Source organism: Urocampus carinirostris, chromosome 7, assembly GCF_059441175.1.
Source record: "Urocampus carinirostris isolate Australia breed hairy pipefish chromosome 7, RoL_Ucar_1.0, whole genome shotgun sequence".
NCBI lineage: Eukaryota > Metazoa > Chordata > Actinopteri > Syngnathiformes > Syngnathidae > Urocampus > Urocampus carinirostris.
Genome location: NC_142355.1, coordinates 17,852,614 through 17,996,792, shown reverse-complemented (window position 1 = coordinate 17,996,792; position 144,179 = coordinate 17,852,614). Strand labels below are relative to the sequence as shown.

Sequence of the window (144,179 nt, the reverse complement as noted above, 5' to 3'; positions counted from 1 at the left end):
TCTAATTTTCAGTTTTGACAAGGATCAGGAGGGACAAAGAATACAGCAAATTTCATTTTAAGTTCTCATTTCTTCTGGGTTCTTAAAAATATACTTTTTTTGTGTGTCGACGGATTGTGAATGAGGAGAATTGTGCAGATCCGTCATAGAGTTGACCTGAAGTCACTCCTTTATTTCTGAAATTTGTGTTTGTCCGCATGGCAAAATGTAATTAATATGAATAATTACCACTTTTGCTGAATATCCATTAGGACAATTTTTTAAAAGAAGTTAATATACGTTATGAGATACATATGTGTTTGAGGGGAAAAATTTTTCTTAAAATGTGTTTATTTATTTATTTATTCATTTATGCTCCAATAACACGTGTAATTGTCGGAACCAGAAGAGATACAGGACCCAATCGCGTGACATTCTCACACAAACTCTTTATTTTATGGGAAATGGGGAGTTATGCACGTTAGGAAGCCGGTCTGGCGTGGAAGGACAGGACGCCAGAGACCGACGAGATCGATAACGAATCAGGGTAACGAAAATAAAAAGGAGAAAACTAGACGGGAACCAAAACTGGAGAAACTAACCAACAGGACAAGAATAAACGGAAAACAAAACTGGAACCCGAAATTTAACAGTACAAAAATAAACGGGAACAATACCGGACTGCAGATATCACAGAAAAACAGGACAGAACCCTCATTTTGTAGGGGAAAGGGGTTCGTTGACGGCTGACACTGAAGCAAGAGAGCGCTGAGCTTTATATACACAGAAAGTCAATCTCTAAACGAGCCGCAGCTGGCACAACACCGGCGGGGCCAATTGGGCACCATGGCAACCGTGACACACGCGGGCAGGGCCAATTGGGCACCACAGCAACCGTGACACACACGGGCGCGGCCAAACGGGTGCCATGGCAACCATGGCAGTAATGTAATATCCCATCCAAAAAAGCAATACATATTTACTCCTAATCAGGTCTTGCCTCCATTAATTATAAAAAACGGTTTAAATAATAATAATAATAATAATAATAATTTCCTTGTATTGTCATTCTGTGTAACAATGTACACAGAACGAAATGTCGATTGCACCTGACCCGTTGTAGCGAGCCGATGCAGCCGCAGCCAACAGAGGGCGCCGCCGACCACTTTTTAAGTCTTAGGAATGACTCGGCCGGGGCGCGAACCACCGACCTCCCAGTCTCAAAGCGGGCGCCTTACCATCTAGGCTACTGAGCTGGTATAACCCCTAATTTCAATTTTCTGTTTTCAATATGCATCAAAATTCACAGCTTGCATGCAGAAAATTTGTTAGTTTAAGGCATTTTTTTTGAAAAAAAAAAAAAAAATAATTAAAAAAAATAGTTCTGTTCGATCACTCAGTAATTGTTATTCTTCCTTGTGCTTTGTAGCCCTCGTTTTCAGTTGCAATGCCTAATACAGCAGCATCTAGTGGTCAAATTACGCAGTGTCCTTAAAATTGCACCAAAAATTAATTATTTTTTTTTACTTTACCAAAAACTAGCATAATCATTTTCTAAGCCTTAAACTATCTGCTTAATGCATAAAATTAGCATTGTCTATTGTAATAATTTATCACTAAACTCCTGTGCTTCTTATTACTATTTATCTTTCCAAAAATTATGCATGCTGTGATTAATATTTTATGGCCAGATTAAACTAATTTTATTTGCTTTCAACCCTCACTTCTGATGTTTTCTAGGCACTTTAGAACCAATGACACGCATTGAGGTTTGTCTCTGGTGAGGCACAGTAAGATTATTAAATTAATGACATTTTATTCATCGGTTGATTGGCAGAACAAGACCACAGTATATAAACAGTAGCATAGAAACAAATATTGTCTTGGTTGGTTTGTTGGTTGGATCTAGGATCATAGAGGCACCAATTTCTGTGGTGTGTCTTGGGCAAGAACAGCCTGGTGGCACCAATCTCTCTTCATACTGGAAGGGCTGTTACCTCGTCTGCGGTCCGTTCTCAAGGTTTCTTCATTTTCTTCATGTTGAGATTTTTAAATTTTTCCTTGCCCTCTTGTAGGTTTTAGATCAGGGGGTGGTGTAATAATAGTCTGTGTTTTGCAATAATCTGTGGTCTGTGCAGCCCTTTGAGACTCTTTGTGATTAAGGGCTATACACATAAACATGGCTTGACTTGACTCATGTCTGTGTTTGAGGTAATCTCACTGAGAGTTTAAAAAGTTCAAAGAGTTCAAAGCAGTGAGGTATCAAAGAGTTCTAGGGAGTACTGTCTATGAGAGCACTAGCAACCTCTTGCTCACTGCCAACACACGCCAAGAGTGAACTGCTGCAATATATGGTCTTGTCACCTAGACGTTTTTGTCGTTGTTCAATCTACTTGTAAGTACTCATTCTGCATCCCTTTATGTTCTTTTTTTGGTCATTTGAGTTAGTGTTGTCTAACCTTGTAGCAGGCATAGTCGCAGAGTCACATAGCCCGCTTTGATGTAACCTTGGCTCTGTAGATGTTTCCTACCTTTTCATCTGTAAATCAATTCCTGTCTACATCTATTTTTGTGTGTGTCTTTATGGGATCCATTTTTATGCTCACACAGGAACGTAATATACATATTTTCCACTTGCATAAAATCATCAGTAGATAATTCTCATTGTGAACAAAGCCAATGCAATCAGGAAACAAATACTGGATAGCTTGACTTGCTGTTAGCTTGCTAATACTGTCACTAATCCTATTGTTGGGGCTGAAATGTCCACCAAATCAGAATCAATGGTTTCACTATCACCTTCTGCCACGAAGCAAGAGAATTATGTGCCTCACTCTGCATCTCAAGACGCTCAGCACAGTAAAACATAACATACTAGTTGTAATAATAGTATTCATAATACATGAATTTAAACCTTTTGATATTAAAAAGTGGTAGATTTTATCACACACTATATTTTATGAGCGAAAAACAACAACAAAACATGTGCTTGCTAAAAAAATGAAGATCTAAACTTTTACCAAAACGGACATCAAATGCGATCAATCTTTGGAGCGGTTTATTCACGCACAAGGACTTAGTCTTGCTTTAAGAAAAAGCAGCTGTAGTGCAGTGGTTAGCACATTCGCCCGCCTTGCGAGGTGTGCCCGGTTTGACACTAGGTGGAAACCTATGTTGGCCTGGAGAGGGATGGGCGCCACCAGGCTGTACTTGTCCAAGACACATCACAGGGAATGGTGACCCTGCGACCCAAGTGGTTAGGGGATTCAACCAACCAACCAAACTAGAATACTCGTCTCAAATCAAGATATTGTTGCTGTTGTTGCTGTTGTTGTTAGATCGCTTCAAGTCGTCTAAAGATGATCTTTAGGAACGACATGGAACGCTTCGGTTGTGTTACGAGTTCCGCGAATTGGCCGCTCCAATGTCTAAATATGAGAAAACACTAAATCAAAAATATTCAGTCGGCGTTTTTTTTTTCCGGTACGCGATCAGCACTGCACAGAAAGTTGTGGACAGCCCTTTTCCATCTTTTAAATAACTATACAAACATTGCTTTGTCAAAACAGCTTGAACAATTATGAAGGACACTTCCACCCGGGCATTACTTGTTTGAACTGTTGTTATCAGGTAGACTATTTCCGACCTTGAAGTCGATGCTAAAAGAATGAAAAACTTTTACCCTGAGGCAATTATCACACTTAACACTACAAAGTGAAACACTGGAAATGACCAACAATGTCAAAGGTTGATTACGTTCTTTATAATGTATCTTTGTTTTTTGACCGTTTAGTTATATCTATACTATTACCAATAACATATTATATAATGTATTTTGTAAATGTTCTCACACTTTTTGGCACCTCTTAATTCACTTGTTCATTTTACAATGACAATAAATTCCATACCTGTCAACCTGTACGTTTTTGCTATACAAGGTATGTTTATTAGGCATTTTAAGATGTTACGATGTACAAGAAAATCTGTACGGAAAAACGCAAATTTGTCAATTATGGGAACCATCCGGTATACACTGACTATCACGAAACAGCAAATCAATCAAGTCAAACGAGTTCGAGTTGTGTAGTGAAAGGAAGTCCGTCTCTTTTTAGAGAACCGGCTTTTTTGGTTCAACTCATTAAAGAGAGCCGGCTCTCAAACGACACTTTCTTTGATGCATTATATTACGAATTATTATGTTGTATAAAGAAGTTAAAAAAAAAGGAAGTATAAAAGGAGAAAATGAAAAAAGACAGGTTTGTGGTTATCCCTTTAATCAGTATATTACCAACAATAATTTAATGCAGAATATGAATTCATAATTTGAAAAAGAAAATGTATTATTCTACTTAATTATATTTGCATGCATTTTTTCCTTCTACAGTGAACGTCCAAGCTACTTAATTTTTGAACTTTTTTTTATAATAAACCTCATTCATGTCGGTCAACTCAGTATCTCACAACAAAATGTTAATTAACAATATAAATGATATAACAAAACACATGTACAATATAACATGTTAAACTACATAAATAAACATGTTTGAAAAAAAATATGGTGTAAGATTATTTTGTATTTTGTAAGGGAAAATACGACAGTTTGTAAGGGCATGGAGCCGTGGAGGTTGACAGGTATGAAATTCTATTTTTTTATGTTCTATTCTAAGCGGAGAAAAGTGGTAGTCTAACACACAGGGTTGGGTAGGGTTACTTTAACTGGATTACTTTGAATTACTTTTGGATTACTCCAATACCATATTTGCTAATAAAAGACACAAGAAACTAAATATGAATAAAATGACTAAATTTTGTGCAGGCTCGGGGAGTAACGGAATACATGGAACGGCAAAAATTATGTTGGCATGCTGTTTGGATTTATTTTCATTTTGTTTCTGTCGCATTTTATGTTAGTTTTGCCGGAGATCAAAGCCAGGAGAGAAAGCTTACCACGTGTTGTGAGTCATAATTTTATTCATATTTAGTTCCTTTTGTCTTCTATTAGCATATTTGGTATTGGAGTAATTCACAAGTACTTGAAAGTAATCCAGTTAAAGTAACCCTACCCAACCCTGCTAACCCATAATAGGGTCCAACAGTACCGTGGGTATGCCTCTGGTGCTTTTGCTAAGCACCAAACCACTGAGACACTTCCTGAAAAATAAATCATTAAAAGTTGTGAAGCTAGAGTGCATTGCACCCTCAAGGTATGACAACAACCATTGTAGGACTTGAAAGGGGCCATCACTGGTGCGATTAGTGACCCTTGTGTTTACCATTTGACAGGTCTGCCTGGCGTTTAAAGGGGCCCCGTCCGATCAATTCTGCCATCTGAGCGTCACGATTATCCGCCCCTGCCCCTTTTGCTCGCTCACGAATTAAGCTGACTGACTGACTGGCTGTGACAACTTCAACAGGACCATCAGAAAGGAAGACACTAAATATAATAGTGAACGGGATCCCGGAGAACTATTTCAAAATAACACGCGAGAGAGTAGGCAACCAGCGTACCTGGCGGCTGTCATCTGCCGTTGCCAAGGTTTCCGTGTACGCGCTGCACGCCCGCCTGCGCGCGCGCCCCGCGCTCAGTTGGCAGACATGGCGGCGGACCTCCAGCCCGAGTGGATATGCGGTCTGCCTTCTTCATGGAGTTTTGGGGTGACTCGTGACGGACGCGTCTTCTTTGTCAAGTAAGTGTTAACAAAGAGTATCCAGAGGACGACCTCGTACAAAAAAAGCGCCTGGGCTGAGGGCTCACGTAACGCGTGTTGCTCTGTCGTCTCAGCGAAGAAGCCAAGAGTACAACCTGGCTGCATCCCTTGAGTGGCGAGGCTGTTGTAACCGGGCACAGAAAAACTCCAGGTGAGGTTTCTCTTTACCCGTGTTCGCCATGGCGTGTATCACGCGGATGTTTGTGGTTTGTTCGTGCCCACGGCGGCGGTGGCATTGGGCTGCGTGTCCGTTTAATGGGCTGTAACCAGGGTTGGGTAGGGTTACTTTAACTGGATTACTTTCAATTACTTTTGGATTACTCCAATACCAAATATGCTAATAAAAGACAAAAGAAACTAAATATGGACTCACAACACGTGGTAAGCTTTCTCTCCTGGCTTTGATCTCCGGCAAAACTGACATAAAATGCGACAGAAACAAAATGAAAATAAATCCAAACAGCTTGCCAACATCATTTTTGCCGTTCCATGTATTCCATTACTCCCCAAGCCTGCACAAAATTTAGTAATTGTATTCATATTTAGTTTATTTTGTCTTTTATTAGCATACTTGGTATTGGAGTAATCCAAAAGTAATTGAAAGCAATCCAGTTAAAGTAACCCTACCCAACCCTGCGTATGCCCACCTTTACCCCGGGGTCGTGGCACTTTCTCCCGGGTGGCGAAAAACATTCATTTTGTTACTGCCATATAGTACTTAATTTTAATTGCTGATAAAGATTTAAATCTTGACGTTGTCTGGTTAAATAAAAATTCACTTGTCAAGACGCCTTTAGCTTCTTCAAAACACCTGCTAATAACTACAGGGAGTGCAGAATTATTAGGCAAGTTGTATTTTTGAGGATTAATTTTATTATTGAACAACAACCATGTTCTTAATGAACCCAAACGTCTCATTAATATCAAAGCTGAATATTTTGGAAGTTGGAGTGGGGCTTTTTTAGTTTTAGCTATTTTAGGAGGATATCTGTGTGTGCAGGTGACTATTACTGTGCATAATTATTAGGCAACTTAACAAAAAACAAATGTATACCCATTTCAATTATTTATTTTCATCAGGGAAACCAATATAACAGCTCAACATTCACAAATATACATTTCTGACATTCAAAAACAAAACAAAAACAAATCAGTGACCAATATAGCCACCTTTCTTTGCAAGGACACTCAAAAGCCTGCCATCCATGGATTCTGTCAGTGCTTTGATCTGTTCACGATCAACATTGCGTGCAGCAGCAACCACAGCCTCCCAGACACTGTTCAGAGAGGTGTACTGTTTTCCCTCCTTGTAAATCTCACATTTGATGAGGGACCACAGGTTCTCTATGGGGTTCAGATCAGGTGAACAAGGAGGCCATGTCATTAGTTTTTCTTCCTTTAGACCCTTTCTTGCCAGCCACGCTGTGGAGTACTTGGATGCGTGTGATGGAGCGTTGTCCTGCATGAAAATCATGTTTTTCTTGAAGGATGCGGACTTCTTCCTGTACCACTGCTTGAAGAAGGTGTCTTCCAGAAACTGGCAGTAGGACTGGGAGTTGAGCTTGAGTCCATCCTCAACCCGAAAAGGCCCCACAAGCTCATCTTTGATGATACCAGCCCATACCAGTACCCCACCTCCACCTTGCTGGCGTCTGAGGCGGACTGGAGCTCTCTGCCCTTTACCGATCCAGCCACGGGCCCATCCATCTGGCCCATCAAGACTCACTCTCATTTCATCAGTCCATAAAACCTTAGAAAAATCCGTCTTGAGATTTTTCTTGGCCCAGTCTTGACGTTTCAGCTTGTGTGTCTTGTTCAGTGGTGGTCGTTTTTCAGCCTTTCTTACCTTGGCCATGTCTCTGAGTATTGCACACCTTGTGCTTTTGGGCACTCCAGTGATGTTGCAGCTCTGAAATATGGCAAAACTGGTGGCAAGTGGCATCTTGGCAGTTGTACGCTTGACTTTTCTCAGTTCACGGGCAGTTATTTTGCGGCTTGTTTTTCTACACGCTTCTTGCGACCGTGTTGACTATTTTGAATGTAACGCTTGATTGTTCGATGATCACGCTTCAGAAGCTTGGCAATTTTAAGAGTGCTGCATCCCTCTGCAAGATATCTCACTATTTTTGACTTTTCAGAGCCTGCCAAGTCCCTCTTCTGACCCATTTTGCCAAAGGAAAGGAAGTTGCCTAATAATTATGCACACCTGATATAGGGTGTTGATGTCATTAGACCACACCCCTTCTCATTACAGAGATGCACATCACCTGATATGCTTAATTGGTAGTAGGCTTTCGAGCCTATACAGCTTGGAGTAAGACAACATGCATAAAGAGGATGATGTGGTCAAAATACTCATTTGCCTAATAATTCTGCACTCCCTGTAGTAAGGGTGATTGGTTATGGTTTTGTGTTTGAAAAGCAATTCTATTGCGCCAATATTGAATATTATTGTGACTGTTGAGTAGGTTAAAGGTGACGTGCATTGTTTGATGTGTCTTTGAAAAATTGAAATATTTAATGTATCTGTTATTAATTTCTATCAAAGATCAAAGAGCCTTTATATTATTTTCCCACTGTTCTGCTTTTATCTTATTCCTAGGATGCACAACGCATTAGGCCAGGGGTGTCAAACTCATTTTAACTCAGGGGCCACATTATTGGTATAATGGCGGCGCCCTCTGTTGGCTGCGGCTGCATCGACTCGCTACAACGGGTCAGGTGTATCGACATTTCGTTCTGTGTACATTGTTACAAAGAATGACAATACAAAGGAAATTATTATTATTATTATAGAACAGTCTGTCGGGGCCGGATTAAAGATTAAAGAGAAATAAAAAGAGAGATAAAGAAATAAGAGAAAGAGGGAAGGAAAAGGCGAGATTGCGGGACAAAGAAAGAAAAAGAGAGGAGAGTGTGAGAAACAAAAGATAAAAAGTCATGAGAGAGGGGGAAAAGAAAGGGAGAGGAAGAAAATAATCCAAAGAGAAATAGAAAGACAGAAGGAGAGAAAAGAGAAAAGAAAGCGCGAAGGGTATGAAGAGAGAAAGAGAAAAGAGAGAAAAGGAAAAAAGGAAGTTAGAGCAAAAGAGGATAAAATACACAGAGAGAGAAAGAGACAAAGAGCAACAAAAGAAGAGAAAAAGAGAGACACAGAGAGTGAAAGACACAGAGACAGAGTGTGAGAAAAGGGGTGGAAAAGAAAGAGAAAGAGAGAGAGAGAGAGAGAGAGAGAGAGAGAGAGAGAGAGAGAGAGAGAGAGAGAGAGAGAGAGAGAGAGAAGTAAATACAAGTACAGTGTCTTTGTGAGAGGCACCTGGCTTTGGCAACATCAAGTTGACATATTTCAACCTGCAGCTTCTCTGAGTGTTGTCTCACGGGCCGGATTCTATCCCTGAGCCGGCCTGATTTGACACCTGTGCATTAGTCAGAGGGAAAGGGGGCGGGAGGTTGGAGAATTATTTTATGCTCGTGTTTGGAGTTTTGTTTTTGTTAGTGTAGCAAGAACATGGTAAAAGTATGAAATGTTTTTTTTGAAGCACAGTCAAAACTCCCAAAAGATAAAAATAGAGTTATTCAAGTGTATTTTGGAAATACACGTTTTTTATTAATGAGCTGACTGAGGCTGCAATCATGACTTTTGCCAGGTGATGGCGGCAGAGAGTAACATAGTTTCAAATTGTGGACAGCTCCTTTAATGAATTAAATCCTTGAAAGGTGTTAAAGTAATATTGTATGTTTTTATCAGGGCGGAACACATTAACTAGAGGAATAGTGCAGGGGGTGCAGTGTAGATCGACGTTGTCCTCGACCCCACAGGGTTTTCTGTTTCTTTTTAAGATTTGTGAATAGGCCTGCTTTCAGGACAGTCCAAATACCAACCCACACACTAAGGAAGATGAAAAAAGAAGAGTTTATAAAAGTGGGTCTAAAAAACTCAGCTATATAGAATTAACTTTTTTACCCAGTGCAGCCATCTCCTGGCTTGTGTCATTATTGCAGCCTCTGTCAGCTCATTCATTTTGCAGGCATTTCTTTGCACAGTAATGTGTTCAGCCCCAAACAGCTCTGCAAAAAGTAAGATAACAGCAAATAGATGTTGTGGAAAACAAAGCATAAAGGCTTTTTGAACTCTGATTGGCATTGTTAGCACTTACATAATAGAGAAAATATTTCCACTTTCAACCTTTTAAAGGACACATGAAACAAAGTATAAAGCTTTCAAAATTCAATAAACTAAATAAATATATTTGGGGACTTCATACAGAGCACTTATGTCAAAGTCAAGGCCTGTGGGCTGAATCTGCCCCCCAAAAAGGTCTTTGATGGTCCGAGATGATCTTGATTACTAATGTATTATACACCATGAATCTTTGTGTATTTTTTAATTGTAAGTTACTGCTCCTTTAAGAAAGTGTTGTTTTGGGTAAAGACATTTTTGCACTTTATGGTAATCAATGTAAATGATAGAAAAGTGGGACCTCGCTACTTCGCGGTTCCATGTTCGCGGGTTCAGAGCTTCGCGGGTCTAAAAATAATAATAATAATAATAAAATAAAATCATTCAAAAAAAAAAAAAACATATTTATTTTTATTTTATTTGTTTAAGCATTTTTGAAGGGACGTCGCTACTACGTGGTTCCACGTTCACGGGTTCAGACGCGAATGTGTTCATTTGTGAGCTGCACTTCAAAGTGCACACTTGATTTGAGGGACACTGCCCGAAGTAAACCTGAAACTGCGTACCTCAGCCGAAACATACACCTCGGCACCAGAATACGCACGGCGCCGAAGTAAAGCTTCGGGTTTACCTTGGTGCCTAAATAAAGCTTTGGGTTATTTTGGTTTATTGCAAAGTTTGAGTGTGCTGTTTACACAAGATTGTAAGATTTTGTAGTGTCTATTAATTTCAGTTAAGGGTGGTCACAAAAGGGGGTGGATTGGAAAAAAAGATAGTAATCGAAAATGTGAAAAATATAGGCGAATATGAATATTAATATTCCCGATTAGACAAATTTGTCATATTTGTGTCAGCCTTCGGCGAGAGAAGTAAAAAGTTCGGATAATGACTTAGTAAAATGACTAAGTCATTATCTGAACAGTTAAGATATGCGGGTACGAAATTGCAGGAAAAACACCGGGATCCGATGTCCCCTATAATTTCGGAATCCTAGTAAATTTAAATCATGACTCGTGAACCTTCGTCGGGGGTGTGAGGGGCACTCCTTATATTGTATTGTTGCTTTTCTGCAGCATTGCTGGGTTTTCCGACTAAAGTTTCTGAGGATACTACCCCTCATGTATTAAGGCAGGGGGTTCTGTTCACCTGCCAATTTTTTCAAAATCTCATCTAAGACATGTTGTGTAGAGATGAAAAAAAGTCATCAGAATCTCAGTATTTTATGTTTTGCTTAATAAAAATCCCAAAAAGTTATGTATTCGACATAACTAAAACATTTTGGGGAAGATCTTAATCCTTTAAAAAAGGCATAAAAAACCCCGTCCCGCTTCCTAGTAAAAAAAAACACTTAATGTCTAGGGACGTATCACTAGCAAAGAGTAAGGTAAAACATTACTTTGACTCCTCGCTGTGGTAAGCAAAGAAATCTCAAATGAAATATTTAGATTTTGTAGAACATCACAATGTCAAGGCTAAGGCAAAAGCTGATAAAAAGTTCAAGACCGTGATGAGCTTTAGCCCATTCTCATCCCAAAGGAATACAAACGCTTATGGCAAGAAGTAGGTTTTTTTTTGTTTGGGGGGACATCTGCCATCAAAGCTGTTTTGCTTTTTTCTTGTCTTTTATCAACAACATGGGTCGGGAAACTTTTTGACCCAAAGAGCCATTAAAGCATAAACATTTTTTTTTTTTTTTTTTTTTTTTCAGAGAGAGCCACAACATATAGTTAAAGACAAAATTTAAAAAAAAAACTGCCAAACCGTTTTACAGACAAAAGCTAATTCTTCTGTGCATTTTATTTCTCTGTGTGACATTTGATGATTTGATAAAAACAAATAATAATTATGCCAGAGCCTGTGTCCCATATCAATATAAATATACCACTTAAAATTTGTCTCCTTCCCACAGTTACCAAAGAGTGGTGAGCCTCATTTTGACATATTTGTCATGTTTGTCCTAAATAATAGTTTTAAAATAATGTGCAAGCAAAGTTATTTTGTAAAATAGTGCAAATGAGGATACATAGGTATTAAGCTTCAGTGCAGACGGCACTGGGCAAAGGAGAAAGCATAAAGTGTGCGCACCCTGTCTATAGCTTTGCTTATTCCTACCACTCACCCAATCAAATTGCTATAGGTGCTTTGCTAGAGTTTCTGGATAAAACAGTTGTTTTGGGTTAAAGTTGGTTCAGTGCCTTTTCATCATAAAGTGTCTCAACAATGAACATACAATGTAAGCTTCCATATTAAGGATTATTTAGCAATTACCAGCCAAAACGGGGTCTGTTGGTGTGACCCCTTGACTTTGAACTGTAATTAAAATTATGTCCTAAATATACTGGACTGTGAACCCCTGAGCATCTGTATTCTCTTGGTTTCGTATGTGATACAACTAGCTCTGCATGAAGCGATATATTTTTTTAAAAAAGCACAATTTCTATTTTATTTCTGAGTCGTATGTACCTATGAAAAGAGCTATATATGGCTTGTGTACCAAAGGTTCCCAACCCCTGACCTGCAAGAACGGCCCCAAATAACTGTATTTCTTATCAGAGAGGAGAAACTTGTTGTCTCTCGTTTACAGATCTCCCCACTGGATGGGAAGAAGGATATACGTTTGAGGGCGCACGATGCTTTATCAAGTAAGTAATCCTACCCAGCCACAATCACGGCTATACACTTCATTTTTATCATTCTGAGACAGTATCTTTACATGAAGATAGTAAAATTTAAAAACAGTGGATTTTGGACTTGATGGCTTGGCGTTTAAAACTTGGATCCATTAGTTCTTGGTTTGATGCGTAGGTATATACAACCTCAAAAGCATTTAGTGTCACTTTGGCACAATATGTCACACTGGAGCTGGGTGTCATGTAAAAAAGCAAAGAGCTGTTCAATTTGCAAGAAGAATCAGATCCTTAGGAAGAATCTTCTGAAGTTTGTGCGTTCTTATGCAGTTTATAGTTGGCGGGATCACAGTACTCTGTGTTCCTTATTTGAGAAACACCCTAAATACTTAACCAGTTTCAGAAAAAAGTATTGGATCGAAAATGCAGGTTATCTGTTTGTTTGGAGAGAGCTTTGCATGTCATGTGGAGTGCGCTACTTGTGGAACAAGTTCAGTGTTTCCTTACTGAAACTTTTTTTTTTGAGTCTTGCCAAAAAGTGATTCAATGCAGCATACGGTATGGTAGACTCAAAATGCAACATCACAGGAGATTCTGCACAATATATTGCACATTGAGGGTGTGATCGGTCAATGATTGTTTTTTAGTTTTTACAAAGTGTGTAATGGTCCACTCCAGCCCTGAGCGTCCATGTGTGAAGTTTACGAGAAACACCTCGGTTGTAACACAGAATCGTAACTGAGTTGCGAGATGATGTGAAATAAACTCTCGTTCATTTTTTGCCAAATGTGTTAGTATTGATAATAGCCTATATCTACTTATAAAATTGAAGTCCATTTGTTTTCTCTAAGAAACAATGTTTTTACCTTTTTACTAAACCTGAGATTATGTTTTGAAATATCAGACACACTGTAATTCACTATCAAGATAAAGTATGTTCCATATCGCCCAACTCTAGTCAAAATTTCTAATACATGCACGTCACATTTGTGAATTTGAAACCATTGCTCCATATTTGCACACCATCTAGGTTAATGATTACACACAGGAGCGTTGCGCAAGTATGACGGACATGTGCAAAGTGTGGTTGTTGTCTTTATGAGGATATTTTATTGATTTAATCTTATTCTGAGTCATTTAGAGAGTTCCATCGGGTCTGTTTTTTTCTCGACTGTTCGAGTGCATATGATCTGCTCTCAGTTGTCTTATATAGATGAAAAACATTTCCCAGATTGATGCCAGCCTGCAGCATTACAGCAATTTGAAGAGCTTCGTGTTCTGTTCGCTCGGCTCCAAGACTTGGATATACATAAATTATTTCACTTGTCGGCTGTAGTCAGGTTTCCATCCAAAATGTTTCCCTAATCTTCAATGCATTTTCAGAAAATCTGCATAACACAATGCAAATGCCCTTGTGTTATATGCCATGTCATTGAGCATTAAATATGTGGTGCCCTATAACATTATTTTTGAGGTAAACATTCACTGTGGGTTAAGTCAACCCAAAAAGGTGTGGCCATTAGGTGTTTTCTATCCTCAAATCAGAAAGCATAGAAGGGGAAGTCTTTAACTTTTTACCTCTATGTTTGCATCCGGGATAGTTTTCCAGACATACTTGATTATTCATTAAATTAAAAAAATATTTAATTGTGTGACACTGCCTTTTTATAAATACAGGCACATTGTTCAGTGTACAGTTTTTGTTTCACAGAAAAAGGTATGTCCAAGGGAAGGTTTGCATTGCAGAGGTTGGAAGATTGTTCTGCAAGCATGAATTCACTCTCCTTTTTTGACTTCCTCATAAATCTGAGCAGCTTCATGTGGCAGGCTGTCAGCCAGTCAAGCAGAATGTCAGTCACTTCATAGCCCAGTGTTTTATCACCCTTATCACTTAATGCAGGCAAGACCTCAACAGCACATCTTAGTTGAAAACCAAAACTAGCCTGGTTTTATATTAGTTGTTCTAGCTTTATAATGTTTGGGTGAAAAAATGTATCTCAATGTAATCAGTGATTGATTTTTTAAAGAATTACATTACATTTTACTGTAAGAAGATGGTTATTGATTAATTTACGACTGGCGCAATTTATGTGCAATGATGGGATGCCCTGAAGTTGTGTGTGTCTGTGCAGCGGTCCTTAAGAGTCTCACATGGATACTTAAGTCGGATGCAATTAAAATAGTGATAAATGCAGTCATCGCAAATTCATTTGACACATCTTTTTACTAGCAGGCCTTAAGTCTGCCCTGTCATGGCATTGCCTGCTTTGCTTGAAATGGTGCAAAGTGTCTTTGAAATGTGATGATGCCTAGCATCTGTTCTGGAGGAGAAGCCCCTCATCTTCATCTTTGTTTTGTGCTCTTTTACAGCCCTGTAATAATAATAATAATAATAATTTCCTTGTATTGTCATTCTGTGTAACAATGTACACAGAACGAAATGTCGATTGCACCTGACCCGTTGTAGCGAGCCGATGCAGCCGCAGCCAACAGAGGGCGCCGCCGACCACTTTTTAAGTCTTAGGAATGACTCGGCCGGGGCGCGAACCACCGACCTCCCAGTCTCAAAGCGGGCGCCTTACCGTCTAGGCTACTGAGCTGTACACAGTGTTGACGCTTCTATTCATAATTCAGATTTTTTTTTGGGTTGTCAATTCCTCTCGATACTGCATGGTAGCGGACGAAGACCGATTGTTGTTACCTGCCTTGCATTCCATGTAGGAACTAAGCAGTTAAGCTATAGTTCATTCTTAAATTTACCAACCAGTAGTATTGTTTGCTATTGGTAACCAAATCTAGCTATTGTTTTTCTATGGTCTTTTTTTTCTGGTAGGGGGCACCGGATTATGTTTAGCACTCTTGTGTTTGTATCATGTGAGTGCTTGCTTCTGTACATGAATAGAAATGGTCTCATTAAAGAAAAAATATCCATGAAGTACTTCCTTGATTACTCGATATGTCAATATTTTACGTGCATATGTATGAGTTTTAAAGAAAGGATGTCCGTGTGCTCACTAATTCTATGTTTCTGAATATAATACATTGTTGTCAAGTTAATATGCTTGGAAAATACACAAATTGAGACTGTATGGTGACTCATAAAACTTTCAGGAATCGGGTATCTGATGATTGGAAACATCCTGCAATGCTTAATATTCTATTACGTAGCACTTATATTACGGATATATCAGTTTTTAAGTATTGATAGACCACCCTCTTGGATTTTCACTAAAATAATCGACCAAAGTACTGTACATTATTCAATAATCTCTTTGACCTCACACTTTTTTTGACGCTGTAAACGGATCTGGCCTATTCTGATGCCGGGCACATGTCTTGCTTGTCATCATCGGGTTTCACCGTGTGAGCTTCAAGGACCAGATTGTGCTGATGTCAGCTGCCCTCTGAAATGGAGGACTGTTGGAGGTTATTGGTGCGATGATGTGTCCCTAAAATTATTTGAATATATTTTAATTCCACTGTGAGTTTGGCTTTAATATTTTGCTGCCAACGTTGCCATTTCTTCACGTGCGTCACAAAATTCAGCATGGCGTCCAACAGTTTAAAACAAGATCGTTACACTTAACATTTCAATGTGAGATGTAACTAATGTTTATTTAAAGCGACTCACCTACCACATACAATAGAGTACCGTAGTTTCAAGAATTTAAGCCACACGTGACAGTATTAGATTTTCTTTCAAATCTCTGGCGCGCTCTAAAGTATGGTGCGCCCTGTGTGTGTTGTTGTCAGGCAGACGTAGTAGAGGATACCATGAGAACATTAAAGGTGGAAGTGTGGGCGTGTTTTTTTAGCGAAAGAGCATGCATGTGCAGAAAAGCACAAGTGAAGCAAATTAACTATGATCTTGTTATAAATCCATGCAAACTGTAGATGCTAAGGCTAACGTGTCTGCTGGCACTGTTGTTCGACCTTCGCAAAAGTGACTCTGAAAGTGAACCCGGTGTGTTTTATGGACATTTGGCGCAGCTGTACAATACAGAGACGGAGGTTGAAGACTGATGAATTTGATTGATGATAATTACCGTTAAATAAAAATACGTGTTCCCGCTCCATGTGTGTGTGCTTTTTTATCTGTGTGTTTTACAAAGCTCACACCTATTGATGATTAAAAACATGTTAGCGATTTGTCATCAATACTGAAATAAAGCACAACCAAACTCAGTTTTGCTCCCTTTCTATTTTTAGATATGCATATTTGTATGCTTATATGTGGTTGTGTCATTGTAAGGCGGATGGGGTTGTGTCATTGTAAGGCTCCTGCTCTATTTACCATTACTCACACTTGTATGCTTGTGTGTGTTGTTATTGTAAGGCAGACATAGTATTGCTCCTGCTTGTGTGTGTGTTTGTTTTTGTTGTAAGGCAAACGTAATAGCTGTCACCATGAGATAGGTAAATGGTGAAGTATGGGTGTCCCAGTGGTATATAAAGCATGCACCCTACTATCAGGTGCACCTTATATGTGTGTTGGCACATAAAACTGTGACTGCGCCTTTAAGCACGAAGCACCTAGTGGTCATGAAAATAGGGTAGTCTTTTTTTATCCTATTTTATTTTCTATTTTTTTAAGTCCTGGGCAACTACATATATATATATATGCCTTGTTATGTGATCAAATTGCAAATTTATACATAAAACTCAAGCCTAGCCTAAACAACCATCCTTATACTTAATGATTCCTAAAGTTGCCTGCCCAATGCATGTCAGATAAGAAAGGCATGATGCCAAATTTGCAATACCACCAACTGCTTCTTTATTCTTCAATTTGCTGAAGCTCATTGAGTAAAAAGGAACAGGTCAATAGCACCCAACCCATTAGCACTAATGTATTCTAGGTTTTAAGTCCAGTGGCTTCTGGCTCGGATCTTATTGTGATAAATCACAAAGCAGGAATCCATCCAGGTATTTAGTGGTTTTTGGCACCATTAGAGGAAAAAAATAAATTACATTCAACTCTTTTTGTTTTTACCTGGCCAATCTGGATTTTTGGAGTAAGGAAATTGTTGAAATTGTTTTTGTTAATGCGTTGTGGCACATGACAGGACTACTCACTTTTTAACAGTCATTCTCTAATGTCCCTAATGTGATGCGAACAATGTTCTCATGGAACTGACAAATGATTGACAATTTGTTATCATAGTGTTATCAATCATTTGCTTCACTTACTGCATGCAAGATTGGTAGGATTACAGTACAGATTGTAAATGGACTTTTTTCCCCCTCGCTGTTTAATTTTTATAGACAAATAATATTTGGTCAAAACATATGTCTCTCTCTCTTTCTTTTTTTGTCTTTTCTTTTTTCACTGTAAGTCCAGGAATGGAGCTAATTGTGCTGGGCTGCTTTAAGCCTCAGACCAGTCTACCTGAATTGTGTTCTATTTTTTATGTCTCAGTCAAGGGTGTCTTTTTTCAGCTTCCTTCGTGGGCAATTAGCTGCTGCATCAACATAAAATATGACATAACATCAAAAATATATTGTTACACTGTACTCTGCTTTCTTAAAACTGCTCACTTGTTATATTGTATTATTTATATATAGGAGCTGAGGAGGAAGAGCTATTCCAATTGAACTATGGCCAATTGCAAAAATTGCTATTAAACTTCTAATTCCACTGTGTATTGAAATGCATTTAAGAATAAATTACTTTTTTTTAAAGAAATAAATTATTCATGTAGCATTGATAAATTCTAAGTCCAAACCGGAAGTCTTAAGTGATGTGCCAAGAACTGTTATGTTAATCACGAATCGTCACACAATACAAGAAGAGGTTTTACAGTATTCCCTCGGTTTTAATGTTAAATCTGTTCCAAAACTCCCCTATTTACTGAATTTCCGCAAAGTAGGAACCATATATAATATGTACTATAGATAAACACAAGGAATCTGTTTACTTAGATAGATAGATAGATAGATAGATAGATAGATAGATAGATAGATAGATAGATAGATAGATAGATAGATAGATAGATAGATAGATAGATAGATAGATAGATAGATAGATACTTTGTTCATCCTTGTATGCATTACAGTATTGTGCATGCACAGTTTCTCTTATCCAGGATATTTTTGTTCCACAAAGCATTGTGGTCGAATGATACAGGCTAATTCCAACTCAAAAATGCTAGAATCCATATATAGTAGATGTAACAGTTGTATCCATCCATATCTAGTGTAAGTCTATGCTTCTAGCAAGTTACATACAGCACAACCTTTAAACAGCAATTGGGCCCACCTTTAGAGCTAGAGTAAACAGCTCAGTACTTAGTTGATTTTGGTTAGTGAGGTGAATCAAATCATGCTTTGATCAATTAAAGAATTAAATGCATTAAGAACATATATTTGTGTGCTTTTCAAGGATTGCTAACAAACGTCGCATGGATATATATTTTTTTAACGAGACATGTATTCAATTACTTTAAATTGTTCTAATTAGCGCCCAGAAAACAAAAGGCAATTCTCCAATTGTTTTGAGTGGACTAGTGCTGTTGAATTGAAGCCAAAACTCCAGAACCTACACAAAAATCCACAGTACAAATTAAAAGAAAAATATATGTGTTCGACCAAGGACACGAAAGTCGAACTGCAACATCACAAGGGAACACAACACAGAAAGAAGAGAGCAATACTTTCTACTTCAGTAACCAATCGATACAGTATTGCTGCAGAAAGTCTTTGTTTAAGGTATCGGTACTATAACTGTTGATATGAGTTGCCTCATTGTGGTCATTTAAAAATCAGAAATTAGGAAGTGAGAACTGTCATTAAAAAATTGAGATTTATCTTTGATTTTTAGAAGAAATTGTATGCAACACAGTATAAATTATCACGAAAAAGATTAGAACAGTCTGCAGAAATGTTTTTAACATCTCTTATGTAGTTGCTATCATCATTTATCTATACTTTCCTAACGTTCACGTTGCATCAATGAGTCACTAAAATGTAGCTGTACGGACCGGAACAGAAACAGGACCCTTTGCGTGAAGTTTTATTGATAGAGAGAGGAAGGACTGCGCCCACGATCCGGTGTTTGCTGGGCGCGGGAAGCAAGTCGCTCTCGTACTCGGATTGTGATTGGAACACGGAAGTGTATCTTCCGTAGCAAGCGATGGCGGTGTCAGGGACGGAAAACTGGTCAGTAGCCGGGACTGGGAGAGCAAGACGTGGTCGGGGTCGGAAACGGGTCGTAAGTCAGGATGGGAGTGCAGACGTGGTCGGGATCAAAATGGGTCATAGCCGGAGACAAACGGGAGCAAAACGGGACAGGCGGGAGTCAGGGTCGAAAAAAAGCCTTGCCTTGTTAAAACAGAGGTTCGCAGACGGACTGACAACAGGCGATTGAAAGTTCAAATAGTAACAAGGAGCCAATCAGAACCCGCAGCAGTTGGCGCCAAAAGAGCAGGCACAGCTGAGTTACATCAGTAATCATGACGGTAGCATCTCAACCAGACATGAAAAATGGACTAATTGTGCATACTTAAAAAATCAAGAGCTTGTATGATTGTAAAATTTTACAAGTGAAAGCAGGTGCATTTTCTTCACAAATGGAAGACATTCTCCCAGTCATTTTAAGAATGAATAAATGTTATTTATTTTTTATTTTTATCTTTTTACAAATGTTTTACTTTCTCTTCAAGAAATCATGAAAAAATATATTTTTGTGAATGAAAGGTTGTCAGCTCGTGACTACTGCCACTTTCACAAAGTTGAATGATGCAACTTCCTGCTGGCCCTAAAGTAGGCAAGCAAATATGAACTGATTGAATGAATGAGGTTGCAGTATACGGAACATCAGTGGTTGGGTAAATATCAATTTTAATACCTCGTCAATATGCTCCTCAAGCATTATGCGAGGGCTAGGATTTTGGACAATTGATCACAAGACATTTGGTTCAATCTTCATTGAGCCCCTCCAAAAAAATTGTATAAGCATTTATAGAGACAACTTAGTTATTCCCACTTTTAGAAGAAAATCTGTATGTCACAACTCAGAAGTATGTATTTGTTTCCCTGTTATCGAGTATGGCTGTATTATTAACCTCAATCGAATTGATATCGCGATGTGACAAATTGTGATTGTGTAATCGTAAATCGTTGAATTATGTAATCCCCATGACATTATCTTCCAATCTACAGTGAACTTTTACCCATAGGCGTAACCAGCATGTTTTTGAGGGTGCTCAAGCACCCCCAAATTCAACCCAAGCGCCACCAAATAATCCAGCATTTTTTAAAACTCTCCTTTCCTTAAAAAAGGGAAGGACAGGCTTAAATACGATAAAAAATGCTATATTAAATCATAGATAAGTAAAAAAAAGGAAAACTTCAGTAAGAAATACTCCTCTGCCTCGAAATGGTTCAGTCCAATTGATTCCTAGCACTGCTCTGGATCTATCATCCAAGTAAAACTGGGCCAAATCAGGTTTTCATAAGTAAAGCCACTGTTCTTAAATATAGTTTTGATTTGCTACACAAAATAAAGTCTAACAAAAAGTCATTAAGAATTTATGTGAAACTATAAATAAATAAATATAAATTAATTAATCCATAATTTGCAGGGAGTTTTCTTACAATAAAGGGCCAATGTGTATTATTTGACCACTAGATATTGCTGTCTTGTGTAATGCAACCAAAAACAAACGCAAGGAAGAGGTTTTTGGTTACACACAGCAGCAAGATGGCTGACAAATAACTCATATATCTAAAATAAATGCAGATTTCTTCAGCTACGAGTATTTTAAATGCTCGTTTATATCATAACTTGTGCATTTTGTATTATTTTTAAATCATATTGTTCTTTTCAATGAATATTTTTTTCTACCACTTGAACGTGCTAGATAATCTAACAGGGACGTCAAACGACAACCACGAGGGCAATTGTTCTCCAGCCCCAGACTTCCAACCCACCAGGGTCTCACAAATTCCTTTGGTAACACTGCTCACTATGATGAAGTACTCACAAAAAAAAAACTAGCGCAGAAAATTCATCGAAATTGCTATACTGGTCTAAGAAAATCACAATTAGTTTTTTTTTCCAAAATTTTGCAGCCCTAGTATAGAGTACTCTGTTTTCTCAACACGATTGCAGCTGCAGTCACAAATATTTACGCAGTTAACCTTCAGTGAAATGGAGCCACGAAGCAATGACTGTATATTTACACTGTGGATATGGCTTACTGTTTGATCCATTCAGTGCATAATGCATTGTCACAAATTAATAGCTTAGAGCAGGGGTGTCAAACATGCGGCCCGGGGGCCAGATCAGGCCCGCTAAGGGATTGAATCCGGCCCGCGAGACAACACTCAGGGAAGCGCGAGAGAAAAACGAGCTGCAGGTCGAAATATGTGCACTTGATGTTGCCAAAGCCAGGTGCCTCGAACAAAGACGGTGTATTTGTATTTCTTTCTCTTTCTCTTTCTCTTTCTCTTTCTCTTTCTCTTTCTCTTTCTCTTTCTCTTTCTCTTTCTCTTTCTCTTTCTCTTTCTCTTTCTCTTTCTCTCTCTCTCTTTTCCTCCCTTTTTCTCTCACTCTCTGTGTCTCTCTCTCTTTCTCTTTCTCTTTCTCTCTTTCTCTCTCTTTTCCTCCCTTTTTCTCTCACTCTCTGTGTCTCTCTCTTTCACTTTCTGTGTCTCTTTATCTTTCTTTGTTTCTCTTTGTCTCTTTCTCTCTCTGTGTCTTTTTACCTTCTTTTGCTCTCTCTTCCATTTTCCTTTTCTCTCTTTTGCTCTCTCCTGCTTTCCCCCTCTCTCCTTCTTCCATTCTCTTTTCTCTCCTTCTCTTTTCTCTCCTTCCCTCTTTCTCTCTTCCTATTTCTCTTTGGATATGATTATTTTGCTTTCTTTCCCCCTCTCTCACTATTTTTCTTTATATATTTTTTGTTTCTCACATTCTCTCTCTCTCTCTCTCTTTTTCTCCATTCCTCTTTCATTGTCCCACCCTCTCTCTTTTTCTCTCCTTCGCTTCGTCTTATTTTTTTCTCTCTTTTTCTTTCTCTTTAATCTACTAGTCCGGCCCCCGAGAGAATGTTTGTTTGATCGTGTAGCCCCCGAGGTAAAATGAGTTTGACACCCCTGGCTTAGAGTATCTGCCTTTTAAATAACCCGACATAATGAAACAAATTGCTGTGTCTCAATAAATAAAAAAGGATAACGTAGTCAAAGTAATAAATGTAAACATGTTTTAAACGTCATTGTAACATCAATTTCCACTGTTGTGTAAGTTGATGCTAACATAAAAACAGAAACACTTCTTCTTTATCTGCCATCTGCCTGCTCTGGGAGAAAAACAGTCTAATTGTTTGGGTTCTCTGTGTGTGAACATATGTCTAGGAGATCACTCGATGCCAGTAGCTGCTTCCAGTCGTGGCCAAGGCTAGTGGTCTGTAAAAATCAGTAGTGGGCCGTTAGGGCCCGCAAGGTCTTTTCTGCTGGCCTAATTAATATCTTAATCATCTGATGCAATTCACTTTTTGTTCATGAATACTTATGAAACAACTCCAATTTCTCTGTCAGCTTCCTTTAATTGCTTTCCCACTGGCTGCGCTGTTTCATTTTTCTCCTTTAATATTTAATTTTTTTGTCTTTTATTCTTTTCTATTTTTCTTTCTTTTTCCCTTTATTTTTTATTTTATTATTTCGCTTCTTTACAAAAGTAAATCTTGGCTCTTGATTGGTGGAAAGCTGGTGCCCCTCGTACACTTCCAAGAGTTGGCTCATGGAGCCGCTTTGTTTGCCAACTGCATGTCACTAAAGGCCATCACTCCAGCCCCCTCAGTCTTACACACAGGCTTTAGCTCATTCAATGTGAAGCATATTAAGGTGCCTTGCATATAAAATGCTTGATAGAACTACTTTAAGTGCTACATTTCCCAGACTTTGGATCAGCCAGATTGGTTCCAGTTCCCAATCAGTGACAGTGTGAACGACTTTCTGTCACAATGTATGTCCTGTAACGGACTGTTTTGTGGATTCAGAGAATGACTAAAGCCCCAATTCAGCTTGGATTGACTTTAAAATTTGTAGATAGAAATTCAATGGCCCCTCACAATGCATTTTGACATGGAATATTTTAACTTACCATATTTATTCACATATAACACACTCTTTATAACGTGCATCCCGATTTTTGTTTTAGGGCCCGGTCACACAGCCGTTTGCGTCTGTATCGCGGGTAAAATTTTGCGTTTTTTTTTTTGCCCGTGGTTGCCCGCGATGGAAAATGCGCAAAATTGGCCAACCCGCTGTTCATCGGTGGTATGCCCGCAAAACAGACGCCGGCGACTGTTCCGCTTCCTCATCGCGTCATTTCCGCGTCATTTTCTCGTGTGGACCACGGGTATAAAAGCTCCCGAGCCGGTGTTGTGCCCAAATCCGACTCCTACGCAAAAATTACGTTCACAACAAAAACAAAGACGGAATGGTTTAAGTTGTATTACATTCCCAACAAATGCAAGACGAAGAGGTTTTGGTTATATGTCCGCCATTACATTCCCTAAAAGTGATATAAAAGTGAGATAAAACGAGGTAAAAGTGGTTGTAGTAGCGAGGGGATGCAAATCTCAGCAGGGATGCATTTCTCGGCATAACACCGGGCTGTAGAAATCATAACCGCTCAAGACACAGTCCCGTGAAGATGAAGATTTCAAGCTATGGCACCGAAGAAGCCAATATGTTATTATTGTGATAGTTTTTCATTTTGATTTTATTATCTTGTTATGAAATGAAAATAAATGTCAAGAAATAAAAATGGATTAAGACGAGGTCACTACGGTGACGGGGATCCATGTTCACCCCTTGACGTCTCGAGCACAACTGACGTGTGCTCGGCAAATCGCGCCGTATATACGCGGAGAAAGGCGTTTGACCGTCACACGCGTAACACGCTAATTTCACGTAATAACACCGCGATACAGGCGCAGACCATGCTATTACCATGCTCCACCCACGATTACCCGCTGAAATTTCCCGTCCTACCCATGTGTAACCACGCCCTGGCCGCGGCCAGAGCACGTCGTTCCGCGTCATTTCCGCGTCATTACCTCGTGTGCCGCCCGCGGTCAACACGTGCTCAAAGTTTTGAGCAGCTCAAAACTTTTTCGCGCTGCCAACCGCGCGTGAACTTCCGACCGCGTGTTAAGCACTGCTGTATCTCGTCTGTATGGCGATCTCAAAGCGTCCAATAGCGTCCGCCTCACAGGCAGAAATTTCTGGCCGTGATTCAGCCGCAAACGGCTGTGTGACCGGGCCCTTAAATTAAAAATCGTCATATTTTCTTTCACTTTCTCTCGGCTTGAACTTTGCAGTTGGACACAACTTAGGTCCTTACGGCAGGATCGTCAAATCCTTAACTGTGGACCACCAATGATTATATATGAAAAAGCGTTTATCTCATCATCACACTATTTGTATTCATACAAATGTTAATTTCGTTGTACATTTTACATGTTGGGGCGGCACGACGGATGGGTGGTTAGCACGCAGCCCCACAGTGCAGAGATTCAGGGTTTAAGTCCAGCTACCGCAGCTTCCCCGTGTGGAGTTTACATGTTCTGCCAATGTTTGCGTGGGTTTCCTCCGGGCACCCCGGTTTCCTCCCACATTCCAAAAACATGCATGTCAGGTTAATTGGCCGGTCCAAGTAGTCCTTAGGTCTGAATGAGTTGTCTGTCTTTGTGTCCCCTGCCCCCACTGCCCAGCAACCAGTTCAGGGTGTCCCCTGCCCACTGCCCGAGGAGAGCTGAAATAGGCTCCAGCAACCCCGCAACCCTACTGAAAATAAGCGATGCAGATAATGGATGGATTTAACACGTTACAATTAATACATTTTATTCTTTTCTTCTATTCTTAGCACTGTAAGAGACAAACGTTGTTGGAAATCATTTTTGACAGCATTATCTATGAACACAATACCAACTAAAGAATTACAATGTATTTATTTCATGTCCTTTTTTCAGATACACCAAATAGTTGTGCTTTTTTGAGGTTTATACCTCTCTGAACAACTTTCTGTTTTCTCTATTCTCTGACATTTGTTTTTCAATAGATCAATAATTGCACAATGCACAAAAATGGTAAGACCTCACAAACTTTCGGTTGCACACTAACATGAATAAATACGTGAGTAACTTTTTGTAAATTGTATTCATTTTGATGTTTATCAACTGCACACAAATTATTTAATTCGCAACAAAATAAAAATATTGGGGCAGCACGGCGGCGCAGTGGTTAGCGCTTGTGCGGCACAGTTCATGTCTCGGGAACCTGTTGTGGGTTCAAATCCAGCTCCAGACTTCCTGTGTGGAGTTTGTATGTTCTCCCCGTGCTTGCGTGTGTTTCCTCCGGGCACTCCGGTTTCCTCCCACATTCCAAAAACATGCATTTCAGGTGAATTGGCCGGTCTAAATTGTCCCTAGGTGTGAATGAGCGAATGAGCTGTCTGTCCCTGTGTGCCCTGTGACTGGCTGGCAACCAGTTCAGGGTGTCCCCTGCCCACTGCCTGGAGATGGCTGGGATGGGCTCCAGCCCCCCCGCGACCCTAATGAGGATAAGCGGTATGGCTAATGAGATGAGATAAAAATATTGTACATCTTAACCAAGATTATTAGTGGAATGTACTGAAAGAAGTGTTTTCTTTAATGAACCTCATTTATTGGGTTGGCTTCAAGAGTTTTATTTTTTTTTTGTATTATGGTGCTTTTAATTTACAGTTCGCAGAAATTAGAACTATATTATTACACACAGTATATTCAATCTTTATATTTTATTTTGAGCTTAAATATTGTGTTTTTATATAAATTCGTCTGGTATTCCCTCTGCAGAACTTATTTTATAATTTAGTTTTTTTTAACTCTTTAAAACTAGATCCATGGATTGGATTGAATGAAGTCAACCCAAAACTCACAACTCTTTTTTTTTCTAGAAGTGACATGGTGTAAGATTTAGAACTTCCCAGTGGTAGAAAAAAACATTGATTTGCATAATAAGCAAACATACATGAACTATCATATTAAAAACAATTTCAATGTCCTCCACATAAAGGGAGCTGACATAATTTGTCGCCATTTTGCTGCTATGGATAACCCCAATAAACAAAAACCTTGTGAAATAATACACACCGTCATGGAGAGGGATGGGCGCCACCAGGCCATACTTGCCCAAGACACACCACAGGGAAGGGTGCCCCAACGACCCGAGTGGTTAAGGGAATTTTCCAAACTAACCTTGAGCGTACAGCGTGTAGCGTACAGTAAGCGCTTCAAGGAAGCAAATTAAGTCGAACAGATTAACACAAACTACAGTTTGTTGATATTAAATATAAACGAGTTAGTGAGTAATCATATCAATCAATGATAACAAATGAATGTAAGTACAAAACCTTACTTGACAGGGGGATTTGAAATGATTAAGGAAATTGGTATACATTTCATTTGGCTACTCTGAATTATGATAATTGGTGGTAAAGCCACCGCTGAGATTCAGAATATGACCATTTTGTCGACGGTAATTCTTTCATCCCAAAGCCTCTTAAATGTGTGCTATCTTGTATTTAATGCTGAGAGAGCATTGAGTAATCCTCATAGTAATCTGGAGTGAGCTGCCCTTTGCTGATGTGGAGCCAGGTTGAACGGAGGGACAGCTGCTGTCATTGGGTTCTTGCTGTTGCCTGACTGGTATAGGCCCAGAACAAATGTGATTTATTTGTACTGTGTTTTTCTGTACTTTAAGAAGCAATGGATTACAAGGCGCACCACAAAAAGTACTCTTTAGTCATATATTTTCATACTTAAGGCGCACTGGACTATAAGGCACACAAAATTTAGACTACAGTAAGAGCTACCATGTCTATTCATGTATAACTACAGAAATAGCGCTTACCACATTAATTATACTCATGGTGCCAGAAACACTAATTTCCATAGTTCATTTTGTTCTACATTCTGCTCAGTTAAACAGTCTCTCCACCTGTGCGTAAATAAAGTTGTGGTTCAATATGTATATGTATGTATAAGAGCCTTTATAGTATTTTCTTGAAATACTTTGTTTTCTGCCTGTCTTTCGCACTACTGTTGACGCACAGGTAAAAATTGGAGAAACTGTTTAACCCAGGAGTGTCCAATTTTTTCGGAAAGCGGGCCATATTTGGTAAGATGAAAATGAGTGAGGACAATTCAGCGTAGCATTCTTAAACAGACTTTAATAAATTCACCCTCTGTGATAGGTTTGCAGTGCTTGGTAATCAGCATTACGACCTCTTAGCTCGCGTTTGTAGCATTTTCATTTCACTCGCAGGGTCTTGTGAAAAAAGCTACTGTGCCAGTAAAACAGCTTCGAGTTGCTTCACCTTTTCAAAGTGTTCGTTTCTATTTAGCTTTTTGTAGTCATCATGTTTCGTCTGGCAGTGTCGCTTGACATAATGCAAATTAGGCACAGTTATTTTGGATTTCAGTGAAAAAAAAATCCATTTCCACTTGCCCTGGACGAGGCAGCCCTTACAGTCAACTTTCTTTATATGTTTACATGTCGTAAATGGGGTTGGTTAAAATTCTCACACAATGCCAAGGACAAGGTGGCAAAAGGGCTACTGCCATAATCTGGTCGGTGATGAAGATAGCCTGATCAAGCATTGCTCGAATACGGTAGTATACCATGATACCTTGTGTGGTAATGCATCTTTAATTGTATGTGAGCCCGTTTTGCCGTATTATTTGGTAAGTTGATAGTAGGGCACAACTTACCTAAATGTTATCGAAATTCCGAAGTGACGTAGTGCGATTGTGTTACCACACACAGCTTGCTGCGGTTTGAGCCTTGTGCGAGCAGAAACCCTAACAAAGCACCTCCAAAAGAGGGCGCTGGTTTCTTAATAACGCATGTCAATGTCATTAATCCACCTGTTGTCTTCGTTTAAGGGTTGATTTTTGTATTTTTTATGTTTATTTTTATAAAGCTTGAATGGAAATATGAATAAAAACAAAATTCATTTTTTCTACTGCTGGAACCAATCTAGTCACAAAAAAATCAAAACTAGCACAAAAATTGCACTTTTCTTTTAAAATGAAAAATCACATTGAAGTTTCAATACTGGTCTAAAATATCGCAACTATATTAATTTCCAAATACCTTCACCCCGAGTTGATCTCATATATATTCAAAAGTTTCCAAAAACCTGCATGCAAAGTTTAATGAAAGGCTGTCTGTCTTTGACTTTTATATTCTGTGACTTTTATTCACCCTTTTTAAAAAAAAAAAACATGCACATTTTCAGGCCTGAAGTGGTATCAAGCACCGTTTTATTGAAGTTACCGGTAAAAAAAAACCCCTTGCTCAAAACATCTGCTTGTCGTCTGGGTAACAAATGTCTCTCAACCTGACCACAGCTGTCCTGTTTTGCCTTGAAAGCCCAGTGTGTTTTTAATTCCTCTTTCATTCGCTCAGTGTTTCTTTTCCATGTATACCTCCTTCCAGTGGATAGTACACAGCATTTTGTTTTCCAGATGGCCTGTGTTGATTAGGTGGAATTTGGAAGCCATCTATGCTCAAACACTCCACAGCTGTGACCTCTGTAAACACTGTGGGGAAATGTGCAAAAAGGGATTTGAAGCAGGCAACTATTTCCTGAAACAAATTGTAACAAATTCAGCTATTTATGTTGCATCTGTCATAATCCACATCTTAAACTACTGGGTTTTTTTCTTGATAGTTGGGAAGACTTTCTGCATATGACCTGATCCCAGACCTACTAGCCTGGATATTCATTAAAGTTTATTTACATGTTATTAATATGAGATACTGCTGCCCCCAGGAAATCTCATCAGCTTTTGTTTTTGTTTGAAATGAAATCAAAGTCAAGTAAAAGGTTAACAATGTTTAGATTTTTGATTTTTGGGAAACTGCAAAAAAAGTCAAAAGTGTTTTGAACTATTCTTTCAATGCCCTGATCTTTTTGTCCGAATTAGCAACATTGACAACTACTTTTCAAGCTGATCTAAGTTCATCAAAGCTAAGTCTTATTACAATACATGGGTTTTCTGAATATAGGCACACTGGTTTTTAGACTTATCCAGACTTTCCACCTCTGTGCTTACTTCCTGATAAGAAATATGAGGTTTATTTCAGCACCTGGACTTGAAACTAGGCAACGGTAATGCACCTATATCCCTTTGTGAATTGAGAGTAAACAAGAAGACTTTGACTCTCAAAAACTCCATCGTACATAATTAATATTATTTGCATATGATGTGCTGTTTGCATCCATTTTTGTTGTTGCCTGACTGGTATTGACCCAGAACAAATGTGATTTACTTGGGTCTTTTGACGTACAATGTTTTTCCGCACTTTGGATACTTAAAAACAACTGCTGCAAATGTTTGATTCTGTATTATAGTAAGGTTAATACAGCTGCAAGAAGTCAAATCTGAGCGCATACAATATGCACGTAAGAGGCCCTTCATAACCTATTTGCAATGGTGCATCTTTTGACTCTTCACATATATAAATAGTTTCTTGGTAAGTTCAAATCTAGATCGTAAAATAATCACTGAGTTTTGATAACTGTGATTAAAAATGAGATAATACTTCGAAACTTAGAGAGGATGGGCAGCACGGCGGCGCAGTGGTTAGCGCTTGTGCGGCACAGTTCATGTCATGGGAACCTCCTGTGTGGGTTCAAATCCAGCTCCAGACTTCCTGTGCGGAGTTTGTATGTTCTCCCCGTGCTTGCGTGGGTTTACTCCGGGCACTCCGGTTTCCTCCCACATTCCAAAAACATGCATTTCAGGTGAATTGGCCGGTCCAAATTGTTCCTAGGTGTGAATGCGCGAGTGAGTTGTCTGTCCCCGTGTGCCCTGCGATTGGCTGGCAACCAGTTCAGGGTGTCCCCTGCCCACTGCCCGGAGATGGCTGGGATGGGCTCCAGCCCCCCCGCGACCCTAATGAGGATAAGCGGTACGGCTAATGAGATGAGATGAGATGAGAACTTAGAGAGGGATTTCATTTTGTTTACATGCATAATATTAGAATGTCTTGCATTTATTGCCCAGCTGAGGGTTGCTTTTCAGCTGTGAGAGTCTTCTCCCACGCTCAGTCCTCAGCTGTTAATGTCCCTGGCTGAACAAATATTTGAACTGTGGCTGCTAGTGTTCTTACTGAATAATGTATACGTCCTGTGATGGATATCGTACTTTTGTTTTGCATACAGGCATCACTAGCAGTTACTAAAGGAATGTGTTTACATAGAATTGGCCTCAACGAGAATGAATGTCGTTAGTACATGAAAAGGCATCAAAAAAAAATCTCACAGGATATGTTAAATTACTTTTTTCTTTTTGGGTTTCCAGTCACTACAGATCCCTCTTGGTAATACATTCATTCATTTTAACATGTTGCACAGGTGCAATTTCGTCAAACACCCGCTTACTTCCTCTGACCCTTATAGTGCTCAGTTGTGTGTTTATTTATTTTCAAGGTAGTTCCTAAGGCACTTGAATCTTATGCATACAATATTTATGATTTAGGTAGAGATTTTTTTTTTCTAGAGCAAAAAAGTAAATTTTACAAGTGAATATTTAAATTAGTGGTGGGTAAACTACCGCCTGCGGCCCACATGCGGCCGTCAGGCTTATTTCTTAGACCAACTAAATGGAAATGGTGCAATTAAGATAACACTATATACATAATGGTAATTAAAGTACTACTAATATTTGTGGTTGTTGTTTTGCTGCCAAACTTGTCGCTAGTGTCCAATTGCTTTTCCTCATGTCTTGCAGAAGTATCAGATTCAAGACACTGTATAGGCATTTACAAAAAAACAAATCACTCAATATATTTTTCTCCTGAACCGTCCCATCTGCCAAATCTTTTAACCTAAAGTGGATTCAAAAAGTATGCCCACCCCTGATTTAGATGAATCGGTTGTATCAAAACAACTACCAGATAGTTTGGGTTTTAGTTGAGCATCAATATGAGGAAATATTTACTAAACTGGGCAGCGCGGTGGTAAGTGTTTAGCGCGTCTACGGCACAGTTCTGAGGTCATGGAATCAAATCCCGCTTAGGGCCTCCCCATGTGGAGTATGCTTGTTCTCCCCGTGCCTGCGTGGGTTACTTCCTGGCACTCCGGTTTCCTGCAACATTCCAAAAACATCCATGTCAGGTTAATTGGCCGGTCCAAATTGTCCTGTAGTGTGAATGAGCGAGCGAGTTGTCTGTCTCTGTGTGCCCTGCGACTGGCTGGCAACCAGTTCAGGGTGTCCCCTGCCCACTGCCCGAATACAGCTGGGATGGCTCCAGCACCCCTGCAACCCTTCTGAGGATAAGCGGTGCAGATAATGGACTTACCAAACAGACATTGAAGAAATAAGATGGACAACGACTGTCCGTGACAACACAAAAGTAAAGGAAATATGTTTGTGAACAGTAACACTGGGCTAAGTAAAAGTGAATTCAATGTGGTTTATTAAATAGGGACAGCAGTGAATGACTTGTTGTTTTGGTAAAACCTGATGACCGGAAAAGAACGTGGAAACTATCAATCCACTCTGCATGCTGTGATGATTGGACTACAGCGTCAAATAGTTGCACTGCTCACTTAGAATACATCACAAATAAACTCAATATGGCAGATTGTACGTTATTTTTCATAGTTTCAGGGGCAAGGGAAAATGATTTGTGTTGTATTAAAATGCTTTTAATTCTACGTGTTATCTTTAGATGTATTACTGTAAATGTAAAACCACATGCGTTCTCTGGATTTGAACTTTACTGGGCTGTATTTTATCCTTGCCTTTTTATGTGTTTTTGAGTTACTGTACTTCAATCATTGCATAGTATTGCAAGTCTGAAGTCTTGTAAACAACTGAGTTCTCAAGAGTTTCACCAGTACTCCAAATCGCCTCTAGCTTACAATGTTGACTTTCAAGTCAGTGTATTTTTCTATTCTAAACACAAATTGACATCAGTGTGCCCTTAAATCAGGCCTGTTTGTGTAAGTTTGAGCAGACACGGTGCTTCACAACTAAAGTTGTACTTATTCACCCTAAGCAATCAGCTGGCAGGGAAGACAACCTCCGTTTATACCAAGAGCCTGATCATTTGAAGAGCCTTAACAAGAATAATTGGGGTCTTCTGCTGCTCTCGAGGAATCTGTGTACTTTCTGATATGAAGGAACCCACTCACCAGAAGACCCCTGCTGGAGCTGCTCATTAACACTCCCTTTGGCAAGCTGTAGATTTGATTGTAGAAAGCCTCCTCCAAAAAACAACAACATCAGATGACAACTTTCTGTCTGATTGCTTTATTAGTACCCAACAGTCTTTTCATATGTATGTTTGAGTCTTGGTGTGACACATTTGCTTCTTAAATAGGTGCTGGTATGAATTTCTAAATAGTGTAGCATAGCCAAATTAGCACACAATGTTTACGAAGATCAGATGCAATTTATGGCCATGTGTTGTGGTTTATAGTGAATGTCTCATTTTTCAATATGTATTAGTCTATCCCTTTACTAGTGATGTCATTAAACCTGAAATGCGAGATTATCATCTTTTGTGAATACACTAGTAAATTCACATATATTCTGGAATGGTTTAATTTTTGTCACAAGTCCGGCTGTCAGGTTTTATTTTCTCTCTCTCCCGCGCTTGCTTTACCTCACAATTTTTAACAGCTAAATCTGTTGTACCATCTAAAGCCACAGCTAAGTAGTGTTTCATAGAAAATGTGTGTGAGGACTTCCTATGCCTTTGCTATTAAAGAAAGCACAACATCATTTTTGACTTGCAAAAACCAGACTGATAAAAATATTTATCCAAAAAAAGAGCGAACAGTTCAATTAAAATTTTCTTAATTTTCCTTATTTTGACTATTCGTCCAAACCATTTTTTTTATACCTCAGTTCAAATAGATGATTCAATATTAGCATATAAACTGCACATATCATTTTTTTCATATCCCAAACAGCTGTATAAGTGTTGTTATACTGTTATTTTCTTTTTCTGTACGAAAACACGTTTTCTTCCAAACGGCTTTTGAGAGCTGGGAATTCCGTCAATATTGTGGCAAAAGGTTGGTCAATCTGCTAATTTTGTCGATGATTGAATACAAAACTATATTCAAACAATGACAAACCAAGCAATGCAGGAAGTGTCTCTTTGCTTGTCAGTGTAATTGTCCGCTGTCTGTCCAGCTGACAAGAAATGTTCAGATTTAACATTGCTAGAATGAGATTTATATTGTAATCATCGAACATGTCTGACATTAACGGGGTTCTGTTTTCATATGAAGTGACTGTTTGATGTTATGCTGCATCGACGGTTTGAGACTAGGCAGTAACAGGAATAGAATCATTCTAGCCTTTGTGCCTGCTTTTGTATTGTTTATTTATGGAATAGGGAAGCTCATTAGTCAATCACAGATGCAATGCTAATATCTACACAAGATGTTTGCTCTCTGCCAAGAGGAAGGTTGCTTATTAACAAACTTTAAGAGGTGGGACTATCAACTCTTTAAAAAATGTGTTAAATCGCCCTGTCAGGATAAGGAATCCTCCATTCTTCATTTAGAAAATTGGCATAAAGTATTTTGCACTGTGTATATTCATATTATGAACACTTTTAATGAACCCCTTTTTGCGTTCCCCCACCCCATACACAATACGATCAAATTGGTTTTCATCTGTAAATCTCCCCACTTGTTAGCAGTGCTTTGCTCCCATAAGAACAGCTGTGATTTGCTTTTTAGACAGATTCAACCTGTTTACAGCCATCCGCATGCCCTAATTCTTATTTTGATGTGTGTGCACCATTCTTTGAAAGTAAAACTCAATACCATTTGATCTGTGGATTAGAGTATAGCATACCATTTCAACACTGAGCGTCTTGAGTTTTTACAGGTCAAGATAAAACATGTATTATATTTTACTTTGGGAATTTCATTGAAGGCAGCACAGCGAGTGGCTTTGTGGTTAGCGCATCATCCCCATGGTGCAGATATGAATTTCAGCTACCGGCCTCCCCGTGTGGAGTTTGCCTGTTCCACCTGTGCCTGCGTGGGTTTCCACCCACATTTCAAAAACACGCATGTCAGGTTAATTGGCAGGAAATTGTCCTAGCTATGACTGAGCATGGTAAGGGTTGTATGTCTCTGTATGCCTGCCAACCAGTTCAGGGTGTCAACTACCCACTGCCCAAAGTAAGCTGAGATGGACTCCAGCACCCTAGGTCTGGTAAGCATAAATGGAAAGAAAATGGATGGATGAACATTGACAGGGATATTGCTAAACCAATAGTTTAATTAGTAATTGCACAATAGTTGACTGAAGTTACACATTTAATTGACATTGAAGCAATCTTGTCAAAATCTGATATTCCTAGGTGAGTCAATTGTAGCTGTTAGAACTAATGTATTTATTTATTTAAGACTGTAAATACAGTAGTTGATTCTAGTTTGACTTTAAATTTGTCATAGATTATATTACGCGCTTAGTATATGTGTTAAAAGCTAGAAGAAGGGAAATTACGGTAATTCTGTCCCATGTATTGCGTGCTTTCAATGTATTAATTACATTGTTGTTTTTTTCATGGCAATGTAAAATATATTCATTCTTCCAAAATCTATTACAGTAAGTATTGTCTCATAAATACAAATTAGTATTAATATATTTTGAGAATGCCATTATGATTAGGACGACAATATACAATCCTAGATCCTGTACATAGTAACTGTAATGTCCCACAACTGCCACAGGATGACAGTATTGTAAAACGTCCAAACATTTGAAAAGGTAAATTGCACAGGGAAGTGAGTCAAACATCTACAGTAATTCTGAAGCTTTAAAGTAAATTGTTGGATTGGTTGGCAAAGGTCTATATTCAAACACAACTACTTCCACCCCCGCTTCCCCAGCCCTTTTTCTCCTGAGATGCTCTGTTTTTTCCTTTCATTTTACCTGTTGGATGAGACATTTGGATTATGTCTCACAGAAGTGGGTGGACTGACAGGCATATTTTGCCTCTGTATATTTAAAAGGATGTGGGTGTTAAGCAAGGAGTCCATCTTTCTTGCTATTTATTCTTGTTTACAGCAGATATCTTGTATTTATAATCATATTTTTACACCCTTCTCTATTGAGTTGCTTTCCTACATCTTGTGAGGTCTGTTTTCATCCTGATAACGTTTTGACACACTACAGCACCCATAAAGCAAGTTATTGCTTTGGACAAGGACATATCATACATGAATTATTAAAGGTAACATACTCTTTTTAATGCGACATAATCCATACATTCAAAGAACTGTTCTTTTCAAAGCAGCGTTTACATTTTGTACCTGTTACAGGAGTTCCATTTCGTTTCCCATGCATGTGACATTTTTATAACACAACTGTAGCAAATTGGCTAATCATGTGGGATCAGTATAATACGCAATAACTGAGTACAGAATAAAACATGTACAAAGAAAATCTATCTCGCATTTAATACATCCTCAAGAAGTCTATATCATTGTTTTTTAACCGGTGGGTCGCGATTTAAAAGTGGGTTTTGGACCTGTTTTCAGTGGGTCAAGGGCCTTTGATTTGGAAAAAATAACTAAGAAAAACATAACTGAGGTTCTATTACCATCCTTATCAGTAGATGGTGATGCACTGGAAATGCGAGTTGACACACACAGAAAAAAAGAGCGGTCAAACTTGGTCAGAGAGTACTTACCTATTGATGAGCTAATGAGAAAAACATATTGTTTACTTGAATAATTTTGAATTGCACTTTTTGATGAATTTTGAGTTTTTGGCTAAAAACTGCTACTTGAGCAAATTTCCTCCATCATTACGTGTTGATTGTTTGGGTTCAGTAAGGGAGATTTCTCAAATAAAACTACATAATTTGAGTTTTTTTAAATGTGTACATCCCAGTAGTTACACTTTTTCATTTAAGGTTTTTGCGTATTTAAACTGTTAAAAACGACTCAAGCTACTGGATGGAATATTTTAGATTCTGTAAAAGGGCAGCTCATTGATTATTAAAGGAAAATCATTTTGGTTCTGCTGGTTAATTCGTATATTCAAAAAAAACTCTTGATTTAAACTACATTCTTTTCATTAAATACATTGGTAAAGGTGGTGTTTCTTTTCTACATTTGAGGCATGACTTGCTTTAAAGGTGGGATTGTAGGTCCTCAAGTCAGACCAGTTGTGAACCACTGCACTATATAACCCATAGCAACAATTCAAGTGTTAATGGACCTTTTGTCGTGGATAAACTCAAACGTTTGTAACCCTGATTAGCATAACTAGCATATGAAATGGATTGAGTGTCTGAAGATTTGTTTTGAAATGCAAACTACGTGCCAGCAAGGGTTGTTGCCGTAAAATTCATAACAGAACACGCAGCTTGTTTACATGGAGCCAAAGCATCCTTATCATGTAAAAAATGAATTTGACCACTGGCCTGGGAGTAGGCGTGTTGAGCTGCAAGCGAAGAATTGTGATCGCAACAAAAGCTTATTTTTTCCCCCCCGCTAAAAACGAGAAATGTAGCTGCACCTCCCAAAACAGCATAGAGCAGGCACTCCCTGGAAAAAGTACTTAACGTGACTTTCTGCTTTAACGGAGCATTAAAAATAGAGAGCTCAATTTTGGCAAGCCAAGCAAAGGCTACGATTTGGCTGAAACTCAGTATTCCTCACTGTTGTAATATGTCAAACATACTTGTGGAATACAGTGCAGAGGCAAATGTCACAGCCAAAGTGAGAAGAATGTGCCATGGTCCCTCTGCGGCTCCCACACTGTATTGAGTTACTCAGTGGCTGGCTCGGAAAGTTGCCCTTAATTTGTCAGCTGCACAATCCTCGGTCACCGCTGAGCGCTTGTTGTAGCGTGTCATTGATTGTCCCCATTTCAAATATGGATTAACTGGATTCTGCAACAGTATATCAAATCATCATGTGCAGAAAAACTGTGGTTTCACTTTAGGCTAAGTGAGAATTTGCCACTATTTCATCAATTAAATGCTTATTATCTTTACAAATTTCATTTCATTGTTGAATTTACTAAGTAAACAATTAAAGTATTGATTTATTCATGTGTAATACACTTTACCCAAAAAAGCAACTCTAGGTTTGGGTGCGTATAAGCAATATGGGGCCTAAAAAATAAAGCTTGATCTGCCCCGGCTTGCGGGTATTAAAGCCTGACTCAGCCCGAGCCGGACAAAATGACGTGATCTTAGGGAGTGAGCCCAAAGCAAAGCAAAATTTTCATATTTTATTTGGGAGGAGGAGGGAGGAGGGATATTTTTGTCTAAATATGCCACTCCAAGCCCCTAACCAACTAATCCCCAAATTCAATCACACAACAAAGTGGATATATATATTTTTTTAAACGTCAGCGAGAGAGCATGCAAACTTTGCACGGGGAGGCTGCGGTAGCTGGAATAAAACTCTGGACCTATGCACCGTGGGACGCGCACTAACCACACACCCACCGTGCCACAAATACTCAGTATCATTCATTATAAAAAGTTGCAATATAATTACGATGTTGTGTGGAGACTAACGGGCAAACATTTGTGTTTGTGTACTGTATTATCGACCTAAAGTCACACTTTTTCATGGTTTGGCTGTTCGGTAGAACTAAATTACAGAGTGCAATACTTGTACAATAAAAATTACATGTACCGGTAACTTCACAGACATTAAAAAGGCTTATCTTTATCTATGCCAGAGGTAAAAACATATTCATTCTTGGCCCAAAAGACCCTGATTTTTTCAAAATATGAAATTAAAAACGAGTGGTGTATTCTGCGTGTAAAGCTGGCGTCGTTTTTTATGACTAAAGTTAGCGTTGCCGTCTTCTGCTCTGAAGACTTTAAACATTTTTTTACTTCAATAAGCCACACAAAAGGTTACCTATATCTATAAAATATCTGCTGACTTCCTTTTAAATGATTGATACAATTGAGGATTACTAAAGACAAATACGATATATTTAACTATTTCCATTATGTATTTTCTTTTTCACCTAATTATAATTGTATTCTTTTGTTATTACAGTAAGACCTCGGTTATCGCGGTTAATGGGGACCAAAACCACCTGCGATAAGTGAAAATCCGCGAAGCAGCGGCGCACCTTAAAAAAAAAAAGAAACTTTTTTTTTTTAATTATTTTTTAGACCCGGTTAATGGGGACCAAAACCACCCGCAAAAAGTGAAAATCTACGAAGTAGCGACGACCCTTCAAAAAATAATAATAATAATAAAAAAAAAAATATATATATATATATATATATTATTTATTTATTTATTTATTTATTTTTTTTTTTTAGACCCGGTTAATGGGGACCAAAACCACCCGCTAAAAGTGAAAATCGGTAGTGACGCCCCTTAAAAAAAAAAAAAAAAATTAACCATTACAGACCGCGAAGCTCTGAAGCCGCGAACGTCGAACCGCAAAGTAGCGAGGTCCCACTGTATTAGGAAATCCACCAAAATATGTCGCCTTCCTTAAATTATTTTTTTTCCATTTACAGTATTCTGTGTTCATCTTTATATTTTTCAAAACAGCTTTGAATAGTAACAGGCCTAAGACTTCGATTAAAAAAGGCTAGTCTCATTTTTGGTACACTGTGTATTTGGATGTAACACTCTTTTCTAAACACCAAGCTGCTTGTTATTTGTTTGGTGTCATGCAAACATTCCACCAACCGACAAGTCCTATTTTGAATCCTGTTTATTTTGACGTCAGCTGTTTCCTGACATATTACAATAATTGAGACTAAGAACTAACAATGGCTTAAAACATTTTGCATGTTCCGCAGACTGTAAAAGTAGAACCCATTATTGCAACTCTACTCTTGACATTGCCCTAACTTCTAAATATTTATGAGAACTGAAAATGTTTTCTTCAAAGTGCATTAATCCGTTTTCAACAATAAAAGGATCTACGTGGGTGCTGCAATTTTTTGCTGCTCATAATAATGCTACTTAGTCAACCAAATGCACAGCAGTGCAGCTGCACTTAGAGTAAATTGGGAAGGACAGTCAGTGGCCCTTCTCTACAAAATGTCATCATCACTAATGGAGCATGCCGCATGTAATGTGCTACATTCATTTTTCTAAATTGTCTTATTTTTAAGATCCAAATGACCAACTTGAAACACAAAGATGATTCTCCTGGTCATCCAGCCTTTGATTTTGTGTCTTCGTAGTGTCTCATTTCCCCGTAATTCCATGGCCTCTCTGCCTGCCTAGCATGAACTTGTGTGTCCCACTCATGGTTGACCCATTTCTGTTGGTCATCTTGTTCTCAGTTGAGTCAATGTGTGCTATCCTGGCCTGTCACAACACTCACAAAGAAGGCCTGGGGTCTTGAGGAACTGGAGCTTAACAGATCGTACTTTGCTTTTTTTTAAATGCAGCAACTATTACTTTATGTTCAGTGATGCATACAAATATTTATACCATATTCGTTTGTCAATAACGCAATTTTTTTCTACCTAAGAAAAAAACTCCAAACGTCGGGGTTCGTGTTATGCACAAGGTTTAACCGAATTTGTACTGTAGTTGATCAGTTAAAAAAACATCGCTGACCCCAATCGCAAAACATTGGATGTAACAAGAATTAAACCCGGGTTGTGGCGGTCAGAATGCCGAATCCCAACCACCTGACCATCAGCAATATAGACTATAAATGAAAATGAATAAGGTTTTATCTCACTATTACACTCTTAGTCAGTACCAGAGACAAATGAAGAAAACGGAAAGTTGTCCTGAAAGATATAATAAACGTAAAAAAGTGACAAGAGAAACAACTCTTTAGTGTATCTGATGATGACTCGGACTATTTAGGACATTTAATAAATACAGTGTAAATGTTGGTCTTTCAATAAATTATTTCAATTATGGACACACATTTTCAACAGTGTTTGTCACTTACAATACTTAGAATAGAACAAATAAATAGAATATAACTTATTGTAACATGTGACATGCACAAAAAAATTCACATTCGTGTCTGGTACCGTGAATATAAAAAGTGTGATGATGAAATAAAACCAAATTGCCCTTGGTATAGTATCTGTGTCACTGGTATCCCAGTAGTTTGATTTGACATTTTCATCACTGTGAGCCAGGTTCGATTCCTGTTGCATTCTGCTGAGTTCGAGCTGAGAACAAGTGAGACTATGTTTTTACAGATTTCTATTAAAAATTAGGGGTACACGTTATACACAAGTGCACATTATACATGAATAAATACGGAATGTGAGTGTTTATATATATATATATATATATATATATATATATATACACAGTGGAACCTCGGTTTTCGAACGCCTCTCAGTTCAAACAAATCGGTTCTCGACCAAAAATTTCCAGAAATTCTTGCTTCGCTTTTCGTTCAAAAAATCGGAGTTCGAACGCCGGTATGCTAGGGGCGATGCTGAGCGGCGTACGGGTGTAGATTGCCCCCACCCCTCGTGAAGAACTGTTGTCACGTGAGCGCGCACTCCTTTTTGCTTTCGTTTTTAATATCGGTGAACGGAGTGTTTTAACCCCTAACTATGCCTCGGAAGAAGGTCAGTGCAAGCAGCAAAGTTGCTACAGGTGAAAAAGAAGAGTTGTGCGTACAACTATTGCATTTAAGAAAGAAATAATAGCAAAATATGAAGAAGATGTGCGAGTTTCCCTTCTTTTGAGGGAATAGAGCATGGCTTCTGCAGACCACCACAAAGGTAAGAAATCCTATTCATAAATCTTTTCTTTATCCTTTAACCTCTCACCACTTGTTGTGGAGACCCGGGTGCTAAATGACGTGTAAACGACCTGATATTTTTATTTTTACATGTTCATGTTAGAGTAATCTTTCGTACGTAAGATTACGCTAACGCGAACGTATGATTAGCCTGGGTTAGCTTCATGTTTACTTTCATGGTAAACGTTCAGGGTGTTGTAACGGATTAAAACGATTTTACATTACTTTTAATGGGAAAAACAATTTTCGGTTTTCGGACAGGGTTCTGGAACGGATTATGGTCGAGAACCGAGGTTCCACTTTATATATATATATATATATATATATATATATATATATATATATATATATATATATACACACTCACAATCCGTATTTATTCATGTATAGCATATTGTAAAGCATTTTGGGAGGTCTTCATTGACATTAAAAGCGCTATATAAATGCAGACCATTTACATGTACATGTATATACATTATACATGAATAAATACGGATTGTGAGTGTGTATATATACATATATACAGTGGAACCTCGACCATAACCCGTTCCAGAACCCTGTTCGAAAACCGATTTGTTCGATCACTGAAATCATTTTTCCCATTAAAAATAATGTAAATCATTTTAATCAGTTCCAACACCCTGAATGTTTACCTAGAATGTTTAACGTAAAAATAAAGCTAACCCAGGCTAATCGTACGTCCCCGTTATCGTAATCCTCCGTACGAAAGATTACGCTAACATGAACGTGTAAATATAAAAAAAAGGATAAAGAAAAGAATTATGAATAGGATTTCTTACCTTTGTGGTGGTCAGCAGAAGGGGCAGGTGGACAGTGGGGTATTCCCTAGCAAGATCAGACACTCGCACACCTCCTTCATATTTTGCTATTATTTCTTTCTTAAATGCAATAGTTGTACGCACTACTTTTCTTTTTTCACCTGTGGCAACTTTGCTGCTTGTACTGACTTTCTTCGGAGGCATAATTAGGGGATAGAACACTTAGTACACCTATATTAAAAGCGAAAGCAAAACGAAGCACGTCCGCACGCGATAACAGTTGGTCACGAAAAGAGCGATCTACACCCATACGCCGCTCGGCATCACACCCTAGCGTACGCACTCACGCATTACCGGCGTTCAAACTCCGATTTTTTGACGGAACAGCGAAGCAAAAATTTCTCTAAATTTTGGGTCGGACTCCGATTTGTTCGAACTGAGAGGCGTTCGAAAACCGAGGTACCACTGTATATATATATATATATATATATATATATATATATATATATATATATATATATCATCTCTTCAGCTGCACCGCTTATCCTCAATAGGGTCGCGGGGGTGCTGGAGCCCATCCCAGCACTCATCGGGCAGTGGGCAGGGGACACCCTGAACTGGTTGCCAGCCAATCGCAGGGCACATGGGGACAGACAACTCACTCGCTCATTCACACCTAGGGACAATTTGGATCGGACAATTCATATATATATACATATATATATACATATATATATATATATATATATATATATATATATATATATATATATATATATATATATATATAATCTCCTCGATTGAAGCGACTCAATCATGCAGTCACTAACACACATTCACTACGACAGTTTCAAGGATATGATGTGTTTCTGAGAAGTAGGCCAGAGCAAGACACAGGTCCTCTGGCAAGGCTGGCTGAGCTCAAGCATTACTGCCAGACAAGTATTGGATCATAATGTCACTTATCTTCCTCAACTATGGAAATATTGCTTTGTTTATAGTGTAAAAATGATATAGATTATACCTTATATGTTTCGTATAGTTTTTTTTCAGATTTAAATTGTGATGTCCTAATATCTTTTAGCAAATGTAGCAATAATTCCTTACTAGATTACTAAAAGCTTTTTCATCCATTTCATTCTCACCAAAAAGTCACATATCTGCATTCCCTCTGTCTCAACTTTGTTACTCGCGTCGATCCACAAGGATCTAAAAAATGCCAAAAATCCTTCCGCCTCTCTTATTCTCTGACCTCTAACACTGGTCACTTTAGCCAAATTTGTTCACCTGTTCAAGTCAATCCTGAGTTGCGTCTTTCCCATTTCCGGGCATTCTTTAAGAAGTAAGCCCTAGTCTTTGTTTTCATTCATATGGATCCAAACCAGATTGCTATGAAGATACTGTAAGCGGTGTCGTAAAGCCATTAGTGAAAAAGGTTTGAAACTTTAGACTAGGGGTTACAATGAAAAGACTTTGGAAATTGAGAAAGCAGTTCTGCAAAGATGAGGGGGTTGCGGATGGTAATCTGTGTAGAAAGATCAGTTAGGAGAAAGTATCACTTTCAATTTCACTGGAAACTGACTCTGTGTCTCATAACCTTCATAATCAGACCAAAGCTAAGAAATGAATGCAATGAGTGTTATCATTGATAAGATTTGTTTCATTTCCGTTCTGCTACAGTATTGGCACTTGCAAACTTTGATTTCGTAGCAGCGCTTTGCTGGGATAAATCACATCAATCACAGCCCACAAAATCATAATTTTAGGCAAAATAAAACCTTGATGAGTCATTTGGCACAGAGACAGTTTCACCAAGTGTCATATGCACACTATAAAATACTGATTTCTTTTTTTGGAACACTCTTAAAAAGAGGAAGTTTGGTTGTTTGTAGGTGGAAGTGAAAGTTGAACAAATGGGTCATTTGAACAAGAATTTCCTCATAGTAAGACTCCCTATGATATGAGTTCATCACAGTTTAAACCTAAAATAAAGGGTGCACAGTCCTCCACAACTTCTGTGTAAATATTATGCTGTTGTCCAGGAAATTTGGGGAGTATGATATTTCCGATCTCTGATGAGAAAAGTCCAGTGGAAAACCTCTGACAAAGTAATACATTGTAAAGCTTGGAGTCAGAATTATAACAGTAAAAATAACTAGTTATTGCTAAGCCACTTTATTTTACAACATAAATAGGAATAATAAAAGCTTAATAGCTGCCAAAGATTGGTAGCAGAGGGCTTCAAGGCTGACACCACCGTAAACATGTAGTGATGTTTGGCATGCCACATTTAGAATTTGTAACAGTCAGTCAAGCTAAGGCTCAGAAACTACACTTGGCCCCTTAAGTCAGTCTATCTGACACATTGTCCTCTTAATGCCCTTTGCTGAGGTATCTTATTTTAGACTAGTGTGCTTGCAAAAATATCACTTCCCAGTAATCTGGTGCCCATACTTCTCCCTCCACAATGTCCTATATTGGAGCTGTACATTTCCTGTGCTTTCAGCTCGTTTATTTATTTATTTATTTTGCTTGATTATAGTGCCTCAGTACGATACACATCCTAGAAACATACCATTGATTTTCAATGATTCATTTGTAGAGATTTTGAACCGGAGCATGTCATTATTGTCAGTGGGGTGCTCTGCCAGCTCAAAACTCCTAGCAGCCAGCAGCCCAATAGAGTCTGTCTTATGGCTGGCTTTTCTAAAAATATACTTGTCCATTTATTTCCTTGAAGCAAAATATCTTGCATTTACCTTACAATCAACTTCTCAGTGGACATATTTTCCTATCAAGAAACACAAGTCATTAAAAACAAATGGCTGCATAGGTAATGGTCATTGCCCTGCTTGGAAAGTGCTTTTATTAGGCTGGCAGCTGTTTTAAGAGATGCCTCTCTTGTTTTGGATGGGAGGATTATGGGTATTGCAAAATTGAGCACAAATGGGAGTGACTTTAAGGTTGATGCATTGGCAAACCAGCAGCTGTTACATTCATGTAAGTCAATAAGTCACGGGCATTTGGAAATGCCGTTCCGGGTTACTTCTCAATTATGGGTATTTATTTTAGGCCATGCAAACAATTAAGGTAGCTTTTCCCACGGCTAAATTGGAATGGGAAGATCTTCCTGCAACTGAAAATGAAAGCTACATATTACTGTCATTTTACCCAACACCTTTATGGGGAGAAAAATGTATCAAAAATATTTACACAAGCATTTTCCCGATCCACAAGTATATTCCCGATTTACTCAAAATCTAAAAATCATATGACTTAATGAATGCACACATCACATATGTAAATCCCAGATAAATTTGTGGCCCTCAAAATCCTTGATTCACCCGGGATTTCTTATTTTAATGGTACAGAAAAAAAATTAAAAGTGGCTATGAAAAAGGTGTACGAACCCTGTAAAATGCTTACGGTATGCTGTATCCCTCCATAGGAGAGTGGGCCTCTGCAGGCTTCTGCCCAATAATATTTCCTATTAATTAATGCAGTCAGCTTCCTAGAGGCGCTTCCGCTACAGGAAAACTGTCTGCGGATCTTCTCAACACTAGCCGGTAGCAATGTGCTCTTCACTTACAAAGAGAGTGCGCTAGTGTAGGTGGATGAGGTAAGAGTCCTCGTCGAGAACAAGGGAGTAGGTAGAAAGGATCCCTAGAGAATAGATAAATATAAGAATACTTACAAAGTCCCTTTCCCCGACTCTGTGTGTGGGCCGTTAATGAGTCTGAAAGCTTCTCCGGTGCATCTGTCCCTGATAACTAGATGGGGGCTCTAATGCAATTGAAAAGCAACATGCTATCACTCATTGATGATTGGACCGGAGTAGTGGAGACCTGCCACATGTCTGCTGTCTATATGCATTTCCATAATAATTGTATATGTTGAATAATGGCCCATTATTATTATTATTAAATCTACTGTTTTCATGTTGTAGGATTTTCCTTTTTTTGTTTTTGTTTGCAAAACCCGTTGAAATGATGTTCACAGTGCTCTAAAGAATTACTTCTTACATGCAGAACTTTATCTCCAACAAATACTTTGCTTCTCGTTTTTAAAATGTTCCTTGAGGAATCCCTTTTTTTTTTTAAGGGAGAGGTAAAATCTCCCCCAAATAATGATTGAATCCTGCACTGCATTTATGTGGGACCTCACTGTACACTATTTCTGAATTAATTTCTTGATACATTGTTTTTGTTCTGTTTTTATTGTAATGTTCGAATAAAGTTTTCATTCATTCATACATTTATCTCTAAACCTGTTGGATACATTTGCTTTTTTAAATAAAATTGTGTAATCAAGACATCAGTGATCAGTCATTACAAGGTCAGGCAAAAAACATTTGCTAGGTTTTCTACAATTGTTATTTCGTATACAGTACGTACATACTTTTAGCCTAAATCTTGAAACTGAAATTTCAATCAAGTCGGCTCACACCTCTTGCACACTTCGTCCGTGAATGAAAATATTTGTTGTGGTGCTATTGTTCCGTAACCATTGTTTTGCTTATGTTTTGCTATTTTGTTTTAAATTACATTTGTCTTGATTCTGAAGAACAAAATTAAGAAAGAGGCCAATTTGACATTATCTAAGTTTCAAGGTAAATAAATAACTTTTTTTTTGTGGATAAACTTATACTCTAAATTTAAACGTATACTCATTTTAGAAAACGATACAGCATAGAATCCAGAATACTGACATCCATTGCTGATAAATGTTACGCATATTGTTTTTCTCTTTGTTTTTTTAATTCATAGGTTTTACTGTTGCACGTTGGTGTATCGTTACAGCAATTGTGTAACGAATGGAGCTAGCCCTCCCATATGCCCTCTAGTCACAATTCTTTCCAAATCATGTCTGGGTTCTAAAAAAAAGAAAATGCCTTTTTCATTACTAATTATTTATGCTGTAACATGACACTTAGCTTCTATTATAGCTGCCAGTTTTTTCTCTTGGTAAGCATTGTGCTTGCTAAATTCTTAAACCAGACCAATTTGCACTGACAGCATCAACTAGAGTCATGACCATACAGGGAGACAGCATGTACCCATACAATATTTTGAAATTGATAACTTGTGGTTGATGATTAAGTTGCAGATGTGTCAAATATTGGTCCATCAATTAAAATACAGCCACATTCTGTCAAGAACCGGAACAGGAAGAGGACCCAGATGCCTGACGTTTCTCACACAAGCTTTATTTTACGGGAAATGGGGCAGTCATGCACGTTAACCCAAACACCAGTGATTCGGCAATGGTTGGGCGGAAGACGTAAGGCAGCAGTCTGGCGTGGAAAAACAGGAAGCCAGAGGCCAACGATATTGATAGTAATTGCACGAGTAGATATCGGACAGATAGGGTTCATATCGGACAGGACAGGACAGAGAGGGTTGATATCGGGCACTGGAGAGAGTCCAATAACAAGCAGGATGAGATAGACGTAAACAATACCAGACACTGGAGATCGAAATTAAACAGGATAAACTAGACGGGAACGTGACCAGACACTGGAGATCGATATCAAAGAGAACAAAAAGCCAGGAACAAAACTGGAGATCGATATTAAACAGAACAAAAAAGCCGGGAACTAAACTGGAGATCGATATTAAACAGGACAAAATAGACGGGAACGATACCGGACAGGAAACACAAGCAGGAAACCGGACAGAGTAAAAACCCACGTCTTGCAGGTGCAGAGGTTCTTTGACGGACTGACAAAGGGTGAGTAAGAGCACTGAGCTTAAATAGGAGGGAAGACAATCAGTCAACGAGCCGCTGCTGGTGCCAAACGAGCGAGGCCAATTGGGCGCCATGGGCAACTGTGACACATTCTGATTTTTGAGTAAATAGGGTGCATACTTTGTAAGCACTAAAATGATGTATTGGTGGTATGAAAACTGAAGCTGTAAATAAGAAGTTTAGAATCAATTTTGATACATTCAATTAATTGGAATTGATTCCCACATCTGTTATGATTGAATATTTATTTTACTCAAAGTAATTTTAGCATTAACAGGAAAAAAACGTATTTCTGATTGTGAATCTAATTTTGTAACTGCACAAACGCTTTGGAAATAAAGAAACACTGAGATTGGTGTTTGATCTGAGCCATTATATCAAATACATATTATGCTATCTTGAATAAAAATTGGTCTCCCTCAAAACTATACAAGTATGTACGCAGATGGCTGAACAGCTTGCTTTGACTTTCCCTCTGACTACTGCTGTGGACTGTCCTTTGATGGATCCAACCGCTGAATATCACAAAAAAATATCCTCCAGATATGGTGTCCAGTAGTAGCTAAAAAGGGCAGGTAGGGTAGTCCACAATACCTTAAAGACTGACTTTGTGATGGATAGATGATGCATTATAGATGTAGCAAAGCTGCCCAGGGCTCACTTCTTTCCAAATACAGTTGATAACATGTGCAAGTTTATCTTAGCGTTAATGACATGTGTAAGTTCATCCTTAGGTTATAATATTCCAATACAGTGGTACCTCTACATACGTGCTTAGTTTGTTCCAGGATCCTGTGCAAGGCTCGAATTGCTCGTGTAACGAGCCAAATTTCCCGATGTGAAATAATTAAAAGATTATTGGTCTGTTCCCATCCACTCAAAGTTATTTAAGTTAACCCTACATCACTGTAAATACAGCTTCTTTATCACTAAAACAACTTCAAATACTTATTAAACGTGATAAAAATACAGTAATAAGATAAATATTATGATCTTAATGAAATAAAATGTGTTTATGGTGATCAGTTACCTTCGAGGTAGTCACCTTCACATAGGTGTCGTTCGGTGTGGAAGAGTGGGCGGAGAGATGCAGGAGGAGTGACGGAGATCGCATACCTGCCAATTTATATGTTTTCTCCGTAACTTATATATTTTTGTTAAGTTCAAATTGTGGATGCCGTATATGAATTTTTGTACGGAGGAAAAAAAGATTTTCTGTTAGACCGAACTTTTCTTGCCCAATTCGACTCTAATCCAGATCGTCTCGGTCACTGGTAGATTGCAAATATTGTCGCGGTTTTCAGTCAAAGTCTGTCTTGCTGTGTGTAACTAGGTGCCACGTTGTGTTTTTAAGGTTCATTATCACTTAATTAGGGGAATTGTAAACACGGGGAGAAAGTGGCTGAGGTTGAACCTATGAGATCGTTCGACTGGTTTTATGTAAGCACTTATTGTACACTTAATATTGAAGTAAAAGTAACTTTAAATGAATTCACACACCATTTTTAACAGCACAATTTTTGGAGGTCTGGAGTAAATTGGTACGCAAACTGGGAAAAGCTGATGCTGGTGGTAAGCAGTCAAAATTGGTGAGCTGTCATTAGTAGAATCGTCTGGAACTGCTCATAGCATTTTAACCTCATACTCAGAGCAATATTTTTCAAAAATAACTCATGTTTAGAGGTGATTGTATAAGGAGGTACCACTGTATTGGCATTTGATAGTGACGCTTTTTTGGTCAGCATTCTTAGACGAGCATTTTTTATAGGGAGGTTGCTCGTTGTTTTCTACAAATTCTAAAGGTGTCATGATGACTGATTAGTATCACCTGTGCCCGCTCGTTTGGCGCCAGCTGCTGCGGACTACCTGATTGGTTCCCCGTCCTTTTTAAGCCCAGTCCTTTCACTCGCCTTTTGTTGGTCCGTCAGAGAACCTCTGTTTCTACAAGGCTGGCACTTTGACTCTGACTCCCGTCGGTCCCGCTTTTTGCACCCGTTTTCCACCCGTTCGTTCCTGATTTCCCCGTTTGTCTCCGGCGTACGACCCTTTTTTGATCCGACCACGTTTTGTTCTCCTGTCACGGCTATCGACCTGTTTTTTCTGTCCTCGACACAAAGATCTCCCGCACTGGAAGATCCACTTCCGCATTCGGAACATGCTCCGATCCCGTGAGCGTCTTGCTTCCCGCGTCCAGCGAGCACCGAACAAACTTATGACCAAAACACCAAACAAAGTGACAAAATGCTCAGACAAGAAACAAAAAACAAACAAACCTTGCGTGGTTTTTCGTGGCAATGAATATGACCCAAAGTATTGTGACCAAACAGTCATACACAAAGGACTTGAACAATTAGGAGATTTGACAAACCTGTGCTCAGTTCCGAATCTGGTTGGGGCCCTCTGTTGGAAAGAGGCTTACTAGATCACACCATAACTTCGCCCTCAAGGGCGGCCAGGACAAGAACCCAGGGCGTGGCTAAGGGGCCTTCTCCTCGCTGCTGAGACAGAAAACAGGCGTGGTCAGGGGGCCTTTTCCTTGCAGCCGAGACAAGTACCAAAAGCTGCCGCCGGGAGAGGGATGTGGGAACCTTTCCCTGGCTCCTTAGGTGTTGGGTCAATCTATTAGGATTTTGAAGTAAGATGGACCTACGAGGCCGGAAGTGGAAACAGGTCTGCTCAAAATAAGGATGGTATTTATTTACAAAACTAAGACCAAAGTATCTAACAAACAAGTGGGCCCAAAGTAACAAACAAAAAAAACCTGGAAGGGGAAAAATGCAAGAAGTACAGTAACAAAGAAACCAGAAACAAAACACACACCTGGAGTTGGTGGTTGCAATAAGAATGACATCCATCCATTATCTGCACCGCTTATCCTCAGTAGGGTCGCGTGAGATGCTGGAGCCCATCCCAGCCATCTGCGGGGAGTGGGCAGGGGACACCCTGAGCTGGTTCCAAGTCAGTCGCAGGGCACACAAGGACAGTGACAATGACCCCAAAATAGTGGAAGTAGGCTTTCTTAACCCCAACACTTTCATACTTATCTTGCAGCAAAAGCTGGACGTCAGACCTGCTGGGATCATTTTGTCTTCTACCAATATTTCCCCTGCCGTGTAGAAACATTTGAAACATCAAAGAGCACAACGGGATGGGTGTGACTGCCAATGGCAGGTTTATGAGAGGAAAAGCTGTTTGCCTACTAGGCGGGGGATGAGGTCACTGAGTGGACACTAGTTCAAAGAATCTTTGTTCATATACCATGTTACCAAGTTAATTTATCTCTATAGTATATTAAAGGATACCACATGTCTCTACTTTTGGTCACATCACACAATCAATGAAGGTGTGAAATAACAACAGTACAAATAAATTAGAGTAAAAAAAATGAATCAACTCCCCCTAGGACCTAAATAGCTTTGTACAAGCAGGTTTGATGGTTCAACAAAATGTTATTCTGCTCTTCTCTTTGTCTGTCCCTCAGTTCCACAAACTACATGTGCAAATAATTCGCAACCACGTTATCAGGAGGGAGTCAAATAGTTTGGGGATGAGCCATTAACAACTCAGCGCAGCCGTATTTGTTTTTTCAACAGCCCACCTTTGTCAGGGCTTGCTGAAGAATGAGCAGAGCTGCTGCTATGCTCTTAATACTAAATTCCAGAAATATCAACCCCTTCTATTTGGTTAGAAAAGTCTTGCTTTGTGTGACTGTAAAAGAACACAAAGTTTTTGAAATTTTATGATAAATCAGTGTTTTTCAACCAGTGTGCCCTGAGGCCTTGTCTAGTGTGCCCCAGGGAAATATCAAATTTAATCTTTGTATCTTCAGATGAATTAATGTATTAGTCAAAATCCATCCATCCATAATCCCTACCGCTTATCTTCAGTAGGGTCGCGGGGGTGCTGGAGTCACTTTCAGCTATCTTCGGGAAGTGGGCATGGGACACCCTGAACTGGTTGCCAGCCAGTCCCAGTATTAATCAAAATGTCTAGTTGTCAGACATTACACACTGTCCCTTCAATTAATTCCATAGAAACTCACGCAAACTGGAAAGGGTTAAAACAATAGTTAAGTCATGTTTATTTGTATAGCCCTTAATCACTAAGAATCTCAAAGGGCTGTACAGACCACAGATTATTGCAAACCACAGACTATTATTACACCATCCCCTGATCTAAAGCCTACATGAGGGCAAGGAAAAACTCGAAAACCTCAACATGAGGAAATGGCACACACACACACACACACACACACGCACTTGAGTGCAAATATTTGAAATGCTTTATACATCAAAAAGTATCTGGCTAATAAATGGGAGTCAAGAAATATAGCTTTGGGAGTGGCGCCTGGCGTTAGTGTCATTAAGTAAACATTTTTTTAAATTGCAGGCCATTGCTGCCTATTTTCTCTTGCACTTCTCTCAGAATTGTTCACCGGCCGGATTCAATCTGTTGGCGAGCCTCATTCGGCTAGAGGGCTCTATGTTTGACACCTCTGGTGATGAATAACTGAACAGGAAGACATGTTGGAAACAAAAAAAAAATGTATGCAGATTGTACAGGGATTGATCCTATAATACACAGTCCATTTGCTCTTTAAACTTCATAGAGATCAAAGACACACAAAAGATAAAGCAAATAAGGAGCGACTCTTAACTGGGAGAGGGTGTGGTTTCACTATCTCTCACACTAATCCAAAACTCTTGGCTCACTAGTTCGTCACGCCGTGAGTGTCTCCCAAACGGGCTGGCGCTTGCCTCTTCAGTTCTCCCACCTTGCTTTACTTCCGGACTGTGACGCCACCGACCGATCGGGTTTCACTACTGCGTGCTCGTGCTCGTGTCCACGTGCGTGTCAGTGTGTGCGCTTGTGACTGGCGCCTGGCGCGCGCCGCTCGTCAGCTAGCACGAGGATCGAGAAGGTTTCAGTAGCACAGCTGCGGGGCGGACAAGCACCACCACGTCTACTTTTCTTCTTTTTTTGAAAAACAGCAAGAAACTGACTTTACAACTTGGCTTTACGTATTTCCCTTTCACTGGATATAAGAGGCGCTTGTTTCTCGGCTTTATTTGTATTTTCTAACCTCCCTGATACCGCGCAGACGTTCCGCTGGCTTTACTGTAAGTAAAAATAATACTGTGTGGTTTTTCTGTATAGAGGACGTTTACGGTTTTTTTGTGGCAGTCAGTTTTTGGAGTTGTGTACACTGTTAACCCAATTCGTTTATTAGTATTCTTTGAAATTATGGGTATTCCTTTGAAATCAAGTCTAGCGGTTTCATAGATTGGAAAACACATTAGGGCGGTGAGAATTTCGAAATAGAATTGAATTGTCTTTATTTTCATTGGTATCGACGTCGTGAAACATTGTATGCAACGAGGATAGACGTGAGTAAACATGTTATGGAGACTAAAGAGTAAAATGAGTTCCAAGATTGTCAGGATAAATCAGCGAAAATATTTAAAAAGTATTATTTAAAGACTGACTTAACTTATTGGAATAGTAATATTTGCAATGGATGACAGCAATGCAACAAAACGCAGTGCAATACCGTATCAACAAAAATCCCATTTAGGTCGAAACAGATTTGCATGCTTGTTTGGGGTGGTGATGGCCCTGAGGAAGTATCTGTCTCTGGACCTTTTAGTTTTGGTTTTGAGGAGCCCCAGGTGCTGCTAGCAGAGAGCAACTGGTCCAAAAGGTGGTGGCCAGGGTGAAAAGAGTATTGTTATAATGTTGACAGCTCTGCTGCGGTATCCAGACTGGGTAGAGAGCAGCCAACGATCTTCTGGGCTGTGTTGTTGATTACTCTCTGGATGTAGGAGTTGGATCATATTTGTGGATGCTATGTATAGTCTGTCCAGTGATCACACTACCAACAAGAACAACAACACACTCAGCTTCCCCATTGACAATATATTCACTGACGTTATTATCAATCAAATGCAAATTATTATATTAGTGATCATTTACCAATCTGTGTCATTATAAAACAAGTTTTAGTCAAAAAAAAAAACAATAAGCAACAATGCTTTCCAGGCATAGGTCAGAGCATGCAATTCCTTTAAGCAGAGTCTGGCATAAATCACTTGGGACCATGTAATTAAGTAAAAATCTGTCAATTGGGCATGTAAAGTTTTCCCACAATTTTAAATACCTATATAATCAACATTGCCCAGTATTATCACATACATATACACAAATACTCGTAAACCAAACGTGTGGATGACAAAAGGACTTGTGAATGCAAGCCATCAGAAAAACAGTTAAGATTTATTTAGAAGCAATGGAATCTGAATTTAAAAATTAAAATACAAAAACAAATTGACAAGCATAATAAAAGCCTGTACGGAAATTTATTACGGGGTCCAAAATCATGATGAAAAGTGTTCAGAGTGTGGTTATATATTAAACAATGGTATAAAGATTTTCTTTTGTGTGATGTTTTTTTATTTTTTTTTATTTTACAGTATGTCTTCCAGGCAAAGAAAACAAAAAAAGATTAGAAGTCACTTGAAAGTTTCGGCATGAGCCTACTCCTTTTTTGCACATGTTTATGTATTCTACTACTGTATTGTTGGTTGGTTACATCCCTTGACCAATAGGGTCGTAGGGGAACCATTTCCTGTGGCTTGTCTTGGGTAAGTACAGCCTGGTGGCACCCATCCCTGTCCAGGCTAACATGTTTCCGCCCGGTCTCGAACCGGGGACCTTTCGTGTTGGCACTGTATTTTTTTTATTTATTGTTTTTTTTGGGGGGGGGGGATACTTCATTGTTTCTTTTTGTTAATTAATGATTGATGTTGTTTTTTGTGCTGTGTCGATATAAAAAGCCAAAAAGAAGACGACACTTTAAGATATTCCTAATTTTGCTTTACATGAGTCTTTAAGTTTACCTCAAAAAACCAACAAGTGTGTACTATAGCCTGCCTGTTTTGCCCTATGTTACCTGGGATAAGCTTCACATCATCGATGGACTGACGTGCAGTGAGGTTCGTGTCTGGTGAGGCGCAGTCAGATGTACAAATATGAACCTACAGCTTATTTAGCACTTGTTTGGCAAAGCAATAAATCATTAAATAAACTGTAATATGGGAAAAAAAAAACATTTTGTTGTTTTACCTTATCGTTTTGAGGTTTCCTTAAAAAGTTGAAAGTAGAACATGTTCTCTAATAAGTATTTGTTAACAATGCCCAACTAAGTTCAAAGACCATGTGTTATTTTTTTACAATTAGGCCTATCCGCTTTTACTTTACTTTTAGTAAAGCTTTTTGGGTCAAAACATTATAGGTAGTAAGAATGGGGGCGCGGGGAGCGAGCGTTATTGCCCCCACGGTTTCTTTTTGTTTTATTTGTTAGTGTTGCATGAAAATGGCCTATTTTACCTCCGAATAGCTTTAGCCAATAGTGACCAATTAAAATGATGATTGTCACATTGGTTGGACAATTAAATTTTGAACAAATTGATATAAAGATGTCCTTATTGTATTCCAGTTAGACCATAGAATAAGTGTGCGTAACGTCACTTGTGAATTTCCCTGCCGGGATGAATAAAGTATTCTATCGATCTATCTATCTATCTAGTGATTCATTTTCAAACACCATTTTTACGCGTGAGTGTGCACAATCACTGATTGACCCCTGGAAAGAGAGTTCAAACATTTACATCTTTTTCACAATGTATAAAAAATGTCCAAAATGAAATACAAATCTACAAAGGCTCTAGTGTTGAAAACTGGTCGTCTCCAAATGGCCACTTTTGGAAATGCCTTAACCTACCTTGGAAAATATGTGGACAATACAATGTTTAGTTTTTCAGACCGATCAAATTTGACAAGGTACCAGAGAAGGCTTCAAGCTATTGTCTCACTATTTTTCCAGCTATGATGTCCATGCTTCACTTATCTGCAGGCATTTAATCGCAAAAAATAAAAACCTACTATTTCTTTGTGTTCTAACTCAAATTACTCATTGTTGGTTGCACTTGCAGTGATTATTTAAACTTCGGAGTTTTACAATAACCGTCCATATTCTGCAAATGGTTCAAGAACAGCATTCAATTTACCGTGGGTGCATTTTCCATTGGGATTTTAGGCGAATTTGTAAAGAATATGCGCTGATACTTTTCAATAAAAGCATCATTGGATAAGTAATCATTCATTAAGGAAAACATTCAACGCAACGAGAAAAAAATGATTGGGCGGCTTGACTTGCTATTAGCTTGCTAAAAGTGTCACAAATTGCTCGCACAATTGCCCTCTGCCATGCACCTGTTTTACATGGCTGTTTCAAGATCCAGTATATTGGTGTATATATTCCGAACTCAAACGTAATATTGCGTGCAAGTAAACATACTCCCCGCTTGTTTTGCACTATAATAAGACATCTATTTTCATCAATGAAGAATTACCGATGTATAAAATGCCGTAATAGAAACACTACTTTCATTTGTTTTTGTGGCTAGTGTTAGTTTTAATGCATGAGTTCCTTTAAAAATCAGTTTAACTGTTTTTCTCCATTTTGGTGTTTGCATATAAGATCTTATCAGCCCGTTTTATCCAAACTGAGCCTTACATTAACCTGTGTCCAAACAGGATACATTTTAATTGTCTGTAGATTCAATATGGTGATTTTGCACACAAATGCAGTTGGTCTTGCCCCATAGTAGTGACTATGCCCGAATTATCATATGCGTTAAAAAGATAAAAGCAACAAACAAAGTTGTCTAAGTTTCGTTATTGGTCCATGTTAAAAGGATTGAGTGTGGTCTGTGAAGAGTTTGGGACATGATGTCATTGACTTGGCCATAACTTTAGCTGATGTCTCCTTTCCGCTGAAGAAGTTGAGCTCTTTATATTAAGAACTCAAATGAATTAAACTTGCGGCTGCAGCCTCATTAACTGAAGGATTAGCAGCCTTGCAGATGAAGAGGCAGGTTGCACATCTAATTGCTTGGCTGACTCTCTGGACCAAACACATCACTCTCAGCGGGGGGAAGCATGCAATTTTGACCTAAAGCTTTGAGTTATGAGAAGATAAACGGTGACAGCTGAACTCCATCCAATGGTTTCTTTGTCAAATCAAAGTCCTCTCTTGACCGTATTAACTTCTTTGCTAGGTAAAAGCGCATTATACGTGAATATATGTGGTTGATGGGTGGTTTGGGGTGGATCCTTTAACCACGAGGGTCATAGAGGCACCATTTCCTGTGGTGTGTCTTGGGCAAGTAAAGTAATTTTCCAAACACTATATATAGTTTATGTCAGAAAGCAGCGTATCCCCATGGAGCTTAAAACGCCTGTTCAGCTGTGTCACCTTAATGTCGTTCTAACACAATCACCACTGCCTGGGTGGTTCGCTAATTTAATTTTTTGGGGGGTAACAGATTTGAAGGCTGAATGAGCAGCTGTTTTATATAGTTAAGTGAAAAGGTAAATAAGTGAAAGTCAATGCTTAAATGCCTGGTGCAGCAAGGTTTTCTCATATTTTGTCATTTTTAAAACCATATTACAGTATACATGATATTGCAGTTTCATTGCTGTATTTACAGCATTTTAGGTGGCCTCTCTCAGGGGGGCTGTTAAGCTGTTTTGTTTTTTGGTTCTTTTCTTCTTTTGCCCCCCGCATGCACTCATCCAAACCGCCTATTCTGCTTATTCGCCCCAGCTTTTGTGAGGAGGCCTATTCATACTGTTTTCAATGTCCATGTGCCATTGATGAGTTCCTCTGCAGTTCAACTCTTTTCAGTACTAGCTGAGGGCAGTCACCTGATGGTGCTCTCGTCCGTCCCCTTCAAGTTTAAGAGGATCTGATTTATAGGCTTTTATAGGTAAATGCAGTACTACTGAAAGGCGACAAACCGGACTGCAGCAATTCAACAGTCAACTTGTCTGTCAATATAATCAATAGTAGTGGAGCCTGTAAAGTTTATTTTTTGCCAAGTTACTTCTGGCAGTGTTAAACATGTCATTGCTGCCGCGTATAATAATTCAAGATCAAAACACGCTGAACAACCCCAAAAACTCTCAAGACTTCTAGCGTGCAAGAACGAAAGGATTTGATGTGAAGCCCATTCAATGTGAATAACACTTCAACCCTGGAGCGTTTTGTGTTCATTATTACCATAGGGAAATATTTTATACAAGGATAATGGCCTAGCGTTGCCGGGCTGATAGATGATTGGATTTGGCTGGATGGAGTGGTCAGAAGCTACAGTACATAATTTGGCCGCCAGGGGGCATTAGAGACCCTATGAAAGCAGACCACACAAAAGCAGACGTTTATCAATTGTGTTTGAGTTTATTGCGAGTGCCTTGACTTAAATCTAGCTTAACACACTCGCTGAGGCCTCAAGTACAACTGTGTAGATTTCCATGAAAATGTATACAGCACACACACATAAACAAAAGAGGGATTTTTTTAAAGTAGTTTGGATTTTGATTTAGAAAAATATGTTTTTTGAAAATCTAATAGTGTTTTTGTTCATTTTACATGTGATCAATCTTTGATGTCTTAAAAGCCTGAATACCATATGGTTGCACTTTCATTTTGCTTATAATGACTAAGTAGTTTGATTAGGTGATAAATGCCTCCCAGCCAACACATGAGCTGTAGAGCTGATTGTAGTTTGTTCTGATTGGAAACAAGGTTATGATGCGAGGAGCCTGGATTGTCTCTTGTGCAGCCTTATTTAATAGGGTCATAAAATTTGACCAGCACAGCGCTACCAGAAGGAAGGATGAGATTTGACTGGGCGGTACATTCAATGTAAGAAGTGGTGATTAAAGCGACCATTCTGCGCTGTCATTAGATTATATCCGAAGGGATGTAGGCTGGATAGCCTGACAAGCAGAAATATTCTAAAAAAAAACTTGTGTCCTAATTAGGGCTGCAACTAATGACTATTTTAATAGTCCACTAGTCCCCAACTATATAAACGATTATTCGAATGATCGGGAAATCATGTCTTGGTCTTAAATGTGATTTAAAACTGCATTATAAAAAGTTTTAAAAAGTCTTGAATTTAACTTGCCCTAAGATGTAAGAACCTTATTAAATGTTCGTGCATCACCGAGGTACTGCTATGATACTCAAAGTTTGCAAAGCAAACTTTGCAAGTAGTGTTCTTAATTGCCGTATCCAGGCTGAAATACTCCCAAACTTTAGATTATTTGGTACCTGTTATTTATGTATGTTCCTGCTGTTTTCCGCTAGCGACTCTGAGCAGAGATCATAATCATTTAAGATATCTTTGTTGGAGAAACGATTCTGGTAACAAGAGTAAACAATTGAATTTATTATCGACAGGGTTCCAGCAGATCCTTTAAAAGTCTTGAAAGGCATTGAATTCAGGATTCTAAAAATAAGGCCTTAATTGGCATTAAAATGCCTTAAATCAAATTTGTGAAAGTTTTTTCCAGTTATATTTGTTAGAACTAAAAAGACTTAGTTACATTTATTAATTACCCTTTTTTAATGATTCACTGATTTCCATTTGCAGCTACATCGCATGTCCACAATAATAGAACTAACAAAACAATGATGTGTGACGTGGTTTTAGTCGGGTCTTTCAGAACAGATGCACGTCCTAGGACTTAGGTCTACCCTCAATAATCATTGCAACTTCGGACAGAGAAATTTACTTTGGACCATGAGAAAGGGGATGTAATGTGAAGTGGCTGCCCAACAAACCTTTTTCGCCAGCTAAAAGCTGTGCTGGATAATGAGTTCGAGGCACAATGTATTATGAGCAATGAAATAATTAACAATGTCTTTATTTTCTTTTAATTTTTTTTGTTGACTTGTTCTTGATCGTGATTTCAGAAGGCCTTAAAAAGTCTTTAAAAATCTTGAATTTAACTTGCCTTGAGCTGTAGGAATCCTGATCGATTTCTCCGATCGTTTTTTATCGTCAACGTAGATTTATCGTTCCAGCCCTAGTCCTAATGTAAATGCATTATCTTCCACACTGAACCTCAAAATAGTGCTTCTGTTATAGAAATATAGGATTTGCTGCCAGTACACCACAATTATAGTTGGAGGCTTTTAGTTGTTTGTGCTTGACCTAGTAAAGGTTGACGTACCCATCAAGAACAATAAAAGCTTTGCCTATGAGTTGCCGACCCCTAGACCTTAAGAACCCCATTACTGCCCTTTACTGGTTGTTATTATGGACAAGACAATCTGGGACCAAGGACGCTGCCTACCCCCGCCCTACCCTGTTGTGAGGCAGTCAGCTCATCATGCTTGACCAAGTTCTCCACCTCTTTACATCTAGCACCAACTGCCACGACATTTACTTAAGCCAGATCCAACGAACCTCTTCCTCTTGAAAACAATAAATCAACAGAGAGAGAGGACCATGTTTTGTTTTTGCCCGTTGTGAGGCGCAATCAATGTTTCGTATGTTGTCTTTTCTGGGAGCCTAAGCGAATGACTCCTAGCTTAGTGCTGTCTATGGAGACCACAGACCACATCCCTCATAACATGTGCAACCAGTTTAAATGATTATGTTGCTAAGTTTAGTCACTCGCTCGTTTTTTTGGGAAAAAGAAATCAGACATAGAGCATTTATTTTACCTTCCGCTGATGTATCTATTCGCTTTCTTAAAGTTTTATATCCCAATATATTTGCAACACATTTGTAGGCCTCTTTGTGGTATGTGGCATCAACTCACATGTTTGTGTATTTTTTCAGGCTGGTAAATGTTTAGCTTGCTCTTTGTGCCCAAAAGCCTGGTATTGGATTTAGTAAAAAAGAAACGGGTAGATGTTGAATTGGACATGAGCCTATTTTCTTTTGGGAAACGTATAACACAAATGTAATCCATACGCCATTCAAATATGAACTATCATACAATTGTAGCTAAATGTGTAATATCATGACTTTTACTCACTTCAGTTTAAACGGCAAGAAAGACTTATAATTACTATTCTGGGTAGAAGAAGCGTAAACAAATTGGCAAGTAAGGACGCTCGTCACAGTTTCTCTGGAATTTTTCAAGATAGAAAAAAGTGGAAAAAGAAAAAAACTCTCAAACTGTAATTTAAATTGTGATTCAAACAATGGGATGATTTTTATATGGACAAACAATTAAATATTGTTATGAGGTAAGATATGATCATTTGTTTAAATGGTTAATAAAAGAAGCATCCAAAGTTATTTGGGGGACGATCTTTTACAAGCTTTCGACTTCAACCTATCACCTTTTTTTAGGTATTTTTGTGATTGGGTGTTTGTTGCAACATGATTGAAAATAAAAAGTGCACGATAAGTACAAAACTGTGAAATCACAACCTCATATTCCAGAAAGGCATAATGTGTGTGGTTATTCTTTTGAATCTTCTACATTTGAAGTGATTACCAGCTCAGTAGCCTAGATGGTAGTGTGCCCGCTTTGAGACTGGGAGGTCGCTGGTTCGCGCCTCGGCCGAGACATACCTAATTGGTATAATGGCGGCGCCCTCTGTTGGCTGCGGCTGCATCGACTCGCTACAACGGGTCAGGTGTATCGACATTTCGTTCTGTGTACATTGTTACAAAGAATGACAATACAAAGGAAATTATTATTATTATTATTATTATTATTATTATTAACTGATGTTCTTGTGCGGTGTCGTCAAAATTTAACAGGTTGTTTTAAATTTCGTCCTTGCATACATGTTAGTGAACATGTCTACAAGCCCCAGTCGAACTTTATGTGCATAGTTTCTGCTTGCAAGGGGGAATAGCTTATCACAGTTTAAAGCTGGTAGTGCTTCCGTAGTGCAGTGGTTAGCCCATTTGCTTAATAAGCAAAAGGTCCCCGTTTCAAGACCTCGTGGAAACATTTGTTGCCCGGAAGAGGGATAGGTGCCGCCAGGCTGTACTTGCTGAAGACTCACAACAGGAAACGGTGCCCCTACGATCCTAGTGGCAACCAGTTCGGGGTGTTCTTAGCCGGAATGTGCCGGATGGGCTCCAGCACTCCAATCCTAGTGTGGAACGTTGATCGATGTAGGTTTAAAGCGAGCTGTATACTTCTGATATAGCATCATGCATGCTTACATTCAGATTTTTTAATTCAACCCAAAGGAAACGGTATAAAATATGCTGTTTTTTTTTAGATTAAACATTACAAACATGACAAGGGCACTTCAAATGTTCCAGTGTTTCAAAAAGTGCACATTTTGGCAATCGGAAACCCACAGACTTGGCAAAATCATTTGTAGCAAGGTCATAGTAATTTTCAGCCAATACCACATGACTATATTAAGTTCAAGTCTTCGTGGTAACTATAGAGACAGTGCAATGTGGTCGCCCAGTTGAAGGCTGGAATGGAGAAAGAAAATGCTATTAACGACTTTCCATTGGTCCGTTTTATACAGATTTATGTCTGATAAAATGTTTTTTTTAATTCAATGACATAATAATATGTCCATTAGCACATGTACTAATTTTAGCTCACCTGTGGCCATTCATTCTAAACCACAAGGGTACCCAAGGTAATGGTGCTGCATATGCTAAAGACAGATATTTTTGGGAGTCAATAGGAATTGTGATAACATTTTCTGCTGCTTGAATGAATTCATATTTTAACATCTGCTATTTTTTTTACCTGTGTTATACCTTTGCTATATCAAAAACCAACTTTTGAAGCATCATTCAGTGTATGTGTGAAATGTTACTGGTACTACTAGTGAATAATGGTGCCATTTGTCTGTTCCCCAACCGCATCAAGAGTTCTGCAGCCAACAGTGCCTCCTGTAATTATGATTCCAAACTGTGGAGACTATTACTCTCCAGTCTCCACGCTAAAATGAAACCAAACCCCATATTTCACTCTTTGGTATTTGCTCTCTCCAGCGCACAAGAGGCGTGTGTTTAAAGGCTGTGTTATTTTTGGGCTGCAGTTTAACTCCCTTCTGTTGATGGTGCTGCCCGAGTGTGTCGAAATGTAACTGCACATGGAGTAGATCACAGTCCCAAAGACTGTTGTTGACATTTTTGCCTTTCCTTAAATTATGTGGATTTTTTTATTTGCTCTTGCTCTTTCTTTTTTTCACACCAGGCTTTACATGATATTCAAAACTTTCTTCAATGACCAAATAAAAAACTATCACATCATAAATGCAAGGTACCGACAGTATATTGATACAAAATTGGTTCATTATGATAAACCGAGAGTCAGCATTGAGTCAATTCTGTGTTCTCTTGTCACAACTCCAACTCCTGACTGTTCAACACTAGATTTATGAGTGACTGTAAAGCATGGTTTTGGAACCTACGTCTCGCAGACCATCTGCATTACGCACAAGCCTTACACTCGGCTTTCCAGTAAAGTGGTATCGTGTGAATGTGTGGCTGGTATCCTGGAATTTTAATCTGGTTGTCATAGAAATAACTTGTCTGTTATTGTTACGCTATAGTCTCAATAATCCTACGGGAAATAACTCTATTCTTCTTGTTAATATTAAAGGAATATATGGGCTGTATGTATTTAGAACTATTCACCTTTACATCTAAACTTGATCAAAATTATATAGCAATTCCCTAAGACGTCGAGAAGATTCGTTTTTCTCTATTACACCCACATTGACAAACAACTTTCAGCCATAGATAATGATTAATCTTGAAATAGGTAACATTTTACGATAAAAAATGTTTTATTTAGATAATTTTGGGAACAGCTTGTGTTTTTTTGTTACATACCAGTGAAATAATTAATTGCATGACTTTCCTAAATCCATTATTTATTAATTTATCTTATTATTACTACTTCGAATGAGAAGACTAATAAAATACTTCACCTTATTTGTTTCTTTTTTCTTTTTTTTGACAATTTTTTTCCTTAAGCGTTTATAACTAAGAAACGGGTAAATACAGTACCAGAAGACATTGTAATATATTTGAAAAACGTATAAAACATATGTGTGGTGTTGTAAAAACAACTCGTGTTCTCATGTTCTCACCTTTTTTTCATCTGTTTATACTCTTTCACAGCCATAATGAGCGAAAGGTGACTTGCAAACATCCCGTCTCAGGCTCAACCTCTCAAGACAACTGCATCTTTGTCATCAACGAACAGTAAGTCTTTTCTTGTTTCTTTCCCTAGAATGTCGCTGGGTCGCATTTCCAGCACTGCGACATGCTGTTGAAACATCCGATGTCTTTTTGAACGCCTGCCTCTAATTGCAGCTCAGCTCTCATCAGTCAAAGAGTGTTCTCTCCAGTGCTATATGCGCCTGCCAATTACTTGTTAGATAAGGGATGAAACTAAAACGGCCTTTGTGTAACATGACATAGCAAGTTCGGAATTTGAGGTTTCACATGCAGTGCTTCTTGACCCATGGCAAGTTTCTGACCTTTCCAGAAGCCGTTACTAAGTATCCCCTTTCAGTGTTGCGTAATCAGTTGAGCAAAAACACTTCTCTGCTGCTCTGAACAAATTAAATTCTGTGAAAAATTATTTTCAAATGTAATCGTTCTCACTTCCATTAGGCTGTTAATTATATATACTATGACATTTGACTTTTATTGCAAAGTTTACCTCATTCTTTCGGAATGAAACTAGAGTGACGGACTGAGGTATATTCCAATACTTTCCTTTACATCAATTAGCTTGGTGGCCTTTGGTGTAGGCCGAGACTGGTAGGTCACCGGTTCGAGGTCATACCTAAGAATTACAACATTGGTAGCCATTGCCTCTCTGCTTGGCGCTCGGAATTAGGGGTTGGAATTGAGGGGGTTTGTGCCGTGAAACATCGGTTGGGTGGAGCGAGGTGGCCTATCCCAGAAAGGGTTAGGAACGTGTTCTTGACTCTAGCCACCTCCCTCTGGCTCCAATATATACATACATAAGTACATCAATTATATTTTCACCACCAGTTCATCACTCTCAGCCACATGCTGGTTGTGACTAAACAGATGTAATAATTTTTCATAAGGATAAAGATAACACCTCATATAGTTGTTTTTTTCCAATATTATTCTTCGGCTACAATATAACATATTGTAACCCAACTATTATAGAGTCAGTTAAATTACAGGCACGCATTAACACTTGATTGATAAAGTACTGTAAAGAACTGGTTGTTTTTGTATTGTTTTGCTCATTGGTATGATTGAATAGCAGAAAGGATTAAATGCAATTGAAAAGTCGGTATACTGGTGAACCCAATACGAAAACATTTTATTACAAGAATGTATTGAATGCAACTGAGATTATATTTTCAATTTAAATATAAATATACCAGACATATTCTATATTTTTTTAGCGCCAATTTCTAGTTTGCTGTTATTTTAGGATGCAGAAATGCTTGCATTGCACCCCACCCGCCCGACACATTCCTCTCCTAACTGGTTACTCTCACTTCTCTGCTGATTTTCACATTAATAGGCACAACATCCAGGTGCAAGATGACATCTAAATGGACACTAGCAAGAAGAATTATGCACATTGTATTTAACTCTTAGTTATAAACACATTTAAAGTGCCAGTGTTATGCTGTCAGAAAGGAAGATGTAGAATATACCCTAAACACGAACAAATTACTGTTATCTGCCACAAGGATAAGGGGTCCAGGTAGAAAAAAAGCTGACTGCACTGAAATTTGGTATTGTAATATTTTGAAGAACTACTCATCTCAATAACACTTTGAACTGTATGAAATTATTTACTATTAGATTGTTGGATACAAAAGGCAATTTCATTGTTGCTGACAGTATGTGTTTCCGTAGTGCAGTGGTGAGCACATTTGCCTAACACTTGAAAGGTTACAGGTTGCAGATCGGGTGTAAACATTTGTTGACCTGGAAAGGGATGTGCACCACCAGGCTGTACCTGCCCAAGACACACCATATGAAATGGTGGTTAAGGGATAACCAAGCCAAACCAAAAATGTAGCCATAACAGTGAGGACATTAGTGCATACAAAAGCTAAAAAGAAAAGAAAAAAAACTCATTGACAACATCACAAAAGTCAAACCATGAAGTAACATCCAAAAAACAGTTGCAATGGATAAAATATTAAAACAATTCGCTGAAATAAATCTTACTCTTAGAGGCCATGAGAAACAATTCAGATCAAGCGAAAACTCAGTTCTTCTCTGCCATGTGACATGACATCACGGATCCTTTATCATTTGTTTTTCTTTTTTTCAAATGGACAGGGCAGGCTGTTCTTCTGATTAACTTCCTTGTCATTGCCTGTGTAACTTCCATTTCAGCTTTTGGCGTGATGTCACTTTCTGTTCCAAGTGCAGACTTTTTTCACTTCTTGCTGGAGCTTCGCTCTTTCTTGCTTATGTGGAAGTGCCACACACCTGCCCAAAAAAATCAACATACATTCTTAGCTTTTTGATTTCACCAACCATCTTTCAATATATTTTGGGCTAATCATCCTAATCAGATGCATGCTAACAGCAATTATTTTGTCTGCTCACCTATGACATATACACGATAACCGGACCTTCACCAAATGTATATTAATTCACTGAGCTTCCACTGCACCTTGTTCAGAGACTCAAAACACTTTTCTTTCCTCTGTTTTGTAGTGTCTATTGCGGAAAAATATTGCATCCAGCGTGTAGCAGGTAAAACACAGTTTGCTATAAGCATACTGTGTGAAATGTGTGTCTATGTGAAGCACTTGAGCGTGTCTATGTGATGATAAGCCTTGTTGATGCAGACTAACACACTGGGTGATTTGAATGCAGTCTTGCCTGATAACCTGTTATGCATTTACATTCCTGAGTCTGTTGTTACCATCCAAAACGTAGGATACGGCTAACATAAAATAGGTAACTGGTATGATAATCTCTGATTTAAAGGTGTGACCTTTTAGAGAACAAAAACTTGAGCTGTAGGATTATTGTCTCCCCTCACTGCTATACACACAGAGTGCTGACTTTGTCATGAGTTACAGGGGAGCACCAAATCTTTGATGCCTGCAAAGGTTGCCTGATAACATGCCCGTTGGATTACTCACAGTTATTCTTTTCTGGAAAAAAACTGTTGTTATAAGCATGAGATCACCTTGTTGCCCACTTGATGAAAACAGGGACGCATTCATGTGATAAGGCTAGTTGAGCTCTCTAAATATTCTGTAAATGGTCCTCCCTTGCTTACTTCGACTGGGTGTTGTATTCTGATCCCTGGTCTTTTGTTTAAAAAAATGTTGGGTTCACTACCAAACAGAGGTGTTAGTTCTTTCTTTAGAAATGCTGTGTGGTCCATTTAAAATGCAACCTCAGCCAATTACCCCCAACTGTCTCCCCACACATCACTGTACGCAGAGAACAAGCCGCATTGACACTGTAATCTTTTCTGACCCTATTAGACAGACGTGTAAACACACACACACACACCATCCTGTTACCATTGTATACGTTATAGTTTGCCCTCAATGTAATTGGCGGATCACTCTGCAACCTGAACTCCCAGTTTCAATAGAGTAATCTGATCTACATTATGAGTTGATGTAGTTTTCTCATGTTGGCATTCTGGAAATATTCCAAGTTATGCTTACTAATGTTTACTGTTTTTTATTTTCAACGAATGATGACACAAAGGGGAATGGATTTGTACTTTACAACAATAAAACTGATCCAATGTAATACTCTACAGCACTAAATGTGTTGGTAAGAATAAGGCAACTTTTTCATGTTTAATTGTTTTACCTATAGGGCAGCACAATGGTTAGTGTGTGTGCGGCACAGTTGTGTAGTAATGAAATCGAACCTTCCTGTGTGGAGTTTGCATGTTCTCCCCATGCTTGCGTGGGTTTTCTCCGGGCACTCTGGTTTCCTCCCACATTCCAATAACATGCATGTCGGGGTTAATTGGCCAGTCCAAATTGTCCCTCGGTGTGAATGAGTGAGTGAGTTGTCCTTCTCTGTGTGCGCTGCGACTGGCTGGCCACCGGTTCAGGGTGTCCCCTGCCCACTGCCTGAAGATAGCTGGGAGCATACCCCGCAACCCTACTGAGAATAAGCGGTGCAGATAATGGATGAATGGATGTTTTACCTATCCTCTGCATGTGCGTGTTTGTTTAAATTTAATGTCTGTGTAATACTACCAGAGGTTTTATTTTTGGGATTAAGAGAATGTTTGGAAATGTTGTTGCGATACACAAACATGCCCTGGGTATTGTGGCCTGACTTTTTTTTTGTATGTGGCTTTGACTACTACTGTCTTCTAAGTTATAATGATACATTTCTCTTTGAATGGGAGGGAGTAAGGGCTCAAAATAATTTTCAAAAGTGGCTTTTGTCTCTACATGGTACAAATCCAAAACTATTCTAACTGAAACATATTTTGCACGTTAGTATAATTATATTTTATTCAGCCATGAAAATCACCATTTGGCGAAATTCACCGTTTTGAAGTCGAAAAAGGTGACCTGGGTGAATTGTATGAATCCAATGAGAAATGTTTTGAGGGAGTAGACTCAGTAGAGAGTGTTATAAAACCCATTTATTTTTCCACATGCGAGACAGTAGAAGTGCCAGACGTATCCCTGGAGAATATCTTAGCCTATTTGTTAGCCATTTCAGGAACAGGCTAGCTGTGAAGAGTAAATCAACACATTAATTGAGCCCAGCGAAATTTAACATGCTTTCATGCAAGTGACTTCAGGCTAAATTCAGCAAAGATAATGAACTCATCACTATTTTGTTCTTACCGAAACATATCTCCTAGACACTCTTCACCGTTTTAACCACCGACCCATTTTCATTCCTGTTTACTGATATGCTGGTTGATGGAAAAACACTGTTTTTTAAGAAAATATGTATAATTACCTAAAATAATGGAGCTAATGTTTTATTTTGGCTTTATAGTGGAACCTAAAAGGGGTAAAAAGGGTGGCTTTTCAAACAGTCTGACACTTTATACTGTATTATTGTAACTGCCTGGTTGTAAGCTTAACTTTCGTGTCAGACTGTGACAGACATGAGTCAGATAATTTATTTGTTTTCAAGTAACTCTAGATTTAGAGTCATAGTACCTATGTGCATTCAGTTGACCTTGCTGCAATGAAAAATATTTATTGCTCCTCTCTGTGGACGATGTAAATGAATGTTCTTCTGTTACAGGGAATTATGCAACCATGGACAAATGTCTGTAAAAGGACGATCTGTGGGCAAAAATAGATCACAACCCTTTTGACTTGCTAAATATGTCTCCTTAAAGCTGTACTAAAGTGCTAGAATTATAAATTTTAAAAAATTATCCAGCAAATATTGAAAACTCAAATTAAACACATTTCTTGACAATATATAGGCTATTTGGTACTTTAAATACATGAACCACACACAATTCAAATGAGTTATTCTTCTAACTTTATTTTAATTGCTTTGATTTCTCAGTATCCTATCACTGATGAGATTTTACAAGATTGGTATGTTACCTATGTCATTCTTGAGGCTAGCTAGAACCTGTTGGCCTCACTGTTGTTCTATGATAATAATTAACATGTACTGTTTGTATAAAAATAAAATTCAGTGTATTTTGTCTTCATCTTCCAAAATTCCTCTTTTTGTAACTGCCCGTCCCCACTCTCCTTTTTAGAAAAAGAAAAGCATAGTTATTTGAGGCGATTGGCAACAAAATGGTGACTGTCTATGCATTTCTGAAAGCTACTGATAGATACTTTATTCATCCCCGTAGGAAAATTCACACTTCCAGCAGTATCCTTGTGTTGAAAATAAAATAATAATAAAATAAAAGAAATAGAATACAGAAATACCCAATATAGATATAGAGTATTTAAATAGTGCTACATAAAATACACACTCTAATAACAATAGGGTAATATGCATGATGATAATATGACTATGATGATGTAACGTCCTGCTTAGAAAGTGGTCCAACAGAGAAAATAACAACGTTTGCAGTTATGGATATCATGCCTTTAAAAAAAACAGTGTCAACTGGTTTTTCGACCATATTAAAACACTTCTTACTTTACAATTGCACTATGATTGTACGCACAATTGGCAAATCATTAATGAAAATGATAATTAATTTATTTACATGTTCGCCGCAAATGCAGCAAATCTTCTTATTGAATTGGTCCAATCTAATTGCTGAAACTTGTATTTGGATTTTGGTTACCTAAGTTTAAAGGAGCATTTTTTTATATGCTTGCCCATCACGAGCCTTCAACACGAAATGGAATTCAATTATTCAGTCCCCTGGCACAGAATGTTTTAATAATGAAAGAACAAGTGGTCCTATAACGTTCACCTCATAGACTGTTTGCATGTTTCATAAAAAAATGCTGTATCTTTATGACTAACAAAGCAGAACAAGCTAACTTCCATTCAGGTAAGGAACTATAACATGATTGTTTGGAATCAGTAACTGTCACGTCAAACATGCTGCTGTGTTGCATGATATTGATAAATATTGTCTGAGTGGTGCCTGCTTACAGTCTCTAATGTGTGTGCACCTTGACAATGATGGCATGGAATCTAAAGTTTGTTTGCTGCAGAAATAGTCAGGGTCTCATGTTTATCTTTAAAAACGACAAATGGACTAAATGCACTCCTTAGGCTCCTGTTTATGCATGACACCATGTAATCTGAGGTTTCTGGGGTCACCAGGTTCAAATACAAAAACTTGTGAGTACCGTAATAACGGTTTACAGCATACTCCGTCATTGACCCAAACACTGTCAGTACTGAAGTGCTTCTGCTGCTCTGCGGTATCATGTTTCCCCTAGATTATAACGTTTTTCCCCTCCTAAAGAATGTAGGACATCCCCATGGGCCAGACAGAACTTGATTTACATGGCGCTCTACTTAATGGCAGGTTTTGTGAATGCGTTGTAAGTTTCTTAAAACAGTCATTCTTGGTCGATATTTTTTTTCTTAACTGTTTGGGTATCCCGGTGTGTCGCATTCTCAAACAATTGCACTTTTTTAAATTTGGGTGTATTCAACGTGCCTCCATTTAAAGCTGAAATTGTAAGACAAACATTTGAATTAAGGTGGAATCGTGTTTCATTAGACAACAGTGAGGATGACTGCTACTATTATCAACTGTACTAAATTCCAAAGGTTGAAGTCTGGATCTAATGTGATTTTGCTCGGCTTGTGTGCGTGTTTAGATCTGTCGCCAAAGTGCCAGTGAATGAAAAGAAGGAGCATCCAAGAAGCACCATGAGCGAGACCTCCAACTACGCTGGCATCTCGGACAATGCCACAAACCAATCCAGTACAGCAAGGGTGAGCTTGCCTACATGGAGAAATAAATTATATTTACCTGTCTTTCAACTGTGTGAAAACTATTATAATATCAAACACTATTAATGTTTGGGGTCTTGTAGACATCAAGAACCCCTAAAAAACTTCATAATTTTGGAAAAAGATCAAACTCTATCAGGAGGAATCCCAGCGCTCCAGTTATGAAGAGGAATTGGCTCTATAAGCAGGTGAACAAACCATTTTTTATTACATGTATAATGTACCATATTGTCGATGGAACTTTATTTTGCAAGGGAAAATATTTGGAAAATTAGAGTAATAAAACATTTAGGTTTTTCCTTTTAAAATATATATATTAATTTTTTTCTGGTGGGGGGGAAAAAGTCTGACCGGGTTTTTCTGATCACCGCCACATCGCTAGAAAAACAAGAGCTCTGTCACCACATTGTTGTTTAGCTGTTACCTTACTTCCAAAGGTTGAGATTTGGACACATTGGGTGATTGGGTGTCTAAATGTTTAGGTTTGTAATGGCTGTTTGATTTGTCCCATTTTTGATTCGTCAGCAAGTGCAGATACGTTTTAAAAATGAAATGAACGATTTCTCAAGTTCCAGGCCTTAGTACAGAATAATACTGATTCTTACTGCCTGGTAATAATAATAATAATAATAATAATAATAATAATTTCCTTTGTATTGTCATTCTTTGTAACAATGTACACAGAACGAAATGTCGATACACCTGACCCGTTGTAGCGAGCCGATGCAGCCGCAGCCAACAGAGGGCGCCGCCATGGTACCAGGCCAATCTACGTATTTTGTTAATTATTCCATAAAACACTAGGATTTAAAAAAAAAATTAATAGATGTTTAATAGCTGCTTGCATTTATAAGCTTTATAATGCGTGTATATTATGCCCCTCAAGGTCCGATTTCTTTGTCCGGTTTGCTCCATTTTGGTAGCACAAGCGCTGAAAAGAAGTCCTTTTAGCGAGGCCTTTTCTTTTACACAAGGGCAAAAGGGGAATGTTTGTGGCACTTGTTTGCCAAGCAGGACTCTCCGGCGTCTTAAGTGGAAGGGACACTTACAGGTATTTTAGATTGCACCCTCTACGCACAGTCCTTCAAATGACGAAGGCTTCAATTGGTTCAGCTGCAAGCTGCTGTTTTTTCAAGGCTCAAACAGCATGATGAAGTTTGATAACAGATTTACAATTTTGTTACCCTGGATAGACCAGGATTTTCACTTGGTCGTTTCTTGTTTAAATGCACAAGCTGTTCAGGTAAAATAGGATCTACGGATATCGTGAGAAATACTCCTGTGAAAGAAGATTGAATTACCGTTTTTTTGTTTGTTTTTTTTGTTTCTAATTTCAGTATAACTGAAGTAATTTCCAACTAATGTTCATAAGCTTATGCTAGAACCTTAAGGAACTGCCTGAACAATGCATTTTTGACATAAGTACCATAAGTTATGGAAATTCTGATTACGAGGTTGGTATTTATTTTCAAGACTCAAAACCTTTACTCTCCTTCTCATCTAAATTGTCCTGTTGGTAGGTACGGATTTGTCATATTTCTTTGTGTCTTTGCAGGACAGCACAGGGATGAAACTGTGGAAAAAGAGGTGGTTTGTGCTGTCAGACTTGTGTCTATTTTATTACAGAGGTAAGTCATGTAGAGAAAATTGCTTAAAATTATGTTTTCGGTTTGGAATCTAATTCGGTGGTTACTGATTTGGCAAGCAGGTGGGGCTCACGGTCACTCACACAAATTAATTTGAAATAGCCTCATATTGTGTCTAGCATTTATCTTGAAGGAAACAATACTAACATTATTGTATTTTTAGCTTCAAATTACCCATTTTGCAGTTAATTGATATGGATAATGATTGATGAGTCCTGAAAGAAAACAATACAGACACACAAATAAATAGTGCAACATGGTTTGATTCTAACAAACTATGGTTTATTTACATGACAAGGAAATTTAAATCAAAAGCAATAACAAATGCCATTGTTGAGTAGAGAAACTAGCATTTTTAATTAAAGTGTGTGAAAAGGGAGTTGGAGTTGAATAGAGATGGCAACGTTGTAATTTCTAAGATAATCACAGAATTCTGTATTGTGGTGCCTCATTTGAGAGATTTTCCTAACCAGTGCGTATACTAAGCTTCATGGCTATCCAAAAAACAGACAGTATATTGTCCATTTTGTGCCCAAGTTACCTCAATTAATGGGTTTGTGGTACACGTCTTGGCCAGTGGCAGGAAGCTTTTGGGGGCCAAAGGGTATTCTAAAAATCTTGCCCTGTGGGCCCTCAACCTGAGGAAGGGTGGCTCATGGCATGGGAGCCATCGCTCCCCCCCGTCCATCAGGAAAAAGAGCCTGAGGTGTGGGTGCCTCCACCTTTTATAGCCACGTCGCTTGAGTCCACTCAAGAGTTTGGAGAGCGAAGGGACGGCAGACCTTCCCCATGTGCCCCTCCCTAGCAGCCTGCTTGGTATTGTGCTCAGAAATCGTATGTGATTAACAAAAACAAAGCCTCATGATTTGTTTGCCAGTAGTTAGTTTTCTGTCTAGCACGCCTGTATAGGTAAATTTCTCAAACTAAATATTTCATGATCAGGAATCATGTAACATTGGCCTATCATGACATGAGAGCACAGCAATGGATTTTTTTTTTATTATTACAATACAAAACATTGTGAGTCAGATCCTGTAATCTAATCAACAAGTTGGAGTCCATAGACGGAATGTAAAAGGGGAACAAGTTTCTGTAGTAGGAAGAAAAAGTCAAGTCAAGTCACATTTATTTATATAGCCCTTAATCACAAAAATGTCTCAAAGGACTGCACAGGATTACAATTACAAAATTACACAATTACCTGATCTTAAACCAGCATGCGGGCAAGGAACAACTCAAAAACCTCAGTGTGAGGAGAATAGAGAAACGTTGAGAAAGGACCTCACATGTGGTAATCCCCCTTCCAGGATTGACCAGGGTGAATTACAATTAGCATTACTGTACACATAATAGTAAACATTAGGTAAGATGTTGAAAATGTCCGGAAAGTGCATGACATCAACGACGCCCCCAGCCTGCAAAAAGAGAGGGTTTCTGTAGCTAGGGAGATAATGTCTCTACAATCAAGACAACAAGAAGCACATTTATTTCTGCTACTGCTTGGGACATGCCTAAAGCCGTGCCTTTGGCCATTTCTGTTCGTCTGGACTCAAACCCTGTGGTAGTGCAAGACCCAAATAGACAGAATGAGTATGTGAGCTACATGGCTTTGATTATGTGTTCCGAACACATTTTAAACAAATAAGCAAACATGGAAAATGGGGTTTACATCCATTTACACTTTCTTTGTGGGTTTTTGGGAAACAAAGCAAACAATAACATTTTGTATGTTTATTTTTTGGGATCCACAGTTATAATTCAGATTCTACAAATTTTCCCAAAAACAGGATGCCTTACCTTAACCAAAAACATGTTTTGATCACATTGACATTTTTTATGTGGATGATTTATTACATATAATTGTCATATTTTATATGTTTTGGAGTTTGTGCTGGACAGCTGATGCACACATATGAACACACTAATTTCCATCCCAGCAATGCTGATTTATGCCAAAGTCGCTTTGGTAATTAGGATGACAAGTCCGTGTTGTTTCTACTGTCTGACTGTGTTGTTGCCTTTCTTCCGCCCTCTGACTGACAAAAGCAATACACAGAAGCCATGGCCCCAAAGGCCTAACACAGATAGGCATGTTGTGAAATTGTATCCATCAGCTGAGGGCACAAAGTAAGTCTGCTTATCCGCAGGCTATATAAGTAAATTGAACTATACTGATCCATACTGATCTACTATGGGTTCAGATGTTGGTCTGTAAATATATATTTGATTGTGCAGTTGTTTCAAATACACTCTGGAGAGTTCTTTATTGCCAGTGCCCAAGCATAGATCATGCAATATCTTGGATGGGTATTTTTTTCTCATCACAAGTGATAGATTTGCTTTAAGTACACATTGGGCAATTTCATCTCCCCAGGACACTCAAAGTGATTTAGGAAACAGAGCAATAGACGGCAACTCAGATGTGCTGATGTGGTTTGCCTCTGTGCACACTTTCTACTCTGTGCAGCAAAATTTAAGTATCTAAATGAGAGGTTGACTTTTTGCTTGAAAGGCATAGTTTAATGTAATCCCATCTGTGGAGAATACTTTGTTAGTGCTTAGCCAGACCTACACACTTACTGAGGATTCATCATGTTTGGATCTTCAAATCAATGCTCACGCTCACCTCTTGTACAAACTGAAAAAGTGACCGCACTTTTAGCGCTATACAAATTATTTTCCTCTCTTGCCTGAAAATGTGCTAAATGTTTAAGCACAGCATTTTTGCTTTGCAGATGAAAAAGAGGAGGGGATACTTGGCAGTATCCTCCTACCAAGCTTTCATGTATCCATGCTGTCTGTAGATGATCACATCGCTAGAAAGTATGCATTCAAGGTCAGTTCTATCAACATCTAACAATTAGAGATTCCTGTGGATTTTTTTTGTTCTGGGTCAAATTAAAAATAAGCACTTTATAGTTATAAAAAACGGGGCATCAAATCATTTCTCATAATAAATGTTTAAAGAGCAGTTTTGCAAAACAAAACATTGAGACATGTGGGCAAGCCCCATTTCCACAGGGCACTAATCAAATTAAATGGTTTCTTAGTTGGGTTTACAATTAATGATTTAAGGTCCCTAAAAGTCAACACGATCCCCTGCCAAGGAAACCGGACACAGACGCCAAAGAGTCTGTAGAAGAGCTCCAACCACACATCCCATTTATTTTCCAATTTTGTACCATTTAGAAAAACATTGAGCTCACAGGAAAATGCATGGGCAGGACATGACATCTCCCATTTCTTAACAAAATATAATTCTTTCATTTGTTTTTTCTTCTGAAAACGTTAACCTGAATATTACAGTTGTCCAATAAATATTTTTTCTCTCTCATACTTGAACATGTTGCTTTGCTGGCTGGGAGGCATGCATGACTTGAGACATGCATCATCTCCATCAGTCATGATCTGGTAAGTGTATTACGAAACCATGTTTAGTTGCTGTCTAAATCATGTGCTGCATTTTTAGATCCATTATTGACCTGACACATTTCTCTCTTTCAGAAACTCTTTCACACAGGCAACACATCCCAACATGCGGACATACTATTTTTGCACTGACACAGCGAAAGAGATGGAGTCGTGGATGAAAGTGATGACTGATGCTGCTCTTGTGCATTCAGACCCCGTCATAAGGTATGTTAAACATGTAAAATATATTAAGAGGGCCTTGTGCGTTTTTTGTGCCTATTAGTTGACTGATTTTTCTTAATGTACCAGAAGACAACAATGCTAAAATCTTATTGTATATTAAACAAGCTTTGATTTTCTCAAAGGTCCCCTAACTAGCCAAGCAATTTTGGCAATTTTAACAAATGTCTTCCATATCATTGCAATATGTAGTACATAAAATGTTGGGCACAGCTTTTCCATTGTGTGAGTAATACTATTTAGCAGCCAGGCTCTGTGATAGGCTTCAAGTATAGTAAGAGAGAATCGTTATGATTAAATACTTTGTGGCAACGAGGTGCTGCAGAACCTTTAATTTATTATATTGTTCCGTACAAAGTGTTATGCTGGTAAAAGGCTGACAGGTATAATGACACTACATTACTGTATAGTAACAGCAGGTCCTTGGAGGTATAAGGCGGTACAAGACCGAATGGTACTGGGGTAGATGTGTAAATGGGTTCACATCCATTTTCTAAATGAGTGCCACTAATAAAAGGAATTTGCTCATCCTGACACAAATACATTGAGTTCAACTAAGTTAGAAGAGCAACAGTGTCAATTACCTCCAGATATATCTCAAAATGGTACAGAGAGCTGCAAAATGATTTTTGGCTGCTGAGCCCTGCCTTTAAGACATGCACTGGCAAATAATTTTGAAAGAGATACAACTTTACATTTTACCCATCCGTTGTCGTCTGGCGGCTGAAAAGCTCGACTACACTTCTTCCTCGTACTTTCCCTTGGTTTTAAAGCAACAGCTAGGTTGCCCAATAGAGCAGTGCATTACTCCTCGATTTAAAAAAAAAAGATATCTTCTAAAACGGTTCTTTTAAATACCATCATGTACTCTAACAGATTAACTAATTCATATGTTTTCTTTTGATTATCATTATCAGGATCGACAAGCTAAAAGTGGAACAGTGTGGCCCTCAGGAGGTCAATCATGTGATCAATCACAGACCACCGTTGACGCAGCCCGAAATTGAAAACAATGAGCGCAACAAAGAGACAGACCGTGATTATGAATATGTAGAGGACAAGAAGCAGCAAGATGCCGAGCGCTACGGCTTCCAAATAGACGGCGCCGACCCCAATCGGCCACTCACCAAGATCAACAGTATCAAAATGCAGCCAGCACAAGCCGCAGCAGTCACAGTTAAGATTGCTACGCCACGGATCCCTACAGAGATTGATGGCACCCACCAGAGCCCAAAAGTCAATGGAGCAAGTGAACCGAATCCTGTTGACAACACTGGAGTTCCCCCTCATCCAAGTCCGAACTATGAGCCTGAACGGACATTGAGTCGAACGAGCTCGATGCAACAACTGGAGCAGTGGGTTCGCACACAAAGAGGGCGCACCCCGGATGATGACACCAGAAGGTAAAGTGATCTTCATATAGTACCTAGTAGTTTTAATTACAGCGTAATGATGGAATGAGAATGGAACTTCCTCAAGCATTGAAATAATATCCTTTACAAAACATCATCCCCCTTTTCTACCTCTGAGCTAGTTTTCACTATTTTGACTTAAAAGGTCTGCTGGAACATTGAGTACTTCCTAAGCCGCCCGTCTCACTATGCTTTACAGAATTGTGTGCACTAATGCCAAGTTCTGTCTGGAAGTTTGAATGGTAACTTTATTATTGCCAGCTGTCCTTACTTCGAACTCATCTTAAACAAAGCGTTTTTTTGTTACATTTTGTCTCTGGGAAGGTGTTTTTGCTGTTTGTCCTGTTGTGTTCTTTCATATTTTTGTTCACTGACACAAGCACACTATTTAAATGGTGTATTGTCTAATTCCATTAAGAGAATGGTAATGCTCAAAGAAAGGTCTGTAAATTTGGTGTCTATTTTTTTATCCTTCTCAACAAGCTTCTGAATAAGATGATTCAATTTCATTGTATAATGGCATCACCGAAACACTTCAGCTCATTAGGGAGAGGTGTTTTAATAGACACTAGATTCTAGAAGATAACTTTTACATCAGTCCCTCACTTTCTGTCACAGATGATTTTCGTGTGGTTATTTATCTTGGTGTAAAGTAGCTGAAGCCTTGCTGCATTTGGATGTTAGTCCATGTCAAGGCATGATGGGTCTTCACCTGTCAAACCCAGCCAATTGCTCCTTTATTAATTGCAAGCAAAATGGCCCTCTGTTGACGAGTCGATAGAAGATTGGATTTGACTGTTTGGAGAGGTCGTTGTGGTGACTGCAATACCCAATTTGACTGCCAGAGGGTAGTAGAGGCACCACAAAAGCAGACTTTTATCCATTTTGTTGGTGTTTATTGGGGGTGCCTTAACATGAAACCTAGCTAAAGACACCCGAGAAGGTCTAAAGTACAACAGTTTCAATTTTCACGAAAATTGGCTTAGCCGTTTCGGAGCCTATAAGCACACACACTCACTCACATTTTCAAACACACAGGTCTGGAATTATATTGTATAGATTTAGATTGAAATTCCCCTTAGTAAGTTATAATAAAGCTTACAAAAACAACACGCCACCCATTTACTCACATCAAATAGACTTTGAAAAGAAAAAAACAGATAATATTTTTAAACATGTTTTTTTCAAATTTACCAAATATGTGCTTGGTCAAGGATAATATTTGGTAGTGTACCGCAACAATATCAACAAAATCTGGATTTATATTGTGTAGATTTAGATTGCAATTCCCCTAATTAAGCAATAATAACTCTTATAAACACAATGTGCCTCCCACACTCAAGACAGACTGTGTTGAATGAAAACAAGAATAATTTATGCACACAAGTTTATTTTATTTACCAAATATGCACCTGATCGAGGCTATTTACTAGTGTGCGGCAACAACATAAGCAATCTGCGATTATGCCGTCTGCTACCCGTAACCGAGATGATCGGGATTAGAATCGAAAAGGGCAAGACGAGAGTGGTCTAACAAAAAACAAGTTAAAACAAAATGCCTGTACAAAATGTGTTATATGCTGTATATGCTGTACACAATTTGAAATGATTATGGGATGTAATCTTGTTTGGGTGTGCATAGCCTGCATTTTTTCCAAAAGACTGCGTGTGTTTTGAGTTTTAGTGGGCCCACCCACTTATGCAGTAACTTCATCCAAATTGTGGTTTTAGACTCAAATTTAAATGAACCCCATAAATTATTCCACAAATAAGAGACATTTGTGTTCCATATTTTTACTTGAGTATTATTTTTAATACTTTACATACACAATTGCAATTTGTTTTTGTGTATTCTTACTAAAAATGTTCATTAAGTTTGAAGTGAATTCATTTTTTTCATAGTTTAAGCATGTCATTTCCTCTTTCACAGCATCACATCTTACCAGACGCTCCCTAGAAACATGCCAAACCATCGTACGCCTCATGTGCCTCAGTACGGCGACGGTTACCGCAGCATGCCCAGAAATAGCATGGCACAGAGGGACAGCATCTGCAGTATGTCGCCGTCCCTGTACGACCAAGCCCTCGGTCCACCTATGGCTGACAAGCGCCGCTCCGTGCGCTCTGACACAATGTGGCAGCTGTACGAGTGGCAACAAAGGCAGGCCTACACCAGGCCGCCAGGCATCTATGGCCACATGGCGAGCCCCAAAACCATGGTCAACCTGTCAGAGCACGCGGCACCAAACTACTCAATCCCACCGTCGCCCTCCCATGGTTCCCTGTCAGTGTATGGCGGTTACTCTCAGCCTCGGTCTTACAATATGAGCAGTGCCCGGTCAGAGATTGCTTCTCCCATCTACCAAAGAGATATGGGTATGGAAAGGCGGCAGAGGCACCAAATCGCTAAGGTAGGTCAAAATTAAATAACTCTTCAAACAAATATTAAATTTCATGGATTCCTTTCAATTATTACATTTAATTAAATATGAATACATGTGGGTCTTTCGACTAAGAATAAATTCTGAACCTGGATTTAAAATTATTTGCTGTTCCGTTGAATCAGTCTTGCATTTTAGGAATTGACTGTATTTTCTGCATTATAAAACGCGCCGAATTATAAGGCACTCTCCCTAGAAATTGTGACATTTGTTTCATATGTAAGATGCGCCAAACAATAAGGCAAATGGAATTCAAACTACTGTAAAGGTTAAGTTATCTCAGAAAATTAAAAAGTGCCGTATTTGCTTGCGCATTGATAGATCAGTCAGAATATCACTGATTGTGTACAGTTGCATAACATTGGAATCGATCCCAGATATCAGTGTGGAGTGCACGGTACAACCCTATCTACTATTCCACCAAGGATACAGATGACACATGAAAAAGCATTAGGTCTTATCTCATTATCAACATTCTATACTAAGTCAAGTTGCCAAATTATTGACATTATTTTTGGGCCGGGCAGCCAGAATATTCTCAGACATTTAACAGGTCCGTGGTACAGCCGACTCGTAAATTCTTTACGAAGCGCAAGGGATTCTTAACTAAATGAGGAGAAAGGCATTATGGGAAGCAGAGGTGAGAGAAAACAGACCATTGATGGGTGTGTCATGAATTCACCCATTCATTCATAACACTTGTTTTCTTTAGAACTCGCAGAACAACAAACATGTCATCGCATACAACTGGGTTTCAATCACATTTTGTCGCAGCCGTAAACCATCCATAGCAGCCCGGTGGTTAAGATTCATTGCCACCATTGCATCGAATGATCAATACTTGCAGGAATATGCTACAGCAATTCTTATTTTGTCAGGAAATAAGGCGCAACGAATTGTGAGGCATGTTCAAATTTCTGGACATTGTGTGGTTTTTGGGCGTGCTTTTTTATCCATAAAATATGGTACTCAAATTATTTTACTGTGGGTATGTTTGCAAACAACTCTTACCAGGGAGGGGAAATAATTGAGACAATTAAGGCTTATATCGTTCCCCTTTTCTTTTTTTTTAGTATGGCTATACGCCTGATAGAAGGTCAATGCCTGCAGGAATTCCAGTCCAGAACATCACCCCACAGTCTCTCCTAGGAAAAAGTGTAAGTATTAACATAGTCTTTATTTTTACATTGATAGTTTCTAATGAAGGTATCAAAATGCATTATTAATCTATAGTTTTGTTGTTTCTTGACTGATTGTACTGTACTGAAATTCTATCCAAGATGACCTTGTAACCAACTCCCACAATGGTTTAGAAATGAGACCGATTTATTTTTTCTGCAAATGTTCAGATTAAGTCAGCACAGATTTAAATCATTCTTCAGAGTCCCTTTGCGCAAGTTGAGATTTAAAAGCGTTGTCAGACTCCACTCTGTTAAACAGCTCAGGATTGTATGTCAAAGTCACTGCTATTAGAATGCATGCTGCATTTCTTATTAATTCAAAACACGTTTGGATGAAAGTTGGGTGTCTGCATGCTGCTAACTTCTTGGCTTATCCCATGGTTGTGATCTGCATGAAAACTTACTATCCGGGATCAATAAAGCTTCTCCTATCCTTATGTGTTCTCTCCTTTACCCTTCACTCACGATGGTGACCCTGCTTGATAATGGCTGTATGTGTCCTGCAACCTCCCCTCCTCTTCAGCCTGAGGAACTTACTTTGCTTCTGATAAAGTTGCGTCGGCAGCAGGCAGAACTTAACAGTGTCCGGGAGCAAACCCTAGCACATCTTGCACAACCCAACGTGGATAGCAACAACCCAAAGGTCAGCCCAACGTACCCTAAAGATATTCCCCTGGAGGTGTTTGAGTTATCGTGTGGTGTGTATTCCACCCATCACCCATCAATATCAGTTACTTGTCTTTGAAATTTAACAGATGTGTTTTCCTAGCCATGTAGTTGGTAATTATGTAAATATATTTCCTTAAAGACTCAATGCAGCTGTTAGCAGTTGACATAATTAAAACCATTGGCAAGCTCTACCTCATTTCCAATGGCCTTTTAAGAAGTCAGACTGGAGATTTTGCTGTTGTAGGTCAGCGGGGTGTGGGATTAGGGCCTGCCATCAGTTCACTTAATTGTTGCAGCCAGTTAAAACTGCTGTGACACAAACTAAATCCAGCCGACATGTGTCATAGTGACTAAAATCAAATGACTGTAATCTGTAGATCTATAACGCGACCCTACTTCCTTCTCTCTGACTGTCCCCTCCATCTATTTTTGGGGCAATCTGTGCATGGAATATAATGTTCTTGACAGTGTGTGAGAGAAAGAAAAATACAGAATTCCCCTCATTTAGTACCCATATTTTTCTTCTTGTTCTTGCTGCTGCCACTACTAGAATGATCCTCTGTCTCATCATCTCCAAAGGACTCTAATATATTTGGACAATCAGGTGGGGTGCATGGTTGCATGACCCTTGTTACAAAGTTAATATGATAAATACTACTGTGTGCACTTGGAAATCCTGAAAATTATTTGCTGGATGCTAGCTTAATACTTTTTCACGTTATCGATGCATTTCTGCTTTGAGAGAATGTCTTTCTTTTAGATATGCTTGACTTTGTAAGGGCTGCAGCCATCCTAATTTCCTATTGATAAACATGTCTAAAACTGTGAACATGCTTATTTGTTTGTGTAACAAAATATACACATGGCAAGTAAAATATTTTAGTTGGTGTTTTTAAAGTACAGCAGTACTTTAAACTGACTGTGCTGCTCTTCATGTTGGACTAGATGAAGGAAAATGGCCCTTTAATCATCATGACTCACACTTTGATTGAGAGCTTGGCCCCAAGGCCTCAACTTTACCAGCAAGTAAGGCCAGCATAAGGCTTTGCTCCGCTTCATTCTTACATTGGCAACTTTGAAATGTCTTTTTTGTGTGTTTGCCTCAGTCATTGAAGTTATGACATAAACTGGTATTCCTGTATTGTTTTGTATCGCCAGTGCCAGGCCATTCTTTGCTTTGACTGTTGTCATGCTAAAAAGTCATGGGAATAAGAACATGACTTGGGAGAAAAAGAAGTATAATGAATAATTTGCAGGGTGCTTAAAGTCAAATTTGAAAGCTGCTTTCCAAAGGAAAAAAAATGTATAACGCTTTTGTTAGTCTCACAAAATCACCTCTTTGTAAGATATTCTGGGTTGTGATCACCATAGCTATATAGTGCCAAAACCACAGTTACAAACTAGTTGGCATTCATTGCATACTAATGTAGCTGATTGCCACATTGTCATCTCTTAAACTGTGGGCAGTTTGCTTCTCTTGTTACACTGCAACCCACCACTTCATGTGACAGTCTGCATGTTCTGTGGCAATTACTCTCACATCCTATTTTGTCTGCTATATGATCTTACAAACTAAAGTTGTCTCGTATGAAGTTCACTGGACATGTTGTAAAACGTTGAATCTTTGGTTCACCAAGTTAGTACCAACGAAAACGTAGTATGCGGTAATTTATACTGCATTGAAAAGTCCAGAAAATATGTACACAGTGCATGAATCTGTTTTGCTCCACAGTTAAGCCCAGAAGACCCAAGAGAACAGTACTACATGCCAGAAGAAGGGGACATCGATGTATGCTCTTTTTTTTTTTTACTCGTTAACAATACAATATGATCAGCAACACATTGAAGGTCGCCCCTTTCTTTGTCGTTTACTTATTAGACAAAACTCAGCCGATTATGCGAGCAGAGTAAAGTGGTGAGGACACATGAGGACAAACTTCAACAGCTGCACAGAGAGAAGGTGACTCACCATTGAATGACACAATATTCGTTTGTACTCCTAAAAGAAAGATTTGTGAAGCTCTGTTAGTGGGTTTTTTCAAGTGTCTGAGGAGCAGGAAAGTGGAAATAAAGCGCTGTGGAATTATTTTTGGGTGTTTCTATTTGAACAAATCAAATTGAAAGAAAAATTAAACGTCACTTTATGCAAAGCCCATGTCAATTTGTGTACTCCATTTGAAGGAGAGGTTGAGGGAAGCGACTTTTGAAGACAAACGCGACTTTGATGTACTAAGACCTAAATTTTATCAATCCGACTGCTAACATCTAATTCCTGTGGCCTCAGTCACACACTGAAACCGGACGGATATTCGTCTATTTAAAGAGGAAACGAAACATTGACCTCTATTTCAATGGTTTGCACTGAATGTGTTAAATACTTTGGTACATGTGTGAAAAAGGATTGCACTTTCACATGTCCAAACACCAATTCAACATCTGGAATCTACCTAAAATCCCAACCAGGCGATGAGTCCTTTTTAGCATCTGACAAGATAATAATTATCAGCAATTTACAATGTTGGATTAATAAAAGAAGTTATGCTCTTCCGTATTCATATGTATTAATCACGTTGACCATGAGCACTTAAGCAATGTGTCCACCTTGGTCCACATTTATGACATCTAAGAAAATCAATGTATTTTCAAATATCAAAGGAAATGCCAGAGTGGTTGTGTACTGATTAAAACGTTTTCTCATCAATACAGCAAATGATTTAATGGAGGAACTGTGTCTTCCTACAGCATACTCTGGAGACCGCCTTATTGTCAGCCAGCCAGGAAATCGAATTGGGCTCAGACAACTCATCTGAGATGCAGAGCATCATCCAACAGAGAGACTTACTGCAGAGCGGCTTGCTCAGCACCTGCAGGGAGCTGTCCCGGGTCACAACTGTAAGATCATCCGTGCCATCCCAAATCCTTTCAGATGTGGTTTTCTTGGTTTGCCTGATATTTTTTTTCTTCTCCTGACAAGGAGTTGGAGCGGTCATGGCGCGAGTATGATCACCTAGAAGGGGCTGTATTTATGGCAAAAAGCAACCTGCTGGAGCAGTTAGAAGCACTTGGAAGTCCACAGGTAAGATAATTATACAGTTTTTTTTTCTGGATTATAAGGCACAATTTGAAATTCCAAATTGGCCAGCAATTTGAAATGCGCCTTAAAACGTATACAGTGAATAAGATTGGAAATGCATGCTGTATTTATACGTGTGCACTACTATATGAGGTTTTACACTCCCATATTTGTGCAATAATTGATCAATCAATAAACATTGTTGACAATAATCACAAAGCATATTGTGTAACTTGAATCAAACCCGGGTTGCGTCGGTGAGAGCGCTGACAGTTAAACCCTTCAAACAAATCACGTACGAAAAGGTAGCATATTTTATCTCATTATTACACTGCTTTTTCTCACAGTGCTGGAAACGAATGTTGGAGAATGGAGGAGAAATAAATTCAGTCCTGAACGATGTAAATCAGGGTTCTCAAACGCAATTGAGTTGGGGGCTGCTGAAGCTAGGGTCTGTCTGAGTTTGTGCTAAGATGGGTTTTTCCACAAAAACAGCGCTGATAGAAACATTCCGCTCTTCTTTAAGGGACAGTGTCTTATATATTTGTCCACTAGAATTCGCTGTGATGTGTTGTGTAACCAAATATCAGTCCAAGAAAGACTACAAACCATGGAGACTAAAAGTGTGCAAAAAAAAGTTTTTTTTCCAATTTTTACCTAGCCTTTTATAAAGAAAGAAAAAAAGAACGGACATTGATTTTCCTCCAAATATATATTAAAAAAGAGAAAAAGAAATAAGAAAAAGAGGTATAAAAAGAAAATTGTAATTAAAAAGAAGGGAAAATAAAGCTAAAAAGAAAATGGAGAAAAATAAAGAAAACAAAAATAAAGTAATCAAAAAAGGAAAAAGTTTATTATTCCTTTTTCTCTTATTTATTTTCTCATTTTATTTTCCTGTTTTTCTTGAGTTTTACTTCTTTTTTCTTTTTCTCTTTTTTCTTTTCCTTTTTCTTTTTTTCTTCTAATTAATGATTGCACTAATATATATCATAAATGTATAATAATGATGTGAAACAAATACGTACGGTAGATCTTGCTGTGGTTTTAATTCCATGCACCATATATATGAAAAATATCTGACAAAAGACTATTTTTGGGGGGGGGACCCTATCATCTGGTGCGCCTTATAGTGCGGACAATAAGATATCTGAAATCCCTCGACATTATTTTTCAAAATAATTGTCGGTTAGTCATGGCTGATATTATTTATTACACACCTAACATAAAGGCGCAGAGTGCTGCTCTCTTTTCTTTTCCCTCATCATGTTTATTCTTGGCTCAACCTGTCTAGGTTGATTTGCTAATTAAAAAATTGGACGGAAGGGGAGCCTCCAGCATTATATTAGGCACAGTGTCAAAGGACAAAATGACAAAAAAAAAATCAACCTCATGCACTTTTTTGTCAATTTATAACCTTTCTCCCAAATTCACTTTTTGGCCTAATGTTTTCTCACTGTTTTCATAGTCTGAACCTCCGAGCCAACAGCATGTTTGCATCCAAAAAGAACTGTGGCGGATTCAAGATGTAATGGAAGTCCTCAACAGGCATAAAGAACAGAGAAACGCTGATGGCTTAATGGGCTTGTACGGGCCCAACTTCAGCATGCAAAAAACGGAGGTAAGCCACCAATAAATAACAGAGCTGCCTATCTACTGGTATAATCATTTAGTGTAGTCATTTTACAATGGTCCCTCCGTGTCATATTAATTATACAAAAATGGATGGTGTAAATAGTTAATGACTGAACTTATTTAGCGCTTTTCAAGTCACTGAAAACTTTTCAAAGCTCTTTTCAATGTATTTCACACGTACCTATTCACACACACACACTTATAGCGGCGTCCTCCATGCAAGGCGCCTACTTACTTGTCGACTAATTTCTCAGTGGAGCCGGGAATCGAGAATGCGACCTCTTGGTCCCAAGACGACAAAAATGTTTACTTGAATGCTATACTGTATGCCCAAATCATCAGTGGGGCAATCAGTGCAACTCTTTCAATTATGAATGATTAATAATAATACAATTAACAAATCATTGATCCTTTTTCTTCTCCACAAGCTAGTTTTAGTTAGTTAAATAGAGGAGCCTGGACGAGATAAATCTCCCCCAGACTGTGCACGGCGGCATCCTGTGTCACCTTGCTTCCAGTCATGCCTTTTATAATCCCCTAGGACGAGGACTCAATACCCCCACGGCCACCTTTGCCCCAGTCATATGAGCCCAACCCCCCTGCAATCCCTCCTCATGCTGGAGTTCGCTCAGCATCCCTCCACAGAACGGAGGACAGGAAGACCAATCAGATGAATGGCGCTCACAGCGTAAGCCTGCTGACCCGCTGACTTTGCCTGCTGCCTTTTGGATTTTTGTTTCAAGTTTAATTTGGAGTCGTACGTTTTTGAAATATATTTTTGACAGAATCCCATTATTCCCAAGTTTTATATATATTCTTAAGTCGAAGTATCATGCCTGACATATTTTGTTGCCATATTTTGGGTTGCAAGCCATCCTTTGTTGAATGTGTCTGCAGGCTGCTTTACACAAAGTTGTGTTCGTTAGACAAGACATGGAATTGCTTCCTGTTTTTTGCAAAACTGATATAAAGATTGTCCCAACTCAAAGCATGAAATATTTCAGTTCGGCCCTGCTCCTGGAAGCCATTCCATAGAAGAAAAAAATAGTATTTTCCTTTTTGCTTTAGAAGCTTTTACTGATTTGGACAAAGCCTCTGAATTCTTAATATGTGTTGACACAGCTGTTAATTCATTGACAGGGTCCAGACTATCGCCTTTACAAGAGTGAACCAGAGCTCACAACAGTCACCGAAGTGGATGAGAGTAACGGTGAGGACAGGACTGAAAACCCATCTGAGAATTCTGCAAACAAAGGTAGATGGCCCAGCTGACATAATAAATACTGTAGAAGGGACTAAAATGACAATTTTGTCTGACTGGCATTTCTTAGGAGTGTCTTTCTTTAATATGAGCAGAACTTGGACTTAAGGAAAGTTAGCCTTTCTAATCATAAACAGCGTCAGGCACAGCTAAGATGCATTACCAGGGATACTGTAGGATTTTCTTTTGCATTTGGACTTAGTACACCACATAGCAACCAAATATAACTGAATTATTTACAATTTTCTATATAATCTATGATTTTTCTATATAATCAGTTGCGTGAAGGCTTTTGTTCTCTCTGATATCTTTGTGTTTTGTTAATAAGAGTTCATACTGCAGTACTGAAACAATGGATGTTTGCCTCACTTTATTTGTATCTTTTGGCTACCAGGGCTGTCCTACCCAGTTGGCATTGTTCCACCGAGAACCAAATCACCAGTGACTGATTCATCTTCCATCAACTCATATGTTACCCTAAGGAAGAGTAAAAAACCTGACTCCAAAACGGTAAATTCTTCAAAAAGGAACCAGTGTCAATTGCCTATTCATGTTTTGTATTTGCCAAAGCAACCAATAGCAAATATATTTGGGTCATTTTGGCTCAGTTGATTAGTCTTTTCCCTTAACGTGGGCCTACTTATTGATTTGTAATAGCCTCCAATTGCCTTTATTGGCCATTGAAGGTTTAAAGCTTGTGCGTGACAAGTAGGGCACTCACCTCATGGTCTGTGTGTGACCAGCCCATTCAAAAACAGCCTCTTGTCAATTTAATGAGAAGCTCAGTTTATTCAGTTTCCATCCACGCAAACTGTCTAGTAGACCAACTGTGTTATTTAGCGTCCCACAAGGTTGGGTGTGTCCTTTTTTCCTTGCCCAGTTAATTTGTAAACATCTGTGGGGGTTAAACATAAAAATAGCTTGTGTTAAATTTTCTGCTACCTACCGTCAGGGTTTTGTGCTAGTTAACTATAACACACCCTATTAAGAGACTTTGTGACAGAGTTTAACTCAGGCCTTCGCGTACCGGCCCCTTGGACAGTAGCCGCGGCATCCCTGAGCATTGGATAGAATCCAGATTTAGTGGCTCTCACTAGCATTGCGCTGAGCATAGAGTAACTGACTTCACATTGTCTGCCTTTAAAGCTGGAGTATTAAATGGCCCACTGGTCTGTGTGAGTGCTCACGCCTTTCCCAGAAGAAGCGTGCCAGTGCCGTAACAGCTATTCATTTAGGTTTGCTTCCAAAGCACTCATTCACTTTCGCATGAGTGAATATTGAAGACCATTACTGTGGCTATTTTTTTTTAACCTGAACTACATTCTCAGGAACTGGGTTATGTGCACAAAAGTATTGAGTGACCGCCTCATCATATGGATGGCCATGTCTTGACAAAGTATTTAAGCCAAATGATCTTTTTTACTCCAAACTGTTTCTCACTCATAAAAAATAAAATGTTTCCAGTCTATCAGGTGCACCAAAATATAAATAAATAAGCGCCTTATAAATTTGGTGCACCTTGTATGTGGACAAAATTGGAAATACGCTTCCATATTTGTGGAACTGTTGATCAGTCGACCGAATTCCATTGTTAACAGGATCAAACCGGATAGCAATGGTAAGAGTACAGCATCCTAATCACCAAACTACCTGGGACACAATTGCATAACATTGACTATAATGGGAATTGTTCCTGTCAGGTTAATTGGCCGGTCTCAATTGTCCCTAGGTGTGAATAAGCGATTGAGTTGTCTGTTTCTGTGTGCCCTGCGACTGGCTGGCAACCAGTTCAGGTTGTCCCCTGCCCACTGCCTGAAGATTTTTTTGGTTTGAACAAATTTATTGACACTAATAACAGCAAACAAACAATGTGAGGTTCTAACAACCCTTCTAGACAATCTTAACAGCAATCAAGCATATTCATAATTTCGTTATGTAACATCTTTCTTAGTGTCAATAGATCCGTCCGGTTTGAACAAATTTATTGACACTAATAACAGCAAACAAACAATGTGAGGTTTGAACAACCCTTCTCGACAATCTTAACAGCAATCAAGCATATTCACAATTTCGTTATATAACATCTTTGTTAGTTTCAATAGATCCGTCCAGGCCAAAATCGATTGTTTTTTGGTCTGAACAAATCCACCGACACCAACAGCAGCAAACAAACATGACAATCTCAACATCCAACAAGCATATTCACAATTGTGTTATATCTGACAATATGACGTGACAATATGACATTTTAACATTTTTTCCTGACATTTTCAACATCAATTGAACAATTTCAGAGTTATTATCTTTTAACAGTAGTTAACCAACGTGTTAAGGGCAATACTATTGTGCAAGGGCATAGGTCTGCCATCCCACCCTCCCAAGCAGCATCCTCCAGTCCTCTGTGTGGGTCCTCTCCCTTCTTACTTCTACTTTCCACAACCAGGTCGTTGCTGGCGGGACCCCACAGTGTAGCTCCGGTTCCCCCCTCCGGGTGGGCGCAGACGATTCTTCTTTATGGCAGCGTCCTGGGCTCGCAGATTGTATGGTATCTGCAGCCTTTTGGAGCACAGCTGGGATGGGCTCCAGCACCCACTAAGGATACATATGACACAAGAAAAGGCAATATGTCTTATCTCATTGTCAGACTATTTTAGTCACAGTGCCAGATATGTTAGAAGCGAGAGAATGTTGCTTCACTTTTTTCACAGCTAAAAGTAAGTATTTTAACATTCAGAATGACCAAAGTACTTCCAACAATGCCATTCTCTTTATTCAGTTCACAAAAAAAAAAAGTTACTTCCCACAATGCTTTTTTCGTCGTTCAGTTCAGAATCTTGTTCGCTTTATGCGAGTCAATATTCTTTCAATACTTTACAATACTCTCGCAGCTTTCCCCAATTATAACAACCATAGTTCAGTACCGTGACTAAAAAGAGGGTGATGAGGAGATAAAATCTAATGCCTATTTAAGTGCCTTCTGTATCCCTAGTGATCTAGTGGCTAGGGTCCAGCACACTCCACTCTGCGCCTTGATCGAGGTTCAATTGCATACAATATAATGCAACTCTATGCCATTGGAATCATTGATAAATGCAAATGATCAGTTGAAATGTATGTCACTTATTTTATTTATTTGTGCAACCTTAACTCTTACAGTAGGTTTAATACCATCTGCCTTATAGTAGGGTTTGCCCTTTATTGGAAATAAAAATCACAAAATATTCCTTTATGGAGTGTGCCTCATAGTGCAGAAAATATGGTACTACATGCCCACAGTTGTATTGTGTGTCAAACAGGAGCGTCCACACAGCGCCATGGAGAATCAGCTAGAGAGCGGGCGACCCAGAATGAGTGTTGAGGAGCAGTTGGAGAGGATTCGCCGCCACCAGCAGGGCGCCCTCAAAGAGAAGAAGAAAGGTGCTCGCATACGGGGCAACACAGAGGAAAATGCAATTGCCCGCAGCAATTCCTACACTAAAGACAACCGTTCACGAAATGTGCAGGTACTACTACACACCAAGGGATGCTGTAAATCAGAAAATCGATTCCGGACCCATTCATCCGGTCTTTTCTTTCCTCAATATTTTGCAGTCTCAAGTGAGGCGTCGAGGAGAGGTGATGAGCACAGACATTCTAGAGCTTGAGGCCTCCCTCCGGCAGCAGGAGGTGGTGAGGGAGCAGGAGACGCCGGCTGAGGAAATTGCACGTCTCAAAGAAGCCTCAAACTCAGACCGCTTCAATTTGGATCGGGAAGTAAGGCTAAGTCACTGTTGCAGATTTTTTTTTTTTATATATCTGCCAAAACTGCTCGGAAATTATTGACAGACATGATGTGTTTCTCTGTCTCGCTGTTTGTTGTAGCTGTCTGTGCCTGACAAAGTGCTTATCCCTGAACGCTATGTGGAGTCTGATCCAGAGGAGACACTTAGCCCTGAGCAGGAGGCTGACAAGCAGAGGAAAGTTGACCGAATCAAAGCTTTAATCGCCAAAAACAGGTATGAACGCAGATTTGTCCCCGGAAACTAATCTTAAACCTTAACATATAATTCCGTGAAGTAGTAGTCACCCCAATGTTTCTTTGAAAATCTGCATTAATGCTGTTGCTGTTGATTAGCATGCAGAACGCGATGCCTACTGCAGCGTTAAGCCCAGTGGAGACCGAAGAGGAGATTTCCATCCAGGAGAAAGAGAAAATGATTAATATTTCTTTCGAGCTGGCAGCAGAGGCCTCTAAACGTAGCAAGCTGGTTGCAGGTAGGCTGCCAAATAAAGAAAATAATGAGGATTTTTTTTTAACTAACATCCTCGGATTGTTTGCATGGGTTCTGAAATATTTTATAACAAAACAGTAAACCCCCCTCCATCAATGATTTTGGACTCTATCTGCCTCTGTATTTGCATTGTATTTAATGGCCAGTTTTAGTTTAAAGCTTCTATGTACCTGCATTCAGAATTGTTACTGCCAAAATAAAACTGAACACGCTTACTCTCTTAAAAGAGAAATATTTTTTAAACAACTGCAATTGTACTCCAGGCACATACTGTGTGCAAGACATGGGAGTCTGAATTCGATTGGCAAATGTCTTGCAGGTTTACCCATTGTGACCATTTTAGATAGTTTAGATGTTGATTATTACAACATTTTTGCAACTTAAATGGTCACATAAAAATGATATTGTTACGGTATTTTGACAAAAACATTTGCTTTAACTAAGTATTTTGATACAAATCAAATGATGACCACTGGGGAGTGATATCCTATTCTTTTAACATTGAAAATGTTAAAAGAAGCACAAGATGAAGCATCTGAATGTAATTTTGTACACTCATTATCCTCACAATATTCTGTCATTTTTTATTTCATGCCAATTAAAAATTTATTTAATTAATTAAGTGCATCTTTGGCCATAATTGTTTATGTATTCAGAAAGATATGTTGCCTACTAAATTGGAAATTTCTATATTGCATTGTAATAATTTCCTGACTGGAGTGGACTCATTTGATGGAGAGGGTTCAACTGTACTTTGAGCAGGATATTTTCCCCCCCTTGCAATGTTTTTTTTGCCTTATTAGCATTTTGTAGAAAAAAATAGTTCACTCACCATACACAAAATTAAATTTTCATGCAAGTGTATCAGGTATAATGAATATTATAGTGGTCATACCGGTATTTTATGTAAGTGTATTGTTGCATAACAGGTCCTTTTGTAATTTAAACAATGCTATCTATCTACCCTAGTCATAACCCTCGAGAGGTGTGACCGACAGCAAGACAAACATGTGCACAAAAACAAAAAAGAAAGAATAAAGGAAAAAGTAGCTAAAAACACACAAAAAATGACCGTGGTCAACACAAATGCCCAAACACCCAAACAAGTTAAGCACCTTAGCACCCAAGTTGGTCATGCTTTCGTCCCTCCAGATGAAACGGGACACAAGAAAGCGGCCATGTCAGTCAGGGCAAGGTGACACAACACAATTTTCTGTTCAACAGCTTTCACTGGTTTACCCCTGCCGCATCATACATGTGCCCTGCCCATCCCTTAGAATGTGTCTAAACATCCCACTATCCTTTTACAACATCTCTCCAGTCATTCCTACCACCAACAAGATCTCTAGCTTCCACTACATTTAGACCTTCAGTACACTCATAGCACCATCCATCCACGTCAATCGCTGCGTTCCTCTTGGTCTCCTTCCATTTACTTCTGCTCTGTAGATCCTCTTCAACATTCGCTCCTCATCCATCCTCTCCATGTGTCCAAACCAACCGAGTATTCTCTTATCAACACGCTTGCTCAGTTCCACTACTGCTCCAGTTCTGTCTCTCACAATTTCATTTCTCAATCCATCCAATCTTGTCACTCCTAACATACTCCTTAAACATTTCATCTCAAAACATTTGATTTCCTTCTCAAATCTGCGTTCAGGCTCCAAGTCTCTGTACCATACAACACAGTCAGCACAATTACACTCTCATACAGTCCTCTCTTTACATCCATACTCATACTCTTGTTACTCTTTACTCTACCCAGAATACCCAAAACCTTGATTCCTTGATTCACTTTGTGCAATACCTCATACTCTATTCCACCAACTGCAGCCACATCCCAACCTAAAGCTTTCAACTTTTTCCAGCACCTGTCCACTCAACTTTATTTCCTATGTTAAACAATGTTGTTGCTGTAAATTAAAAGAAAAATGTATTATTTTTTTCCATGTCACTTGTTTATTCAAAACTGAATTTAGAGTTTGTCATAGGACATCGCTACTCACAGTAAATTTGTGTCTCATGAGTGAACTTAATAGTAGACATCGCATTTCAATGAGAGGTTGTTACAGATGTGTTTGGGTGTGTTTGTTAAGTAGACTAATATAGTTTTGAATGTCGCATGAAAACTACTTTTCCATTTCGATAAAGACGTACACTTTGCTGGCTCAACTTGAATGAACACTTCAGTTCAGCACGACTGTGGCTTCTTTCTTCATGACATCCTAGCTGCCCACTTGAAAGTGTTTGAGTAAAATTGGACATCTGTCACTAGTGTTTTCTAAGCTGTGGTCCAGTTTATGGCTTCTATTTGTACTAGTAGGCAAATAAAAAGGATCTCACAGATGGGAAGCAAAATGTTGAATGTACAAATAAACAGTTAAAGCTTGAACACACAATTTATTTGTTCTTAAAGTTGACAACCCACATGTTAGTACCCAATATAAGAAGCCCATTCAGTGTGTCTGAAGTCTTCATGGTCAAATAACCACATTGTGTCATCGGTTGACTGTCAATGCCTATGGCAGTGTTCAGACAAAAGCATTGAGACACCTAATGGTTTTTAGGATAGGAGAAAATGTGAAGTGAGACAGTTCACATTCAAGCCAGTGTTTCCCATAGCATTTTGTGAGACCCTGTTGTGTGTACAGTATAGTCATTATTTGCATTTTAAATTCAAACACATCAATCTGGTTCATTTTTAGAGAAAATTAAGTAGCTAGTCTATAATTATTTTGTTCTCTTGTAAACTATTTAACCATAAATACACTAGTTATGAAAGGCAATGACACAACATACAAGTCATGCCTATAGAGCATGGTAAACGAGACCGAAATGTGATGCAAAAAATATGCCTGTAGTCTAACTAAACTAAAAATAAGCAGTGTTTTTAGATGCCAAAGCTGTACTATTTTAAGGTAAATCGGAGAGTAAACGGGAGAAATCACTTGTATAAGTTTTAATTGCAATTGAATGTAACACTCATGTGGGTAATTTTGTTAATACCAGTGTTAAGTACTTATGCCTATCAACCTCAGCCAATCGCTCCCCTTGTTAATGAATGCAAGTCCTAGTATTAGACAATATTAAACCTTACAAACACAATGTGGCACCTATTTACTCACAGCAAGACAGACTATGTAGAATACGTCAACAATAACATCGATCTACGATAACGTTGTCGTCTGCTAGCAACCACCCAGACGATCCGGATTAGAGCCGAAAAGGTCAAGACGAGTTTGGTCTAACAAAAAAAAACAAGTCTTGTTTTAAAAAAAGAAATTCCCGTACAAAAATTCCTTTACACTGTACACAATTTTTAATGATCAAAAACTGCTTTTCATCTTTGCTGCTTTGACAGTATGCTAGTTGTTTTTTGATGGTTTACGGACGGTTATTGAGACGTGCAACTTAAGAGTTACAGTTTGCGTTTTTTCTACGCTGAGCTAAAATTTCTAATCGCTTGTAATGGCAGCGCCACATTTTTATGGTCTGTTGAAAATTTGGACAGTGCGCCAAGGCGCTGAGTGAGTTTTTTGTGAGGAACTCTAGACACTTAACCTTTTTTCTGTTCACCGAGAGGTGAAAAATGTTCAACTTGGAGAAAACACGACACTAGGAAATGTCACGGAACAAATACACACAATGTCGTTTGTGATCATTTATATAATGAGAAATCTAAAAGTGATTTTGATTAACCTTACATTTATATGTATTCAAAAATACTATAATATTCTTCTAATTACAAGTTTATGAGACTTTGGCAGAACCAGTTAAACTCCGGGGCCCCGCCAGAATCTTCCTATGGTATGGGAAACACTGCTAGCACATCACTTGAAATGCTTTCTATGTGTTTATTTAAAATACTAAGTGGGCTAATTCTGAACCAGATTTGGGACAACTTGTAATGTACTCCTCATAGTATCTCAATGCTTTTGTTACTTTTGTGAACTATTTAATCACTAGTATGTAGACATACCTTTGCCTTCTTCTGTAGAGTAGAATTGAACATGGTACGTGTCAATCATTTTAGCCTGAAGCTATCGTACCCTGTGTCCTTTTATTTCGGGGGGTTTTTTTGCGTGTGTTGTGTCGCCGTTGAACAGATTGCTGTGTTTTGTTGCAGTGAAAAGCCCGCCGCCATCTTCCCCAACCCTCCCGCCATCTCCTAACCCCCCGCCTCAGCTCGCTGACGGCTCTCACTTCATGTGTGTGTAGTAGCACCAGTAAGGGCCTTCATCACCTCTCTTCTTTTGTCCTGTCCCATTTTGTTTGCACGTCCCCGGATGATGTTTGTCCTTTTGTCGCAACTGTGAAGCTTTTGAAAGGCTTCCCGTCAAGTTCGACCTAACAGGTTCTTTCTTTTGTCAGCACAAGCTCTAGCCTCTGTCAAAACATACACATGAAGGAAGTAAGGAACAAACAGTGGGCGCGACCAAACCTTTCGGAAATCTTAACTGGACTTCACTGTGACATCTGAGGCTTCCCCCCCATGCTGCTGCCGACACCACATTTCATTTCTGCGGGACTCCCATGTTTGCTTTTACTGTGTTCTTAACCTTTGGATAGTTTTACCGTTTTTGAAAGTATTTAAAAAGTTCAACAAGCTTTTGGTATTTGTTATTATTTAAGAATTCGTATTTTACGAATAACCGTAAAAAAAGAAAAATATTTTGCCCATACGAAAAAAATTATGAAGGTAGGCCCCACTATGGGATTTTCAACTGATCTTTTTTCTCTCTCAAAGTTGTCATCAGTTACTGTATTCCTAGCATTATAAGGCGCATCCCTAAATATAATATGTCTATAAGACTTGTCTCGGACTATGGGTGTATGAGATTGAGTCCAAACAAAGATCTACAGTGTTTAACCTTTGGGCTCTTTATACCTACAGTGTATAATTAGTTGCTGATTACAATCTCAAAACATTGTTTGCTACGAGAATCAAACCTGAATCACGGCAGTCGGGGTGTCGATACTTTACCACTAGACCACCAATGGTTCACAGATGACATAGAAAAGGCGTAAGCGCTTGTTTTTACTGGTTTTACTCACAAATTTGCATCGTGTAATTTGATCCGTTAAACAGTCTCTTCGCATGTGCATCAATAACCCTTTTCGTTTATTATGTATACGTACGCAAAAAAGCTTGTACAGTATTTTGTTGAAATACGTTGTTTTCTGTTTTTGTCTTTCACCATATGATTGACACGCGTGGGATAAGCTCTACCTTTTCGTATGTAATTTGTACCACTGGTGGTCTACTGATAAAGTCTTGGCACTCTCGCCGCCACGACCTGGGTTCAAATTCTGTTGCATACAATGTATTGTGATGTGGGCCAGTGATGATTAGCAAATACTGAAGTGCACAATTAAAAATATATTTTTTTTAAACTAAAAAAGTGTACAATTAAAATTTTTCGGTGTACTCAAGTGCACCGTAAAACCTTTATAGCAACACACACCTGTATGCATTTCCAATTGTATCCACCGTATTCCGGGTTATAAATTGCACGTATATATTTTTGGGACTTTTAGGTGCGCCTTATAGTCCAGAAAATACAGTACTTGGTCAAATGACTGCCTGGTTCTTTGTTAAAATGTCGACTCTTGTTTGAATGTCCAGCTTTGAATTTATCTACAGTTTTCTTTCTAATTTCAAAGTGATATTTAAAGAGGGATACAAAACTATGTTTGGTTCTATTTTATGACCTGTAGGTTTTTGCAGGAATATAATTGTAAGAAAATATTAGCACATGTACAAAAATAGCAATAATTAACTCAATTTGTGGATGCGGGTTGCATATTTTTCTGTTGTACAAAGTGTAATTAAGAGGTTAACTATGTATATAATGCTCTTGTTACAGCGGGATGGGAGCATGTATCAGACATATGGTTACGGACTAGATTAAATTTATAAATGTTCATATCCCTTCTGTTTTGTATCATATGAAATAAATATTTCTGTTCATTAAAAAGAAAAAGTGCTGTTCTGCATGTTCCTTTCCCACCAAATCAATGCAAACTTCAACTCCTACTGTGCGGTCAATGTTATTGTGGGGCTGCAAGAATGTTAGACATAAAGAATTTGCTATCATCCATCTAATGTCATAGCACTTGTCAGTCACTGGCCTGAAGCCTAATGACTTCATTTTTACCAGTCCCTGAACCTGTCTGTAATAATTCCACTGACCATCCATCCATCCATTGTCTTCCGTTTATCCGGGGTCAGTTCGCGGGGGCAGCAGCCTTAACAGGAAAGCCCAGACGTCCCTATCCCCAGCCACTGTCTCCAGCTCATCTGACGGGATCCCGAGGCGTTCCCAGGCCAGCCTAGAGACATAGTCCCTCCAGCGTGTCCTGTGTCGCCCTCGGGGCCTCCTGCCAGTGGGACATGCCCGGAACGCCTCCCAAGGGAGGCATTCAGGAAGTATCCTTATCAGATGCCCGAGCCACCTCAACTGGCTCAATGTGGAGGAGCAAAGATTCTACACAGAGTCCCTCCCGGATGACTGAGCTTCTCACCTTATCTCTAAGGGAAAACCCAGACACCCTACGCAGGAAACTGATTTCAGCCACTTGTATCAGGGATCATGTTCTTTCGGTCATAACCCACCGTTCATGACCATGGTGCCGGTAGGAATGTAGATCGACCGGTAGATCGAGAGCTTTGCCTTTCAGCCCAGCTCACGAGGGACCGGTACAGGGTCCGAATGACGGCAGGCGCTGCACCGACCCGTCTGTCGATCTCGTAATTTTAATGACATGTTAGGGAAATAAATCTTTTCTCACAATGAACTTTAGCTGTCACTCCAATAAGCACAGGAAGAAAAAAAACTACGTAAGAGATTGAGGGGTTATGTGTTCATCCGTTTATTTTTGTGTGATAAATATACCCTTTTCGTGTTCATTCCCAATTCCGAAAATGTATCTTCAGCACTGAAATTAAAAACACGCTTCCAGTCAATTGAAAAATTACAATATGCTGCCATCTTGTGGTCAACAGAACAAATGTGGTTTTATGGTAAATGGTCTGTATTTCTATAGCGCTTTTTAAATCACGGAAAACCTCCCAAAGAGCTTGACTTACCCATGCACATACACACCGATAGCGGCATCAGCCATGCAATTAGAGGTTCAGAGTAAAACGATGAGCTGGGAATTGACCATGCAGCCTCTGAGTCCCAAAACGAGAGCGTCACTATATCGTATTACTTCACAGACAATTTAAAACTACTGAGCATATACATTTAAAAATGGACAATCAACTAGCTTAGTGTCGTGACTGAATCAATGTATCTGTGAATTTCAAACATTCATTTATTGTCTAACCCCTTAATCCCATAAATCCATTGCATAAATATCATCTCATTAGCTACACCGCTTTTCCTCAGTAGGGTCGCGGGAGTGCTGGAGCCCATCCCAGCAATCATCGGGCAGTGGGCAGGGGACACCTTGAACTGGTTGCCAGCCAATCGCAGGGCACACAGGGACAGACAACTCATTCGCTCATTCACACCTAGGGACAATTTGGACCGGCCAATTCACCTGAAATGCATGTTTTTGGAACGTGGGAGGAAACCGGAGTGCCCGGAGGAAACCCACGCAAGCACGGGGAGAACATACAAACTCCGCACAGGAAGTCTGGAGCTGGATTTGAACCCACGACAGGTTCCCATGACATGAACTGTGCCGCACAAGCGCTAACCAATGCTACCAATTTTTTATATTGCTTTCTTGCTCTTATCAATCAAATGATTAACAAGATGCCAGCTTAATTAATTTGTAAATCCGACTGCCTTACCACCAGACACGAAACTCAGCATTAATGAGCAATGCTTTAAAATAAAGAAAACTGCACATTTCATGGAATAATGATTGAATTTAGCCCTAATGAAGGTTTAGACCAGGGGTCTCCAACCTGGTTTCTGCGGGCAGTAGGTATCTACCTAAAATAAACTGATTAGCCCTTATTCTGGTTCTGAATTTACTAGGAAATTTGAATTCTTGCGAGCATTACAAATCATTGACATGATCGGTGTCTTTAAAAACATTGTTTTAGTGGTTGGTTGTGCTTATTTTAACCCTACTTCTAATTATTACAACCTGGTATTAATATAAAAACAACAGAGTAAAACATACCCATTGAATTCTATGATTTCCCAAATTTTAAAGGTTTTTGATCATTTTTAAATTATGTATGCCGTATAACATTTTTTGTACAAGAAAAAAAAGGGAAAAAACTTGTTTGGTCTCCCGAAGTCGGAAATCAAGAGCCTGCAGCTCGAACAAAATTCTGCAAGGCTCTTAACGTTTTGCCTCTTTTTCTTTTTTTCTCAGAAATGTTATTTTTCCTTCTCTCTGTCTCTTTCTTTCTTCCTCTCACATTCTTTATTTTTGTCTCTCTTTTATCTATCTTCTTCCTTCTCTTACTTTCTTTCGGTCTCTATTTTTCAGTCTTTCTATTCCTCCCTCTCCCTTGCTCTGTCTCACTTTCTTTTTCTTTCCTCTTTCTTCTTGTTTGATATTTTCTATTTCTTTATCTGTGTTTCTATATTCTTTGGCTATTCTCTCTTTATCTCTTCAGCTCTCCCTCTCTCTCTCTCGGTCTCTTTTCTCTACCCCTTCCTCTCTCTTTCCGCCCCTCTCTCTTGTTCTTTCTTTCGTTTTTCTTTTCTTTTCCTTTTTCTCCCTCTCTCTTCTCTTTCTCTCTCCCTCTCTCTTCTCTTTCTCTCTGTCTCTCTGTTTCTCTTTCTCTGTCCATCTCTCTCTTCTTATGTACTAGTCCAGCAACTTTTTACCAACTTGCCCGTGAGTTGAAATCAGGGTTGGGTAGGGTTACTTTAACTGGATTACTTTCAATTACTTTTGGATTACTCCAATACCAAATATGCTAATAAAAGACAAAATAAACTAAATATGAATAAAATGACTACATTTTGTGCAGACTTGGGGAGTAACGGAATACATGGAACAGCTAAAATGATGTTGGCAAGCTGTTTGGATTTGTTTTCATTTTGTTTCTGTCGCATTTTATGATAGTTTTGCTGGAGATCAAGATCAAAGCCAGGAGAGAAAGCTTACCACGTGTTGTGAGTCATAATTTTATTCATATTTAGTTTCTTTTGTCTTTTATTAGCATATTTGGTATTGGAGTAATCCAAAAGTAATTGGAAGTAATCCAGTCAAAGTAACCCTACCCAACCCTGGTTGAAATTAGTTTGACACCCCTGACATAGCCTCTCTTGGTGAGAGTAAATCGGTGCTGGATGTTAGGTTGATTTATTATCACTTATTAAGGGGAATTCCAATCCCTAATAAGGGGAGCGATTGGCTGAGTTTGACAGATGGTATTTTGAAGAATGACAGCAACACACGGAGTGTTTAAATGCCTAAGAAATATGACTACCCGACCAATCACAAGACTGCTCTTGCGAAGCCCCGCCCCTTTCCACTGACGGTCCAATTTTGACACGGAACGTGCCTCGCACGTTATGTCTGCCACAGAAATGGCGGATTCTGCCCGTGAGCCAACACCTTTGCCCACTGTCGACCATTCCACTCCCGGACAAGATGGAACCGACAGGGACAGCAAAACCGAAGCAGACAAACCAGCCGACACTGCCGAGTGTAAAACGGACGAGCTGAAAACTGAGGCCGGCGAGGCGGCGGGCAAGGCCGCAAGCGAGGCGCCGCCGTTTTACGTTCCAGAAGCGACGACTGACGGGGATGCCACTGATGGTGCCCGACCGGAGGAGCTTCCTTCCGGGGAACGACAGCGGGACTCGACGGAGGACCACTCCGAGGCGGAGAAAGAAGCTAAAGACGAGCCCGGGGAGGAGAGCCGCTGCTCGGGGATGGAGGAGTGCGACAAGAAAGCGTCTTGCGGGGATAAACTAATCGGCGCAGACGACAAGAGGCGGCCGAGCGTGGAGATGTCTTCTTCCGATGGCGAACCGCTGAGTCGCATGGACTCCGAAGACAGGTAAGGACGTTGGCCGTGTCGCTGTCACTCGCCCCAGTAAAGCAGCAGGTCTTCTCGCCGAAGCGTTAAAATGTCATGTACGGTCGCATACTTGCATTTCTGCATCATTTCGCTGCAAGACCCTGTTTGAATAACAGTTCTTAAAGGGACAGTGTGTATTGCGAAACCACTAGATGTCACTGTATTGTGTCGTACGAGCAAAAAGGAGTGGGATAATTATATACCTGTCAACCTGTGCGTTTATGCCAATCAAAGTACGTTTATTATGCATTTTAAGACGTGTACGACGTACAAGAAAATCTGTACGGAAAAACGCAAATTTGTCAATTATGGGTACAATCCGGTAAACACCGACTATCACGAAACGGCAAATCAATCAAGTCAAATGTGTTCGCCGCGGAAGCCTCTATGTCTGTATCTTTTTTTGTTGTTGTTGCAAACGAAGCGAGCGGTTTGATGCTACTGTGCGCATGCGTCTGCCGCCTGGGGATTTCCCATCATGCTTCATTCCGAAAAAAAATGGTATAAGACTATTTTGTACGGGAAAATACGACAGTTTGTGCGGGCATGGAGCCGTGGAGGTTGACAGGTATGCATTTCTGCATCATTTTGCTGCAAGACCCTGTTTAAAAAATATTTTTAAAGGGACAGTGTGTATTGCTAAACCACTAGATGTCACACTGTTGTGTCGTGCAAGCAAAAAGGAGTGGGAGAATTAAAACTACAGAGACTTTAAGTTATTTTATGAAGGTGTGATTTTCTTTTTTTCCAGAGGAAAACTCACACAAAAATATTAAAATAAATAAACCAGAAAAGAAAAACAAATGTAAAGGGAGGAACAAACTCAGAAAGAAAAAGGTAAAAGAAAACAAAAGAAGTAAAAAGAAAATATCAAATAAATAATGGAAAAAAAATAAAGAAAAGAGAGAAAACGGGTACAAAAAAGTAAAATGAAAAAAAAACCCAGAAAAATAGGAAAAAAGTCTTTTTTGGGGTACTCGTAGCAGCAAGACGGTGGACAATCATGTAATCTTGTTAGATAAATAAAAATTTCTCCACCTTTGAATATTCTAAAAAATATCCTTTGTATGATAGTTCATGTATTTCTTCTTTTCTTTTTTAAAGTGAATAAAGGTTTTTATGTACCATTAGGGCGCGTTAAATAATACACACTGTGAAGCTCTGTCTTCTATGTTATCAATTTGTTAATATTGCCTAACAATCTCATTTGGACTTGTCCTCTACTGGGTAAACTACACTTAAAGGAACGGTGTGTATTATTTGACCACTGGATGTCACTCCGCTGTGTCGTGCAAGCAAAAAAGGAGTCTAAAAAGCTCAAAGAAGAAATAAAATACTAAGACTCGAAGCAATTTTATGAATGTGCGTTTTTTTCTTATTTTTTTCCCCAGCCATTTACATGGAAAAAAAATTAAATAAAACAAACAAATAAAAAGATTTAAATCTTTTTTTTTAAACAAGAAGAAAAAATATAGGAAAGAAAAATAAAAAGGGAACCAAAGAAAAAAATGAAATGAAAGAAGAAAAATAGATACAAAAAGGGAAAAAAGAAGAAAAAAGTCCATTTTTTGGGCTACCTGTAGCGGCAAGATGGCGGACATATTACTGATGATCTAGTAGTTGGGATTTGGCTCTCTTACTGCCGCAACCAGGGTTTGATTCCCATTGCATCCAATATTTTTCTATTGTGGTCAGCTAACATTTTTCGACCGATAAATCCTTGCACAAATTCAGTAATATGCTATTGTAAAATCTAATGTATAACATGCACCCAACTATTGACCATAAATAAAAAATAACTAACACTCTTACTACTTACTAAGTGGCACATTCTTTAATGGCAGTAACGGTTTGAGGAGAGTATTTTCCCATGTGAATAAAATATTTTACTTTCCAATTATTCTACTTCTGCTCTCTTCTCAGCATCAGCAGCACACTGATGGAGATGGAGAGCACAGTGTCCAGCGGGCGCTCCACACCGGCAATGATGAACGGACAGAGCAGTGGCAGCTCTTCTGCTGGTAAAACCGTGGCCTATTCCTGTTGCTGGGACCATTGTCTTCAGTACTTCAACACCAGCCCTGATCTTGCTGAACACATCAGGGGCGTCCATGTGGATGGACAACGAGGAGGTGTAAGTGCTCTTGAATCCAGACTCATTTCTTTCTGTTTTACCCCTAAAGTTTGAGATTTGGGCTCAATCCCATTACTTCATCTTCCACCTATCAATGTCTTGCTTGTCTTTCTTTTCCCCTTCCATATCTTTGGTGAGGGCAAGCGGACAATTCTGTTAGGAATTAGGAACATACTGCTCACCACTTGGGGCTCTTTTTGCTGTGACATCACATTTATGACAATCATTCTTTATTTAAAAGTGTTTTTTTTAATTTCTCCCACTTTTAAACACTTACATTGAAATTAAATTGTAGTGTTTATTTGCAAAAGTAATGTTTTCCGCCAAACGAATGCTGTACTTAACTGTTGTTTATTCTTCCTCGCATTTCGCAACCAACACTCCTTGGACTCGGTGCTTTTTCTTGTGTCGAAGCGCCCCCTGTAAGAATTGACGTTCCATAGCACAACGCAACATATACACCTATAATTGGTTAATTCCTTCCCTGGACTGCTTCCAGCTGGTCGGTAATGGCTGCGTGCCTAGAGAGACGCAAGGGCGCTTCCGACCTAACTCAGTGAAAAGAGGCATGTGTCCCTCATATTTCCACCTCATTCTATGCTTTGCGGAGGATTCAGACTTTCTCAATCTCATTGTGAACGTGCTTTGCTAGACCAAGGAGTAAAATTGTGGGTAAGGGTTGAGTAATCCAATTGAACTTTTGTGTTCTATCAACAAAGTGAAGTGTGTTGTATTAAAAACAAAATAACAATACAGAGATCCCTCAGTTTTTTGAGGTATTGGGGACCAAAGCCGCCAACGAAAAGTGAAAATCTGCAAAGTAGCGTCACACCTTCTTAAAAGACCCCAAAGGGTTTAAATAACTTCTAGATGATGTCATTACCGACTGAGAGTATACGACTTAAACAAAATAACTGTAATAGATCTACAACTAGCACACAACACATAATTGCAGTTGTATGAATGGTTTTATTGTCATTATAAAAAAGTAAAACATACTTTGAGGGTTTCTTTTTTCAGTGTAAAAAAGCGTCCGGCTATCATTGAGTGTCTCGGATTTGGCCGAATCTCTCCGGTGATTAAAATTAAACCGTTCCAAATGTAGAGGTTTTCCACAACTTGTAGCTTCAGGTCAGGTTTCATGGCTAATGGACCTGGCGTTGGCAAGATACAGGGTCCGCATGGTTAACTTGTGAGGGTTGTTAGCTTAGCCGTAGCAGTAGGCTGTACCGGCAGCCTAGCTATTGCCTCTTCACCAACCTGATAATAACCCAATGAGAAACCACTGGTGATCAGCATTTCTGACTTTCCTCAAAATCCAATTTAATTGATCAAATTATTTTCAATGTAACGAGCAGATAAAAGCTAGCGGTCGCTATGCTTCCTAGTTTGTTTACAGAGGAAGCGCCCATCGCTCTTTAACTGACAGCATACACCAGCTTATCGCATTTGGGCACCGTCACACCAACCTAAAACAAAACGCCCCCAGAGCGCTTTTTAGCAGAACACAATGCTCAACACAATGATATCAATGACAATAAAGACAACATCAACTCAATTTAAAACCTGCGAAGGAGTTAACCAGCGATAACCAAAGCATGAGGTAGCGAGGGGTAAATATTTGTGTAAATATCTCATCTCATCTCATTAGCTGCACCGCTTATCCTCAGTAGGGTCGCGGGGGTGCTGGAGCCCATCCCAGCAATCATCGGGCAGTGGGCAGGGGACACCCTGAACTGATTCCCAGCCAATCGGTTTATATGGCACTGAAAAACCTTCTCCACCTTGTTCTGCAGGTTTTTGTTTGTCTGTGGAAGGGTTGCAAGGTGTACAATACCCCATCTACCAGTCAGAGCTGGCTCCAGAGACACATGCTGACGCACAGTGGCGATAAGCCCTTCAAGGTATAAAATAAAATTAAAAAAAAAAAAATCATAATTTAAATACAATGTTGGCTTTCAACAAATAATCATTTCCAGCATTTTTCCCGTATTTGTTTGATTTCCCTTGTCTTTTTCTGTGCCTCAGTGTGTTGTTGGCGGGTGCACCGCTAGCTTCGCCTCCCAGGGTGGGCTGGCTCGCCACGTCCCCAGCCACTTCAGCCAGCAAAGTTCTTCCAAAATGTCCGGCCAGGCTAAACTGAAGGAGGAGTCGCCCTCAAAGGCCGGCCTCAACAAAAGGAAGAAACTCCGGAACAAACGCAGGTGCTCCTTACGTACGTAAACTAAGAAGGGCACACGAACACTACACAGTATTTTCAGGGTGGGGTTTCCCTTTTCTCATCATTTGAAAATAAGAAGTCTGCTCTACAGATTGTTGATGTATTTGGCTCTCTAAAATCTATTTGTGCTGGAAATATCTCGATTAATGATGAAAGATGTCACAATTGGTAACATGTTTACTAATTTAGCTTTCTTCAGATAATTCAGCAGTTAAAATACACAGTTGGCAACTATAAGGCACACCTATAAACCCGAAATTGTCCAGAAATTTTAAAGCGTGCCCCAATAAGCAGGTTAGCGCCTTACATGGCTGCACGGCCGCTATTGGGAAATGTGAAGCACACTGTAAAGCGCTTTGGGAAGTCTTGACTTGAAAAGCGCTATATAAATGCAGATCATTTCATTTCATTTTTATTTCATTACCCACTTTGCCTTATATACCTTAAAATACCGTTAGTAAGGTTGGAAATACATACAGTATATACAGACGCTGCCCAACTTACGAACGAGTTAGGTTCCAGACGATTGTTCGTAAGTTGAATTTATTTGTAGGTTGCTTCAGTGCAATATTTTGTATGTTTAAGGTTCATGTAAGTTTGTTTGCTTGTATAAGTAACTTGTATTGTTTTGTAATAAAAAATAAACATTTCATAAAATAAAATGCTTTAAAAAGATAAATAAAGTTAAGTTTAACTTACTTTTGGAAGATGAGCTTCATCAGTTAGGCGACTTCCTCCTTCGTGGTACAGAGTGGCCGAAAAAAGGCATTCCAAACATTTTCTCAACCGCATCAAGCTTTCTTATTCCACTTTCATTAAAAAAAAAAAAAGAAAACGGCTCGCCTCTTCTTTACACTTTTCGCCAACCATGTTAAATGGATGCATGAGATATTAAACAATAAAAATGTCAAACTTCTTAGCGCGCCTGAGATAGTGTAGTTGTAGAATGTGAGGTGAGCATGAGTAACGTCAGTAGGGCGACTATTGCGCGAGAGTGTAGGGGAGCGCGAGAGTTTTGTATTGAGAGTTCGGTGTATTTACAGAGAGACCGTAAGTGTTTCTAAGTATTTTTTTTTCATGAAGGAGGAGCAATCTGTTACCCACACAAAACGACACCCTACATTGGTGGCAGCGGTGGTATTACGAGCAGGTGAAGGAGAGATGTTTACATACGAATTAGGAAAAAGGAGCGGATATTTTCACTTCTGGGTGGATGCTGGGTGACCTCAAACAACGCCACACACTGGTAGAGGTGGAAAGAAGAACTACAGTGTTGTCCCTGTAATTGGGAAAAAGTGCAAATCTAACTTACAGGAAGGTCCGGATATTTTTCGACATCCCGAAAAAAATGTTATCTACCATTTTACGTAAGTCGAATAGTTAAGAGAAGGAGAAAAAAAAAAAAAAACATTCGTGTATATGTTTGTACAGGGGAGTGACTGTACAAACATATACACACGTGTGTGTGCTACTAGACGAGGTTTTACGGTTTACTGCTGTGATTGTTTTTTGATCAGTAAAAAAATAAAGCTGATTATAATTGCTAAACATTGTATGCAACGGGAATGAAACCCGGGTCGCAGTGGAGAGAGTGCCTTAAATTAGATTTTATCTCATCACATTATTTTTAGTCACGGTCCTTGGAACAAATGTTTGAGAAGGGAGGAAACAGAAAGACGACCTGAAAGATACACTACATAAACGCTAAGTCTGATTTATCACCAGATACACCAAATAGTTTTTTTCCTCTTGCTTTTTTGTGGACTTTCTGTGTTCCATTCTGTAGCATTCGTTTCTGGCACCGTATGTAAAAAAAGTCTGATAATATTGAAACAAATGCCTTTTCGTATATGATCTGGATCACTTGTGACCTAGTACGTTTTTAACGCTCTCACCGCGCGACCCGGGTTCGATTCCCTGCATACGATGTTTTATTTGACTTTCGTCAGCACATTTTTTGGCTGATCAGTGATTGCACTAATATATACTGTAATATGTATAAAAAATGTGTGACTGTTAGACACTTAAATACGGTAATTCCATGCCTTATACAGACTATGACAAAAATATCTTGGTGGGAATGTGCCTCATAACCCGGTGCGTTTTATGGTACAGAAAATATGGTAATAATGTCTTCATCATAAAGATGTTGGGATAAATTCTGCTCATCCGGAGAATTGTTTCTTCTCATTTGGAAACTAAAAAATCGTTTTTAACTCTCCTGTTGTTTGTTATCTTTTTCTGTCCCTATGCATTATCAGCAAGGCCCCATGACTTCTTTGATGCTCAAACCATGGATGCAATCCGTCACCGAGCCATCTGTCTCAATCTCTCCACTCATATTGAAAGTGTGGGCAATGGCCACAGTGTGGTTTTTAACAGCACGGTGAGTACGTCTATGCATTCATTTTCTTTTTAAAAAACAAAATACTGGACACTACAGTGGAAAAATCATAAATTAGCTACATAGGTTCTAATGTTTTGTGTAAGCTGGGAAGTTTTAAATGTCTGATTGTTTTCTGTTTCCTTGTTTGGTCAGCAGGGGGAAATGCTGTTCCATTATTCGGGAAGCAACTCCTGATTCTAGTTTATTTTTTTCCTTCGTGCACTCTGGGTGAACCATTTTTCCTCGAGGCTCTGTTCTATTTTTCTTTTTGAACCAGACGCCTCTTGAATGACAATTGAATCGCATCCGTCATTCTAAACCTGTCTGTGATGTGATGTTAGTCAGGTGTTTCAAAACACACATATATAAACTGCACTCTATATAAACTATTTACAAGGCAATTTTTCTTATTAAAGAAAGGTTTTCATAATTGGTTTCGAAAGGCAACTTTTCGTGTTCCTTTTAGTGCCCCTTTTTGCTTCAACAATATAACAATACATATATGAGATCCTAGAAAATGTATGTATTTGAATTGAGTAGAAATTGTTATTATTGTCATTGATAACAATGCAGTGAAACATTGCTTGCAACAAGATTAGACATGGCACTCCAGGGTAAACATGTATTAAATACATTAAAAAAGAAAATAAGCTAAAAAAAAAAATGTCAGGACAAATAGGCAAAATATTTACAACGCAGTGCTCAGAGACTGTCCTAAGTTATAATAATAACATGCATCGTAACAAAAGTGCAATGTTAAATAGTGCAATAACATTTAGCAGCAATAGATATTCCCCAATAAGTCCCAAACTATGTATGTTTTACAGTTTTGTGCACATGTTCATGGTGGTTTGGGGTGAACGACTACAATTTCTGGAGTAACATTTAAAGTATATGTAAAGGAATACTTTTATGTTAAGGAGCGTTTGTATTTCTGTATACTATGCAGTACACTTAAATTGTATTTTCGGTGACTCTGTAGCATGTCACTGGTGGCTAACCTTGCAGAAACAATTAGTGTGTTCATGAGATATAAAAAGTAGGTTTAACCTACATGGAAAAAGTGGCGCCCACTGCCCCGGGTGCTTTCGATCTCACACTCCACTAATTTATTTTATGGAGCTTGAGCAGCCTATGAGGTGGAAAACTGCTGCGATAAGAGAAGATTCTGTCTAAGTGTTGGTCACGTGCAGCACACTCAAAAATTACTTTCATCTAGAAACCTTTTTTTTCCCGTCAACCACATACATGCCAACCTTTTGACATTAACAAGCGGTAGATGTTAACACACAATCTATGTTCCCACGCAAATCACAATCTGTCTCCAGATTATTAAAAAAACAAATACGCGCCTGCTTTAAACCGGAATTGGCAGGCTTTTATAAAAAACCTGAGAGTAGACCTCAGGTTTGTTGGAGTGTTGGAGTGGTTTATTCATGCACACAGACTGAGTCTTTCTTCAAAGTAAAGGAGCCGGAGACTAAAATACTGGTCTACGGTCAAGGATTTTGTTGTTGATTCAATTTCAAAATACAGTAGATTTCCTTATAAAATCAGCATTAGTTTTAAGGGGGAGAAAAGTGGTAGTCTAACTCGTATAGCAGCAGTGTTGGTAGGTATGCAACTACAATTGTGTTGTTGTTTGATGTAAGAGCTACAAAAAAGTGATAAATAAAGAACACACATTGACAACTATGCAGATATTTACAAAAGCCTCGGGCACATTTTGACACCGAATATCTCGGAAACTATTTGTGGTATATTCAGAAAGCTTGTTATTTCAAGTTTGATAAGAAATGTTCAAAGATGTTCAATGTGAGTACCAAAAGTCGCACAACACAAATCAAGCAGATAGTTAAATTATTGCCAAACACGTCCAAGCATTGCATTGTCAATGGTCTCAACCGCCTCTGTTATTCATGACTTAAGCTTATCCACGTCTCTTTAAATGGGAGGCACATCGTCCAATCTTTCAAAAATCCTCACAAAAAAATGAATTGCATGAGACCTGGAGATTTGGGTGGCCATGATTCAGTTTTTTTGCAAATTCAAGCACTCAAAAATGTTTTTTCTGGTTGAGTAAACTCCATTAATGTCTGAAAAGAAGTCTAAAAACACACCAGTCTTAGAAAAAAATATCAGCTTGAAAATAGTACAACTTATTACCATTCTAGTAAAGCTGGTATGGGGACTTCAAATGTGCCCAAGACTATAGGAACACCCTTTATCATAGACTTTTGCCATGCTGATTCCTTGAGGTGTTGGCTGAGATTGTTCCACTCTGCTATGTTGTTTTCTGTTCTTGCTTGACCTCAAGTACTCACTTAAATGCAAGACAAGAGAACTTTAGACAGATCTTGGGAAGCCCTTGGAAAAATCTAGTATTTTTTTGCCACAACATTTGAAACTGGTATACTTGTGTGGTGGGAGAATGACGAGGCAGGGGATTTCGTAGAACACCCGGGTCATGAAATCAGAAGGATGTTCTCCATCCCTCCAGCCCTGGAGATTTGCGGGCGAGGAGGACGGCAGCGCTGTGTCAGACCGCAGGCCCGCATGACTCCTCCTGGCCAGGGACGGCAGGGAAGAGCTGTGGGGGTTTTGTGGAGTTTGGCAAGCAAGCTTGCTGACACGCCAAAGCAAGTCAGCCATGTTTATGATGGGATATTTTTGCGATTGCGCCCATCTGCGTCATCCAGCGCTTGACCCGCTCACCCGAGACATGCGCACAGTTAGAGCCGGCCTGCTCTCCCCCGCCTTTGGTTATTCATTATTTTTCCCTGCCTGATTTGGAACTGCCCTGATGTTCCTTTTTCAGTGCGCATGCTCCCCCTTACCTTTTCCTCGACCTTGTCGATGAAACGACGTGGCAGCACCTCACGAAAGGTTTAACATAGCTTGGACAGAGTCCAAGATGTTTATCGTAAGTCTTAGCAATACTCTGCATGCCGGAGCATTAAATCTTTAATGGGTAATAATGATCGATGATCCAATAAAAAATTCTTCTTACACTTAATTTAACAGGCCCACAGTTTGACCTGTGAAATAGCTCATCACATGTGTCGACTTAATTCTTTGCGAGGAGCCATACAAAAAGAATGATTCTAAAAAAGGCTACCCTTTTGGGAAAAAAATTAGCTTTTTTTAAAGTTTATGTTTTGACAACGAGATGCCTCTGTATTGTTCAGTGTTACAAAGCACAAGGAAGATTGCAAACTAAAAGAGACTCAAAGTGAACAAACCGCACCGTTTATCTTCTCATTTTTTCTCAAGGTTTTTGGCTTTTTAGGGGTAACTGTGGCAGCAAGATGTTGGACAATTATCTCAGCTTCCTCTAGGTGAGCCTCGTGTTATGGGAAAAAAAGTATTTAAAAAATCGAGTGTTTGATTAATTTAAGGGCGTATAAAATCAAGTCGAGTTTATTTGTATAGCCCTTAATCACAAGCAGTCTCAAAGGGCTGCACAGACCACAGGTTAATGCAAACTACTGACTATTATTACACCATGTCTTCATCTAAAACCTAGATGAGGGCAAGGAAAAACTCAAAAACCTCAACATGAGTAAAATGAAGAAACCTTGAGAAGGGACCGCACAAGAGATCATCCCCCTTCCAGGATGACCAGGCTGCAATGGATGTTGCAATAACAAATGATACATAGATATTGTCAAAGTGAAATATAGGTCATTCATAAGCTAGAGAATAGAAGGGTGTTTTAAGCCTAGATTTAAACAGTTCCACTGACGTTGCAGATACAATTTCAGGAGGAAGAGCATCCCACAGCATCGGGGCCCGAATGGAAAACGCTCTCAACCCGGGGTTCTCTTTTTATCTCTCGGGATCACTAGTGGACCAAAGCTTTCAGAGTGAAGGCTCCGGACCGGAACATAGGGGGAAATGAAATCTAAAATATATGAGGGAGCAAGTCGATGCATGATTTTGTATAATACCAACAGATATTAAGAAATATTGTCACTGAGTTCCAAAACTTAAACGTATGTTTTTCATGTTTTATTTTAAAATACTAATATAAAGGGTTTGGCCGTTGATCGAAGGAGTGGCCTTGATCTAATCTTTCTCCACGCATCAAGGAGGCCCATTTTCCTAGTGTTTCTTCCTATATCTGTGGAATGTGTGTGAAAGGTGGCCCCAAATGGCAAGTAGGCGTAGTGAAGCGTGTATTGAAAGTCGAAAGGCATGGGCAAATGGGCTGTTAATTCTTCAACATAGCTTTTTTCTTTCGAAAAGGCATGACAAAGTCCCATCGTCATTGTTTGGTCAGAGAGAGGACATTTTGTGCTCGCCCGCAGGGTAAGCAAAATTGTCTGATAACTTCACCAAAACATCAGGCGCTGAAAAGTTCTTGCAAAGTTTATGCAGTTCATGCATTCGTTCAGTGTTCTTACAATAAAATGTTATTTTGCAAGCAAAGTACCCTTGTGTTTATATACAGTATTGTTTAGATATAATACATGATAAAAATAATCATCAAAGTGAAAGTTCTGCTAAAAAGGGTTCCTTTAAAAAAAAAACTGTTTTTCTCAGAGGTTTTCTTGGAAACACATGTTTGCAAGAAACTTAGCAATGTTCAACAAGTCTTAAAATAAGAAATTATCTGCATGATTTTTATTATTCTTAAAATGAGTGAAAATATCTGGAACTGGATTTTTTTTTTTTTCATTTTTACTTGTTTCTGGAGTAAAATATCTTAAAATAAATATGATACTATTTTAAATGATCAACATTTTCTTTCAATTGGTGAATTTCTTTTGCAACATACATATGTATTTTTTGTCGTGCTGTCATATTTGATTGGATAATGAGTACTGGAGGGACCTGATCAAGTATTATGCTGAGTTGTTTTCACAAACCCAAACCCCACTTGCATATATCACAATATTTTTTAAAGTACCATGTCAAAATAGACTAAACATTTTATTACAAAAAAATTCATGTGGCAAGAAAAATCTTGATCTTTTTTCCCATCCATTCCTCAAACTAGTTTATATCCCTGCCTCAGATATTCTCAAGGGTTCCCAAAATAATGTCATACTCGTGCGCGTAAGAGAACTTTTTCAATGTGAATGTCGGTCATCTAAAAATAGATTTTCCTATCTTAAAAGAACCAATTGACGCAAGAATTTCTATCTGAGGCTATTTTTGACGCTATTAGGTATTTATCTTGCTCTCCCTTTTCCTAAAGACGACATTAGTGTGAATTCCAGGCCAATTTTGCTATACACTGACATGGCATGATATCTGGAATGTTATGTATCATAAAAGCCAAGGGGCAAGAAAAATATTTTTCGGGTAAGTCTGTTTTTACAAGTGGAAGGTGTGGAATTTTGGATCACCTTAGAGTGCTTGCCTGGGCAAAATGAATAAAAATATTTCACACCGGGTGTGAAAAAAACGTCTAATGTGGAAGGCTATAGTTTTTTTTTCCTAAAGTACCATACTTTGGAGATTGTAAGGCACACCTAAAAACTAAAAAAATGGCCAAATATTTGAAAAGTACGCCTTATAACCCGGTTTGCCTCTGTTCTATTCTATTCTATTAACCTTTTGCACACACGTGACCTAAAAACGTGACGACACCATGGGGGACGGTAGTAAACTGTAGTAAACAGCGGATGAGGTCAGTAAACAGTAGACAATAACAACAAAAAAGCTATATTATTCAACACCATTGGTAATGAGTAGTCAAACGAATATCGTGCAGCTGTCAGATGAGTTGGCTCACCTTGTCAGATAGCACAAATAGCACTATTTTAAGTAACTAAGAATAGCATTAACAGTGCCTATACTTTCTTCCTCATCCCAATTCTCTCATTTTAACACATTTCCCTGTATTTCTGACTTAAGTCCACACCATCTGTACCACTATATTTTAAATGGAGTATCCCCATACACCGGTGCTAATGTTAAAGCTTATAAAATTCTGGATCCTTCGTAGTTGGTTGGGTTACTGGTACGTTGCATACTGAAGTGGGGAAGCACCTCATCATTGCAAAAGTAAGACACGAGTATTAGCTGTGTAGGCTAATCTGTCTTATCCAGGGTGCCATCAAATCTCAAATCGACTGTAGCCAAGGCTTCTCAAATTGTTAACCATTTTAATTTCAGCTACGATAGCTACATTGAGTGCATTAGGTGAGACTGGTTGTGGCTAAATTCCACTTTCCTGGAATGATTTGAGGGCAAAGTCTGATTCATCATCAGATACCCTATAGAATTGTTTTCTTTATTTTTTTGTGGGTTTATTTCTTTCTTTTAGGACGACTTTCTTTGTTCTCCTTTCCCTAACATTCTTTTCTGGCACCGTGAGTAAAAAAGTGTGATATTGAGACAAAATCGAATGCCTTTTCATGTCAGCTGTATCACTCGTGGTTTAGTGGTTAGGTTTTGACGCTCTCTCTGCCGCCACCCGGGTTCCATTCCTGTTGCATCAAATCTTCGATTTTGGTCAGCCTGGTTACGTGATTGATCAATTATTGCACTAATATATACCGACCAAATAAAGACGCTAGCTCTTACCGTATTCTTAATTCTAAGCATCTTATCGTCCAGTGCGCCTGATATATTAAATATTTATGAAATAAGACAGTTTTTGGGGTGTACTTTATAATCCGGTGCGCCTTATAGTACGGAAATACAGGACTCAATTAACATTCAAATTTTATTTTTATATATATTTTTTTAAACCCCAAAATTCGGTTTTAGTTTGTAGTTTGTCTCCTATAGATACAGCAGCACTAGTTGTCGTTGAATTTAAATGGAAAGACTTGCATCTTTTCTGTTCAGTTCTAATTCTTGGGTTACTCGTGAGCTACCAATCTGACATCAAATTTGTCATGACGAGCTGGATAGCTTCAAACATTTGTCCTTTGTCCTTTGAAGGGAAAGAGTGGACAGGTTACGTTATAAAGAGAACTCCAACTTCGCTCTGCCATGCATTATTAAAGCTCTGGCATTGCTGCTCGTGGTTAATGATCAGCCTCTGTATCACTTGATGAGGTGTCTAAAAATGCAAAGCCTTTGAAGCGTCTCCCTGCGCACAAGGGAAAATGGTTCCTGCGTGCTTGTTGGATCACAGCTTTCTTTGATATGTTTTTTTCTTGCACCATCACCAACCGTAATCTTAGTTCAAATACGGGTTATGAGATGTTCGTTTTTAAGATTGTCTTATTTGATGGTACAAATAAAAAGGATGTTTATTTTCTCAGAGATTTTTTTTCACATGTGGTTCTTTAATAATTGTTTTTTTGTTGTTCTTTTCTTTTTGGGGTGGGTGTGGGGTCTTTAATTGTTTTGTGTGTAGGTGCTAGCCAAAAGGAAGGAGGGCTCAGGAAAAGTCAAAGTTCTATTGCATTGGACACCTGAGGACATGTGAGTAAAATTTATATTATATTGTGACATTGAAACCGGGACAGATTATATTAGTCTACTAGATGTCGTTGATATTATTATCATTAACTTGACTTGAAATAATACCATTTTAATATACGTCAGAGGATTTGTACCATATTTCTCCTAGTATAAGGTGCATATGTTTTTATCTAAAAGTACAGACGCTGCCCTACTTACGGACGATCATTTGTAAGTTGAATTTGTTTGTAAGTTGCTTCAGTGCTATATTTTGTATGTTTAAGGTTTATATAAGTATGTTTAAGGGTTGTATAAGTAACCTGTATTGCTTGGTACTAAAAAAATAAACATTTTATAAAATAATATGCTCTATAAAGATAAATAAAGAGAAGTTAACCCACTTTTGGAAGAATGTTCGGATTTTTATCTACATCCCGAAAAAAACGTTCGTATCTACCGTTTTTCGTAATTCGAATGGTCCTAATCCATATGAATTTTAGCACCTGTTTTATTTGCACTACGCAACACAGCAATGTTTAGTGGTCAAATAATTGACACTGTCCTTTTAAAAGAGCTTGCCTTTCCAAAAATGAGTCATTTTCCTTTTCTCCTCAAAACCCTCCCTTCAAAATTTGCCATTATTTAAAATTTTGGTTCGTTGAAAACGCCACAAAAAATACCTCAGTTTTGTGTTTGTTCAAAATTACCCACCAAAACTGGTGTTGGATCGTACAATGATAATCAGGTAGTTGCCTTGCATGGCTGACCCTGGTGTCAGTGTGTGAATGGGTAAGTGTGAAGTACATTGTAAATCACTTGGGGAGGTCTTCAGTGACTTCAAAAGCGCTATATAAATGCAGACCATTTACATTTACATCTGTACTCAAGTTGGGATGTACTTTATCCACAAGGTTTTTGTGCAATTATACATCAATTGAAAAATATTGCTGACTACAATCACAAAACATTGGATGCAACGTAAATCAAAACCAGGTCGCGTCGGTGAAAGTGCTGAATCGTTACCTTTAGACCACCAGTTATATAGATTACATATGACCAGGCATTCGATTGCATCTCATTAGTACACTGTTTTTTAGTCACAGTACCAGAGATGAATGTTAGAGAATGGAAAAAACAGGAAGTTGTTTTAAAAGACATAAACACAAAAAAGCATGACTAGGGAAACGGCTATTTGGTGTATCTGATGATGAATCCTACTTTGAAGGGGATTAGATGAATACATTGTAAATTTCATGTGGGTTTAGTGTTCATGGTTTACGTTGCCAATAACTGGTTTTAATTATTGCTGCACTTTTTCAACAATGTTTGTCATTTACAGTGCTTAGTTTGAGCTGAGATAAACTGAAGCAAATGTTCTACCAATATTCAATCCCAAATCAGGGATGCATGTTATACGCTAATAAAAGATATGTACATTTGAAAGTCAGTAGTTTGTACTGTACTTCCTAGTAATAACTTTTTTTTTCCGACTGGTAACTTTCTGCTTCCATAAATCAATACCTGTAACCAACAACTTTTAAACTCAAGCTCAATTATATTTCATCTATACAACACGCTACAGTGGGCATTTGCACGTCAGATTGGGTATTTTTATATTGTATTCTTTTTGCTTTATTATTATATTGTCTCCGCTCAGGGATGCTGCTGGAAATGTGAATTTCCCTGCGGGGATGAATAAAGTATCTATCTATCTATCTAACTATCTATCTAACTAACTAACTAACTAATATACCTTTTACTACTTAACTCGCCTGAGTGTCTTGAATATTGTTTGTGTTCATGAAAAATAGACAGAAAACAAATCTGACCAGGCTATTTCTACACATCGGAAACCAATGTGAGTGTGCAAGAGTGGCTTTGTATCAGTGCAACCACACAACTCAGTTGCGCGAGTCTAACTTGCTGACAATTTTATAAAAGGTCATACTAGGTCAACATTGCGCTTATGAACGGGCGCATCTCATCATTAGTGCGCTTCACAGAATACTGCTGTGTCTATTTATGTTGTCGCTTGAGGGGAGCACCCACCACTGCCTCGCTATCAAAGACTATGACTACACAGCATCTGAAGATGATCATAGAGCAGAGGGAAAGTGCGGAATTGAGCAGAAAATGAGGGCAATAATGAACAGACCAAAGACCAGACAGGTAAAGATGGAGGAATTAAATGAAAACACAGTACTGTGGGATGAAGGACAGATGGGAGAGTTCCAAGGAGACTGCTTGATGCATTATTGAGAGCTTCCATTTGACATCCTGGTTTCAAATGCTTGTTCTGATTCTTTATCCATTCATGCAACACACAACGGAATCTTAGTTGCTATAACATTTGTTTTGGGATTATTTTTTTGTTTTTTACCCAGAATGGCAGTATGGAAGGCCAGAAAGTATTAAAATTAAAATTGACTGCTTCTTGGTAAATAATAATCAGGTATTAGAAAATAAAATACCTACAAAATATATTTAGTAGAGGTTTGACTTTTATAACCATCAATGGAACTCAACGTGTTAATTTTGCTTTCAGATAATACACGTTGTGACTGGTACTTATAAATCCAGCCTAAGCATTTTGATTTAAATGTGTCCAAAGACATGTAAAAAAATCCAATAGTTTGTAATTGTTTTTGCATTTCTATTTGCTATTTACCTGTGTATAATTTGCACCAGCCTGGATGGTGGGGCGCCCGCTCCGAGACTGGGAGGTCGCTGGTTCAAGCCTCGGCCGAGTCATACCTAAGATTTACAACATTAGTACACATTGCCTCCCTGCTTGGCGCTCGGCATTAAGGGTTGGAATTGGGGGGTTTGGTCACCTAATGACTCCCAACACAGCAGTTTGGTCTAAAACGGCGGCGCCCTGTTTGGCTGCGTCTGCATCGGCTCGCTACAGTTTGAAAGTAAATCCTAAAAAATTCTCACTTGTGTATAACGCGCATCCCGAATTTATGATTAAAAATCGCACATTTCATTCATTTCTGCCAAGTGCACAGGCGGCAGTTGAATTGCCTTCTTCAACCACCAGAGTGATTGCTTTTCGAATTGATGCAGCAGCTCAGGAGGTAGAGCGCTCATCTTTTCGTTTGTTCTCGATTGTTCTCAGCTCAGGGATGCTGCTGGAAATGTGAATTTCCCTTCGGGGATGAACAAAGTATCTATCTATCTATCTATCTATCTATCTTGGGATCAAGAGATCTCAGTTCGAATCCCGGCTCCTCCGTGTTACATGTCGAAGTGTCCTTGGGTAAGACACTGAACCCCTAATGCCCCCAATAAGCAGGTTAGTGCCTTACATGGCTACACGGCCGCTATTGGTAAATGTGAAGCACATTGTAAAGCGCTTTGGGAATTCTTCATTGACTTGAAAAGCGCTATAGAAATGCAGATCATTTCATTTTAACTTGAACGCCACATGATATGCTTTTATTTCAGTATTTTGCATGTTGATGAGGGTTACAAGTGACTGATTTACAATAAATGATCTGCATTTATATAGTGCTTTTCAAGTCAATGAAGACTTCCCAAAGCGCTTTACAATGTGCCAATAGCGGCCGTGCAGCCATGTAAGGCGCAAACCTGCTTATTGGGGGCATTAGGGGTTCAGTGTCTTACCCAAGGACACTTCGACATGCAACACGGAGGAGCCGGGATTCGAACTGAGATCTCTTGATCCCAAGATGAGCGCTCTACCTCCTGATTGTTGTGATAATTGTATTTATTTGCGTATAACATGATTAAAAATCTGTATGAGATTTCGGTTCAGCATTTTGAGTGTCGAACGTTGTTTACTACGTGCAGCCATGATTCAAATGATTTATGGACATTGTTTTCCATGAATAAAGATAGTGTTATAATGACATTAAGTCAAATACCTTTTCATATTTCCTTGTTGCAACACGGGTTCTATTCCAGTTGCATCCAATGTTTTGCGATTGTGGTCTGTGATATTTTTCGACGGATCAATCATTGAACAAATACAATAACATACTATGTAAAAACCCAAACTTTGAGTTCTTTCTTTGGTAAAACAAAAGGTGCGTTTTACCCAAATAAACATGGTACTTGATTTAGCAGTTCAGCTTAAATATCCCTCTATATGCAGAATCTAATGTGATTCTAGTGCACTCCAAGATTAACCTAAAAGGAATACAAGACACTTTTTTTTCTTTTAATGAGTAGGCTAGTGCCAGGTTTGAATTAAATTTCTTAGCAGCTATTTAATGGATACCTGATCTTGAAAGGTTTTGCCAAGATTTGAGTGCATGCCTGTGAAGAATATCACGTTTCTTTGAATTCAGCAGCACTTTTGTTTGCTTTGGCTTCATGTATTGACTCTGGATAATATCCGCCCGTCGTGTAAGCCGTTTTTGAAGATATTTTAGGTTTGTTTTTTACTCATCAGACAGCATTTATGCCTTAAATGTCTACTGCCTCAGTCATAACCTTTTGACTACGTTAACCTGAAATGCAATATGGAGCCATGTTTACCAACACATTATTGTTTCTTTTGTCCGCGGCAATAAAAAGTGGACATACTTAATATAAGTGCGGAAATGTCTTTTAATAACTTTTTAATCTTGCCGTCATTCAGCTGAGTTCTCAATGAAGCCTTTCAATAGGCAGAAATCTAATAGACAGTCCTGCTTAGTGTTGAACTTATTGCTCCTGTCAACTTAGATTCAGCAGAGGCCATCAATCTTGGTTGCAAGTAGCCGCTTCTCTCGAGCAGGCTACCTTTCCCCAGCGGTATCTCCCCAAAAGAGAGCAATTCCGCCTCTTCAATAATCAAGACAAATAGCCTTCTCCGCCACAAAACAAAAGTCATCCATTTGTTTTCATTTTGTTTGCTTGACTGACTGAGCGAATTGTGTGCTCTAACTGTAAACGTGCAGCAGATTGAGTCACTGTTGGCTCCGGTCGAGCCACGGCACAGTCACTGACGTGTTGCGGTTGAGCAAATGCATGCAATGGTTAGTTTTTTTTTCTTAACACAATTGGTTTTCATTTGTCGGTTGGAGGTTTGCTTTGTAAATGGATGCACATTTATTGATTAAGCCCAGCATTTGGCTTTTTTGTTAGTGCTGCCTGTCTGCTCATTGGTAATAACCAAAGATACCTCTGAAGTATTGTCTATATACAGGGTGTCCCAAAAAATGCATATGTTCTTTGACATAAAATAGCCAATTCACTTCTTTTCTATTTCCGATATGATTTTGGCGTATGGATGGCGGATACTGGGCTTATGTTTGTACAAATTAAATTGCTCTAAAAACATTCTTAAAATAAAAAGGCAAAGCTGAAGTGCATAGAGTTCCACACACAATGCCCCAACTTGTCTTCAGCATTATTTTCACATTTCCAGAACTTGTTCAGAACATCATTATCAGCCATTCTTACTTCAAAACCAAATCTGAAATGGAAACAAAGTCCATTGACTATTTATACATATCGTTGCAGCCTCTGTCAACTCGTTCACTATTTGTGTGCAAGTACTTGCATTTATTAGACACGCTCGAATACTCTGTTTTTTGTTTTAACATTCTTTGGGGTTTGGGTTGGTGTTTCGACTGTACTTACTTTTACCATTTTCATGCTACATTAAGAAATAAAAGTAATTCGAATAACCTGCAGGAATGAGCAGGCATCACTCTCCAAGCGCTCCTCACCAACCCCCTTTCATCCTACCTAATTTGTTCTGCCCCCAAAAGCTTTGCTAAACTTCAGCTAAATACAGATAAGTGCTGTTAAAATTGAGGGATGAAAAGCTCATTGAACTCAGTTGGGCATTGTTAACACATACTTAATAGAGAACATATTGTATTTACTTGTGTGTAATCCCCACAATTTTGTACCCCAAAAAACACTCCGTTTGGGTGCGTGTCATACACAAGGTTTTACCATGGTACATTACCATATTTGAGCAATGATTGTTGTTGAAAAATATCACTGAGCACATTTGCACAACATTTGATGCTATCTATATTCAAACCCGGATCGTTGCAGTAGGAGCGCTGATTTTTAACCACTATACCACCACTATGGTTGATTAATGATGTAGGAACAGGCTTTAGTTTTTATTTCATGATCACAATCTTTATACTTACGATACCACGTTGTTGAATATGTACGGCCATCCTTAAAATCAGTCATTGACGACGTAAACTCTGAACACAATACCAAAATTAACTTTCCAATGTGTTTATTTAACGTCCAATTTAGTGTCAACTTGTGTCTGTTATATACAAGTGCGCGTTATACATAAATAAATACGATATTTAACTTTGAATTTTTTTAAGAACACCTCAAACGATGCAAGTAGCCGCTTGTAATTTACAGTAGTGTAGTGTGTTTCTGTTTCTAATGTCCCTTTTGTGAACTGATCCTACATTTTTTTCCACACCCATCCTCCAGAGGCTTTCATGCACTACATGTGAACTACCTTCACGCTTAACACCAAACGGACTGATTTAGCATGTGAATAAGCAATTTGGCAGGGTGGCCGCCTGCTATGCTGTATATGTGTGCGTGTCGGTCCGTCTGTCACAGGGGGCTCCGGCGATGACGCAAATGGTGACGAGAGGAGGAGGAGGGGTAGGCCATGAGGGAGGCAGGAGTACAGCCGGCTCGCTTAGCTCTTTGTTTCTGTCTTCTGCGAGCTGACTTGCAGCGCCAAAACTCGCTCACTCCTTCCTTTCAAGGCCATCATGTTGACACGCGTATAGTAAAGTGCAACTGAGCGAGGCAACACATCATGTGCATGCAACCCGGCTTGTCATACTCCTTTACCTCTGCGTACAAGATATGAACGAGTTCAGCTCAGCTGCTTTTCACATTATATTTGCGTTTATTGCTTCCTGTGCACAAAAGTCACATGTTTGGCTGCAACTTTCAACTATTTTAATTGTCGACTAGTCACCGACTATTGAAACGATTAATCCAAGGGTTGGGAACGTATGGTTCACGAGACAGGTATGGCGCTCTTCAGGAGTACATCTGGTTTGGTGATTAAATAAGGGCCATGCTGATCTTGTCAGTCTTGTTCCAATATAATAGTTTATAGAAAATCGAAGCAACACGGTAACCTACTGGTCCTCAATACATAAGGCAGAGTCCTGACTACGAATTAAAGTGACAGTTTTACCACCACCAATAACTAACGCTTTGGCTTTTTGTGTCTGCAGAATCCCGTACATGGGCTCATTAAACAATGCATGTTAACTTTTGAGACACTTCATGACAAAAACTTACAGAACAAACTTTAAACATCCGAAACACCAGCCAACACCCACAGCCATTTGATTGGGTAAGCAGTAGGGGTTGGCAGATCAAGTAACTTCTGAAGACAAATTTTAAGTGGTATATTTGTTGATATAAAATGCTGGAACTTTTTGTAAAACTTTGTTTTAAAATGTATGATGTGGCTCTCAAAATATATACAGTAATCCCTCGGTTATCGCGGTTAATTGGGACCAAAACCACCCGCGAAAAGTCAAAATCCACGAAGTAGCGAGGCCCCTTCAAAAATGCTTAAAAAAAAAAAGATGTTTCTTATTTTATTTTATTGTATTATTATTTTTTAGATCCGCGAAGCTCTGAACCCGTGAACGTGGAACCGCGAACGTAGCGAGGTCCCACTGTAAATATATATATATATATATATATATACTGGACTGTCTCAGAAAATTAGAATATTGTGATAAAGTTCTTTATTTTCTGTAATGCAATTAAAAAAACAAAAATGTCATACATTCTGGATTCATTACACATCAACTGAACTATTTCAAGCCTTTTATTATTTGAATATTGCTGAATTTGGCTTACAGCTTAAGAAAACGCAAAAATCATATCTCAAAATATTAGAATATCATGAAAAGTATACAAGTAGGCTATTCAACTAATCACCTGAATCATCTAATTAACTCGAAACACCTTGCGAGGGTTTCCTGAGCCTTAAAAACACTCAGCTTGGTTCAGTAAACTAAATCACAAGTATGGGGAAGACTGCTGATCTGTCTGCTGTCCAGAGGACCATCATTGATACCCTCCATCAGGAGGGTAGGACACAAAAAGAAATGTCTCAAAGAGCAGGCTGTTCACAGAGTGCAGTTTCAAAGCATATCCACAAAAAGTCTGTTGGAAGGGAAAAATGTGGCCGGAAACGCTGCACAACCAAGAGAGATGACCGCAGCCTTAACAAAATTGTGAAGAAGAGCCGCTTCCAGAATTTGGGGGAGCTTCAAAGACAGTGGGCTGAAGCTGGAGTCCAGGTATCAAAAGCCACAGTTCACAGACGTGTCCGGGAAATGGGCTACAATAGCCGTATTCCCATGGTCAAGCCACTTCTGAACTCAAGACAACGGAAGAAGCGTCTGACTTGGGCTATGGAGAAGAAGCACTGGACAGTTGCAGAGTTGTCCAAAGTCCTCTTTTCAGACGAAAGCAAGTTTTGCATTTCATTTGGAAGTCAAGGCGCCAGAGTCTGGAGAAAGGCTGGAGAAGAGCAAAATCCAAGTTGCTTGAAATCCAGTGTGAAGTTCCCACAGTCAGCAATGGTTTGGGGAGCCATGTCAGCTGCTGGTGTTGGTCCACTGTGTTTCATCAAGTCCAGAGTAAATGCAACTGTGTACCAAGAGATTTTAGAGCACTACATGCTTCCATCTGCTGAAAAGCTCTATGGAGATGAGGATTTCATTTTCCAGCATGATCTGGCACCTGCCCACAGTGCCAAAACCACCAGTAACTGGTGCACTGACCATGGCATCACTGACCTTGATTGGCCTGCTAATTCCCCTGACCTGAACCCCATCGAGAATTTGTGGGGTATAGTTAAGAAGAAGATGAAAGACACCAGACCTCCAAATGTAAATGAGCTGAAGGCCGCTATCGAAGCATCCTGGGCATCAATAACACATCAGCAATGCCACAGGCTGATTGCCTCCATGCCACGCCGGATTGATGCAGTAATCCGTGCAAAAGGATTCCCAACCAAGTACTGAGTGCATCAATGGACATTTTCAAATGTTTGATTTAGTTTTGCTATTATAAAATTATTTTTTTACTTGGTCTGAGGAAGTATTCTAATATTTTGAGATAGGATTTGAGTTTTTTTCAGCTGTAAGCCAAAATCAGCAATATTCAAATAATAAAAGGCTTGAAATAGTTCAGTTGATGTGTAATGAATCCAGAATGTATGACATTTTTGTTTTTTTTAATTGCATTACAGAAAATAAAGAACTTTATCACAATATTCTAATTTTCTGAGACAGTCCAGTAGCTCAGGAGGTAGAGCGCTCGTCTTGGGATCAAGGGATCCCAGTTCGAATCCCGGCTCGTCCGTGTAACATGTCGAAGTGTCCTTGGGTAAGACACTGAACCCCTAATACCCCCAATAAGCAGGTTAGCGCCTTACATGGCTGCAAGGCCCCTATTGGGAAATGTGGAGCACATTGTAAAGCGCTTTGGGAAGTCAGTGACTTGAAAAGCGCTATATAAATGCAGATCATTTCATTTTCATTTCATTTCATATATATATATAAATATATATATATATATATATTGCTGAATTAGTTGAATGATCAGATAATTATTACTTCTCTCTTAAATTTTGCATGAAGTTGATTAAATGTTGTGGTAAATAATTTTAAACACAAGAAAAATGGTTACAATGAAAAACACCGCTCACTATTTTACGCTTCTGTTATTGCTCGTTCACGCTTGCAGATTTTTAAATGAGTTGATTTTGTCTTTGTTGACATTAATAGCATTATATCGTGCATTGTGTTCAGGGCAGACAAATTAAGCAGGGCGGCGTGTGTGACTGTGTGTGCGGCCATAACAGGCTGATGTGACTGTGTGAACTGCCGTGATGGGCTGCTGTATACTGTCAGTCAAACACGCAGTTCACTTCTACGAATAAAAAAAGGAAGGGAAGGATAGCAGTTGGTAGCTTTTAGCAGCTTGTTACATTGAAAACAAAATTCATCAGCTAAGTAGGACTCTAAGGAACGTCAGAAGAATGCAAATAAATGCTGATCACCACTAGGTGCTTCATTATTATTATCAGGTTCCAGAAGCGATACGGGCAGCATCCCGGAGAAGGCAAGAGCGTTGCTGCTGGCCTGGCCTACTGCTTATGGCTAGGCCAGTAACTCGCTGTGGACCCTGTATCTTACCTAAGACTGGTCCATTAGCCATGAAATGGATGACTTAGAGCCCTACATTCAGGACGGTCTTATTTCAATCATCGCGGCGTTCTGTCTTCTTTCGATGACAATAAAACCGTTCATTCATTCTGCTATTATGTGTTGTGTGTTATTATTTGTAGATCTATAATTTTCTTTTTTAAACAGTCGTATACTCTGTCAGTAATGACATAATCTTGAGGTAAATTTAACTCTTTGAAGGCTTTTTGGAAAGTGCAACGCTACTTAGTGGATTTTTTACTTTTCGTGGGTGGTTCTGCTCCCCATTAACCACGAAAACCACAGGATCTCTGTACATCTTTTGTTGAACATACTAAGGGTCCGTTCCAAAATTCAGTAAAAATACCCCAAAATCAATTCGGCACATCGCTCAGTCATCAGAGACATAAATGCAAAAATAATCCTTGGCTCATTTTTTCGATACAGGCGAAATAATTATATATTAATATCAAATACATATTTTGTATCCCTGTAAACCAAGAACAGGTTCATTAGCAGCAGTACAACTAATATGATGTGCACTTTGTGAAGTACATTCACTGGTTAACTGGAAAGTCTGTAACAAAAGTACTTAACAATCCCAACAGTAAATAAATAAATTGTCCATGAGCGACTCTCAGCAGAGATTGTAATCATGCAGAGAGGCCTCACTCTGTTCGAAAAACTTGTCTGGGGTCAATAGTCGACAATGGAATTCACAGTCGACTATTTCTATAATATATTTTATCCTCAACGTTGTCATTTCATTGCAGCCCTGGTCACATGCAGATTTGAATCCGTTTTTGTTGGTGTTTTTAGTCTCTACTCTTATTTTAAGGGAAGGTGTTCACATTCCGGGGACTAAAAAGAGCCTCTTTATGTTTCCTCCCAGCCTGCCCGACGTGTGGGTGAATGAAACGGAGCGATCTCAACTCAAGACCAAAGTGGTACACTTATCCCAGTTGCCGCAGGAAACCGCCATGATGCTGGATCCAAACATATACAGGTGGGAGTCTGTACACGGCACTTGCATATATGTGCGTATTCGAGGAGACGTGCACCCACGCTTGTCCTTGTCGCCTGAAAATGCTTTCCCATACTAGTTTAGATAGAGTAAGCTCAGAGCCCCAGGGACTTCCATTTTTATTGGGGGCAGTTGACCATAGCACCAACTTTTTCAAAGTTACAAAAACTTGGCTCTTGACATTTTATTTCATTAATATGTACTTTTTTTTTTCAAATGGTCGTAGAGACGTTTTACATCCGACATCAGTAAAGTAGACAGTGATTTCTTAAAGCAACAGTGTTTATTATCTATACCTGTCAACTTATACATTTTCCCTATATTTTGTCTTTTTTTTATTATTATTTAAATTGTGTATGCCAGTGTTTGTCAACCAGTGTGCCTTGTCTCGTTTGCCGCTGGAATTTTCCCAATTTTATCCTTCCAAAAAATCAGGCCATTATTCAGTATTTTTGCTATCTTTAGATGAGGAACTGTAATAGTCATCCATATCAGTAGGTGGGAGTAGATTTTTATATACTTTTTATAAACTAATTATCTGTTCAGGAGGTAGCACAGTACATTTAATAACTTAATTTGTTTAACAAACCGGTTTATGATTGCACTGTACAAAATAAAAACATAAAGCGCATCATTCTTTTGTATTTTAAGTATTATTTTATTCTTTTTATATTCTAATTATATGCTTATGAGGTAGTACAGTGAAATATTTGACATAACTTCATTTTCAAACATTTTCGATGGAGGGTGTGCCTTGGAACTTTTTTATAAATATAAGTGTACCTTGGTTGAAAAAGGGTTGAAAAACACTGGTGTACGCCACATAGCAATTTTTGTATGTGAATATTCTTTTCTTTTTTTGTTATCTTTTGTTTGTTCCACAAGGTTTCTTAATTTTACTCATGCTGAGTTTGAGTTTTTCCTTTCCCTCGTGTCAGTTTTAGATCAGGGGATTTTGTAAATGTGTTCTGCGCAGCCCTTTGAGACGTTTTGTGATTAAGGACTATACATATAAACATGACTTGACTCAACAACATTCTGAGTACATGACTATGGCATCTGATACTCCCACTTCTTTGTTGCAAAATACAGTGGAACCTCGGTTCTCGACCATAACCCGTTCCAGAACCCTGTTCGAAAAGCCATTTGTTTAAACACAGAAATCATTTTTCCCATTACAAATAATGTAAATCGTTTTAATCAGTTCCAACCCCCTGAATGTTTACCTTTGTTTACCTTTAAGACACAAATAACATAAATGTAACCCAGGCTAATCATACGTTCGCGTACGAAAGATTAAGCTAACGTGAACGTGTAAAAATAAAAAAAGGATAAAGAAAATAATTATGAATAGGTTTTTTTACCTTTGTGGTGGTCAGCAGAAGGCGCAGATGGACGGTGAGAGGGATGGAGGAGGAAGGAAAATTATTGTTTGGAAGGAGAGTCCCCTTCCATAAAAACTTCGGGGAGCTCTTCTGTCTGAGGGGTGGTCACACGTTCAAATCTCTTTGCTACGGATGACTGGCTACAGGATGTTCTTTTCTCTTAAAATATCTATCCAATGACACTTGCTTCTGCCTTCTTTTTAGCACTTTTTGGAAGTGGTTCATGACAGTGTCATTAAAGTCATGATGACTCTGGTGGCTGCAGCTTCATCGGTGTGGTGAAATTCTATAACTTGGCCCATTTGCTACACATTTGTTTAATCTCAGACGTCCCCTAGTATATTGGAGGTGCAATTGCACCTGAAAAAATTAAAAGGAGTAAAAAAATGTGATGTGAAACATCCACCCCGGCGTTCGAACTCCGATTTTTTGACCGGACAGCGAAGCAAGAATTTCTTGAAATTTTTGGTCGGACTCCGATTTGTTCGAACTGAGAGGCGTTCGAAAACTGAGGTTCCACTGTAAACTAAATTGGGACAGTTTTTTTGTTACAGAGTAACAAAAACCGAGAACATAACAGATGATGTCTGTGAAATATTTTTGAAATGAAGATGTGAAATAAAGGCAACACTGAATTTACTGCATGTGGGGAAAGATCTAAGAAAGATGTTGAGAGAATTATTTGTGTTTATTTTTGGTAGACACATACTATCTTTATTTTTAATCTACAAAGTCTGTCCCGCTCTGAGTGAATAGGTGCAGCATTGTGTTTATAAGGTTTATTGTCTCCTAATAAAGGGAATTGCAATAGTTAATAAGAGTAATTGACTGAGGTTGACGGGCAGAATCATTTGACCACTAGTATTGTCTCGTCCAGCCCAAAATGAGTGCTTGAAAAGCACAAGGAAGAATACAAACTAAAGTGACTCAAAGTGACCAAAACGCACCACTTTTCTTCGCATTCCTTTTACCAAGCCTTTTGTGAGATTTTTTTTATTCTGGTACACTTGCCAACATTATGACAGACAATTATGTCAGCTCCCTTTAGGTGAGCCTCATCTTTAGTAAACAAATACTAATTTCTGGACCTACAAGTATTTAAAAAATGCAAGTTTAGATAATAGTTTATACATTTTTGCATTTTATTTAAATCCATTCAAGCGTTATCCTAAAAAATACATTTTTTTTTTACTTCTACAGGTTTGAATGATACACATTGTCAATTTAAAATAAAAATTCCCAATATCTTTTTAATATTTACTTTTGTATTTTCACTCTGTGTAATGTAAATGAATTGCAAAAAAAGAGTATTTTAAAGGGCAACGCTCATCAGTAAGTATCAAGCATTTAGATGGAAGGAGTAGATTTGATCAGATCCTTTTCCGCACATTAGGGGAGCCCCCAATTCCCAGTGTTGCTTCCTGTATCAGCGATTTCATTGTGTAGGCAGCCCCATATGGCGAGTAAGTAGTGAAGCAGTGTGTGAGACTGTAGAATAAATGGAATGAGTACAGACGGAGCTTTTTTCTTTCTAAAAAATATGACTATGTTCCATCGTCCTTGTCGGTGCAGAGGGAATGGCATTTTTGCACACCTGCAACGTGACTGTAACTGCATTGTTCACGTGACTGGAAACATCAGGCGATGAAAAGTTCTTGCAAAGTTTATGCATCGTTCTTGCATAACTTCGGTGTTTTTGCAATAAAATGTTATTTTGCAAGCATTGGAAAGCATTGTTTAGACGGCATTCACAAATGCAAAAAGAGAGCATGGAAATGATAGTTCTGCTTGAAATGCCACCAAAAGATGATTTTAACAGTAGTTTCCTTGAAAAAGAGTATTTCCATGAAACATAGCCATGGTCAGCTGTTTTTTACTAAACAATGATACAAGCTATAAACACACTTTTTTTAATGAAAAACAAGGACTTAAGCTTTTTTTTATATGTCCTATGCCTGAATAGCTACAGAGCTACATTTTTGTAGGCCTTTAAAAATGAGTCCAAGTGGCAAACATTGGCTGACACTGGCTCTTCCAATTTGAGAGAAAGATTTGGAATTGAATGAGTTAATAGTGAAAATAATTTGACTTGACTCTGAGTAAATGGAATTGCCTCAGCCCAGTAAGTTTTTCTTGTCCAAGGTTTTGCACTGTATTACATGCACAAACAAATCGAGTTGATGTCGTAGCTGAAAGAAAATGAGAAATTGCGTCTTTACATATAAGTGTTTGAAATTGCTCAGTGTGTCTGGGCACAAATGGTCTTTGGTAATTGTCTGCACTGTATTTTCCTCTGTGTTTTACTTGTTCTGCTCCACATTTAAAGACACTTCTTTCCATTTATTTCCAGAGCGCTTCCACAGAAACGTCTAAAGAATAGGTAAGTTGTAGCTCACTATCTGTAGAACCACATCCTCAAATCGGCTAATCATCATTTTTTTTAATAAAGCATTTAACTCTGATCCATTCCAAGCGTCAACTATAAAAATTTGACTCAATCTAAATTAGATTTTCAATTGCCAAGTCCGAAATCATGATTAATGTTCTCTTTTTCTTTTCTTTTGTTCTTATACTTTTCTTGAATATTTTCCGTTTGTTATTAGGGACATGTTGTGCCTTAAAGGGACATTGTGTAATGTTTAACCACTAGATTTAGCTGGATTGTGTAATGCAACCGAAAATGAGTGCTACAAAGCACGAGGAAGAATACAAACTATGGAGACTCAAAGTAACCAAACCGCACCATTTATCTTCTCTTTTTTGCCCAGGCTTTCACAAGGTTTTGGTTTTTGGGGGTACCCGTCAGACATGGGACCAAGTCACACATGTGCAAGTCTCAAGTAAGTCTCAAGTCTTCACCTTCAAGTCCCAAGTAAGTCCCAAGTATTTTTTTCTTGGGCAAGTCAAGTCACAAGTCAAGTCCCGAGTCTTAGATTGCCAAGTCCAAGTCAAGTCACAAGTCATAAAAACAGCGACTCGAGTCGACTCGAGTCCAAGTCACTAAGTCTCAAGTCCCCATGTCTGGTACCCGTAGCAGCAAGATGGCAGACAATTATGTAAACTCCTGCTGGGTGAGCCTCATGTTATGTAAAATAATCTTTTTTTTTTTTGACCTACCAGTTGATACTTTTTGCTTATTTTTATAATCTATATTGTTTTATTTTCAATCAAGTATTTGTTACCAATGAGAGCTGTTAAATCATTCACATTGTCCCTTTACATTTCCTCCCAAAACGTCCTTAAGAAAACCTTCGTTGCTGCTGTTCCAAAAAGACTAATCTCTATTTTATGTTTTTTTGTTTTTGTTTTTTCATGAATGAAATGTTTACATTGTTAAAAAAAAAACAAAAAAGAAAGAACATCATGAAAATGGTAATGTTTCTTCTTGAAATACAGGGATCAGAATTTTCCGCGGATCCGCGGATTTCCGCTGTTTTTGAACCCCAAAGGCATTCCGACTTTTTCACTTTTTCTCTTGCGTAGCAAACAAATTCAAAATCCGACTGTCTCACTCTTTCCTTTATTGCTCTGGCGCACCCTGGCGGCCGTTAGAAAAATTGGCCGCATTGTCGCACAAGCTGCAGGGACTGAACTGCATTTGAACTTATCTTGCAGTATTTACAAAAAAATCAGTTATGTGGGCAAATTATTTTAATCTTCTAAAAATGTTACTTAAATGATAAATATAAGCATGGTTTTGGACAAGTAAATTGCCTAAAACCCAGGTTTTTTTGGGGGGTGTGGCGGTGGGGGGGGCTCCGCCCTGGTTTATTCCTGGACGCTGGCTATTTCAGCTGAAAATGAAAATCTCCATTCTGATCCCTGGAAATAGCAACCAAAAAGTAATCCTTCGTTTTTGCACGGTTGCGTTCCAAAAAGTGCTGCAATAGTCAAAACCTGTGAAGTAGAAACCTTTATTTATTTATTTAACTCTATTATACACTGAAACCAAGAAGAAGTAGAAGTTGACTGCACGTTCCCGGTTGTTTGACTGACAGTATACAGAAACCAAGGAACCAACCCAGTTTACCGGCTCAAGCATTTGACTAACAAATCAAAGTACTGTACTTTATAAACATTTAGGTAACCCAAAACTTCTGTATTATAAATTTATCATTTTAAGAATAATCTTGCTGCTCTATTGACTCAGGACACGCCCTATTTTACTTCAGATATTTAGTTGCCATCATGTGGACTTCGAAAACAAACATGTGGCGCGAAAAGAACATTCCAGACAACAAATAAAAGCAGTGTCCTTCATAAAAAAAAATAAAAAAAATTTAACATATAAATTCTATACTGTCAGATTATAATTTTTAAAATAACCTGTAGATAAAGCAGCTTCCTACAAGAAACCTGATTTAGGCAAAACTCAAAACTTGGCCCAAAGAATTAAGTTATGTTATAAATGACGATATATTGTCATGTTATTTTTGCCATTTTACTTTTGCAAACCACATTAAAAATCAAAGATTCATTCTGAACGTTTCAAAACGATCCACTTTACTTAAGAAGATATTTGGTCACCATCATTTAAACGGTACTGGGAAAACAAAATGGTGGCATGCGATCTGCTTTTAGTCCATATTTGTTGTCGATAGAAAGTATTTTCCTCTGCCTTTTGGTGCTTTTGTTGCTTTTGAGTATTTCGTTGATGGTAGTCTTTAGAGATACTGAAAAAAAATGCGCGGCTCTGTTTTATAGTTTGGTCAGGTGTTTTTTTTTTTTTTTATGTGTACAACTTAGACTGCTACGTTACTGATACACAGGCAATAAAGGGGTGGGTTTTACAGTTAGCCAATCAGAATGTAGAACACATTGCACGATGAAAAAAAGTAGCGAAACCGCAAAAAGTAAACGTCAGTACAGCAAGGGATTACTGTTTATATCAGCACTTGATATCCAACCGAGTGAAAAATAAGTACTAATCAATGTTTTTTGTTTTGTTTTGTTTTTTTACTCATTTAAATAATTAACCAATGAATGTATCTCTTTGTTTCAATTGTCACTCAGCCTAGGAGTCTAAGTTGTTCCTGGACTGAATTTTTTTAGTCCTTGGTCTTGGAAGTTTTTCCTAACTGTGATGGGACACACGTCATCGCCATGCTCTGCAACGAGGCGTCGAACTGTAAGAAAAGTCCTTCACCAAGAACTTGTTGGAATCGTATCTGCACTTTTCAAAAAATATATATGGATAAAAATACAGTATCGGCTAATATCCAGTGTTGTAACGAAAGTTTTGTGTAGCAGTGATTTGTGTAACTTTGTGTAAAATATGTGTGCAAATTTGTAACTTATTTTTGTAACATGGTTTTGATCTTTGTGTGAATAATGGAACTATATTTACTGTGATAATTTTTATTTAAATGACCAGGAACTGTAACGTTTGGATTCGTTTTTGGAATCTTATCTGTATTTAATTTTGTTGTTCTGTCAAAATGAAGTCGTTTCCACAAACTTTTTTAACATGTGCAATAATACATGTCAAAGAAACAATAACTACTGAATAGGAAAAGATTTCCATCAAACGGTTTTTGCTTTTTTATATTTGAATATTTTCAAATTTAGGTTTTTAGCCTCCAATTAGCATTTCACGTTTCTCAAATTTGAGAACCTCAAACTTAACCGCACAAATCTTTTGTATATGTGCATCTCAAAAACATGGCAGAATCAAAAATACATTACAGTGGAATAGGTGGATTACTCTTAATAGAACAGTGTGTAATATTTGACCACCCTGTGTCGCTATATTATGTCCTGCAACCAAAAGCAAGTGCTAAGAAGCAAAAGAAAGATTACAAGCTATGAAGACTCCAAGTGACCATAGAGCTTGATAAATTCTGCTTTTGATATTAAACGCATGCAAAGGAGATTGCATCAGATGCCGGTTCTCTATTTTGAATGTTATGCCTCACCGTTGTTTGTTACTATGCACTGCTGACATCGTTGTCACTATGGGGCAATAATGTTGCTGTTCTTTGATACCACACCCTTCAAGATGGATTTGCTTTTTCAACCTAAGAGATTCAATAAAAAATAACGGACGCAGGGGAGGATCTTTAGAACAGCTTAGAATTTATGTTGTGTTTTGTATAGTCTTTTGTTCTTGCAAATTCAAATTTAAAAACGGACTAAACTTATCAAAGCTCCTATTCAGCCTTTTTGATGGTTTTTGGTTTTAATGGGTACCCGTAGCAGCAAGATGGAAAAATAGGCCAGCTCCCTTTAGTTGAGGCTCATGTTCTGTCTAATAAATTCAAATTTCTCGACCCACAAGCATTTTAAAAGGCGTATGTATATATAATAGTTAAAATGTAAATGGTCTGCATTTATATAGACCTTTACAATGTGCTTCACACACCAATAGCAGCGTCATCCATGCAAGGTAACTACCTGCTTATCGGGGGATATGGGGATTCAGTGTCTTTCCCAAGGACACTTCGACATATAACATGGAGGAGCCGGGAATTGAACCAGCAATATCCTGATCCCAAGACGAGCGTGTTACTCCTGACTTTTCTTTGGATTAATGAACTTTTTTTCCACACTAGAAGATGCTAAATTATACACACTATACCTTTTAATACAAAGGATATTCTGGATGATCATTTTTTTTCAATCAAACAGCAACTTAATCCCCTTACCTAGTTTTGGGACTATTTCGTTTACCAAGAGCAAAAATAAGGTTAAAACTTACCCCAAAAATCTCTTTTCCATACTCGTGGACATTCGCTTACATTTTCAAAAACCCAAGTGTTTAAAGACTCAATGCAGAGTTCAAAAGTCCAGTCAAACCATGTTTATTCATATAGCCCTCAATCACAAGAGGTATCAAAGGGCTGTGTAAACTACTATTACACCATACCTTGATATAAAAATGACATAAGGGCAAGGAAAACTAAAAAACCTCAACATGATGAAATGAAAAAACCTTGAGAAGGGGGCGCACATGAGGTAATCGCCCTTCCAGGATGACCAGACTCCAATAGATGTTGCAAGGGCATCAACAGGGAATACAGAGACATCATCAATATGAAATATAAGTGATAAGAGAGTATCCGGTTGACAGTTTCCGGAGGTCAACATCATTCATAATTTATTAAAAACAAGTGTGATTAAGCCTAGATTCAAACCATTCCACTGAGGTTGCAGATCGATTCTGAGGGCGGAGCATTCCGAATGGAAAACATTCTCAAACTTGAGAATTTCTTCTTGGCTCTTGGGATCTCTAGTAGGCCAGCAATTTCCAAGCGAAAGCTCAGAGCAGGTACAAAAGAAATATGAGGGAGCACGTCTATGCATAATTTTGTATAAAACCAACAAAACCTTCAACTCTTAAACTGAATTTGAGCCAGTGCAGGTCAGCCAAAATCGAGGTAATGTGATCAAACTTTTCTTCAGTGCCAAAATTTGCACCTTGAAGCAGAATCAACAAGCTGAGAGCAATTTTTTTGTTACTGATTGGCACCATGGGCTACCAGTTTGCATTTCTAAAATGACAAGTAATCATGATATTACTATGTTGCAAATATGTTGTTATCAGGTTGTCATTATTATTTGAGTTAAAATGGGCTCAGTCAGCCACTAAAACATTATGCAAGTTAAAAAGTAAATTTCGTAGGAAATCATTACCCTCGCCGGTGAGCTATTACCAGAACCAGTCCACGAACTACTCTGGTGCTTTTTAAGGTTCTACATGGTGCCTGCAGAAACCACAATGGATTCCCGTGAATTATCACTATACAGCAAAATCTAGTGGTTAAAAAATACACACTATCCCTTTAAACTCAGTGCAAAAGTTAGTCTGAAAAAATACAGTAGCTGTTTCATATATTGTGTTTGTTACAAACAAGCTGTTGAAGCATTCGTTTGTCCTGTTTCTCTGGAGTACTGTGTTTGTAATAAATCTCTGACTATGACAAGCGTTCACAAATGCAGACTGTTATTACCATGAGAGCGTGCTCGGTGGAGAACTAACACAAAACATGCATTTGTTTTGGTTTCAAAAGGTGTGTTTGCATGATACGATGGATTGGCTTTCTTATTTGGCATCCTCTTGCCAAAATGCTCAGAGAGAAACTTAAATGACTTGGCTGTCAGGCAGAGACTTCTTTAGCAGGGCCAATCGGAGCCAACACGATGCCCCAGCAACCATTTTTAATAGTTAGTAATGAGACTGCACATCCAATCAAAAAAGCAATTGTTAATTGTGCCTGTACGTCAGAGAAAAAAAAGCACAATACTTAATATTGAGAAAAAAAAGGCTTTTTTTCTGAAGCTATTTCACGTTTCTGATGGTGTTTTATAATATCTGTATGTAACATACAGATAATCCTAATATGCTTAGCATTAGTCCATGATTCTGATTATATACTGTCATGGAAATATTAAAAGTTGTGCTTCAAGAAACAGTGTGCACATTGTATGAATTGTTCTTACAGAAAACTTAGGATGGCCTCCATTTATAAGTTTATGGTTATTGAGGACTAAGTATGTGTCATGATCAATGTTCCCTGTAATTTTCCACGGGTCTGAGCGTTCACACAAAGTTGGTGAGCAACGCTTGAAACAACAGTGAGCAACCATAATCCCAAGTGTGGCAAGATAATTATCAAAAATGTCCAAAACTTGACATCAAGTTACATTTTGCTGAGTTTCCGGCATTGCAAAATTATTTTTCTCTTTTGAATAAATTGACTCATGTACTATTGCCAAGGTTGTATGGCCTACAAACGTCATTTGTTTTTAAAATTCTTTCACAAGATATCCCTTTCGTTTTATTTCCTGATATATTTTGTCGCATAATATTAACATTTTGGGGGGCTTATTTAGTTGGTTGTAAGATACAGAACTGTACTTAATCACATTTTTTAGTGGAAGTACAATGTTGGCAACAAGATTCACTTGATATAATTGGAAATTATTTGAATGCCACACAAACTTTTTATTCTTTTTTCAGTGTTTTTTTTTTCTTATTTTTTTTTATAATTCCTTTAAAAAAAATGTCATTGTGTTTATTTTTTCCGAGCTGTTACTTTTTTCTTGTTGTTCCCTATTTACTTTGTTCCTACATTTATTTCCTTTCTTTTTTTTCTGGCTTTTTTCTAAATTTTTCCTTCTTAATTTCTCTTCCTTTTGTTTCTTTTTTTCTCGGCTTTTCACAACTTTTTCATTTTAGAATTTTTTTCTTTTTTGTTCTATTCCCCCCTTCTTTTAAGTCATTTTGTGCATAAGTTTACTTAATATTTGGTCATGTTGAGATTAAAGAAGCAAAAACAACCTGAAGAGCCGTTTAGGACCCAAAAGAGCCGGTTCCTTTTAGTGAGCCGAGCCAAAGAAGCCGGTTCTCGACATACTCTACTAACTTTACTCAATTTTGTTCGACTTCAAAATACCGCATTTAGGACAGAGCGTCGGGGGAACCCGTGTATTTTTACCTTCATGCACTGTAACTTTGACTTAAGTCGCTTCTTAATAGGTAATTTTGAGCCCTCATGTTTGTGCGCTGGCTAGATTTTCTTGTGCGCCGAGAATGTGCGAGCAGTGCTCAATTGCGCACGCACGCAGCTTAGAGGGAACACTGGTCATGACATTAACACATCAATACATGATGTAATTCCTTAATGTATTATAACATGAAATTTACTCCTTTATTTATGCAATTTGTCATTTATCTATTTTGATATTTTGTCATTTATTTTGTCGGGTATTTTTCATATCAACAAAATATCACCTAATGGTTGATCAGAGATGAACGATTGGTGCACTTGTCTTTCAACCAATAGGTGCAAAGCTCAGCTAGTTCGACCCGCCCCTTTATTTCAAATACATTTTGTTGTGTCAAAATAAATGACAAAAAAACAACAAAAATACTACTGAAATAAATGACAATAAAAACTAGACAATTCCTGCAATTTTGAAAGTTGGGCGCCGGGGAAAATGGGACTTTGCAATAGAAGTATTATTCATTCAGGGGAAGTAAACAGAAAACCGTTAGAAAGTAGACGTTAGCGTGTAGCCATTCGCATGATTCGTTATCGTCAAGCATCTACTCGTTAGCATCTATTTTTTAGCATGTAGCCGTTAGCATGACTTGTTAGCATGTAGCCATTAATATGTAGTCGTTGCCATGTAGCCGTTAGCATTACATTGTAGCATGTAGCTGTTATTATGTCTCGCTAGCATGTAGCTGATAGTGTGACTCGTTAGGATTTACTTTTTAGCATGTAGTCGTTAGCATGTAGTCGTTAGCATATAGCCGTTAGCATTCATTGACACTTGACATTACAGCATGTTAGCCCCTAATAGAGATTGCTGACTTGCAAAACAAACGTCACGCCTTCAGGGCCATTAATGTTACAGTATTAACAAAGAAGGAAGAAACTTTTTACGGAAGATAGATAGATCGATAGAAAATATAATAAAACGGAGGATTATAATAGTTGGGCTGGCATCGGCGCTGTGCTTACAGTGTTGGTGGCAATGCGAGGCCAGTCCCAACTAATAAATTAATAAATTCATTTCATGTATTTACAGTAGGTATTGCATGATTTATTTACATTAGGTGTTTATTTATTTATATGGTATATATTTGTAGGTATTTATTTAAACATTTATTTCTACATATGGCACGTTTTCCATATATGGTGAGCTTCGCTATTTCACCAAGCACATTTGTGCTACTGTGCAGGGACGGCCAACATATTTTCCCTTTCACATCTTTTCCATCAAACTACTACTGATTACTGATCCAACTCCTAGTTGTCTATTGTTTTTTTTTCTCAACCTCTTGTCACTGAATTACTCCCGGTGAAGATTTTTTTTTCATCAATTAATGTTCAGTAGTCATTATTTATCAAGCGCCTACCTATTCATGAGAATCTCGTCCTTAAACTTCTCAAATAATTTTAGCTACCATAAATTCCGGACTATAAGCCGCTACTTTATTCCCTAACTTTCAACCCTGCGGCTTATTCAGTGATGCGGCCAATTTATGTCATTTTTCTAACGGCCGCCAGCGGCGCTCGAGTGTTTCTACCATTAACTGCCCTGTCACAGTCACCGTTTAGGATGAAAGCCACATTATTATTATTAAAGCTTTGAAAACTCTCTCGGTGTACCGTCTTTCTTTGTAAATATGTGTAACCAATGTTTAATATGTATTTGCAACTGTATATTTTTGTAATGTATTTATTTGTATTTATTTTAGACACTTATTCTGATATGTTTTGCACGGGTGAATGAAAAATGAGGGGCGGAACAAACGCGGGGTGCCGAGTTTAAGTACGGACCGCTAAAGGTGAGGGACAGACAAGGAAAGAAGAGGGGGTAAAAAGTTGGTTAAAGAAAAAGGAGTTGCGTGAGTAAATGTGTTCATCTGATATATTTTTCCCACCCTTACCTTTGGAAATATACACTTTTTACTTTCAACGGGACCCGGACTCTGCAGGTCTGCATCAAACCTTAAGTACTGGTATCATTTTCCGTTCATTTTGCCAGCTGTGATTATACTCTTAGGGATCATTTCTATTGTTTTTGACTTGTGAAGTACCTCCGGGAACGGTGCATTCGCAATGATCGCAGCAAGGCTTTAGGGCTAGGACCTTAGCTTGGCCTTTTGGCTGAGAGTAAGTGTCCCGGCTCCTAGACTTTGTAGCGTATTATGAACTGACCGATAACGGATAATGGATAATGAATAACGAAGATAGAACAATAATCCTTAAAAACCCCAAAACCCCACATTTAGTTTCAATCGCGGGACTTGAAGTCGGGTTTGGGTTAATTTTGTGTTTGTGATACATGTTTAAATGTGGGCGCATGCGGCTTACACATAGGTGCGACTTGTGTATGTACAAAATCGGTTTTGATCTTAAAATATGGTGGGTGCGGCTTACAATCAGGTGCGCTCTATAGTCCGGAATTTACGGTAGTTATATATCCAGTCATTTTTACACATGGCAGGATCGATCATATTAATTACACAATTCCTGTGATTCAGCATCCATTGTAATTCTTGTAATATATTAGAAAATCTCCAGTACCCCTTCTAGTGAGCCCAACAGTGCTGTTACCCTATTTTAAGAACTTCTGGTTTCCTTTATTAATGCATTCGACATTTCTGGATGCTTCTATTTTAAGGCCCTATCGTCGTATTAGACAATTTGGCATTCTAACATAGAGGGGATTCAGGAAGGTCAAGGGTAGAGAGCAGGCTATGCGTTGATGACAGATGCAGAAATACTTACCCTGGGTTTTTTCTTTTCTTTTTTTTCTTTTTCCTCTCGGAGTACATTGTGAACTCCAGCCCTCGGGACCACCAATTAGTGAAAGCATATTAGCGTCGGCTTCTCTGCTACCTTCCGTGAAACAGTGCAGATGCATCGTGCCCCCAACGCTTTTTCTCTCAAGGAGGGAGCTTGACAGATGGGAATAATGCCACGCTACTTTCTTTTTAACTCTTTCTGAAGCTTCGGGCTAAATGAAATGCAGTGTTGGGACTAAAGCGTTGCATATGAAAAATCCTTTACATTTAAATCATTAATTTAATAGAACACAAATAAACATTATATTACCATCTGAGGCAGCACGTCGGCTAAGTGGGTAGCGTGTCCGCGGCACAGTTCTGAGGTCATGGGATTGTATCGTCCTGTGTGGAGTTTGCATGTTCTCCCTGTGCTTGCGTGGGTATCTTCCAGGCACTTCGGTTTATACACACATTTAAAAAAAATGCATGTCATGTTAACTGGCCGGTCCAAATAGTCCCTAGGTGTGAATGAGCGAGTGAGTTGTGTATCTCTGTGTGCCCTGCAACTGGCTGGCAACCAGTTCAGGGTGTTCCCTACCCACTACCTGAAGATGCATGGGATGGGCTCCAGCACCCCCGCGACCCTACTGAGGATAAGCAGTGCTGATAATGGATGGATGGATTACAATCTGATTTCACTTCTAAACCGAATGTATTCATTCAGAAATGGTTCCTGTGCTGTGAAGTACCATATTTTCCGCGCTATAAGGCGCACCTAAAAGCCTTTATTTTTTTCGAAAATTGACCATGCGCCTTATAATACAGTGCGCCTTATATATGGATCAATATTAAGTCGCAAAGTCTTGCAACTAAGGCAAGCAGCCGCCGACTAGATTTTCCCCCGAAGGCGAAGTCGTCCGCGGTGTATGCTGGGATACATATGCCGGCGTTTCATTTCCCAGCCAATGTGTCAATCATCATTTGAATCGATCTTTATTGGCTAAAGTTATTCGGAGGTAAAGGAGGCAGATCCTTTTTATCATTTACAGGCTCGCATAGGCTAAAGGGGCAAAACAAAGCCTGCAATTGGCCGAAAAAGATGAATGTGAATAGCAAGTTTGGTTGTCTACGGCATAGAGTAAACATGATTTACCATTCTGTATTTGTAAATATTTTACTCTCCTGGATTTACTACACTCACGGATATAAGAGGACCATGCTTGCACATTATTATTGAACGCAACGACTTCGGTGAGCTACTCCGGCTCTATATTTTCCCAGTATCTTGTTTCAGAGTGATAGCGATGTTTTTGTGATGGGTCTTTTTTAAATTGAACTCAATTCCAAGTGTTTATTGTCATATACACAGTAAAGTTGCGAGCAAAAAAGAAAATAGAAACTAAGGAATGGTTGGCATTTCTTGAATCCCAAGACTTTAACCTTCCGAATGATAATTGGAACGATGCATTTGTGTGACATTGTACAGACACCGCATCCGCACGACACGTATTTGCTTCTTTGCAAGATTTCGGAATGTTTAGGGGGTAATACGTTTTTGTCGACATTCCCATTGTAGCGCCTTATAATCCGGTGCGCCTTATGTATGGAAGATATAGGACCAAAAACTATTTTTTGGTTGTGCGCCCTATAGTGCGGAAAATACGGTACTCCGAAATATCTCCTTTTCGCCAGCTAGCTTGGTAGTAAATGATGTCCCAAGTAGAGGTAAGATCGGGCTTAAAAAATCCAGGCCAACCCGACCCAGCCCTCAGGTATATAAGCCTGGCCGAACCCGACCGATTTACTTGATTTAAGGGAACAAGCCCGAGTAAACGCGAGGGTTTTATTCATGTATTTATTTTTTTAATGCTTTATTGAACAAACGCATATACTGGACTGTCTCAGAAAATTAGAATATTGTGATAAAGTTCTTTATTTTCTGCAATGCAATTAAAAAAACAAAAATGTCATACATTCTGGATTCATTACACATCAACTGAACTATTTCAAGCCTTTTATTATTTTAATATTGCTGAATTTGGCTTACAGCTTAAGAAAACTCAAAAATCCTATCTCAAAATATTAGAATACTTCCTCAGACCAAGTGAAAAAAATAATTTTATAACAGCAAAACTAAATCAAACATTTGAAAATGTCCATTGATGCACTCAGTACTTGGTTGGGAATCCTTTTGCACGGATTACTGCATCAATCCGGCGTGGCATGGAGGCGATCAGCCTGTGGCATTGCTGAGGTGTTATTGATGCCCAGGATGCTTCGATAGCGGCCTTCAGCTCATTTGCATTTGTAGGTCTGGTGTCTTTCATCTTCTTCTTAACTATACCCCACAAATTCTCGATGGGGTTCAGGTCAGGGGAATTAGCAGGCCAATCAAGGACAGTGATGCCATGGTCAGTGCACCAGTTACTGGTGGTTTTGGCACTGTGGGCAGGTGCCAGATCATGCTGGAAAATGAAATACTCATCTCCATAGAGCTTTTCAGCAGATGGAAGCATGTAGTGCTCTAAAATCTCTTGGTACACAGTTGCATTTACTCTGGACTTGATGAAACACAGTGGACCAACACCAGCAGCTGACATGGCTCCCCAAACCATTGCTGACTGTGGGAACTTCACACTGGATTTCAAGCAACTTGGATTTTGCTCTTCTCCAGCCTTTCTCCAGACTCTGGCGCCTTGACTTCCAAATGAAATGCAAAACTTGCTTTCGTCTGAAAAGAGGACTTTGGACCACTCTGCAACTGTCCAGTGCTTCTTCTCCATAGCCCAAGTCAGACGCTTCTTCTGTTGTCTTGAGTTCAGAAGTGGCTTGACCATGGGAATACGGCTATTGTAGCCCATTTCCCGGACACGTCTGTGAACTGTGGCTTTTGATACCTGGACTCCAGCTTCAGCCCACTGTCTTTGAAGCTCCCTCAAATTCTGGAAGCGGCTCTT

At 38.7% G+C, this 144,179-nt stretch overlaps 2 protein-coding genes across 7 annotated transcripts; both read left to right on the top strand.

Moving 5' to 3' along the window:
- Positions 1–60,893: 60,893 nt before the first annotated feature.
- LOC148362510 (pleckstrin homology domain-containing family A member 5-like) lies at positions 60,894–98,641 on the top strand. The gene is made up of 27 exons (XM_088340414.1): positions 60,894–60,898; positions 63,771–63,854; positions 70,883–71,000; positions 71,102–71,206; positions 72,574–72,646; positions 75,400–75,500; positions 76,185–76,300; positions 77,233–77,718; positions 79,658–80,138; positions 81,242–81,325; positions 81,873–81,992; positions 82,569–82,622; positions 82,964–83,044; positions 83,751–83,807; positions 83,898–83,978; positions 84,761–84,910; positions 84,993–85,094; positions 86,557–86,709; positions 87,265–87,411; positions 87,864–87,978; positions 88,379–88,494; positions 91,281–91,487; positions 91,576–91,737; positions 91,846–91,979; positions 92,099–92,238; positions 96,382–96,481; positions 96,627–98,641. The coding sequence occupies exons 1-26, from the start codon at positions 60,894–60,896 to the stop codon at positions 96,471–96,473; spliced, it is 3,564 nt and encodes a 1,187-aa protein (XP_088196540.1). The 3' UTR covers positions 96,474–96,481; positions 96,627–98,641.
- Positions 98,642–101,675: 3,034 nt separating this feature from the next.
- LOC148362509 (zinc finger protein aebp2-like) lies at positions 101,676–134,435 on the top strand. Of its 6 annotated transcripts, XM_088339942.1 has the most exons (11): positions 101,676–102,240; positions 104,185–104,395; positions 106,192–106,299; positions 106,424–106,610; positions 108,878–109,002; positions 116,324–116,391; positions 127,462–127,575; positions 131,329–131,358; positions 131,747–131,781; positions 132,011–132,049; positions 133,992–134,435. In XM_088339942.1, coding segments are annotated over exons 1-10 (1,371 nt in total). In that variant the 5' UTR covers positions 101,676–101,749; the 3' UTR covers positions 132,013–132,049; positions 133,992–134,435. The 6 variants fall into 6 exon arrangements, 4 of the variants coding, with proteins under 4 accessions (XP_088196068.1, XP_088196069.1, XP_088196070.1 ...); XM_088339943.1 differs by lacking the exons at positions 131,747–131,781; positions 132,011–132,049; XR_015850863.1 differs by lacking the exons at positions 116,324–116,391; positions 131,747–131,781; positions 132,011–132,049 and having other exon boundaries at positions 101,677–102,240.
- Positions 134,436–144,179: the final 9,744 nt, after the last annotated feature.

What these genes read in the sequence shown, in the direction of transcription:
- LOC148362510 (XM_088340414.1), top strand. An exon ending in CAGAAGAAGGGGACATCGAT is followed by an intron (nt 83,808 to 83,897) that starts GTATGCTCTTTT and finishes TTTACTTATTAG; the next exon opens with ACAAAACTCAGCCGATTATG. An exon ending in TGAGAATTCTGCAAACAAAG is followed by an intron (nt 87,979 to 88,378) that starts GTAGATGGCCCA and finishes TTTGGCTACCAG; the next exon opens with GGCTGTCCTACCCAGTTGGC.
- LOC148362509 (XM_088339942.1), top strand. Translation starts at nt 101,750, where the DNA reads ATGTCTGCCACAGAAATGGCGGATTCTGCCCGTGAGCCAACACCTTTG. An exon ending in CAAACGCAGGTGCTCCTTAC is followed by an intron (nt 106,611 to 108,877) that starts GTACGTAAACTA and finishes ATGCATTATCAG; the next exon opens with CAAGGCCCCATGACTTCTTT. An exon ending in GTGTGGTTTTTAACAGCACG is followed by an intron (nt 109,003 to 116,323) that starts GTGAGTACGTCT and finishes TTTTGTGTGTAG; the next exon opens with GTGCTAGCCAAAAGGAAGGA.